Consider the following 144,179-nt stretch of genomic DNA (forward strand, 5'->3'; position numbering starts at 1 on the left):
TTGAGCACTGTTATCATAAAAATAGTTAACAACCATATAACACCTGCTTTGTGCGCTTTATAAATGTAATCTCATGCGATTATTAAAAAAACTCTGTGACATAGGTGCTTTTGTCATCCTTGCTTTTAGAGTTGAGGAAACTGAGGCAAACATAGGTTTAAGTGATTTACTCAAGGTCACCGAGCTAGTAAGTGTTTGAGGCTGTATTTGAACTCAGGCTTCCTGACTTCAGACATAGTACTACTCTGGCCAAAGTGTGTCTACTCTGTATTGTCTACACTGTATCATCTGCATTGTAATTGGTTGACAGAGCAAAGGTGGGAGAAAGCAAAGGTGGAACACAATCTGACATTCCCATGGTTGATTCTGGGCAAGTTCTCATGGAGTGGAAAAAGAGGAAGAGGGAGAGGGAGGGAGGGAGGAAGGAAGGAAGCCAGGAAGGAAGGAAAAAGGAAGGAAAGGAAGAAGGAAGGAAGGAAGGAAGGAAGGAAGGAAGGAAGGAAGGAAGGAAGGAAGGAAGGAAGGAAGGAAGGAAGGAAGGAAGGAAGGAAGAAAGGAAGGAAGGAAGGATAAAAGAGCTGTGTGGCCCATCTGGCCATTTCCAGATAGGTTCTGTAACCTAACCTAACCTCTAACATAAAAGGAAACCAAACTGTACATACCTTTTGGTTCAGCAATACCACTGCTAGGTCTGTATTGCAAGGAAATCCTAAATTCAAAATAGATAAAGGACATACATGTACAAAAATAGTTATACCAGCTCTTTTAAAAGTTTTGTTAAATATTTTATTCTTTCCCAATTAAATGCAAAACCAGTTTTAACATTCTTTTTTTTCAAATTTTAAATTCCAAATTCCCTCCTTACTTTCACTCCCTTCCCCATCTAAACAGCAAACAATTTGACACAGGTTAAATGTGTGTAGTCATGCAAATTATATTTCCATGTAACTCATTCTGTCAAAGAAAACACAGACAAAAAACCCAACAAAAATAAAGAACAAAACTAACTTTGATCTGCATTTAAACTCCATCAGGTCTTTTCCTGGAGACAAAAAGCATCTTTCATCATAAGCCTTATAGAATTGTCTGGGATCTTTGTATTGCTGAGAATAGCTAAGTTATTCATAGTAGATAATCATAAAATGTTGTTGTTTCTGTGTACAATGATTTTCTGGTTCTGCTCATTTCACTTTCCATCAGGTCATGTATATCTTTCCACATCTTTTTCTGAGAAGATCCTGCCCATCATTTCTTAAAGCACAATAATATTCCATTACAATTGAACACAATTTGTTCAGCCATCCCCCAACTGACGGGCATCCCTCAACTTCCAATTCTTTGCCGGAACTTAAAGAGCTGCTATAAATATTTTTGTGCAGACAGGTCCTTTAACTTTCTGTTTTGTATGCCTTTGGAATACAGACTTTGTAATAGTATTGCTTTGTCAAAGAGTCTGCCTGCTTTTATAGCTGTTTGGTCACAGTTCCAAATTGTTCTCCAGAAGGGTTCGGTTCAGTCAGTGTACAATACCAATAGTACATTAGAGCTTTAATTTCCCCATGTTCCCTCCAACATCTGTCCTTTTCGTTTTCTGTCATATCACCCAGTCTGACAGGTGTGGGGAAGTTGCTCAGAGTTACTTTAATTTACATTGCTCTCATTAGTTGTGATTTGGAGCACTTTTTCATATGACTGTAGAGAACTTTGATTCCTTTGAAAACTGCCTGTTCCTATCCTTTGACCACTTACCATTTGAGGAATTCTCCTATTTCTGCAAATTTGACTCAGTTTTCTATGTTTGAGAAAGGCAGTCTTTTTCAGAAAAACTCAATGTAAGAATTTTTTGCCCAGTTGTAATTACCAGCTATGTATTTCCCTCCATCCTGTTTTCCCCTGCTCATCCTACTCTGGCTCTCCTTTTATCATGTCCTTCTCAAAATTGTTTTACTTCTGACTTTATCTCCCCCAAAATGCCCTCCCTTCTATCAGCTCCCCCTCCTCCCCACCTTATCCCCTTCCCTTCCTACTTTCCTGCGTGGTAAAATAGATTTCTATACCCAACTGAGTGTGCATGTTATTCTCTCTTTGAGCACATGCTGAGGAGAGTAAGTAATGAAAGCAGACTAACACACTTCATCCCAGGTCCTCTGGAGACATGATAACAGCATTGATCAAGAGTTCTGGAGTTTTTGAAATTCTTTTGGGTTTTTTCCTTATTCACAGTGAGGCTGTCTCTGTATAAATTGTCCTCCTGATCCTCCTCACTTTACTCTGTAGTAGACAATACTATCCAATAGTCTCTGAAATATTTTGTACAAAATTTGTTTAACCATTCTCCAGTTGTATAAGAGGAAATCAAAGACACTCCCTTAGATTCTAGTTCTCCTCCTTCCTCCCCCCTTTTCAGGATCAGGACTTTGGTGTTGCTTGAAGCAATATAATTTCCAGTATTATCCTTTCTCTTCACATTACTCTCCATTCGGGAGCAGGATCTGAGAGGAAATAAAATGTGCACAGCAGAAATATTGTGTCAATTATGAAGACCTCCAGAGAAGAGAAAAAAGGTCAGGCCCCAAGGCAATGAGTATGAGTCTCCTTGACTTTGTGTGTTCTCTGATTGTGTGCTTCCTCTTTCCAATGATGTGTGCTCGACCTTCGTTGCTGAAGAAGACCACGCCATCAGAGAAATGATGACATGACTTGCACTTGACTTTGTTTTGAGTGAGGGAGGGCTGTGCAGGTCACCAGCCTCACTTCTCCTCCAGAGCCATCTGAATCCAGTGACCAGATATTCATCAGGATGACTGGAGGTGACCCAGGATGAGGTAATTGGGGTTAAGTGACTTGTCCAAGATCACAAAGCTAGTGAGGGTCAAGTGTCTGAGGTGAGATTTGAACTCAGGTCCTCCTGACTCCTGCACTGATGCTCTTCCTGCAGCACCTAGCTGCTCCCTTTCCAATGATATGACATTTTGTAGGATAGTATGCTTTTGGTTTAGAGGGGAATATTTTATAGCTATGTTTCTTACAGTACTATTTTCATTAAATGCCTTTGTTTGAATTAATTGCATCAAGTTACCTATTGTTAAAGGCACAAGTGGTGGCTGGGACACATGAGCTGTTGTTTTAAGAATGTGGACCAACACTGTATCTGAAGTCAGTCCCTCTACCATGCATGACTCCAGGCAGTCCTGAAAAAGTTGATTTCCTTAATGTCCCAAACTTTGCTTGGTTCTTACTAATGCACCCATGTAGGAGGCAAATTCATATAGAGTACAGGAGGGAACTATTTCAATAGTAGGAGAGAGCTTCGTAATCTTAGTAGGTAGACCTGCCCTAGCAAGGAGAATAAAAAAAAATCAAAGCCCAACCCTGGAGAAAGTTCCTAGGGAAGAGCAGAGAGGAGAGGAACCATGAAAGGAACCTGGGCACAGCAGCTTGAGAATTCAGAGGAGATCCAGGAGACTGAAATGTCATTGGGAGATGTGTGGATCCAGGGAGGACAAAGTGTGGAGGGGGTGGTGTTGTAAAGGATATTAAATAATATGTGAAACTTCTCTTAGGGAAAAGTAGACAGGAGAAAACTAAAACATGGCCATCTTTTCCATTTCTCTTCAGTCCCTAGACCTGGATGTAGAAGCCATAAAGAAGCTTTGAGCTCACAGATCAGGTGAGCACCAGCCTCAGGGAAGAAGTTGACTCCATCAAGAATCTTTAGTTAAACATCAATCACAGGCAGAAAGAACTGTGACCAGTGCTGGGGGAAAGACATTACTGTTAGATGTTAGCTCAGGAGCAGCTTCAAAAGAAGGGCAGGGAATCCAACCTGATGATGAGGAAATGCCTTGAAATCCTCCAGGTGGTGCTATCACTGACAGGTAAATACCGCTCATTAGTACAGGCAGCAGAGAAGAGCTGTCATTTCAACCCCAGCAATTTTGGTCTACCTTCAGATAGACATGGAGATAAGGAGACAGCCACTGTGGGATGGAAGCAGCTTCAAGGAACATGAAGAAACAGAGGAGAGTCAGAGTATAGAGAGGAGACCCTGGACATGCAGCTGAACAACCCATCCAGAGAGAAACAATTTGTAGCTCATATAGCACCAGGAGTTATGGGTTAGCCTTATCACACAAGTATCTTGCACATGTACCTCACCACCACTGTACTCTAAGTCCACTTTCTGCACAGATACTGTATATTTGTGAGAGAGTATACCCCACATTTATGGTGGTGGGGGGAAATTTTGGTAAGTACCAGTTTTTGTATGATGTCAGAGTACACATGTGTTTGCTACGTGTGTCTGTTGGCCGATGGTTAATGGGGGCTCTTGAGACAGAGTATTGGGCATTTGGATCCAGAGGATTGAGCCTACTACCCAAGATAGCAACGTTTATTTGAGAATTCAACCTACCACTGCTTCAATAAGTTGGAGGAGGAGTTGACAGAGGGTGCTACACAAACTTGTTTGGCAGTTCTGTAGAGTAAAGTAATCGTTCTTAATTATTGGAAAGCAGTATCTACTATGGGATGAGGTGAGATGTAAAATGATTTAAAGCAAATAATTTCAGAAATGATCAAAATTTTAATACATCAATAATTTTATTCTTATATCACTTTATTTCTGAATATATTTTTTCTCCTTCCTCTATCCAGTGAGCCATCCCTTGTCACAAAGAATACAAAAAAGAGGGAAAAATGGAATGTTGACCAATACATCATCCAAGTCAAAAGCTACTTTACAAAGATCCATGCTTCATTTCTATTGTGTTTATTGATACAGGATGCTCATGAAAGTAATCAAATGGATTCTGGACTGTGCCTTCAAAAGGGGATCAAGGGATCATCCTTGGTTTTCGGAATTTGGTAGGCTGTCAGTATCGGTGGCTGATTTATGACAGGAAGCGGTACAAATATCTTCAAATGTGCATAGCTATCATTCCCCAGATGTACCTGCAAATAAAAAGAAGTGAAAATCAGTGGCATGGATTCCAACCTAGTACTTCTCACCTCTCAGGATCACTGTGTGAACATTCCTGTTATGGATAGGGGTTTTGACTAGATGACCTCTGATGTGAATTTTATATATTTATTCTAACTTATGAATAAGCATATTCATGGTATGAAAACAAAACTATAGCAGGAAGTGACCTGAGAGATCATTGAGTTTTATTTTTAAAACTAAGGGAATTGAGTCCCTCAACGGTCCAATGAACAGGAATAGTCAGATAGACTACAATATCATGGTACCATTGGTTCTTAAGGACCCAGATTTAAAGCTGGAAGGGACTTTAGTCCAATCTGCTCATTTTGCAGTTGAGGAAACTAAGTGCCAGTGAGGTGAGTCACTTGTCCAGTACTTGTAAGTTACTTGTAAGGCAGCTAGGGAATGCAGTGGATAGAATGATGGGCCTGGAGTCAGGAAGTCCTTCAGTCATTTGGTGTGTGCTTCAGTTTCCTCAACTGATTTCCTCTATCTGCAAAATGGGGATGAAAATAGCACCTGCTTCATAGGGTTGTTGTGAGAATCAAATAAGATAACATTCATAAAGGGCTGAGCACAGTGTCGGACACATAGTAGCTGTTTAACAAATACTTATTCTTAAGCCAACCCTCACCCTACCATTCCCTTCCCTTCCCTTGTCCAAAGTCACAAGGGAAATAGTAGGTGAACCAGAATCTGATCCCAAATGCAGGCTGTTTTCATTATACCACAGCTGACTCTAGTTCTTAAGCAACCGGATTTTTGAATATCCAAGCAACTAATTTGAAATAAAGGGTCAACTAATATTCTGAATTTGAGTTATGCCTTTGTTCCTGGGTTTCATTTATTTTTCAGGGTTTTATTTTCTAAAATGTGTAGAAAAAAGGTCAGGTATCATACAAAAATATGGGTTCCCTCTTTTTGATTTTACTCAAGTCTCTTTGAAAACATTGTGGCCTTTGTACCTCTTGTATGCTACACTCTTCTCATCTTATCCCCCATTTCCCTCCTGAATAGTATCATTCAGCATACTCTCTTTTATCAAAGTCATATCTTTAGTAAAAGAGAGAAAATAAAACCAACAAGAGAGCTAGATATTGCTTTGGATAGCTAAGTCACTGGGTGAGACACACAATCACTGTATATGCCCCAAGGAACTCCCTAGGACTCATCAGCAAAGTCCAAAGTTGGGATCAGATCTGTGTTAGTAAAGAGGGTTCTCAGATCCACCATTCCTACAATGAGACTGTTGGGCCTGGCGTCAAGAAGACCTGGCACCAAGAAGACCTGACGTCAAGAAGACCAGACACGTACTAGTTGAGTGATTGTAGGTAAATTACTCCATCTCATTTTCCTCACCTGGAAAATGGCTCTATCTCATTTGTAAGGATCTAAGGACATAATACTGATGAAGAGTTTAGCCTGCAGTTGGCACTTCAAAAATTCTTCTTTCCTGCCTTTCTAGGCTGCAGCACATGTTCCTGCCTGGCTGACATCTCATAGCACCTCAATATAGCCTCCTAAACTCAGGTGAGGTACTTCTGTTCTACTGTTCCTTAAAGACAGAAACACTTGGATCCATCTTATCTGCATTTCCTAGGTATCTCTGTCTATAATTCCCAAAGGGGTAGCCAAGGAATTCCCAAATATGTGCCCATTACTGGTGACATTGGGGGTTGCTGGGATCATACATTTCTTTTAAAATTATGTGTTTGTGCATTGAGTGCAGGATATGCCCCTGGAGAAGGTTCAGATCTTTCTCTGTCATTTATTAGTTCTATGACTCTAGAAAAGTCACTTAACCACCATAACCCCAAGCAACTAGCTCAGGCCAATCAATAAAGTTGATTTATGGGTTTAGATCTGTGTTAGTAGTTAAGGTTTACAGACCATAATTTACTACAATGATAAAAATCCATTGTGAATTTGAATAAAATTCCCATATGTCTAGGATTTGGAAAAGGCAAATGTACTTCAGTAATTTCTGATAAAGTTGTGTTTGAAATCCTGGGCGCCAGTGGTGACCTGCTACTCACACTTTGTGAAGCTCTACTATAATACAGGATGCTGATTCTCAAGGAACACATAATGTAGTTGTTGGATTTAGGTCATAATCATATAAGTCTTGTTTCGGTGTCCATGATGACATAAAAGACCCAGTACTTTGGGAATTTTCTCCTTCTTTTATCTTACTGTTCCCATCCAGAAAAGCCTGGGACAATGTATCCTGAGACTTACTCTCCACTTGCAAGCATGCAATTCACAATCATGTGGCCTAATATGTTATTAGAGGAATCATGATAGTAAATAGAATAATCACAGGAATGTAAAGTCTATATGAAAGTTCTCAGAGTCACAGTCTTCAACATGAGAGTTTCCATTGATAGAAACATTTCTCTGAAACCTGTGTTGGCCTTACTTTTCTTCAATTGCCTGGCAACTGAAAGTGAGGCACAGGGAGAGCCGTTCTCATTCTCCCTATCTCTCTGCCTCTATCTTTCTGTCTCTGTCTGTCTCTCTCTCTCTCTCTCTTTCCCCCATCCCTCTCATTTCATCATCTGTTCTTTGGTTGCATATGAGAGTAAAACCTACCAGGTTAGCCCTCCTCTGTTCCACTGGTTGACATGAATCCTTTTCCCAGAGTCCCTTCCTCCTTTCTGCCTTCTTCACTGTTTCTCAGTTACCACACCATTCCTTTATATTTCTCCCAGGGCAGAAACTTTAATTTCTCCAGTTATTCAAAAGAGAAGAGGACAAACTATGCTCACACTTTCTATGTACATGCAAACAGAAAGAACACTGGATAGAATTCAATGACTTGTTGAATACTGACCTTTACCAAATAATTCATCCCTGCAACCACTTGTGCTCTGTAGATTACAGCCCGGAAGCAGCCATACGTTTCATTGGTCATTTGTTCAAACTGTGGCTTTACCTTCAGAAAAAGAGAGGAGGGTAAAGAATTTAGTGGTTACCAGGAAATAATAGTCTTAGCTGATAATCCTAGAGTCAAAGAATGTTAGCAATGGAAGGCCCTTAGGAATCCCTTTTCTAATGACTCCATTTTTCAGATTCTGCAAGAAAACTGGGACTAGATGCTGGCTCTAAAATGTCAAACATTACATGATTAAAAAGATCTCAGTTGAAGCGATAATTTGTTCATTCTCTTGTATTCATGTCTTCCCCCTTCACAAAAGCACTACTGACTTTTTAAATTTCTTGGATAATATTTATTTTACTCTGATAAATCAATGATTTTTAGTGGCTTCATAAATATACCTAGATCTTGTAATTGATTTGAATTAATTGGAAGCAAAAATGATTGATAATGAGTTAGAAAAAAGCAACTTTTCATGTTGTAAGTCAGTTTCTTGTTCATGAACTAAGGCACATTATCTCCTCTCTAGATTTCCTAAGGTATAGGAAACTATGTGAATTCTTTCACTAATGATAGCTGGAATTTCTCTCATTTTCGATAATTTCTGCGTCCCAAATACAGCCATTCTGCATGTTACCTTTAGGACCCAGGGAAGCACATATTTTTGTTTTTATAATTTATGCCTTTTCTTTTTACATCACCTTTCCTACCAGATCTGTCCTTCCTTTCTCTCCTTCCTAATGAGCCTTCTGTGTAATAAAGATATTTTTTTCAAAAAGAGACAGAAAAACAGCAGTTCAACAAAAACCAACCAACCATGTGTGATAGTCTAGGAAACATTCCAAACACATAGTCCCTCAGCTCTGCAAAGAAGACTTCCCATAGCGCTCCTCTGGAACCAGGCTTGGTCACTAGAATTTATTATGTTATAAAACAATTGATATGTGAAATCTTTATACACAATTTATAATATTTAGGAGTTTTTGTCCTTTTTTTGCTTCATAGAGTCATAAATGTAGCCCTGGAAATAACATCAGTGACAAACAGGTCATACTGATAGTAAGAATCAGAGGGTAGGATTTGAACCCGCTTGCTCTGACATTTAATTCCGTGCTATTGTCAGGGTACCAGATTCACATTGTTGTAGTCACTGTGTATATTTTTCCTTCAGTTTCTGCTTTCTTTCCTTCATTTCATACATGTCTTCCCATGCTTCTCTAAATTCTTCATATTCATAATTTTTTATGGCAAATGAATGTTCTGATTTCATTCATGCACCATATGTTTTTTTTCTCCATTCCCCAAATCAATGACCATCTTACTTTGTTTCTAAATCTTTGCTGTTTCAGAAAATGCTGCAACGGACAAACTAGTGAATGAGAACATTATACAGATGATAAACCTAAAAATCAGTACTTCAAATTGACTAACACAATTGAAAAGGTGAGAGAGAGAGAGAGAGAGAGAGAGAGAGAGAGAGAGAGAGAGAGAGAGAGAGAGAGAGAGAGAGAGAGATTGAAAGAGAGAATGTTTATCAAGTTACCAAACCAATTCTTTTCAATTAGATCCTTCAATTCACAGAATGCACCACCTCACCTTACAAACTATCTCCTGGATATCTTGAGTTGCAGGTTGAGGATCACTGAAGCCTCCAGGCATCATTTTGGTGGCCATTGATTTGCAGAAGGAGAAGCTAGAACTGAAATGATGAAATGATAAGGTCAGTCATCCTGACTCCAGTTTTAAAGGGAGGCAGGCTCTCCTCACATCCAATGAGTGCAAGGGTGTGTTATAATAAAGCACCACCTTCTTGGCTGTAGAAATGACTTATTACTCACTGTTATTATGTGTTAATTCATAAACATAAATGTAAAATATTGTTATAAGAAAAGGTAATTAGATACCCCCTCTCAAGTCTCCATTTAAAGTGGGTAAGGAGAAGCCACCCTCTATTTGCTGACTGAATTGTTCAGTCCAGGGAGAACTTCTCAAAGGCACTAATTAAGCAAAATAGGAATGTCTACTCTATGGTGAAAGGTGAAAGTCCCACATTTCCAAATACTTTTTTTTCAATTATATTTCTTCATTTTAGATAATGATTAATTCTCATTCCCTTCCTCAGAAATAGACGGAGACTTTGGTCATGAGTATTCCTCTAAAATGCTGATAGCCTATGAATTTATGGAGGAAACGCCTTTATTCTACAGTCTTTTTGAGGGGTGTTATTTCCTAGTATTTAAATTTGCTTAGCAAACAGAGCTGGTCTTTCAACAAACGTGAAGCATGTGGAAATCCCTCTACGGCATGGACTATATCTCAGAGTTTTGGATCTGTCCTCTAGTGCTTAGAGCAGTAGCTTAATAGACTTTGAATCTATCACACAATAATTTGAATCAATCTATCAACGTACCCTTTATTAAGCACCTGCTATGTGCCAGACATTGTGCTAGGCACTGAGGATACATAGAAAAATATGAATTAGTTTCTATTTCCAAAAAGATAAGAGGATAGAAGCAGAGATAAGTGCATATATTAGCATGTTTAAAATAAATATAAAGAGAATAAATTCAAATAAAACCAAAGTAGTTAAACACAAGGTAGCTTGGTTAGAGGGCATCAGAAGTTGGTGGCATCTGGAAAGACGTCATGTAGAAAGTGGTCCTGAAGAAACAGAAGGATTCTTTGAGGGAAATGTGAGAGAAAAGGGGACAGCTAATAAATGCGTAGGCACAAAGATGACGAATGGAATCGCATATAAAGAAAACAATGATAGGCCAAATTGATTGGAATGTCGAGTGTATGAAAGAGTATATGCAATAAACCTGAAAGAGAGGCTGGGGACAGATTCTAAAGAGCTTTACAAATTAGAGATGTTTGTAACTGATCTTAAAAACAAAAGGGAGCCCTTGGTAAAATTCCTTTGTCTGTCAAATACTTCCTTTAAAAAAAAAATTGGATTTCTTAAATGAATATGCCTTAAATATGCCATTTATTTAAAAAAATAATTTGTTATTTTTATTTTTCATGTAACAAGAATTACAAAAAAAATTGTCTGTACTTCCTGCTACTCCTTTCCTTATTCAGCAAATTAAAGAAAAAAAAGGAAATCTCTCAAAATATAACTACATTTTCTTCCAAAGCAAATTTCCACATTGGCTCTATCTATAAATGTATGTTTCTGCATCTTAAGTTCAAGTTTTCTCTGTCAGAAGGCAAGTTTCCTCTTGATTCTTTTGGACTCATGGTTCATCATTATATTGTATTGACGAAAATTCTGAAATCTTTCCCAGTTTTTTTTCTGTTAGCTTGTTTTTCCCTGTACAAATTGTTCTCTTGGTTATGCTCACTTCTTTCTGCATCAGTTCATGAAAATCTTCACAATTCCTCTGAAATCATCAGTTCCATGATTTTTTGCAGTAGAATAATATTTCCCTACATTCATGTACCACAATTTTTGCCCATGACAATCTCAGTTTCGACCACAGCCTGAACCAAAACAAATTGTAATTGGGAAATGTTCAACATAAATAAAAATAGGATAAAACAGAGAAAATGTTAATTAGTGATTTTCTAAATCAATAGGCACCCACAGAGATCAGTTTCTATTTGAGTTTGACTCTACTATGGAATACTCCCAAATCAGATCATTTCCTTTTGTACCTAGAGATATAGTACTTTCATCCTTTAGTCCTAAAGCCAAGGAAATTGAGATGTCATGTGATTTGCTGAGAGTCCCACAGCCAACATTGTGAGAGGAACTTAGAATCTTCCTGATTTGGAGGACAGTTCTCTATCCACTGTTTCAAGCTGTCTTTTACTAATGAACTTAAAAGTCTGAACCAGGGTTGGGGAACCTGTGACCTCGAGGCCATATGTGACCTTCTAAGTCCTTGGGTGAAGCCTTTTGACTGAGTCCAAGTTTTATAGAACCAATCCTTTTATGAAGAGGATTTGTTTTGTGAAGTTTGGATTCAGTCAAAGGGCTGCACTAGTTCTCTGATTTGGACACTTTTTCTACCTCTCCCCCCTCCCACCCCACCCATTCCATCTACCTCTGAGGTTAAAAAAAATTTTTTTATTCATTTTTAACTTGAATACAAAAAAAAAAAAAAAGAATGTGTTCCTGTACACATCACAACATAAAAAAAGATTCTATACAGAAACATGAATTTCCATTTCATACTGTTGACTTTTAAAAAAACACTATGTAATAAATTATACATTATTTTCAAAGCTTTCCTCCCTTTTCATGCTTCCTTCTAAGTTTTCTTTTGTTCTCTATGGTGCACTTTTTTTCTCCCTCCCTTCCTACCCCTCTACAGAGAAGGTTATCATTAGATACAAGTACGTGTACATTATACATACTCCTATTTATCAGTTCTTTCTCTGGATATGGATAACATCTTCTTTCATAAATCATTTGTAGTTGATTTGAGTATATATAATTCTCAAAATGACCCAGCCAAAGTTCTTTTCTAGACGAATATTGCTGTGACTGTGCACAAAATTCTCATGGTTTTCTTCATTTCACTCTTTCCATCTCCAGATATCCTGATGAGTATCTGGTCACTGGATCCAGATGGCTCAGGAGAGAAAGTGAGGCTAGTGACCTTGCACAGCCCTCCCTCATTCAAATCAAAGTCAACTGCAAGTCATGTGATAATTTCCCGGATGTCATGGTCATCTTCCAAAATGAAGGGCAAACACAACCTATGAGTAGACCAAGTTGCCTGAATGATGACCTAGTTAGTTGAGTAACTCAGCTGTCCCTCTCCCTCTCTTTCTCCTCTCCAAAGGGAGATAAATTTCCAGTTTACTTGGGGTTACTGCCTAGATTCCTTCCTTCCTTCCTTCCTTCCTTCCTTCCTTCCTTCCTTCCTTCCTTCCTTCCTTCCTTCCTTCCTTCCTTCCTTCCTTCCTTCCCAGTTCACTCATTGGACCACAATGAGTCCCTAGCCAAGCTCCACTTAATGGTTGTATTTTGGGCCCTCCTGGATTTGAGTGAATTTACAGTGAATGTCAGTGGTAACTGTTTCTTTTTGGAACAGTAACCCTGAGGGTCTTCCCCTCCCAGCTTTATTTTTTCATTTTGTCTTGTTTTGTTTTCTTTTTAATTAAAGGGGTCAGTCCTTAACTCACTTCTTAAAGGGGAGAGATCTATTCCCTGACTGGTCATTACTTCACTTTAAGTGAGTACCTGTAAAAGCTTTAGCCTAAAAGGGCAAGGCTCTCCCGTTGCATCCTGGGCCATCTCCATTCATCTTGATGCATGTCTGGTTACTACATCCAGATGACTCAGGAGGAGAAAGTGAGGCTGGTGACTTTGTATAGCCTTCCCTAACTCAAATAAATACAAGTCATGTCATCATATCCCTGATGCCATGGTCCTCTTTGAAAACAAAGGACAAGCAAAACTACCTTCTCAGAGTTTTGTGTCATATTCTCCAAGAATACAGCTCTCAACTCATGCACTCTTTTTTATTCTATGTTCTTGACCATTTCCTCCCAGAAATCCCTATCTGACATCTATCCAAGATGGTGGGCCTTCTTCTAGATCTCTTGGTCTTGTGTGGATGTTCATGGAGCAAGTATGTTATCTTAACCTTAATCTGTCTGAGCAAAATTCCTTGTAAACCTTAAAATACTAGCTTTAAAAAATGGACTTATTGTTTCACAAATATATGATTCACTCCTAATAATTGGCTCTAATATTTGTGTTCCTCTCCCCCAAAGTCCCAGCTCTAGCAGAGAAGAGAAAATAAGACTAGAAAATGAGGCACATGAAGAGATGAGAGCTGGATAAGGCCTGCTTTAGGAAATCCATCCCAGAGTCCTTTATTCTGCTAGTCACAAAACAGAATCTTTCCCCTGATGTATCTCCTCTTTTCTGTCTGTCTTCAGAGCCAGCAGTAGCTCACATTCACATCTCACTTTATCATTTACAAAGAGCTTTTCTTACAGAGCCCAGGTGATGAAGAGAAAACAATGCCCACCAAGCAGCTCAGACAAGCTCATCAAAAGTCACTAAATAGAATGATCCTGCTCAGTGTCAGGGAAGATTTTTAATCATTTCTGTCATGGCTAAATAAAATGACAAAAGAAAGTCAAGTCAAAGGTCAAGTAGACTGGGTATGGAGTTACAGGTCCCTGGGTTCTAATCCTGACTCTGTCACTTCCTGATAACGTTACCTCAGACAAGGCACAACCCCTCTGGGCTTCATCTATTAAAGGAGATGGTTGGACTCAATGAACTCTATGTTCCCTTCCCACTTTTCACTGATGATCTTCTGATTCATTATTATAGTGAGCAATGATTTCAAAGGGATTGCAAAGATGACAAAACGAGGAGCACATGAGGCAGTCAAAGAATTGGGTGGGTAGTTGGGTATTGCAGTGGATGGTACACCAAGCCTGGAGGTATAAAGATCTAAGTTCAAATTCAGCCTCAGACACTTGCTAGCTGTGTGACCCTGGCCTGGTCACTTACCCTCTGTTTTCCTCAATTTCTTCATCTGTAAAATGGGAATATTAATAATAGAACCTACTTCCCAGGGTTATTATGAGTATTCAACGAGATAAAATTGGAAATACTTTTGCACAGCACCTGCTAGGCATTACATAAATGTTTGCTGTTGTTTTTCAGTTATTTTTTAGTTGTTTCCAACTCCTTATGACCTCATTTGGAATTTTCTTGGAGAAGATACCGGATTGGTTTGTCATTTCGTTCTTTAGCTCCTTTTACAGATGAAAAATACTACTGTGTTACACACATGCATATGACATATGAATATTACATATTATATATGTAAATATTAGTTATGATGATGATGGTTTTGAAGATGAAAGTTTAGTGTATGACCTGAGAGGGAGCTACATCCTAGATCTAGAACAAAAAGACTTAATTCTCTATGTTCTCCCCATCCAAATTCATTCAACAAGTATTTTTAAGGACCCATTATGTACAGGATTTGAGAAACAGCAAGGGAAGAGAGCTGAGGAGTCGAGAGCTCAAATACAGCTTCTGAAACATCCTAGCTATGTGACTCTGGGCAGGTCACCTAAGGAGCCAATACCCTCTCAGCAGAAATAAGAAGAAAAGGGAAATGAGTAGGTTTTAGAGGAAAGAGGAGTATAATTTTGGAAACGTTGAACTTGAACTTACAGTGGGATGGCCAAACGGTAATGTCCAGCCAGCCTTTGAAACTGCTAGATTAGAATTTAGGACTGGAGGTTGCAGATACATGAGTCATCAGGTTGTGGTTTTTTTAATTAAAAAATTATTTGTTTTAATTACCAAAAATCTACCTTCTCAGTTTTCTAGTCTACTGTGTCAGTATGATAACCAAAGCAGTTACTATGGATAGACAGGCATATTTCCAGAGTAAATTCACAAAACATAAATTTTCTTCCTCAAAGACTAAACCAAGACATTTATCCAAACACTAGAAAGCCAAATCCATCATAGTAACAAGGAAATCTATACACATTATCAATGTAGGGAGCATGGCCATGCCAAAGCCTTCCCTCCATCAGGCCTCCCCACAAATAAGCACCCTTAGGCAAAATCACTCCCTCTCTCACTCACACTATCTACTGTGCTCTGCTCTGCCCCAGCTCTGCCTCCTATCTCTCTCAGCTCCAACTCACTTCCTACTCTATTCATTCAGCAAGCTCCTCCCACTATCTGCTCCATGTGACTAAGGGTGTGGGCTGGGCCAGAACTCAAACCAGGTCATATGAGCTTATTAAGGGCCAAGGAAGATCTTCCAATTCCCTTACCATTACATCGCCATCCCCAATTGAGGAAAGAAGAAAAAATTCACTATAAACATCAATGGACAGTCAAAATAAATTTCCATACTCACCATGTCCAAAATAAAATACATGTTTCATTCTGTACTCTGAGTGCCTCACCTCTTTGTCAGGTAGTAGATAGCATGTTTCATCCATGGGTCATTGTGAATCATCTACATACTGGTCAAATTTGAAACTGTTGTATTGGGTTAAATTGCCAAGTGAGACTATTTAGTGAGAAGGGAAGAGGGCCAAAGACAGAATCTTAGGGAATAACTGCATTTAATGAGTAAGAGAAAAAGAAGATCACAGGAAGTCTTTTTTCCTCTTTTCTTTCTAAAAATGATATTTAATAGAATCCAGTGGATCTTGTTTGACTTAACAACTGATTTTGGTTTAAACCATAAAAAGCAGATGACCTAAAGATGTTATCAAGAAAGTCTTATTCTCATTGTGCCTATAAAAGGAGTGTTCAGAAAACGTCATTTTGATGAGTCTAAAAAAATATTTTCATGCTGTTTTGATCAATCAACAGATACTAATTGAAAATTTACTATATGTCTATTTCTATATTAAACAATTTAGTTGGATGGGTAGAAAAATAAAAAATCTAAGACATAGTCCATGTTCTCAAGAAGCTTGCTGTTTTTTGTCCTTCATTTTTAAAGAAGACCAGTGACAAAAATGGTGATATCTTAACTCACGTGTGAATTGTATTTAAGTGAGGCAGTCATCAGCCTCACTCTCCCAGAGTCATCCAAGTCCCCTTGGCAAGACAAAAATCAGGACAACTGTTAATGACCTGAGATACAGTAGAAGATCTTGGTGTCTTTAATGTCTGACCAAACTAAGCACTCCACAGCACCTGCTTCAGTCATTTTTATGACTATTGGAACATATGGTTCTCATCCACCCATTCTGACAGAGCTTATGGTATCCATCCCCCTAACTCACTGAGGGGTTTGAGGCCTGACCTCATTTTACCCATCTGCCCAGAAAGTTTTGCCAGGGTGTGCCTGATGGGATGCTTGGATGCTTGTGCTTGGACCCCAATTACAAGATCACATTTTTCCCTAGCATCAAAACTTTATCCCTGGCAGTTTTTTCCCCAACCCAAGGACATTGCGCCTAGCAATAACTAATGATTGGCTCCCAGTAAGACAAACTACCTTTCCCCATAATTACTCATAAATGGACACTAGTAAAACAAGCTATCTCTACCATCAGAAGAACAAGCTGGCATTGGGGGACTCCTTGGATTCCCCTTGTTTGATCTGGCATTATCTTGAGGTCCATTTCTTCCACCCTGATATTCCCTATCTTATCAGGTTCCCTACCCCTGCCCTAACCTAAAGGTTAGCTACACTGTACATACCCTTTGATTCAGCAATACCATTAATAGGTATCCCAAAGAGATCATAAATAAAAAGGGGGAAAGATCCTAAATGTACAAAATTATTTATAGCAACTCTTTTAAAAAATCTTATTTAATATTTTATTTTTCCCAATTGCATGTAAAAACAATTTCAACATCCTTTTTTTAAATCAAATTTTGAGTTCCACACTCTCTCCTTCTCTCCCTTCTTCCCCCACCCTTCTTTGAGAAGGCAATCAATTTGACATAGGTTAAACATGTGTAGTCTGGTAAAATACACTTCCATGTAAATCATTCTGTGAAAGAAAATACAGACAAAACAAAAACCAAGAGAAATGATGAAAAATGATCTGCATTTAGGCTCTCCCAATTCTTTCTCAGTAGATGGACAACACCTTTCATCATAAGTTCTGCAGAACTGTCTTGGATCATTGTATTCCTGATAATAGCGAAGTTCTTCATAGTAGATCATCATGCACCAATTCTGTTGCTGTGTACAATGTTTTCCTGGTTCTGCTCATTTCACTTTGCATCAGTTCATATAAGTCTTTCCTGGTTTCTGAGAGTATCCTGCTTATTCCAACAGTATTCCATCACAATCATATATAACTTGTTAAACCATTCCCCAATTGATGGATATCCCCTCAATTTCCAATTGTTTACCATCATTAAAAAGCTGCTATAAATATTTTTGTAAACAAAGGTACATACCTTGTGGTGATATTGCATTGTCGAAGGGTTTGCATGTTTTTATAGCCCTTTGGTCATAGTTCCAAATTGCTCTCCAGAATGGTCAAATCAGTATACAACTATACCAATGGTACATTAGTGCTTTCATTTTCTCACATCCCATCATTTTCCTTTACTGTCATATCAGTCACTTTGGTAGGTGTGAAGTTGTAGCACAGAGTTATTTTAATTTGCATTTCTCTCATCAATAATGATTTAGAGTATTTTTTCATATGACTACTTTGATTACTTTGTCTGAAAACTGCCTGTTCTTATCCTTTGACCATTTATCAGTTGAGGACTACTTTCTACATATTTGGCCCAATTATTTATGTTTGAAAAATATTGTCTTTATCGGAGAAATGCACTGTAAATTTTTTTTTTTCACAGTAATAATTACCAATTATATATTTCCTTCCATCCTATTCTCTCCCTGTTTATCCAGTTCCCTCTCTCCTTTTCTCCTGTCCATTCTCAAAAGTGTTTTACTTCAGATTTTTCTCTCCTCCAAACTGTCCTCTCCTCTATCAGCCCCCCACCCCCCACCACATACCCTATCCTCTTCCCTTTCTAGTTTTCTGTGTGGCAAGGGATTTCTATACCCAACTCATTATGCAGTATTCCCTCTTGGAGCAAATTATGGTAAAAGTAAGGAATGAGAGTCAGGTAACATCCTTCATCCTAGGTCCTCTGGAGGTATGGTTAATTGCATTGATCAAGAGTTCTTAAGTTTTTCACAGTTGTTTTGGTTTTTTTAATTTGTAGTGATGCTAACATTGTATAAGGTGTTCTCCTGATCCTGCTCACTTTACTCTTTGGCAGATCCTATTAACTAGCATTCTTTGAAATATTTTTTTTCTAAATTCATTTAGCCATTCCCCAGTTGTCTAAGAGGAAATCTAAGACACTCCATTAGATTCTAGTTCTCCTCTTCTCTCCCCACTTTTAATGCCCTTTTCAGGATTAGGAAGTTTGTTTTGCTTGCAGTTATTCCCTCTCCAGTATTATCCTTTCTCTTAACAATACTTCTCTCTATCCTTGATAGCGTTCTTGGGTGCTTGTGCTTGGACCTCAATTCCAAGATCATATTTCTCCCTAGCTTCATAACAGTATCCTTGACAGTTTTCTCCTCAGTCCAAAGACACTATGCTTAGCAATAACTCTTGAGTGGGCCCCAGTAAGGTAAACTGTCTTTCCCCAAAATTGCTCATCAGTGGGCCCCAGTAAAACAAATCATATTTCCTCATCATAAGAATAAGCTGACCCCTGAAGAAATTCTCTTGTAAAAACAGGACTATCTTGTAACCACAGAATTATCATGTTTTGATTCCCAAAGTTATCATATTCAATCCAGAGGTCAAACTAAAGACACCAACTCTCAAAGCTATCTTGCTACAGATGTAACAGACCAAAAATATACTCCTGAGAAACCCCTTCCCCTGGTTTCCAGTTGTGAATGACGCCAGTGAACAAGGTTGTAAGTTATCACTTAATTAACATACCTGGCACATAATCCACTACTTTTTCTATATAACCTTCAACATCACTCCTGTTAAGCTGCAAATTCCTTAAGAAGCTCTTCCTGCTGTATTGGTGTTAAAATAGACATTTGCTACCTTGACTTAAAGAATGCTTAAGTCCGTGAATTCATTCCAGATGACCTTCTCCTGGACTTAAGTCCGTGAGGGGGGTCCCTGAACCTCTCAAACCACATCATCCCAACTGATTTTTCTGTTGCCTTTGATGTATTTTTTAAATCAATCAATAATAATTAATTAACTACCTATTGTATGTCAGACACCGCTGGTACAAATACTAAAGAGAAAAGATCTCTTTAGAATGTTGATGTCCACAACAGAACTCATCATCTCTCTCACTCCTCCCTCTCCCCAGCCTTCCTCTCTTCCAATCTTCACTATTGTAGTTAAGGGCACCGTTATGCTCCCAGTCACATAGGCCAGAAAACTTGTTGTTATTCTTGACTCCTCATTCCCACTCACCCCACATATCCAATCTGTTGTCAAGTTTTGTCCTTTTTTTCTTTACAGCATCTCTTATCTATGTCAATTTCTCATATCCTACTTCATGTTTCTGTCTTCAGTCCAAGCCATTTTCCACTAATCTGCCACAGTGACTTTTCTAAATCATAAGTATGTCCATGTCAACTCCCTACTCAATAATCTTGAGTCCCTATTACCTTCAGGATCATTTGTAAACTCTCCTTGGTACTTAAAGCCCTTCACAGTCACCCCACCACCCCTTTTCAGTTTTATTACTTTTTATTCCTGTCTCTACAGTCTATGATCCAGGCATACTAGATTGCTTACAATTCCTTGAACAGTACTCTCCATTTCCTTTCTCCATGCTGTTGCAATGACTGTTGTATATGCTTCGAAGGCTCTCTCTCCTCTTTTTTAAAAAAATTAATTTATTTTCAGTTTTCTGCAATCACTTCCACATATCTTAGACTTCCCCACCCCCACCCCCACGATGGCATGCAATCTTATAGGTTCTACACATACATTCTGATTAAATACACTTTCATCTTAGTCATGCTGTATAGACGAATTAAAGTGAATGGGAGAAACCATAAAAAAAAAAAAAAAAAGAAAACATAACACAAGAGAAAATAGTCTGCTTCATTCTGCAATCCAATTCCATAATTCTCTGGATGTGGATGGCAGATTGCCTCAAGAGTCCACTGGAAATTTTTTAAGTCCTTGCTAAAGGGCTAAGTCTACCAGAAAAATTCCTCACATACTGTGGTTGTGGCTGTATACAAAGTTCTCCTGGTTCTGCTCCTTTCACTCAGCATCAGTTCGTATAAATCCTTCCAGGCTTCTCTGAAGTCTTCCTGTTCATCATTTCTTATAGCACAATAGTATTCCATTATATTCATATACCACAATTTGTTCAGTTATTCTCCAGTTGATGGGCATCCCCTCAATTTCCAGTTCTTGACCACCACAAAGAGAGCTGCTATAAATATTTTTGTACATGTGGAACCCTTTCACATTTTTGTGGTCTGTTGGGCATACAGTCCTAAAAGCGGTATTGCTGGATCAGAGGGTATACATATTTTTATAGCCCTTTGGGGCGTAGTTCCAAATTATTCTCCAGAATGGTTGGATTAGCTCACAGCTCCACAACAGTGAATTAGTGTTCCAACTCTCCCACATCCTCTGCAACATTTATCATTTTCCTGTTCTGTCATGTTTGCCAATCTGATAGGTGTGATGTGGTACCTCAGAATTGTTTTGATTTTCATCTTTCTAATCAACAGTGATTTACAGCATTTTTTTCATATGTCTAGACAGTTTTAATTTCTTCCTCTGAAAAGTGCCTGCTCATATCCTTTCACAATTTATCAATTGGGGAATGACTTGTAATCTTTTACATTTGACTCAGTTCTCTATATGTTTTAGAAATGAAATCTTTATCACAGACATTAGTTGCAACAATTCTTTCCCAGTTTTCTACTTCCCTCCTAATCTTGGTTGCATTGAGTTTGTTTGTGCAAAAACTTTTCAATTTAATGTAATCAAAATTATCTATTTTATGCTTCATAATGTTCTCTGTCTCTTGTTTGGTCAAAAATTTCTCCGTTCTCCATAAAGCTGACAAATACACTATTCCTTGCTCCCCTAATTTGTTTATAGTTTCAATCTTTATACCTAGGTCATGTATCCATTTGTACTTGTTTCATGTGTACAGTGTCAGACATTGGTCTATGCCCAGTTTCCACCACACTGTTATCCAGTTTTCCCAGCTGTTTCTGTCAAACAGTGAGTTCTTATCCCAGAAGCTGTGGTCCTTGGGTTTATCAAACAGTAGACTTCTATATTCATTGATTACTGTGTCTTGAGTACGTAACCTATTCTCCTGGTATACCTTTCTATTTCTTAGCCAGCACCAAGTGGTTTTGATGATTGCTGGTTTATAATACAATTTGTGATTGGGTAGGGCTAGGCCACCTTCCGTAGCGTTTCTTTTCATTAGTTCCTTTGATATTCTGGACCTCTTTTTCTTCCAGATGAATTTTGATATTATTTTTTCTAGCTCTAGAAAATACTTTTCTGGAAGTTTGATTGGTATGGCACTGAATAAGTAAATTAATTTAGATAGAATTGTCATTTTGTTTTATTAGTTTGGCCTATCCACAAGCAACTGATGTTCTACAACTTACTTAAATCTGACTTTATTTGTGTGAAAAATGTTTTGCAATTGTGTTCATATAATCCCTGCATTTGTTTTGGCAGGTATACTCCCAGGTATTTTATTATGTCTACCATAGCTTAAATGAGATTTCTCTTTCTTTCTCTTATTGTCTGGCCTTGTCGTAATATATAGAAATGCAGATGATTTGTGTGAGTTTATTTTGTAACCTGCAACTTTGCCAAAGGTGCTCATTATTTCAAATAGTTTTTTACTTGATTCTCTGGGATTCTCTAAGTATATCATCATATCATCTGCAAAGAATGATAGCTTACTTTCATCTTTGCCTATTCTAATTCCTTCAAATTTTTCTTTTGTTATTGCTGAAGCTAACATTTCTAGTACCATATTGAATAACAGTGGTGATAATGGACATCCTTGTTTCACCCCTGGTCTTATAATGCATCTAGCTTATCCCCATTGCATATAATGTTTGCTCTTGGTTTTAGGTAGATACTGCTTATTATTTTATGGAAGGCTCCATTTATTCTTATGCTCTCCAATGTGTTCAATAGGAATAGATGTATTTTGTCAAAAGCTTTTTCTGCATCTATTGAGATAATCATGTGGTTTCTGTTAGTTTTGTTGTTGATATGACAAATAATGCTGATAGTTTTCTGAATGTTAAATCAGCTTGTATTCCTCGTATAAATGCTATCTGACCATATTATATTATTCTCTTGATAAGTTGGTGTATTCTTTTTGCTAATATCTTATTTAAAATTTTTGCATCTATATTCATTAGAGAAATTGGTCTATAATTTTCTTTCTCTGTTTTGGCATTTCCTGGATTAGGTATCAAAACCATATTTGTATCATAAAAAACAATTTGTTAGGACTCCTTCTACACCAGTTTTCCCCAATAGTCTATATAGTATTGGAATTAATTGTTCTTTAAACACTTGGTAGAATTCACTTGTAAATCCATCTGACCCTAGAGATTTTTTCCTATGGAGTTCATTAATGATTTTTTCAATTTCTTTTTCTGAGATGACGTTATTTAAGTATTCAACTGCCTCTTATGCTATTCTAGGCAATTTATATTTTTTAAAATATTCATCTTTTGGGAGCCAAGATAGTGGAGTAGAAAGACACACATACACTAGCTCTTCCCTGACAGTCCATAAAATACATGTGAAGAAAGACTCTCAACAAATTCTAGAGCAGTAGAAGCAATAGAATAATGGAGTGGAGGAGATTTCCAGCCCAGGGTGATTTGAAAGGCTGATGGGAAAGGTCTGTCACACTGGACGCAGAACAGAGCCCAGATCAGCCTTGGCCAGTGCAGCACAGCACCAGGAGGAGGACCTGAGTAGGCCTCAGGGGTGGAATCCCCAGCGGTAGTAGAAGTGGTTTGCAGATCCCTCAACCCACAGGTGCCAAGGTCAGTGAGAGGGTGTTTTCAGCTGGCCAAGAAGGAAGCAGGGTCTTCCCATAGCTCCAGCCTCAGGCATTGGGCTACACTGGGCAGCAGGAGCTTCCAGAATCCATTATTGGATTGTAAAGCCCCTGGGGGATCTGAGCAGCTGATCCATACCTCAGCTCTGTGTGGCAGCCCTGCCCCCACCTAATGCTTCTGGGGGAATCAAGCAACTGATCTTTATCTCACACTGAATGGCAGCCCTGCCCCTGTCTAAAACCCCTGGGGGAATTGAGAAGCTTATCTGAATCTCAGCCCCCAGTGCTAGCTTGGTAGAACTGGAGGCCAGGTGGTTGTGGAGAGGAAACTACTACTCACAGTTTCTGGGCACAAAAGTTTCTTGTTGCTCCCAGACCAGTGTACATGATTGACTGCGCCACCTTAGAGGAACTGAGATCTTACAGATCCCCAGAGTATACCCTACTCTTGACAAGGGACCCAAAAGACAAGTAACTGGTTGGAAAACTGCCCAAAAAAAGGAAAAAAAATAAAACTATAGAAGGTTACTTTCTTGGTGAACAGATATCTTTTTCCGTTCTTTCAGAAGAGGAAGAACAATGCTGACCATCAGAGAAAGATGTAAAAGTCAAGGCTTCTATATCTGAAACATCCAAAATAAATATTCAGTGGTCTCAGGCCATGGAAGAGTTCAAAAAGGATTTTGAAAATCAAGTAAGAGAGGTGGAGGAAAAATTGGGAAGAGAAATGAGAGAGATGCAAGAAAATCATGAAAAGTGAGTCAACAACTTGCTAAAGGAGAAAAAAAAATGCTGAAGAAAATAATACCTTAAAAAATAGGCTAACTCAACTGACAAAAGAGGTTCAAAGAGCCAATGAGGAGAAGCATGCTTTCAAAAGCAGAATTAGCCAAATGGAAAAGGAGTTTCAAAAGCTCACTGAAAAAGATAGTGCCTTAAAAATTAGAATAGAACAGATGGAGGCTAATGACTTTATGAGAAACCAAGAAATCACAAAACAAAACCAAAAGAGTGAAAAAATGGAATATAATGTGAAATATCTCATCGGAAAAACAATTGACATTGAAAATAGATCCAGGAAAGACAATTTAAAAATTATGGGACTACCTGAAAGCCATGACCAAAAAAAGAGCCTAGACATCATCTTTCATGAAATTATCAAGGAAAACTGTCCTGATATTCTAGAAGCAGAGGGCAAAATAAATACTGGAAGAATCCACAGACCAGTTCCTGAAAGAGATCCAAAAAGAGAAACTCCTGGGAACATTGTAGCAAAATTCCAGAGTTACCAGGAAAAGGAGAAAATATTACAAGCAACTAGGAAGAAACAATTTGAGTATTGTGGAAATACAATCAGGATAACACAAGATCTAGCAGCTTCTACATTAAGGGATCAAAGGGCGTGGAATATGATATTCCAGAAGTCAAAGGAACTAGGACTGAAAATAAGAATCACTTACCCAGCAAAACTGAATATAATACTTCATGGGAAAAAATGAAATAGAGGACTTTCAAGCATTCTTGATGAAAAGATCAGAGCTGAAAAGAAAATTTGACTTTCAAACACAAGAATCAAGAGAAGCATGAAAAGGTAAACAGGAAAGAGAAAGCATAAAGGACTTACTAAAGGTGAACTGTTTACATTCCTACAAAGAAAGATAATATTTGTAACTCTTGAAAATTTTTTCAGTGTCTGGGTAGTTGGGATTATACACACACACACAGACAGAGAGACAGAGAGACAGAGACAGAGAGCACAGGGTTAGTTGAATAGGAAGGGATCATATCCTAAAAAAAATAAAATTTAGGGGTGAGAGAGAAATATATTGGGAGGAGAAAGGAAGAAATTGAATGGGGCAATTTATCTCTTGAGGCAAGAAAAAGATTTTTCAATGGAGGGAAAAAGAGGAGAGGTGAGAGAGAAATTGTGAAGTTTACTTTCATCACATTTGACTCAAGAAAGGAATAAAATGCACACTCATTTTACAATATCTTACAATATAGGAAAGTGGGGGAGAAAGGGATAAGCACGATGGGTGGGGATGATGAAAGAGAGGGCAATGGGAGGAGGAAGCAATCTGAAGTCAACACTCTTGGGGAGGGACAAGGTCAAAAGAGAGAATAGAAGAAATGGGGAGCAGGATAGGATGGAGGGAAATATAGTTATTCTTACACAAGATGACTGTTATGGAAGTAATTTGCGAAACTACACATATATAGCCTATATTGAATTGCTTGCCTTCCAAATGGGGATGGGTGAGGTGGGAGGAAGGAAGAGAAGGTGGAACTCAAAGTTTTGGGAATAACTATTGAGCATTGCTCTTGCACACAACTGGGAAATAAGAAATACTGGTGATGGGGTATAGAAATTAATCTTTCCCTACAGGACAAAAGAGAAGATGGGGATAAGCAGAGGGAGGGATGTTAGAAGGGAGGAGAGATTGGCGGTAGGGATAATGAGAATGCTCACCATTTTGGGATGGAGGGAGGAGAGAGATGGGGAGAAAATTTGGAACTCAAAATTTTGTGGAAAAATTGTAATAAACTTAAAATAAATAAATAAATTTAAAAATTCATGTATCTCACTCACATTGTCAAATTTATGGGCAAACAGTTGGGGAAAATAATTTCTTATTAGTGTTTTAATTTTCTTCTCATTGGAGGCAATTTCACCCATTTCATTTTTGATATTGGTAATTTGGTTTTCTTCTTTCTTTTTTTAAAATCAAATTAACCAAAGGTTTATCAATTTTATTGGTTTTTTCATAAAACCATTTTATTAGTTCACTAGTTTTCTTAATTTCAATTTGATTAATCTCTCCTTTGGTTTTCATTATTTCTTATTTGGTATTTCTTGGGAATTTTCAATATGTTCTTTTTCTAGCTTTTTCAGCTTCATGCCCAAATCACTGATTTCCTCTTTCTCTGTTTTATTCATGTAGGCATTCAATGATATAAAACTTCCCCGAAGAACTACTTTCATAGTATTCCATAAATTTTCCTTACTTGTCTCATTAATGTCATTCTCTTGAATGAAACTATTTATTGCTTCTATGATTTGTTGTTTAATTCACTCATTCTTTAGGATTAGATTATTTAGTTTCCAATTAATTTTTGGTCTATCTTTCCATGGCCTTTTGTTACATATATTTTTTTTGCATTATGATCTGAGAAGGATGTATTAACTACCTCTGCCTTTCTGTACTAGATTGTGATGCTTTTATGCCCTAGTATATGGTCAATTTTGGTATATGTGCAATGTACCACAGAGAAAAAGGTATATTCCTTTCTATCCCCTTTCAATTTTCTCCAGAGATCTATCATATCTTCCTTATCTGGAGTTTTATTCACCTCCTTAACTTCTTTCTTGTTTATTTTGTGGTTAGATTTATCAGTTTCAGAGAGGGGCATGTTGAGGTCCCCCACTTTTATAGTTTTGCTGTCTTTTCTTCCTGTAACTCCCTTAACTTCCCCTCTAAGAATTTGCATGCTATATCACTTGGTACATATATGTTTAGTAATGATATTGCTACATTTTCTATGGTGCCTTTTAGCAGGGTATAATTTCCTTCCTTGTTCCCTTTTATTAGATCTGTTGCTCCTTTTGCTTTGTCTGAGATTAGGATTACTACCCCAGCTTCTGGGATAAGAATTCACTGTTCGACAAAAGTTGTTGGAAAAACTGTGGCAGAAACTAGGCATAGACCTTGTTACATGATTTCTCTCATTTATTTTAGTTCTTTTACACAGCATGACTATAGTGAAAATGTATTCAATAGGAACGTATGTGTAGATCCTATATAGGATTGTATGCCATCTTGGGGAGGGGAGGGGTGGTGGGGAGTAGGTAGGGGGAAAAAAGTCTAAGTTTTATGGTAGTGATTGTAGGCTTTAAAAATAAATAAAATGAATATATTTTTAAAGAAGAAATTAGGACTATTACCCCTTATTTTTTTTTAAATCAGCTGAAGCATAATATATTTTGTTCCAACCTTTTACATTTACTCTGTGTGTATCTCCCTGTTTCAAATGTGTTTCTTGTAAACAACATATTGTTGGATTATGGTTTTTAATCCATTCTGCTATCCACCTCTGTTTTATGGAAGAGTTTATCCCATTCACATTCACAGTTATGATTACTATCTGTGTCTTTCTTCATCCTCTTTCCCTCAATTTATGCTTTTAGTTCTCTCTTCTCCCTTCCCCTCCACAATAGTTTTAATTTTTGACTACCATGTCCCTCACTCTTTCTTCCCTTCTTTCAGCCCCCCCCACTTTTACTCCCCTTTTCCCTTATTACGTTTTCCCTCCCTTTTAGGTTCCCCTCCCTTTTCTTTCCCCTTTCCCCTCCTACTGCCTATAGAGCTTGTTAGATATCTATACTTAACTGAGTTTGTTGTTCCCTTCTTGAACAAAATCAGATACGAGTAAATTTCAAACAGTGCTCATCTCCCTCCCCTCTTTCCCTCTACTGTAATGATTTCATGCCTCTTTCTGTGATATAGTTTACTGTTTCCTGCCTCCTTCTTTTCACATCTCCCATTACAATCCCTTTGCACCCTTAAATCACATTTTTATCATCACATCATTGAATTTGTCCCCATTCCCTCTATATATTTATATCCATTTTATATATCGTAATAAACATACAATTCTCAAGAGTAACAAACATCATCTCCCCTTAAAAGGATGTAAACAGTTTGCCCATATTGAATAACAAGTTTTTTTCCCAGTTTACCTTCTTATTCCTCTCTTGAGACTTGTGTTTGAAGATCGAATTTTCTATTGCACTCTGGCATTTTCATCAGGAAGGTCTGGCAATCCCTTATTTCATTGAGTGTCCATCTCTTTCCCTGAAATATTATGCTCTACTTTGCTGGGTAATTGATGCTTGGTTGTAGTCCCAGCTTCTTTGCCTTGTGGAATATCATATTCCAGTTCCTCTGACCTTTAAATGTAGAAGCTGCAAGGTCCTGTGTGATCCTGACCGTAGTTTCTCAATATTTGAATTGCTTGCAGGATATTCTCCTTCACTTGATAGTTCTAGAATTTGACAGTGAGATTCTTTGGTGTTTTCAGTTTTGGATCCCTTTCAGGAGCTGAATGGTGGATTCTTTTGAGGATTACATTCCAGTCTGGATCTAGGACTTCTGGGTAATTTTCCTTGAGGATTTCTTAGAAGATATTAACCAGGCTCTTCTTTTCATCATAGTTTTCTGGTAGACCAATGATTCCTAGTTTTTCTCTCCTGGAATTATTTTCCAGTGAGATATTTTACATTTTTTTTTATTTTGCATTCTTTAGATTCTGTTTGACTGATCTTTGTTGTCTGGTAGAGTCATTAGTTTCTACTTGCCCGATTCTAATTTTTAATAGATTGTTTTCTTCAGTTAACTTTTGAATCTCCTTTTCCATTTGCCCAATTGTTCCTTTTGTGGAGTTATTTTCTCCAGTTAGGTTTTGTACTTCCTTTTCCATTTGTCCAATTTTCCTTTTAAATTCTTCTGTGTTTCTTTTCTCATATATTTGAAATCATTGGCCAGTTTTTCTTCTACTTGTCTAATTTGGCTGTTAAAATTCTTCTTGAACTCTTCCAGGAATGTTCTTTGGGCTTGAGACCAGTTCATATTCCCTTCTGAAGTTTCAGATGGGAGTATAGTCTTAATGCTGACCTCTTCAGTATTCATGTTTTGGTCCTTATGCCTGTAGAAAGATTCTATGGTCTTTTCTGGTTTGTTTCTTGCTCATGATGATCACATTTATCCTGGCTTTTAAAATGGATCTCCACTTCTGGGGCACAGGGGGCTCTGTCCTGTGGTTCTTGTGCTTAGAACTTGAGGCTTTGTGTACTGTGGCCTCTGTTTCTTTCAGCTAGAAGATAAAATGCTCCAGTTTACCTAGAGCTGTTCTGGCTGGTATGCCAAAATGGAAACCAAGTGACGTCTTCCTGAATTTCCCCTGAGTTACCTTGGAGTTCACTGCATTAGGTGTGGGGGAGGGGTGCTCTGGCTGCAGCAGGTCTCCTCTCCTGAGCTAAAGCACAGGCAAGTTCAGTAGTTGGTGAACCCTGTCTGCCCTAGTGTCTTCTCCTTTCCCTTGGCTGTGCTGAGGCACGCCTGGGGTCCTGGTGTTGGTGATTATGGCTTCCACCCCCCTTGGGTTCAGGATGTCCTCCCAGTTCACTGAGATGGGGCTGTTGTTAATTGTTTCAAGTAGTGTTTTAGTTGATTCTCTGGAATTTTTTAAGTGCATCATCATACTAGCTTCAAAGAGTGATAGTTTTGTGCCAGGCCTAGGGGCCTGAGGGCTACCCGAGTCTTCTTACCTTACCTCTCACAGGTCTTCGGCTGGCCAAACCAGATGCTCGTATGAGAGAAGAGACCTCCCAGAGTCGAACAAGGGCTAAGCTTTATTCAGGGTCCTGGTCACAAGTGCAGGGGGAATTCTTCCTTAGGAGGGAGCGAGGAATCTCCCAAGGAGGCAAAGATCTTACAATAAGAGATTGGAAGCAGAAGTGTAAGTGGAGAGAGAGGGGAAGGGGAGAGCGAAGAGAGGGAAAACGGAGCCCTCTGTTCTGTAAAGGCCCCTCCCGAGCTAAGAGCGCCTTCAGGCTTTCCTGATCCTAATTAAGCTCTCCGGCCGCATAGTTTGCACCTGAATAGCGTGCCTGTTAGATAACAATAGGTGTGCCCAGATCCGGGACAGTCTCGAGGGGGATGCTCCTCCCATCACGTTTCTCATGGGAAGAGGCGGAAATACACGAGATTGCTCAGTTTCACTCTTCGATTCCCTGCTGTTTATGGGGGGCCTCATGAGAACTCTAAGATTTAGAAGTTCCCACCTTTACCCGCCCAAGACTGTCCACATGGAATTGAGCTTCCATCCCCAGCAGTTTTGTTTCTTCATCAGCTATTCTAATTCTTTCAATTACTATTTCTTTTCTTATAGCTAAAGCTATCATTTCTAGTACAATATTGAATCATAGTGATGATAATTGACATCCTTGTTTTACCCCTGATCTTATTGGAAATGCATGTAGCTTATCCCTATTACATATAATGCCTGCTATTGGTTTTAGGCAGGTGCTACTTATCATTGTAAGGAAAACTCCATTGATTCTTATACTCTATAGTTTTCTTGCTCTGTTTTGGCTCTTCCTGGTTTAGACGTTAGCACCATATTTATATCACAAAAAGAATTTGATAGACTTCATTCTTTGCCTCTTTTCCAGACAGAATAAATTGTTCTTTACATATTTGGTAGAATTCACTTTTAAATCCATCTGGCCCTGGAGATTTTATCTTAGGTAGTTCATTGGTGGCTTGTTCATTTTCTTTTTTTTTTTCTGAAATGGGGTATTTTATTTCCTCTTCTATTAATCTAGGTAATTAATATTCTTGTAAATATTCATCCATTTCACTTAGATTGCCAAATTTATAATCATATAGTTGGACAAAATAACCCCCAACTATTATTTTAATTTCCTCTTCCATTATTGGTAAATTCACCCTTCTCATTTTTGATACTGGTAATTTGCTTTTCTTCTTTCTTTTTTAAAAAATCAAATTAATAAAAGATTTCTCTATTTTAAGATCTTTTTCATCAACCCAGCTCTTAGTTTTATTTTTTAGTTCAATAGTTTTCTTAATTTATATTTTATTTACAAAACTGTCAAAGTTTCTAATTTGGTATTTAGTTGGGGATTTTTATTTTGTTCTTTTCCTATGATTTTTAATTATGTGCCCAGTCCATTGATCTCTTCTTTTTCTATTTTATTCATGTAAGCATTTAGAGATATAAACTTTCCCCTAAGAATTGCTTTGGTTTCATCCCATCCATTTTGGTATGCTATTTCATTGTTGTCATTTGTTTGGATGAAGTTATTGTTTCTATGATTTATTGTTTGACCCCCTCTTTCTTTAGGACTAGATTATTTAGTTCTCAATTAATTTTTATTCTATCTTTCTATGACCCTTTATTACATGTAATTTTTATTCCATCATGATCTGAAAAGGATGCATTTCATATTTCTGCCTTTTTGTATGGGATTGTGAGGTTTTTATGCCCTAGTACATGTTCAATTTTTGCATAGGTGCCATTTACCACTGAGAAAAAGGTGTACTCCTTTCTATCCCCATTCAATTTTCTTCAGAGTTCAACGATATCTAATGCTTCTAAAATTCTACTCATCTCTTTATCATTTTTATTTTTTATTTTTGTGTTTAGGTTTGTCTAGTTTTGAGACAAGGAAGTTGAAATCCTCCACTAGTATAGTTTTTCTGTTTATTTCTTCCTGTAACTCACTTAACTTTTCCTCTAAAAATTTGGATGCTATGCCACTTGGTGCATATATGCTTAATATTGATGTTATTTCCTTGTCTATGGTACCCTTTAGCAGGATGTAGTTTCCTTTCTTATCTCTTTTAATTAGATCTAGTTTTGCTTTCTCTTTGTCTGAGATCAGGATTCCTCCCCCTGCGTTTTTTTTTTTTTACTTCAGCTGAAGCATAAAATATTCTGCTCCAGCTTTTTACCTTTACTCTAGTTGTATCTCTCTGCTTCAGATATGTTTCTTGTAAACAACATATTGTAGAATTATGTTTTTTAATGTGCTCTGCTTTTCCATTTTATGGGAGAGTTCACCCCACTCACATTTACACTTATGATTATTATGTCTTTCTTTCCATCCTATTTTTTCCTCCTGATTGTGCTTTTCTCTCTCCTTTCTCCCTTTCCCACCTTAACAATATTTTGCTTGTGACCATTGCCTCCCTCAGTCTGTCGTCCTTTATATCAGTCCCCTCCCTTTTCTTTCCACTTTTCCCTACTACTTCTTTACTCACTTCTGCCCTCCTTTCTATCCATCCCCTCCTTTTTCTTTCTCCTTTCTCCTCCTACTTCCTCTAGGGTGAGCTAGATTTCTATACTCTATTGAGTGTGTATGTTATTTCCTCTTTGAGCTAAATCTGATGAAAATAAGGTTCAAACAATGCTCAGCTCCTTCCTTTCTTTCACTCTACTGTAATAAGTCTTTACACCTTTTCTGTGATGCAGTTTACCCTTTTCTGCCTCCTCCTTTCTTCTTCTTTCAGTATAATCCTTTTTTTCACTCCTTAATTAATTATTGTTTTTATCATCATATCAAAGTCAATGTATACCCATACTCTCTATGTATATCCTTTCTAAATGCCATAATGAAGCAACATTTCCCAAGAGTTACAAGTATCATCTTCTCATGTAGGGTAGTCAGCAGTTTAACCTTATTTAATAAGATCTTTTTTTCCCCCTCTTTCCTGTTTACCTTTTCATACTTCTCTTGAGTCTTGTATTTGAAGATTGAATTCTCTGTTTTTTTTTTTCAATCAGAAATGATTGAAAGTGCCCTATTTCATTGAATGTCCATCTTTTCCCTTGAAAGATTATACTCAGTTTCTCTGGAGAGTTGATTCTTGGTTGTAATCCAAGTTTCTTTGCCTTCCAGAATATTATAATTCAGGCCCTCTGATCTTTTAATGTAAGAGCTGCCAAGCCCTGAATAATCCTGACTGTGGTTCCATAACATTTAAATTGTTTTTTTTCTGGTTGCTTACAGTATTTTCTCTTTGACCTGATAATTCTAGAATTTGGCTACAATATTCCTTGGAGTTTTTATTTTAGGATTTCTTTCAGGAGGTGATGGGAAGATTCTTTAAATGACTATTTCCCCTCTGGTTCTAGGACTTCAGGGCAGTTTTCCTTGATAATTTCTGGAAAGATGCTGCAGGCTCTTTTTTTGATCATGGTTTTCAGGTAGTCCAATAATTATTAAATTATATCTCCTGATTCTATTTTCCAGGTCAATTATTTTTTCAACGAAGTATTTTACACTTTCTTCTGTTTTTTCATTCTTTTGATTTTGTTTGGCTGATTCTTGATGTCTTATAAAATCATTAGTTTCCAATTGCCCAATTCCAATTTTTAAGAAATTATTTTCTTCAGTTAGTTTTTGTACCTTCTTTTCTATTAGGCAAGTCTACTTTTTAAGAAGTTGTTTTCTTCAGTCAATTTTAGTCCTTCCTTTTCCAAGATATAGACTCTCTCATTTCATATACCAGTTTTTCTTCTAGTTTTCTTATTTGACTTTTCAAATCCTTTTTGAGCTTGAGACCAATTCACATTCCCCTTTGGGGTTTCAGATGTAAGTATATTGACAGTGGTATCCTCTTCTGAGTTTGTATTCTGATCTTTTCTGTAACCTTAAAAGCTCCCAATGGCCAAAGTGCGTTTTTGCTTCTTCCTCCTCTTGTTCCTATTTCCTGGCTTTTAAAGTTGCACTCTCCTGCTGGAGCACAGAGGGCACTATCCCCAGCTTCTTGTGCTAGGGACCAGGAGCCTGATCATAACTTTGTGCCCTTGGGCCTCAGGTGCTGGCCACTGGAAACTGTAGGGGTCTGGTACTTTACCTGATGCTGAGCTGGGGTTCTAATGATGTTATCTGGCAAGTACTAAGACCAGGTGGGGTTTTTATGCATTTCTCCAGGCTACAGTGAAGCAAGAGTGATCTGCTTCTGGAAGACATCTGCCTATACATGTGGTGGTTCTCTGAGTTGAAGCCTGCTAGTTTCCCTGGCTGTGGTAAGGGACCTGAGGGGTGCTGGTTTTGGCATTTACCTCTTCCACTGATCTGGGACTCAGTATCTCCTACTGGTTTGCTGAGGTGGAGTCTGCCTCTGGCTCATGACGCCTCCTCTCTTGAATTGTGCTTCTCTTTTACCCAAGTGATAGGGACCTCTTTTTCCAATCCTCTAAGTCTCCTGGACCAAAAGATTGCTTCACCCCATTTTTCTCCTGGCTCTGCTGTTCCAGGATTTGTTCTGGGGAAGTATTTTATAGGTGTTCAAGGATGAGAATGGGAGCAGCGTATTCTGCCCTCTTGCCTCCCAGAATTCTCTTCTAACTTTGATGTATTTGTACACCAAATTTTGCATGCATTTGACTCTCCTTTGTTCATTTTGTATGAAAGTAAGATGAGAGATAAAGATAAGATAAATCTTCTTTCAGGGTTTATCTTTTAATCTTCCTTTTTTTTAAGGTAAAGGTAACCCTACATCCTCCATTTCAGTTAAAAGAAATCTGGTTCTTAATGATTCTAATTCACTCTTCTACATTTATACATTCTTTTGTTTACTCCAAATACAGAAATAACAAATTATATCTTCTCTTCCTTCCCAAGCAGGAATTCTTTCTTCATCGGTATATATATACATATATATATATATATATATATATATATATATATTCTTTCTTTTCATTCCTCTCCCTAAATTCTCAAAACAGAACCCCCACCCAGGATTAGGCTCTCTTAGAACTTTGAAGTTCAGAGCCCTGGATCCTCAGGGACCAATTAAAGAGTCTTATATCTTTAAACTTATTGAGTTCCATCTTACGAAGATTTCTGGTTGATCTGAACTTCCCACTGCCCACTACCCACTGCTGATTCCTGTGGTCTCCTGGGTTCCAACCCTAGGGATTTCTCAGAGCAGATCTTTGCTCTTCTTGTTTGAGAACACAGACTCTTGCAGGCTAAATGTGCCCCCTATCTGATCTTACTTTGCTAGAGTGGCCCCAGCCTATGGGCTACTAGCTAACTTTTTGTTCAGTTTCTGGATTGATAGAAGTCATGTTTTGATGGAATTGGTATATGAGAACTGGGCAATCTGAATCCTGTTCAGTACTTAAAGAGAGAACACATTTAGCAACTTAACTTACTAAGCTCCTGCTGCCACCTCATAGTTATGTGGCTAGCACTTCCAGAATCCCAGAAGACACTTGGTACTCATTGTCCTCTGCATTACCCTTCCCAGCTTCAGTGAGGTCACTCTAATCCAGTCCTGCCAACTACAGAAAATGTCCAACACTAGATCCATTCTGATGCTTCAGGTGCAAAAATGAAATAAAATGAGATACTGACAGTCCTTCTAACACTGAATGAAAACAGGTTTACTTAGCCATTGTAGGGAAAAGACATTCAACAAGGGCACAATGTTGATATCACTGGGTAGAGTTTCCTTTCCTATTTTGGTCATACTAATCCACTGGTCAGAATCATGAGGGAGGAGCTGCTGAGTCCTCATGCACTAGAGTTTTGTATTTAGGTGATCAGGAAGATAGGTCAGTTCCATAAGTCCTAAGACAATTAAATCTTAAGGATAGTTTCAATACCCTTTAAAGAAAGTTAGCCTATCCTCAACAAGGTAGGTTATTGGTCTTAAAATGAAGGAGGGAGGTAGGAAGTGAGTGGATGGGATGAATATTACCCCACACAGACACACCCCTCCTCCTTTCAGTTGTAGGGGAAAATGGGAAAAAAATGATAGGTAGTAAACAGGAAGAGCAATGGTGTCTCCTAGCTTGAGCTCCCAGAGTGGGGTAGGGAGAGTGTCAAAAGAGGTGTGGACTGAAATTAATGCCCCGCAAACATGTTTCCCATTCTGTTCCTTTGGATCAGGTCTGCCTGCTCTCCCCTGGTTAGCACCTCAGGTCCAGTTTAGGTCTCCTGATTACTGATTACTCCTGATTAGGTCTCAGTTTGCATGTCCCAGTCAATATGGGTGTCCTAGTCAATATGAATTTCTATAGTGGTGTTCTCTTGTCCCATCTTCTGTCTGTGTGGCTGCCTATGTTTCTCTATGGAACAAAGTTTCTTTAAAAATCAGTAGGAGTTAGGACCTACAAGTTCCAGGATGACCTGCCCCTGCTAATTTTAATCTTCCCACATCTTTTTAAAAATTAAATTTGAAATTTTCAATGAGCAAAAATCTATTTTCTCTCTCTTATATTCTACCCCACTATAAAAAGAAAAATAAAACCCTGTAATAAATATGTATAGTCAAGCAAAACAAGTTCCTTATTTGGCTATGTCTAAAAACATGCCTCAGTCTGCTTCCTAAGTCCATCACCCCTCTTTCAGAAAGTGGGTAACATGCTTCATCTTCAAATCCCTGGAATCATGGGTAGTCATTGTGTTCATGACAGTTCTTACTTCTTTCCTCCCAAATCTCACTGGCACATCTAGAAGATGAAGAATTGACAGTATAAGAGTAGGGAAAATGTCAGATTGCCAATGTTCTAGACCCAGCTAACATTGAACAAGTGTCCCTGGAAATATAAGTGCAGGTCAATTTTTGTGGAATGAATCTAGCAGGAACGTTGAAAAGTAAAAATAAATAAATTTAGAAAAAAAAGAATGAATGTAGTAGGACTACTGCCCCTTTTCCCATTTCACTTCTACTCTCCAATATTTCACTTACCAGACTGCTGTTCGGATTTCTCTACCATGTCCCAGAAACTTCTTCATCCTACAGATCACTCCAAATCACACCTTGGAAATACCCTTTGTCACTGTGCCCCCTTCTGATAGGAGGGCTCCACTAGAACCCCATTTTAAAATACCCGGGCCAACCATGTCCTCATTTCTCACTAGTCAGCACTTGGGACTTCTCTACCATGGCCCAAGCTGGATGTGTTCATCTCTCTTCCCTTCTTATTTAGCTTCTTTTTATGTCTTGCTTGTCCTTTCTCCTGGGTAGGTGGGGATGGGGGTGTTGTATTTGTAGCCTCAGTTCTTAGCACAGTCACAATGCTTATTATTTGCCACTTGACTAAGGGATTAGCAAATGCTTGTTAAGATTATAATGGGGAAAGTGCTTGATTCTGTGCTCCCCCTCCCCTTCTATCAAAGCATGTTGGCTAGTTTGGAAGAATCTCACTCAGCTGCCTGAGGGATTTGAGAAACAATTGGAAAGGAACTGGAGTGCTTTGTTATGCTTTGGGATTGGTGAAGAATAGTTTTTGGGATGGAGACACTGGCATGGGTGCTGAAGGAAAAAGACCTCTGGCCTTGAAATCACAATGCATTAATCAGCTAGGAATGGTTTAGACCTGCTTGATGATAAGCTGGGAGTTATAGGGTATTCCCACCTGGGCAAATGTTTTTGAATGTAGAGGTCAGCTGGAATCATGATTCAAGAGAGAATGTACAAAGGGGTTGTCCTTTGTCTGGTCTGCCCTAGAAATGTGATGAAGGGAGAAGTTCTCTTGCTTGGACAGGCAAACTGTAGCATCCTCTCAGCAGTACCAGGTTAGGGCCCATTACAGAGAAAGATTTCTTTCTGTCCAAAGGCTAGCATTTCTTGTGGAGGTAACTAATGGAAGGCCACCATTTTCAGGGAGTTTTCCAGAAACCTAGGACTTTAAACAGACTGGTGAGGAGAGGTTGTAGGCTGTGGGGTAGGGGAGAAAAGGCAACTGCTGCCATCTGCTGGTTGGCAGCTACATGGAGCTACCAGAGAAACCAAATCATTGTCCCAGGAACTAAATCTGAGAGTCCCAGACTCCCTATGCATCACTTTCTGGTCTTAGTCTGCAGGCTTCAACTTCCCTCTACCCCTTTGAACTCCTTTTCCCATTGGCAACATCCATCTGGAAATTCTATTTTGGAAAAAAGGAAAGGCCAGTCATGCCTCCCTCCCCAGACTTCATCACCAGGTTCCTGCATGGGTACTTACACTGCTTCCCCCACATTCTTGCTTTTCATTTCCATCTTCTGCCTTTCAGAAGGCTTGGACTACTTCACAACTCTTCTAAAATGTGTGTACACGTCTTGTCCTTTTACAGCTCCTTGAATAATTGTTGTTTTCCTTTCTGTCATCTTTGCCAAACTAATGGATAAGAAGTTGGACCTCAGAGTGGCATTAATTTGTATGATTCCTATTTTGAATATGAATAGTATAATTGGGAGCATTTCCTCATATGGCTGCTGCATTTTTTTCTTTTGAGAACAGTTTATAACATTAGAGGCAGCTAGGTGTTGTGGTGGATAGCTTTATGACTTCATCATGCTAAGAGGTGGGCTAGTTTTGGGGTCATAATATTAATACATCTAACCCACAGAAGCAAAAGCTTTTTGAGGTCTTCAACAATTTTTTAAATTTATTTTTTATTTAACTTTTAACATTCATTTTCACAAAATTTTGGGTTCCAAATTTTCTCCCCTTTTGTCCCCTCCCCTCCCCCAAAACACCGAACATTCTAATTGCCCCTATCACCAATCTGCCCTCTCTTCTATCATCCCTCTCTGCCCTTGTCTCCATCTTCTCTTTTGTCCTGTAGGGCCAAATAACTTTCTATACACCTTTACCTGTATTTCTTGTTTCCTAGTAGCAAGAACAGTACTTGACAGTTGTTCCTAAAACTTTGAGTTCCAACTTGTCTTCATCCTTCCCTCCCCACCCATTCCCTTTGGAAGGCAAGCAATTCAATATAGGCCAAATCTGTGTAGTTTTGCAAATGACTTCCATAATAGTCATGTTGTATAAGACTAACTATATTTCCCTCCGTCCTATCCGGCCCCCCATTACTTCTGTTCTCTCTTTTGATCCTGTCCCTCCCCATGAGTGTTGACCTCAAATTGCTCCCTCCTCCCCATGCCCTCCCTTCCATCATCCCCCCCACCTTGCTTATCCCCTTATCCCCCACTTTCCTGTATTGTAAGACAGGTTTTCATACCAAAATGAGTGTGCATTTTTTTCCTTCCTTTAGTGGAATGTGATGAGAGTAAACTTCATGTTTTTCTCTCACCTCCCTTCTTTTTCCCTCCACTAAAATGTCTTTTTCTTGCCTCTTTTATGAGAGATAATTTGCCCCATTCCATTTCTCCCTTTCTCCTCCCAATATATTTCTCTCTCACTGCTTGATTTCATTTTTTTAAGACATGAGCCCATCCTCTTCAATTCACTCTGTGCACTCTGTCTCTATGTGTGTGTGTGTGTGCGTGTGTGTGTGTGTAATCCCACCCAGTACCCAGATACTGAAAAGTTTCAAGAGTTACAAATATTCTCTTTCCATGTAGGAATGTAAACAGTTCAACTTCAGTAAGTCCCTTATGACTTCTCTTTGCTGTTTACCTTTTCATGCTTCTCTTCATTCTTGTGTTTGAAAGTCAAATTTTCTTTTCAGCTCTGGTCTTTTCATCAAGAATGCTTGAAAGTCCTCTATTTCATTGAAAGACCAATTTTTCCCCTGAAGTATTATACTCAGTTTTGCTGGGTAGGTGATTCTTGGTTTTAGTCCTAGTTCCTTTGACTTCTGGAATATCATATTCCATGCCCTTTGACCCCTTAATGTAGAAGCTGCTAGATCTTGTGTTATCCTGATTGCATTTCCACAATACTTGAATTGTTTCTTTCTAGCTGCTTGCAATATTTTCTCCTTGACCTGGGAACTCTGGAATTTGGCCACAATGTTCCTAGGAGTTTCTCTTTTTGGATCTCTTTCAGGCGGTGATCTGTGGATTCCTTGAATACTTATTTTGCCCTCTGGTTCTAGAATCTCAGGGCAGTTTTCCTTGATAATTTCATGAAAGATGATGTCTAGGCTCTTTTTTTGATAATGGCTTCCAGGTAGGCCCATAATTTTTAAATTGTCTCTCCTGGATCTATTTTCCAGGTCAGTTGTATTTCCAATGAGATATTTCACATTCTCTTCCAGTTTTTCATTCTTTTGGTTTTCTTTTGTGATTTCTTGGTTTCTCATAAAGTCATTGGCCTCCATCTGTTCCATTCTAATTTTGAAAGAACTATTTTCTTTTTTTTTTTTATTAAACTTTTAACATTTATTTTCACACAATTTTGGGTTACAAATTTTCTCCCCTTTTTTCCCCTCCCCCCCCAGACCCAAGCTTTCTAATTGCCCCTGTGACCTATCTGCTCTCTCCTCTATCCTCCCTCCCTGCCCTTGTCTCCATCTTCTCTTTTGTCCTGTAGGGCCGGATAGCTTTCTTGACCCCTTAACCTGTATTTCTTGTTACCCAGTGGTAAGAACATTACATTTGGTCCTAACACTTTGAGTTCTGACTTCTTTAGCTCCCTCCCTCTCTACCCCTTCCCCTTGGAAGACAGGCAGTTCAATATAGGCCATATCTGTTTAGTTTTGCAAATGATTTCCATACTAGTTGTGTTGTATAGGCCTAACTATATTTCCCTCCGTCCTGTCCTGTCCCCCATTACGTCTATTTTGAAAGAACTATTTTCTTGAGTGAGCTTTTGTACCTCCTTTTCCATTTGGCTAATTCTGCTTTTTAAAGCATTCTTCTCCTCATTGGCTTTTTGAACCTCTTTTGCCAGTTGAGTTAGCCTATTTTTCAAGGTGTTATTTTCTTGAGCATTTTTTTGGGTCTCCTTTAGCAGGGTGTTGACCTGCTTTTCATGCTTTTCTTTCATCTCTCTAATTTCTCTTCCCAGTTTTTCCTCCACCTCTCTAACTTGATTTTCAAAATCCTTTTTTGAGCTCTTCCATGGCCTGAGCCCACTGGGTGGGCTGGGATAAAGAAGCCTTGACTTCTGTGTCTTTCCCTGATGGTAAGAATTGTTCTTCCTCATCAGAAAGGAAGGGAGGAAATACCTGTTCACCAAGAAAGTAATCTTCTACAGTCTTATTTTTTTTTGCCTTTTCTGGGCATTTTCCCAACCAGTGACTTGACTTCTGAGTATTCTCTTCACACCCACTTTGCCTCCAGATCTGCCCAGCCAGCTCTTGGGGTCTGAGATTCAAATGCTGCTTCGAGCCTCAGGTCTTTTGGTGGGGGCAGGGCTGCTATTCAGTGTGAGATTAAGTTCAGGTGCTCAGGTCAGGGCAGGGCCACCTCATGGGCTCAGTTCCCTCAGGGGGTTTATGTGGAGACATTCAACAATGCATCTGAGCTCTTGCTTGCTTGGGGAGCCCTGGTCCACTGCCGCCCCCCACTGCTGCCTCCCAAGGGGCCCTGAGTTATGGGGGGACCCCACTCCCATCTTGGCAAGTCGAGAAGACCCTCTCACCAACATTTGGGGCCCGTGGGTGGAGGGCCCTGCGTGGCCACTGGAGATTCTGTCCCTGAAGCCTGCTCAGATCCGTTCCTCTTGGTGCCACGGTGGCCAAGGCAGGACTGGGCTCAGCTCCGAGTCCGGGGCATGACAGACCTTTTGCGGGAGGTTTTCAGGGCTCTCTGGAACAGAAATCTTGTCTGCTCTGTTGTTCTGTGGCTTCTGCTGCTCCAGAATTTGTTGGGAGTTGTTTTTTACAGATATTTTATGGGCTGTGGGTTTGGAGCTAGCATATGTGTGTCTTCCTTCTCTGCCATCTTGGCTGCACCCCTTCAATAATTTTTAAGAGCGTAAAGGAACGTGAGACCAAAACATTTGAGAACTGCTCTACTAGACCACACTTCTTTTTGCATTCCTACTAACCTAGATTCTATACATCATTTCAACTTTTTCAACAGATTTGAAAATACTTCTACTTGGTGATTATAAGTGACATGTTCTGGATGGTTAAGAATATAGTAAAATAATTTGGAGGGGGTAGAGATAGGGTACAACTTATATGGTCAATAGGATAGACAGGGATTATGAAAGGACATAAAAGGAAATTGATTCCTTAGTATTGGATACTGAAATTCAAGGGGATGACAGCTGATAATTCCTTTCAATAAATGCTTATTAATGTACTGTTTATATGCCAAACAAGAGAAGAAATGAATTAGCCCCTCATCTTAAATCTTAAAGAGATCACACCCTACTCAAAAAACATAGCATAGATGCAAGGTAAGGTGAGAATGGAGAAAATATTAGGACAGGGGAGACAGTTGATCTGGAGACACCTGATCATCAATTTCCCACAATCCTAATGAAATCACAGGAACTCAAGGGTCAGTTAATAGACAATAAGGTAGAAAAGTATTAAAGAAATGGCAGATAAATGACTATTTTTCCCCATGTCATCAGATGTGAAGAAATTCTGTAGTCAAGCTTACTGGCATTTTTGGCCATTGACTGAAAGAAGGATCCTCATAACCTTGTTGGCCCATGAAAAAGCAAGATATTCTCCAGGCAAAAGTCAATGCAGGAGATGTCTCTGAGGATTAGAATTTCTGGAGAAGCTGTGGAATAACCATTCAAATGGAAGAACCACTCAACTCGTGAGAGAAAGTGACTCCTTATTCTTTTAAGAAGAGAGGGGACATATTTTTTCTCTCTTCTCCTTTCCTCATTGATCATGGTCTCTGGCAGTGTAGCTACTTGCCCAGTAGGGGACTTCTCACAATCTGGGAGAGGGCTGTGAGAGGAAATAAGATGTGTCTAGCAGAAAAATGGTGTTCATTATAAAGACATCAAGAGAAAGAAAGAACATCAGGCCCTGGAGCAATAGAGGTATGAGTTTCCTTGACTTTCCGTGTTCTCTAATTATGTGCTCAGTCTTTCCAGTGATATGAGGTTTTGTGGGAGATCGTACTTCTGATTTACGGGAGGAATATTTGATGGCTATGATTCTTACAATATCAATTTTAGCAAATGCCTTTGCTTTGAGTTAATTGTATCAAATGACTGACAAAAGTAAAAGCACTGGTGGGGACTCATTAGGTATTGTTTAAGAATGTGGACCTACAGAGTATCTTAAACCTAAGCTTTGTTCCCTTTAGTTGCCCTCAAGCAATCCTTCAAAGGTGATTTTCTGAATATCCCAGTGAGGCAGCTAAAACTTTGTTTCTAAAGAATGCAGCCATTCAGGAGGCAAATCAGTATAGAGCATAGGAGGGAACTGTTATCATAGTAAGAGAAAGCTTCATAATCTTAGTAGGTAGACCTGGCCTGGCAAGGAGAGTAAAAAAAAAAACAACCAAAGCCCACCCCTGGGGAAAGTCCCCAGGGAAGAACAGAAAGGAGAGGAGCCAGGAAAAGAAGCTGGGGACAGCAGCTGGACAGCTCTGAGGAGATCCAGGAGACAAGTGTCATTGGGAGATGTGTAGATCCAGGGAGAACACAGTGTGGAGGGGGTGGTGTTAGAAAAGATATTTTAAAAATGTTCACAATTTTTCTTAGTGAAGAGTAGACAAGAAAACTAAAACATAGCCATCTTTTCCATTTTCTCAGGATGGATGTAGAAGGCAGTAAGAAGCTTCCAGCTCTCGGATCAGGTGAGTACAAGCCTCAGTGAGGAAGGTGATTCCATTAAGAATTTTTAATTAAGCACCAACCAGGTAGAAAGAACTGTGGCAAGTGCTGGGGGATAGACTGTTCTGATTAGACCTTAGCTATGGAGCAGATTCAAAAGAAATGCCTAAAAGAGCCGTGCTATCCAATGTTTTGATGATGAGGAAATGCCTTGAAATCCTCCAAGTGGTGTTATCACTGATGGGTAAATACTACTCATTAGTACAGGCAGCAGAGAAGAGCTGTCATTTTAACCCCAGAAATTTTGGTCTGCCTTCAGATAGACATGGAGATAAGGAGACAGCCACTGTGGGATGGAAGCAGCTTCTAAGGACATGAAGAAACAGAGGAGAGACAGACTACAGAGAGAAAACCCTGGACATGCAGCTGAACAACCCATCCAGAGAGAAACAATTTCTAGATCATATAGTACCAGGAGTTGTGAGTTGGTTTTGCCACACATGTATCCTGCACATGTACCTCACTACCACTCTACACCAAGTTTAGACTCCACTTTCCCCTTGGACACTCTGTATTTGAGGGAGAGTATACCCCAGGTTTATTGTGTGTGTGTGTGTATATATATGTGTGTGTGTGAGTTTGTGTGTGTGTGTGTGTGTGTGTGTGTGTGTGTGTGTGTATGTTTGGTAAGTACTATGCCATCTGAGTAAATGTCTTTGCTAATTATGTCTGCTGGCTGATACTTAATGGGGTCTCTTGAGATATGGTATTAGGGATGCAGACCCCCCAGGATTGCCCCTACTACCTGGGATAGCAGCCTTTTTTGGGAACCCAACCCACAAATGCAAATATAAGTTGTAGGAGTACAGAGAGGACACTACCCAAATTTGTGTGGCGATTTTAGAGTGTAACCTAATGCTCCTTGATTATCTACTATGGGATGAGCTAAGATGTAAAATGATTTAAAGCAAATAATTTAAGAATTGGTTAAAATTTTTAATTGATATCTTTTGTTCTTATATCACTTTATTTCTGAATATATCTCTTTCCCTTCCTCTATCCAGTGAGCCATCCCTTATAACAAAGAATCAAAAAAAAAAAAAAGGAAAAAAGGGAACATTGACTGAAACTAACCAATGCCTCATCAAAGTCGAAAATCTACAAAAATGTGTTTCATTTCATTTGTGCTTATTGATACAGTATACTCCTGAAAGTAACCAAATGCATCCTGGACTGTGCCTCTAAAAGTAGTTCACTTCATCATCCTTGGTTTTGCCAGTCTGGTAGTCCATCAGCTTTGTTGGCTCATGCGTGTGAGGGAGAGGTTTGAATATTTTCAAATGTGCATAGCGATCATTCCCAAGATTTACCTGCAAATAAAAAGAAGTGGAAAATCAGTGGCATGTATCCCAACCCAGTACCTCTCACCTCTCAGGGTCATTGTATGGGCATTCCTGTCATAGGTAGGGGTTTTGACTGGATGACCTCTGATATAAATTTATATTTTTATTCTAACTGATGAATGAGCCTATTTATGCTTTGAAAACAAAATTATAGCAGAGAGTGACTTGAGAGATCATTCAGTTTTATTTTTAAAGCTAAGGGAATTGAGTCCCACAAAGGTCCAATGAACAAGAATATTCAGAGGGGCAGCAATATTATGCTACTGCTAGTTCATAAGGTCACAGGCTTAAAGCTGGAAGGGATTTTAGTCCAATCTGCTCATTTTGTAGTTGAGGAAACTAAGTCCCAGTGAGATGTCACTTGTCCGGTACTTGTAAGTTATTTGTAAGGCAGCAGCTAAGGGGTTCGGTGGATAGAATGACTGGTCTGGAGTTAGGAGGACCTTCAGACATTTCCTGTCTGCCTCAGTTTTCTCAGCTGAATTCCTCAATCTGGAAAATGGGGATGAAACTAGTACCTACCTCAGAGCATTGTTGTGAGGATCAAATAAGAGAACATTTATAAGGAGCTTAGCATGGTGCCTGGCTCGTAGTAGCTGCTTAATATACTTGTTCTTAACCCACAGCTCCCCCCACCATTCCCTTCCCTTCTCTTGTCCAAAGTAACAAGGTAATTAGCAGATGAGTCAGAATCTGATCCCAAATCCAGACTGTTTTCATTATACCACAGCTGACTCTAGTTCTTAAGCACCTGGGTTTTTTAACATCTGAGCAACTAATTTTTAATAACAGGATCAACTACTCTTTTGAATTTGAATTATGCCTCTGTCCCAGAGTTTCATTTTTTAAAGGGTTTTATTTTTTCTCAAATGTGTAGATAAAAAATATCATGTGTCAAACAAAACTATAGGTTCCCCCTTTTGAGTTTTACCCAAGCCTCTTTGAAAACCCTATGGCCTTGGTAGATCTTGTGAATTCTTTCCAATGCTGTGGTCCTTGAGAGACAGCCCTATCTGCTCACTGTTCCCATCTGTGGTGTTTTATCCCTCACTCCCATCCCAAATAGTAGCACTTAACACACTATCCATAGCCAGTATCTTGGCAGTTGCCGCCCAGGAGTTTTTGTTTATCTCTGGTCCCCCATGGCCAGAATCGTGACCCCGCCACTCGTAAGGGGGCCAAGCCTGGGAAGAGCACAGCCTGCAGGTCCATGGGCAAGAGGTTACAGCAGGAACTGAAGACCTTTATGATATTTGGAGACAAAGGAATTTCTGCCTTCCCAGAGTCACAGTCTCTTCAAGTGGGTTGGGACCATCCATGGGACAGCTAGGACAGTGTATGAAGACCTAAGGTACAAGCTCTCCCTGGAATTCCCCAGTGCCTACCCAAACAATGCTCCCACTGTGAAATTTGTCACACCTTGTTACCATCCTAATGTGGACACCCAAGGCAATATCTGGATATCATCAAGGACAAGTGGTCAGCTCTGTCTGATGTCAGGACCATCCTGCTATCTATCCAGAGCCTGCTGGGAGAACCCAACATTGACAGCCCATTGAACACACATGCTGCTGAACTTTGGACAAACCCCACAGCCTTTAAAAAGTACCTGCTGGATACCTACATGAAGCAGGTGACTAATCAAGAGCCCTGACTCTGGCTGCCCAGCCCACCTTACTTCATCTTGTGGGTATGTGTATATGTGTGTGTCTATCTTTTTCTCTTCCTCATAATCTGTCTTCTTCCTCTTCTCTCTTCTGTACAGGACTCTATCATAAACTGTTTTCCTTTTTTCTTTTTATTAAGCTCTGGTCCTCAACATTAATGTGTAAATAAATGTTTTGTTGTTTTTTGGTTTTGGTTTTTTTTGTTTTGTCTTTTTTTTAAAAACCAAGGTCCTATCTTTAGCGAAACAGTAAATGAAACAAATAAGGTTGGGAGTGCTTTTAATAGTTAAGTCACACAACCACTGTAGGCCCCAAGTAACTCCCTAGGACTAATCAGCCAAATCAAAAGTTGGGTTCAGATCTGTGATATTAGAGAAGGTTCTCAGATCAGCATTTTCCACAATGAGAGACTGCTGGGCCTGGAGTCAAGAAGACATGAGTATAAATCTTGCCTCAGTCACTTACTAGCTGAGTGATTCTAGGTAAGTGATTTCATCTCATTTTCTCACCTGGAAAATGTCTCTACTACATTTGTAAGAATTCAATGAGATAATATTTATCTTAGCTCAGCGCACAGTTGGCACTGAATAAATTCTTCCCTTCCTTTCTAGGCTGCAGCAGGTGTTCCTGCCTGGCTGACATCTCAGCACCTCAATACAGCCTCCTTAACTCAGCTGAGGTTGTTCTACTCTGCTGTACCTTAAATATAGAAATACTTGGATCCATCCTCTCTACATTTGCTAGGGATCTCTACCCACAATCTCCAAAAGAGTGGCCAAGGAGTTCCTAGATGTGTGCCCACTGCTGGCTACATTGAGGATCTCCGGGGTTATACATTTCTTTGAAAGTTGTGCTGTAGTGCATAGAGTGCTGGGTTTGCACCTGGGGAGGATTCAAATCCTCTGATACTTATTAGTGGTATGACCCTAGTTAAGTCACATAATCACCTTAGTCCCTGGGACTAATCAACAAAGTCAATAGATAGATTTAGATTGGCGTTGGTAGAGAGGATTCACAGACCACGAATTGACTACAATGATAAAAATCCATCATGGATTTAGATAAAACTGCTCAAATAGGTCTAGGATTTGGAAACAGAAAAGTGTACTTCAGTCATTTCTGATCAGGTTGTGTTTGAAATCCAGGACACCAATGAAATGATTAGGGCCCATGGTGAGCTGCTACTTACATTTTGTGAAGCTCTGATACAAGACAGGGTGCTTACTTTCAAACAACATATCTAGTTGTTGGATTTAGGACATAAACATAAAAGCCTTGTTTCAGATGCTGTGATGACATGAAGACCCAGTAGTTTGGGAATTTTCTCCTTTTATCTTACGGTTCCCATCCAGGAAAGCCTGGGACAATGAATCCTGAAACTTACTCTCCACTTGGAAGCATGTAATTCAGAATCTGATGGGCTAATATTTTATTAAATAAATCATGAAAGCAAATCGAATTCCCCAAATGAATAATCATGAGTATGTTAAAGTCTGTATGTAAGTTACGAGAGTCATAGCCTTAAACATGAAAGAACGTAATAGTGAATCATTTCTATAAATCCTGTCTTGGCCTTACCTCCCTCCAGTTGCCTTCCTACTCAAAGTATGGGGACAGCAAGAGTCTTTATCATTCTCTTCTTCTCTCCCTCTGTTTTCCCCCATCCTCACCCATTTTTAGACTGCTATCTACCAGGTTCAATCTGAGAGCAAAACTTACCAGGTTAGTGCTTCTGAGGTTGTCATGAATGTTTCCCAAAGTCCCTTCCTCCTTTCTATCTTCTTTACTTTCTCTCATTCAAAGTGAGAATGTGATAAGGCCTTAGGGCCAGAGTCTCACATTGCATCCTGGACCATCTCCAGTCTTCCTGATAAATATTAATCAGACCACTGTACCCAGATGGGTCAGGAGGAGAAAGTGAAGTTGGTGACCTTGCACAGCCCTCCCTCACTCAAAGCAAGTCAACTGCAAATCATGTCATCATCTTGATGTCATGGTCCTCTTTGAGAACGAAGGACAAACACAACAACTTTCTCTTAGTTAGCACACCATCACTTTATATTTCCGCTGGGAGAGACACTTGAATTTCTCCAGTTCCTCAAAAGGGAAGGGGACAAATTATCCCTACACTTTCTATGTGCATCCAAGAAGAAACAAAATTGAGTAGAATTCAATGACTTGTTGAACACTGACCTTCACATAATACACAGTACCAGCAACCACTTGACTTTTGTATTCTACAGCCTCAAAGTGGTCATATTTTTCATTGCTCTTCTCTTCAAACTGTGACTTTACCTAGAGAAAAGAGAGGAGGGCAATGAATTTAGTTCATTTATCTGAAAGTAACACCTGATTTGGTCTACTTAAGTGCCCAAGGCAATACTGACAACAATGGAACTTTAGTCAAATCCCTCTTTCCCCCTCCCCCTTGTTCTTTAAACAATTAATAAATGATTTTTTAAATTCTATGTTTTTTCCTACTGTGCTGAAGGCACTGTGCCAGGTGCTGAGGATAAAAAAAAATACCACAACCAACCCCTGCTCTCAAGGTGCTTACTGTCTATTGGGAGGAATATTTACCCAAATTAGTCGGTACCAAAAACATAAAAATAATTTCAAAAGGAATGAAACAATTACAACAGCAATTATTTCCTCCAAACTAGGAATAAATGATTGATAGATTAACTGACCACTTAAGTAACTTGGGGCTAGTGTTCCCCCAAAGACTACAATGCACATCTTCTGGTAAAGATTCTCTAAATCTTTGGGTAGCCCAGGATCCTAACACGGAGTTTCAGAATCTTTGTTCAAAGATACACCAGTAACTAACCTATGCACAAGTCCTATCAAAAACTGAAAAACCACCCCTCAATATATGACATATCTAATGAGTTGAAAGGCAGTGTGGTAAATGAACAGAGTGCTGGATTTGTATCCAGTGGACTGGGGTTAAATCCTACCTCTGTTACTACTTGTGTGACCTTGAATAGGTTTCTTCATTTCTGTGGGCCTTGATTTCCTTATCCAAAAACAAGGAGGTTTGACTAGACCACTGAGCCCTCTTCCAGCTTTAAAATCTATGATTCCTTACTCACCCAGTGTTTGAAGACTTTCAGTGAGGAGGGACAGAGGCAGGATGAAGAATACTACCTTTGGGGTCAGAGGACCTGGATTCCAATCCTGCCTCTGATCCTTACTCCCTGTGACCTTGTGCAAGTCACTGAGAGTCTTAGTTTTCCCATCTGTAAAAGGAGGTGGTTGGACTAAATGGCCTCTGAGGTCCCTTCCAACTCTAGATTTATGATCCCATGACCTTTTTATTTCACTTTTAGATAATTCTGGTTATTAGAAAGGTTTTCTTTATTCCAAGCTTAAATTTGCTTCTTTTCCACTTCCACCCATTGCTACTGGTTCTGTCTTCTGGGACCAAACAGATCAAATCTCATCCCTCCCTATTCCTTCAAGTACCTGAAGACATCTATCTTGCTTCCAGTGAGTCTTCTCTTCTCCAGGCTAATCTACCAATCAACAAGCATTTATTAAGCACCTACTATGTGTTTAGGCACTGTGCTAGGTCCTGGGGATGAAAAGGCAAATCATCCCTCTGTTTAACCTAGAGAAGAAAATGGCTTATGCTGGTTCCTGAATCTTAGGTACAGAATTAGCTGCCTAGAAACCAACATCATCTCATACTACTTGAGTTCAGCCATTTCAGTGGTGTCCAACTCTCCATGACCCCATTTGGGTTTTATTTTGTTTTGGCCAAGATACAGGAGTGGTTTGCCAGTTCCTTCTCCAGATCATTTTACAGATGAGGAAATGGAGGTAAACAGGGTTAGTTGACTTGCCCAGGGTCACACAGCTAGTAAGTATCTGAAGCCATATTTGAAATCAGGAAGATGAGTCTTCCTGACTGCAGGCAATATCTACTGTGCCACCTAGATGCTCTAAATTTCAGAACATTACATTCACGTTAACTCATTTGACACTGTCCTCAACCTAGAATTCAATAAATCAAGATGTATGGCTGGAAATGAAAAAAAAAATTTAATTAGCAGCAAGCTGATGAGTGGTTGGACAGCTAGATGGCACAGTGGATAGAGCTTGAACTTGAAATCAGGAAGACTCCAATCCTGCCTCAGACATTTACTTCTCTTGTTAGGAAAGTTTGCCTTTAAAAAGTTAAGAACAGCCTGAATTTGGGGCAGGCCTATGTAATGCATATTCCTTTGACATAATAATAAACTCCATTTACTGTATTTTTCCTTAGCCTACCTTATTTCTTTGGCATTATACCCTAACAAAGATTTTTCTTTCAACAGTATGCAGGTTGGTTAGAAGCATTTGGTTTTGTTTTTCCAATACAAGTGAGTAGAGGAAGGAGAGAAAATAGTTTTTTATTCACTGAAAACAAATTAAACTAAGTTAAAAAAAATTCTTCGCTAGCAAGAGTTAGGAAAGCAACAAGAGAACACTTTCCCCAGATTCCCCCATACCAGAGAAAGAATTATCAGAGTTAACATCCCTGAGCCCTGTGCTTCCCAGGATTGCCTCACTCACCCTAACCCTTCAGGCAGTAGTCAAATTGTCTAACTTCTCACCTAATCTGTTGTCTCTTATACAAGCTTACACTCTTGGATTTCCCAGGAGGTGTTACTGTCAGTAACTTCCTGCAGGAAAACAGGGGGCTTATAAGAACCAAGAGAAAGGTATAAATAAGGTTATGCTTCAAGCACACATGATTTTGTCAGTGTGGTTCTATCCTCTGGCCACACAGATTATAAATACTCCATAGATGGTCTTCATGAGTGGCTGTGACCAATATACACATATCACCTAGTTCACCATTTTTCTGATAATGGACCTCTTCTATAAGTAATCTAGGCTGGTCCTTGGTCTACAGGTATTCAATTTGTCACCAGGCCTTTCTGGATAGGAATGGCCTACTAGAGTTTATGCTCCTTTGGCATAGTTTTGGAGAGCCATAGCATCACATCCACACTTTGATCAAGCATTGGAATAGGACTTCAATTGTTTACATCTAACTCTTATGAGAAGTCTTAAAAGTATATTGAAGTCATAGGCATCCCTGGTCTTCATAGAAATAGGAATGAAATTAACTTTCACAAGTATAAATGCCTTGTGCTCATCTGTAAATGAGTGTTCTCTGCCTCCTTATTTAGCTTTAATCACTGAATGGGTGTTGCCTCAGTCAAAATGAGACTTGTTGAAGACCTTAGTTTAAAAAGGTCAAAGTTCTACACTGCATTCAGAGCCATGTCCACTTATCCTGATCTGTATCTGGCCACTGGGCCCAGATGGCTTCACAGGAGAAAGTGAGGTTGGTAACTTTGCACAGCCTCCCTCACTTAAATCCAATTCACTTACATGTCATGATATCATCTGCCTGATGTCCTAGTTTTCTTCAAGAATGAAGAACAAACAACAAATGGGTGTGACAGTACCTTCACTGATAGGTAGAGGGGTATTGTGGAATGAACTCTGCCTCTGGTCTCAGGGACTCTGTTTCAACTTCCACCTTAGACATTTACCTCCTGTGTATCATGGGGTGAGTCATCTCTCTTCACCTCAATTGCATCATCTATTAAATAAGGGGTTGGAGTAGACCTGTGGTCTTGAGGCCACATGTGGCCTTCTAGGTTCTTGGGTGTGGGTTTTGACCAGTCCAATTTATATAGATCAAATCTTTATTAAAAGGATTTGTTCTGTGAAGTTTGGATTTAGTCAAAGGGTTGCACCTGAGGACCTAGAGGGCCACATGTGGCATTGAGGGCCTAGGTTCCCCAGACCTGGAGTAGATGACTTCTGATGGACCTTCTAGTTCTAGGGGTTCTACACCCAGGGTATATAGACAGACCCCCAAGGAACCCATGGATAGATTTCAGGAGTTCATAAACTTAGATATGAAAAAATTTATTTTCACTGAACTTTGGTTTCCTTTGTAGTCTTACATAAAATAGAATCACATTTTTAGTATGCATTTAAAAGCATTGTTCAAAGAAAGGGTCCATAAGTTTCATCATTCCAGAGGGATCCATGACACACAAAAATGCAGAGAATCCCTAGGCTAGCTCTATGATCCTGTGATCCTATGATGACTCACAAAGTTGTAGAGAATCACAAAAGCACCAATTTTAGAGATTGATTGAACCTCAGTGGCCATCTGGTCTACCCACAGCTGAAAGGAATCCCTAATATATCCCTGTCATGTGATTGATCATCCCACTTCTACCTGAAAGGCAAAAAGAGACCTTCACCAACTCCACCTCTGTCCATTCTGCTTCTGAACAGCTCTAATAGTAAATTGAATCTATTTGCAACTTACACACATTGTTCCTGGCTTTGCCCTTTGGGGCCAGGCAGAACATGTCTAATAGTTCTTCCAAATGACAGGTTTTCAAATGTTGTTGCTGAGGCATTTCAACCATGTCCAAGCCTTTGTGACCCCATTGGGGGTTTGTGAGGCCAAGTAAAGTAGCATCTTTTGCTGTTTTTGTTTTAGCTTAATCAAGAAGTATAATGCCTCTATTTGAATGTGATTAAAGAAGATCTTCCTCAGCCATCAATGGGCCTGCCCATTGAGGGAAGCTTGATTAGGGGGGTTGTTTTGTAGGAGGGTCCCAAGTACCTTTTGTTTTTTCCGTTGAGGCACTGCGTCAGAAGGTCATGCCATCTGTCTTTGAAAAGAGTATAAATACTCTGAGGGTGAGATTTTACTTTGGGATTTAGTTTTTGGAAGAAGCTTTGTATGTCAGACAGGACTTTGGAAAGCTACTAAATAACCCCTTGGTTTTGAAAACTGAGATGTTGGTACTGCCCTCTCTGGCAACTATGGTCAGATTGTTGGACCTGTCTGTTGATTTGTGATATATATGTATGTGTATACAGAGACACACACACACACACACACACGCACACACATATATATTGCTTATGTCAGACAGTTTGGAAGTGCTGTCTGCTGATTTCCTGAACTAAGTGAATGATATATGTGCTTGATTAAAGGAGATTGTTAACCCCTCAAAAGCTGCTTTTCCTTTTAGAAAAGCAGATCAAAGAATCTGTGATAGCAGGCTCCCCTGTGTATGTTGGAGTGCTTACTGTTACAGGGTTTCCTTGGCAAAGATGCTGGAGTGTCTTGCCTTCTCCAGCTCATTTTACAGATGAGGAAACTGAGGCAAACAGGGTTAATTGATTTGCCCAGGGTCACACAGCTAGTAGGTGTCTGAGACTAGATATGAACTCAGGAAAATGAGTCTTTCTGGCTCCAGGCCTGGCACTCTATCCTCTGTGCTTCACAGCTGCTGCTTTCATGTACATCAAGGTAGATTTTGCTCCCCCTCGGTCTTTTCTTCTCTAGGATAAACACTCCCAGGCCCTTCAATGAATCCTCATGTGACATAAACTTGACACCCTTCACTGTGTTTGTTACCCTCTTTTGGACACTTTTCAGCCCATTGATGTATTCCATAAATCTATGGTGCTCAGAAATAAACACAATGTTCCAAATTTGATAAGATGCAGCATAGTCAAAGGGAAAGAACCAGGGACTTGGAGTCAAGAGACTAGGGTTCAGGTGAACTCTATTGCTAACTAGCTGTGAGACTTTGGGTAAGTCACTTAACTTCTCTGAACTTTAAGTACTTCATTTGTCGGATGAAATCAATTGAACAAACATATGAAACAGCTACACCCTACCCATAATCCATTGTACTGAAAATAAGGAACAGTATAGTTCCTCTGCCTTACACGTAGTAGATGCTTAATGTTTATTAAAGCAGGAGGTTCTAATCTAATATGTGAGGAGCACCCTATATCCACAGATTAATAGGATTCAAGGGAGTCTGTGATAAGGGCAGAGAAGAGGTCTGGACTAAGTGCTGTAAGGGAATTGGAGGAGGGAGAGCTCATCTTGTTGGAGAGGTCAGTACGGCTTCTTGGAGAAGGGGGACCACACTGTGTTGGGCCTGGAAGAAGGAGAAAGGTTTTAGCAGGAGGCAGGGAGGGACAATATTACATGCCCCTCCCTGCCTAACAGAACTGTGAGAAGCAGATGAAAGCTGGCACAGGAGATAATATCTTAGACTCTATACAGATGGGAGGGGATATTACTGTCTGATTCTGGAACAATCTCTGAGCATCTATGCTACGGACTCTCAAGTAGCTTCAAAATGAATATTTACTGTTCTCTGTCTCTTTCAGGGGTTTCTAGCGAAGAAGTAGCAGCCAAATCTGGGGCAGGGCAGGGCAGGGCAGGGCAGAGCAGGATAATCTTGGGCTAAGAGCAAAGGTGTAACTAACTCCCCAAACAGGAAACAGGAACAGCCAACTGAAATGGGAGAGGCCATTCTTTCCTCTTTCCCCTCCCCTCCTGCTTTTTTCTTTTTCCTCTTTATTCTGAACTTAAATAGTATGAAATAAGATGAACATTTCTATATGAAAGCAGAAGGGGGGAAAAATATTGATTACACAGGCTGCTGAGAATCTGGCCCCAAACATCTTGCTTCTATCTCCAAGTATGATTTATTTATGTATCTGTTTTCCAGAGCTTTCCAGCATTTGCCATGTTTCTTTATTTGGGTCAACTTTGCCTGATGAGTGTGAGTTGCTAACTCAGAAAGGTTTTACTTTTTCTAATTATTAGTGATTCTGAGCTAATCCTCTGGATAATGATAGCTTGGATTTCTTCTTCAGAAAGCTCCCTGATTATATCTTTTGACTATTGTATGGGATGGCTCAGGTCCCTACATAAATCAATTACTCAGAGGCCTTTCAAAGTGATGACAGAAAAGAGATACATTCGATTCTCGAGAAGCGGGGCTAACCTGTAGGAGTAGGAAAGCTGAAGACAAAGAAAAGGGCAGTGATTTATATAGACCCTAACGCAAGTCCCTCCTCCCCCCACTGACCATTATTATCCTCATTAGCTGAGAATATGATCTTACATTCTAGACATGAAATCTAACCAATCCTTTTTGAAATGAAGACATTGAGGAATTATGTGAGTTTTGTCCAATCATTGAGACCCTAATACACTACACAGTTTTATATCCTTATATGGAACTATTCTATTCTAAAAATATTGTAACCTTGAGCCTTTAGGCCTTACCTCACCCCTGGGAGAAGAATTACAATCTGAGAAGTCTTCACTAAACCTATCCCACTCAATCCCTCCTCTTATTTATTAACCTGAAGACTTCTCAAGGATATTTCAACCACAGTTCTGTAACATGATCTCACACCATCTATTAATCTCCTCATCCCAATCAGGATCATTCCTGTCTTTTGTCTCCCAAGGTGCCCATCCTTCCTTCTTTAGTATCATCAACTGAATGGCTCCTTCTGTCCTCTCTTCTGCTCTAGCAAGTTTTAGGAGAGAATTTCGAACTATTTTAGTAATAAGTGAAATCAAACAAGGTAAACAAATAGGAAGTAATATGATACCACTAATTGCTATGATGCCAAACCACAGTAATCTCTTCCACCAGCTCCCTTCAAACCAGGACCACCAAGACGTATTGAAAAGGGAGTTCCAAGTTTGTACAGGAACATGAGCAACCTTCCTGATATTTTTGGTGATCTCTTTCACTATTTTTCCATTATCATCAATTTTTAAGCAACATATAGATAAATTGAGTTTCCCACAAACTCCTCCTTCTTCTGCAAGTAAATAATCTAAGATTAATGTATGTTGCAGTACTGCTTCCCTAGTTTGTGTGGCTCAATCAGCCAATAAGTCCAAAGCCTTTGCTGTTTGGTAATAATTTCAACTACTGCTTGGAGTCTGATTAATCTATTTAATAGATATATCTGGGGCCTAATGGTCCCCCTTTCATGATCTCTGACTTACCCTTCCATAGTTGTTGTTTCCTCTTCCATATACAATGTTGATAATTCTCCCCAGTTCTATTGATTACACTCCAGAAAGTATCAAACATCATCTTATGTGTTCCATTCTCCCACTTCCATACCCATTCTTTATATTCTGTATTATTCTTAGTACTATTCATGTATATATAACTCCACAAATAGTCATGGTCGTGACCCCCTTCACATGGTTTTCTGGGATCAGAGGGATTGTAAAACTTATACCCACAACTTTTGTGATATTCCCCTTTTGTTCTCTCTTCGTATGAAGAGGATGGGAAAAATGAATGTGTACAGGGAATCACCCTACCATCTGAACAGCTAATACCGTTCTGATCCCATCTGTTTGCATACTGGGCACAATCAATATGAGCCAGGGTTTCTGGCCTTCGTGTGAATGTCCATTTACAATTACTTCCTCCCAGCCATGTCTCCTGCAATTCAGGTCCTGTTTAGATATTGTGATTAATGGCTTAGGACAATTGCTGAACAGAGAATCCTGTTAAGAACAAACAATAATAATCCTAGTATAGTTCCCCAAATAACAAAACTTATAATGAATTTATATATATATACCTCATTGGCTATCCCTTTCCAAATTCTGTGTGTTTTCACACTCGCTTCAAACGGAGCTTTTAATACGGACAAAGTGTGTCTCCAAGCATGAAGCTTGAGAGTTTAATAACTAATAGAAATAATTATAAATGACAGTAAACAACTTTAAAATTTTTAAATTCAATAACCTTCCATAACTTTGTCTACTGGCTTCCCAATCATGCTAAACATTTTCTGAATTGGGATGGGGGAATAGATAGTTCAAGGTTCAACTTACCCATATTCCTCCCCTCCTCTTATTTATTCCTCTTTCCACACCTAAATCCAATCAATAAATACCTCTTCACATTCTTTCCCTTATGAATCCTTCCCTTCATCTATCTTCCTTTTATATGAATATGGGAAGGAAGCAAAGTTGACTGGCACATTAGCAAATTACAGGGGACAGTCCCCTTGTCATAAGTACAGATACAGAGATTTAAATTAATAAATGGTCCATCTCATACAGCAGTCTGGGGAGAAATATCACCTTATGCAATTTTCTGATCTGGATGCTCCTTCAAACAGTCGTCAGCACAGCATCTCAGCATCTTCTTTTCTATATCTTCTTATAGAAATCCAGATGTCCACTCTCCTACAGAACTGAACTTAATACCATTTTAGATTACCATTCCTATCATTCTTACAAAAATCAGAATTGAAACTTTGACAAATTGTCATTTAAAAAAAAAAAAGAAAATTCACATTAAAATGCAGCTTCTACATTTCACAGTAAGTCATTATTCATTCCCTCATTAGGAAGATGAGATTTCACTAAGGAGTCAATACCAGGCTCCAGTACTTATATAAATACAATAAATAATCATTTTTAACACAGTGCATATCACATCATAAAACAATTCCAACTTCTGATCATGTGATGCTTCTTTTAAAGCATTTACAATATAGCCCACAAACCATTTTTCATTTAACATTAACCAACTAGGACAAAATAATAACTATGCATGCTAGTCTCACAAGCCCTTGACCTAATCATCTCCACACTATTACTAAGAATTAGAGGACCCTAAGTTATTGTTGTTGGTCTAAAGTCCTAAACCTGTTAGCTCAATTTTAGACTTAACCTCAGATGTTCCCCTATCAACAATCTATTATTCAAAGGATCTGGTATTATTACTTACAAAACTTCTGATTTTAGGAATTTGCCACTAAGAGTAGGGACATTGCAGGGAAACAACATCTCCCTCACTTCATGTCAATTCCAGGCAGGAGCAGATTGTCACCTGGCTTTCAGCCAGGCTTCAAGTCTGCCAGGTGTCAGTGGGGAAATTGAGTCAGGAGAATCCTACCTCAGCCCAGGCTGAACAGCCACTCTCCCAACCTTCCCATGAGAACACCTTTTTGCAGTTCATACCAGCATCTCACAGGCTTACTGGCATCATGGATCAGTGGCTCAGACTGCCTCTCTTGCTATCCACACCTGGAGTTGAACTCAGAAGAACAGTCAGTTAATAGTCCCACAAAAATCTTAAAATAGCAAGCTCCAATAATCAGTTTCAAACATGACTAATTTCACATTGGCCAAGGAACATCTTTTGAAGCAAGTCTTAAGTAGCTTACATGCCTTTCTATACATGTTCTAGTTCCTGATTGAATAACAATCATAAGTCATTGCTCTAATAGATTTATATCCATTTCCCAAACGCCTTTATCCCTTTCTAACCCTGCTCAATCTAAAAGAATGAGCTACACATGTGATAAGTTCAAACACTAACTTGAATTTTTATGTTCATGTAATGAATTCAAATCAAAACAACCATTTAACTTTCAATGCCAAATATTACCAGAAGCTACCTACCTCTAAGAAAATTAGACTGAAATTCTTTTCCCCAAACTGAGGATGTCTCTGATTTAGTCTCAGTAATTAATTCAGTTAATTGTTTTAATACTAATTGCTTTTACATCATTTTGTAACATGTAAAGATCTCATTCCAAGTTGGGACCTTTGTCCATTACCCCAAAAGAGTTTTAGTCCCATTTGTCTAAAGGCCTTGGAAAACCTCACCTTGAAAGCTCCTTGGTTTTTTTTTTTTGGTTTTTTTTTTCACGTGAACTGGCTCTCCTAAGGTCCACTTTATCACTGTGCCCAAGTCTATTCTACTTCCCACTCTTAATTCTATCAGTCCAAATCTCCAGTTTACTGGCCACTCCCATCAAGACCATTCCTGGAGCTCCCAGACCACCTGGGGCCAGCCCCCCCCCCTTTTTTTGTAAGGGATTCCTTTCTCTGAATCCTTCTGTAAATAAAATACAATTACAGTTAACTTTAAATCCCAATCTTGTTCTATGGAACAATGATACAACATCTATTTATTCCCATTAGATTTAGAAAGAATGTTCCCAGGGATTTTATTTACATCTTAGATCTTAAATTTGCCCTAAAAAGCCAATCACTGAAGATCATTTCTTATACATTTTCAAATTCTCACCAAGCAAGTTCTATATACAATCTCCTCAGCTGCTGGGGCTGCACTTGTTACTATCCTGAGTACTGCTTCTTTTCCCACATATACACACAGTATACCAGCTTTAGGTTTTAGCATTAGAATTACAAATAGCAAACATAATTTTCATAAGTGATAACAAATTGTTTTAGCTATGAACCCCAACAATAAATTTCAGATGACATCAATTGCATTTTCATATCCTATCAGAGAAACTAAATTCTTCCCACTTTTGTAACTTACAAATACAAATTGGATAGGTAGGCCTTCCAAAAACCCATACAACAGATTTTACAAAGTATTTCTTAATACAACAAATATTTCCTCTCTTACAAACAGTTTACAATTTATCACAATCCCCTTGAAACTAATTGACAGAAATCACAAGAAAAGACCTAAACCCAAAACCTTTTCACATTTGCCCATAAACTTTCTTTTACAAACATAACTTTAGAGTAAATGCTTGATTCATGGTAAAACCAATTTTAACTAAAATTTCCTCTTCAACAGCAGAAATAAACTTTTAACATAATACATGCTCAGATGAAACAGGCTTGAAAATCACACCTATATATGTACATGTACATTTTTAAAGCGTTCTCATTTTCTTAATAAGAATGCTACAAGGAAACTCATAAAAAAATTCATAACAGCTCTTTTTAACCAATTCATTAATTAACTTAATGCAATTTCTAATATAATATTTAGATGGATTACCTAAAAATTTAAACTTATTTAAGTTTACTTAAAACTTAAAAGAAGCCATTAACCTATTCAGCTCTTTTTTTATAACCAAATGTATGTTTCAAATTATCAAATTTCTATCACATCTTTTTTAAAACCCCAATCTATATGTAATAAATTACAAAATTTAAAATCGTGTAACAGTTACATTAGATTAATGTTGCATCTAACAAATACCGATCCTTTTGTTACTAGATCTAACATTTCTGGCAGAAATGCTACTGGGTGTCTCTGCCCTCCTCTTATTTGTGCCAGGATTCCCAAGGCCACCCCCTTCTGGCCCTCCCACTCTGCAAAGAAAAAGAAAAACCTAAACTTATTATCTTTTTACTTTAAATACATTGTCTGGCATCAAATATATTGATCTAATTCAACTTAAATCCAAAACTCTCAGCTCTAAGTTGCTTACTTGAGATATTTTACTTTCTAATCTTCTGCTTACTTCCACCAAACTTTAATAAATTCTAACCTATGTGAAACATTAAATTAAGAATGACACATTTCACCTATACACAATTCCAAATACGAGCAGAATAAATTCACTTAACTTTCTGTTATTTCCCATTACACTAAAATTTCTTCTTTTGGGTGAGGCAGGAAATGGTTAAATGGTTGCTAGCATGCCTCTTAGGTCTGAGGGAAAAAGATATTTTTTTTTCCTTTCTCTCCCTCCTTGTCCCTCTACCCCTCTGAAACTAGTCTGGAGGGGTTGAAGAAAGGGAGTAACAGGAATTTCAAGGACAGTTCAGCTCAGCCTTTCTGCTCCTGCTGGCTGGCTGGCTAAATTTACAACCTTATCAGATAAAAACAGAGACACACAGACTTTCATTCACACAGAAATACCAACACAACATATACAGACAAAACATTTAACAGAATACAATAGTACATATAGGTTTAAATTTTTGGCAAACCCAATCCTCGGAGGAACCATATTTGGGCCAGATTGTGCCTCCTCCTCTGATGTCTTTTCACCCCATATAAAAACACAATACTTAATCATTTTCTTCTACATTCTTTTCTCTATAATTTGGTAATTCATGCCAATTTTGTAATCGGTTTCCCAAGGGACTATTTACCGGTATTTCTTCCTGACTCCACTCCGAAGCTCTATTCTTGGACTGCTTTTGTCCCATTTTGGACGAGGGTTATCGCCAACACCTCCGAGTCTGAGACTCAACGAATTATGCTAGCTTCCTTGCTACCTCTCCTGCTAGCTCTCTTGCCAGCTCTCAGGTGAGGGTCGCCTGTCACCAGCAGTCACCCAGCAAACATTTTTGGGGGTCCCTTGACCCTGGGGTCCTGCAGTCCACTAATTTGGTTGGGAGTCGTCACCTTCTCCCCGAGTCTATCTAAGACTCAACAAATTGACCCCCAGACCCCCCCCCCCGCCACGCTTACCGCTGGGTCGTATACACGTACAAGTTGCGTGACTGCAAACTTCAACACCAAGCAGTTGGCATTTTTACACACTTCACAGCTTCGGAGTCTTTGGAGTCCCTATCTCTATTCTTTTCTGTCCTCACTGAGTTCCTCTACTGTGGGTTCTTACCTTGCAGAGAGGGAGGCCCAGCAGCCCTTTGCAAAGACCGGGGGAGGGGGGGAAAGGCCTCCCCCAGAGGCGCGCCTGTCTTTTGAACTGAGCTGTCAGCCATCTCTCAGAAAGGTCATGGATCCCGGAGGAGCCCCCAAACTGTGTGGGATGGCTCGGGTTCCTACATAAATCAATTACTCAGAGGCCTCTCAAAGTGATGACAGAAAAGAGATTTATTCGATTCTCGAGAAGCGGTGCTCACCTGTAGGGGTAGGAAAGCTGAAGAGAAAGAAAAGGGCAGTGATTTATACAGACCCTAAGGCAAGTCCCTCCTCCCCCCACTGACCATTATTATCCTCATTAGCTGAGAATATGATCTTACATTCTAGACATGAAATTTAACCAATCCTTTTTGAAATGAAGACAATGAGGAATTATGTGAGTTTTGTCCAATCATTGAGACCCTAATACACTACACAGTTTTATATCCTTATATGGAACTATTCTATTCTAAAAATATTGTAACCTTGAGGCTTTAGGCCTTACTTCACCCCTGGGAGAAGAATTACAATCTGAGAAGTCTTCTCTAAACCTATCCCACTCACTATCAATAGTGGTGGTTATGGTGGAATATGAAAGAGTTTTAATGTGGCTTTGGAAAGAAAGGACATGGAAGAAGCTGGGATAAGAGGAGATGAAGAAGGAAGGGCTGGTGTGCATGTGTGTGTGTGTGTGTGTGTGTGTGTGTGTTTGTATATGTGGACTCCCATTATATTAAGTCACAGAGACTAGATAGATCTTGGGGAGGAAAAAATTAGGATGGGAGACAAAATTAGTTTCATAGTGATGGGGTTTGAGGGGGGTTCAGGGACCCCTCAAAGACTGGAACGAATTCATGGACTCAAGCATTGTTTAAGTCAAGGTGACAAAGGCTTATTTTTATGTTTTCAGTAGGAAAATGCCTGTGACCTTAGAGAGGTACAATTAAAATTTATATAGGATACTATAGTAAAACACATGCCAAATATGCTATCTAGGTGAGGTGGAGTGGAGTTAGGGAGTGGTCAGTTCTGAAAGGAACATGCACTTTTTGTATCTACTATGTAGTGTGGGAAAAGCCCAAGGAGGGTGGGGATAGGGATGTGTGGTTTTTAGTTCTGCCATATCACTAAGTCAACTAGCAGTCAGGAGTGACTAAGGAATGCCCTTATCTACCACCCATCAATGACTGGTTTGATAAGATAGATGTAGGGAGTACACACATATCTAAAGCCTAAGGTACACATAATAAGGAGTCAAAGGTGTATATAATAAAGTGGGAAGTTGGTATAGATAGTCCAGTGGAATTCTTCTAGGTACATCTTATTACTATACCAGAAAGAGACATAAGTGGGCTGGAGCCCACTCATGAGTAATTGCTAGGCATAGTGTTCTTGGGCTGGGGAGAAACTGCCAGGGACGCTGTTTTGAGGCAAGGGAGAAATATGGTCTTGGAACTGGGGTCCAAGAGCACCAAGCACCCGAGCCAACCCATCAATAAGATGGGTGGTGATGTGTATTGTGACTTTCTTCTAGCATATTGAAAACTCTATTTCCAATCATTTGTGAATAAATCAGTTCATATTTTGAGTTTGAGGTGCCTGTAAAGGGAGCTTCTGACTCTCTCTGGGCAGTAGCACACCCTCAAGTTTCCAGACCATCTGGCTGGGGGCAACAGGGCAACAAGGCAAAGAAGTATCCAAAGTGTTTCCAAGCCCTGAGTTCACATCAGAAAGAAGTCTCTAACACAAAGTTATGTCAGGTAACGGAGATTATGATAATGATGTATGCTCATACAAATATTCTTGAGTGTGTGCACATACCCTTAATTACAGAGTAAATATATCTTCAGTGATACACATGGAGAAATGTCTACACTGACCCTACAATAAGAGGCCAATAGAGGCACTGACATTCAAATTCTCTATTTATGAAGTTGAATGTTTTCCATTCAATCATAATTTTCATTTTAATCAATCAACCTACCATTACAGCAGAAGGCAGAAGGTGACATGAAATGAAAAGAATATTGAACTAGGAAATGGAAGACCTATTTTTTTTTTAAATCATGGCTCCTTTTCAAAGTTGCTTAAGTGGCAGCTTGTATACGAAGCATTACCTGTTGCCCCCCCCCCACTGCTAGCGCACCCCACACCCTATATGACCTTGTATTTACTTTCTATAAATGCATTTATGTGCAACTTGTCTTTCCTAAGAAAATATACGCTAACTGAAGGCAAGGAATGTTCCCTTTTTGTCTTTATATTCCCAGAGATTAATATGGTTCTAGCATGTAGTCAGTACTTAATAAATGCTTGTTGAGTAACTGTCACTGTATGACCCTGGGTGAGTCATTGTACGTTCTGAAACACCCTCCTTCACCTCTACCTTTCCGACTCTCAGGCTTTCTTCAAGATTTAGGTCAAATGTTACCTTTCACATGAGTCCTTTTTCTGGTGCCCACAGTTGCTAGTGCCTTTTCTTCCAAGGTTATCTTGTATTTGCTTGTATAGACCTGTATCTGTATGTGCTGTGCTGTCTTCCTCCTTAAAATGCTGACTCCTTTGTGAACTGATCCAGGTCTTCTGGGAAGGATTTTGGAAATATGTCCAAAGGGTTATAAACCTGGGCATACCCTTTGATTCAGCACTTCCACCGCACTTCCAAAGACATCATTGCAATAAAGAGTAAAGGACCTACTTGTACAAGAATATTTATAGCAATTGAAGGAATGTCCATGAATTGGGGAATGACTGAACAGGATGTAGTATATCATTGTGATGTAATATTACTATGCTATAAAAAGAATGACAAGTAGGAATTACATAAACTGATGCAAAGTGAAGTGAGCAGAACCAGGAGAACATTGTACATAGTAACAAAAATATTGTACAATTAAGAATTGTGAATGACTTTCTCAGGAATACAATGATCCAAGACAATGCCAAAGGACGCATGATGAAACATGCTATCTGAGTCCAAAGTAAAGAGCTAATATTGTCTGAATACTGACTGAAGCATAACATTTTTCATTTTCTTTCTTTCCTTTTGAAGTCTTCTTGTACAAAACAACTAATATGGAAATGTGTTGTATGATTGTACATGTATATCCTATATCAGATTGCTTGCCATCTCAGAAAGAAAGACAAGGGAGGGGAGGAGGAGATGAAAGGATAGAATTTGGAACTCAAAACTTTAAAAATGTTTTAACATATAATTGGGGGGGAATATAAAATATTTTTAAAAAAAAGAATGTTGACTCCTTAAGAGCTGATGGGGTGGTTAGGTGTATGTGCTTGAGCCCCAGTTTATAAAATTATAAAATTACTTTTCTCTTTAAAAATCACATTTCTCCCTAGCACTATCCCAGGAAGTTTCTCCCCAGCCCAAGGACAGCCTGCCCCAGCAGCAACTGTTAATCTCCCTTCCTGCTACAGCCGCCAGCTGCACCTATAGAAATTATTAGTCTGAACCAGCTGTGTACTGACTGCACTGGCTGTGCTCTGGGTCATAACACTTCCTACTCACTGAACAATCATATGTATCCTAGACTTAGATGTGTGTATACTCCCTTACATTTATCTTGTCTAACAAGACATTGATGAGAGCAGCGTGGCATTCCTTAGTCAGCCCTGCCTGGTAGTTGACTTAGTGACATTTCAGGCCTAAAACCACACCTCCATGTAGCCCTCTCCCCCACTTTGGGCGATTTCCTGATTAACTTTGGGTAAATACCTGTGCAGTAGACACCAAAAGTACATGTTCCTCTAAGAACTAACCACTCCTTGTCCACTCCCTCATCCTGCCCTGAATCACCTACTTAGCATATCTGGCAAATGTTTTACTATAGAATATCCTGTATAAACTTTACCTGTACCCCTCTAAGGTTGCAGTTTCCCTAAGAACTTTTGCCCACTGAAAAGTGTAATACATTTTTACCTTGATCTCAACAATGCTTGAGTCCATTAATTCTTTCCCAGATGGCCCATGCAGGGAATTTCAGTCTTGGAGTTCCTGTACCCCTATCTCTCCAGCCTTCATCAGAGCTATTTTGTTTTCTCTTTGTATTCAGAGGACTAGAACAGTGCTTGGCGTTTAATGAATGCTTGCTTGCTTGATTCACTTCTTTGGACCTCAGTTTCCACATTTGTGAAATGAGGTAGCTGAACTAGATAACCTGAAAGTCCTTTATCATTCTCTGACTGGAGCTAATGATGAACTCCTAGAGGGCTGGAGCTGGAAACAGGTTTAGAAATCATCAGATCTAGCTGCTTTATTTATATGTGAGGAAACTAATGCTCAGGAAGGGGAATAACATATCCGTATTCATTCCAGTCTTTTTGTTCTTGACTAATAAAACAGTAATGGACAAGTACATGGCTGCTAATAGATTTGATTGAATATAATAGTAAGAATGCTTCTGTAATGGACTTTCTGCTACCTTTGAAGATACACTCAAGGATATATTTATACCCATATTCACAGATATAGTTAGACATGAGCAGTGTGGACAAATGGATGGGAGGCTGGCTTGGGAATAAAGAAGACCTGGGTTCAAATTGTGCCTCTGGTATACAATAGCTACATGACAGTGGCAAATCATTGAATCTCACAGGGCCTTGTAAGTTTCCAAGTTATCCATGAGCAGCTGATCTGCACTGATGGAGGGAATTTTCATTCTGGGACTTTCCCACACTAATGACATCACAGTCTATCTTTTTAAAATCACTTAGATATTCATGCACATTTATATACATTTGGAGATATTTACATTCTCTCACTCAATGAGTGTTTATTAAGTACCTACGATGTGCCAGGAAATATGAGGGATATTAGGGATGCAAATACAGTCAATGAAACAATCTTTATGCACCAGGAACTTATATTCTAATGAAGGAGAAAATAAATAAATATCTAAGTATATATAGATAGATTAAATACAAGATAGTTAGGGGAGGGGAGGGTATTAGCAGTTGAGGGAATCCAGAAAGGCTTAATGTACAATTATCTCTTCCACATCTCAATTTTCCCAATCATGGTTTTGATATATCATGGATTGCCATAAAAAATTAAATGGGAAGTTTTTTGGGGGGGGCATTTTGAGGAAGACACAGACAACACATGAAGGCTAGCAGATGACACAGAGCCTATGACCATATACTTGAATCAGATTACAATAAGGTAACTATAAACACGCATGGAAAAAAAAGAAAAAATTCAGACTTCTCCGGTATGAAGGGAGAGCCCAAAAAATTTTATGTGGATTTTCCAAATCATGGGAACGCTGCACCTTTAACCTCTGTGATGTGGAAGGGATTACTATAGAAGGTACTTGAGTTGAAGGAAGAGAAGGATTCTATGAAATAGAGATGTGGAGGGAGAACGTTCCAGGCATTGGGGGCAGCTAGGGCAAAGATCAGAGATGGAGTGTTATATGAGGAATAGAGAGAAAACCAGTCTGGGTGGATTGCACAGGGCAGAGTGGTGGGTAATAATGAATGAAGCTAAGAAGATAGGTTGGGGTCAGGATATAAAGGTTTTTAAAATCTTAAATAGATTTTAATTTTATCCTTGAGGTAATAAGGATCATCTAAAGTTAATTGTGGAGTGGCGTTGTCAAATATGCACTTAGGAAAATTACTTTGGAAGCAGTATGAAACACAGATGATGGTGAGAAACAGGAAACCAAATTAGGAAGCTGTTATCATAATCTAGGAAAGTGTTGATGAGGACCTGAACCAAGGTAGAAGCTCTATGAGTAGGGAGAAGGGGTCAGATGTGAGGGATATGTCATTATTTCTATGACAGATAGTGGTGCCTAGACTAGAAAGAGCAAGTTAATTTTAAAGTGCTTACTAGTACCTCTCAAGTTCCACTGGGTTCAGATAAAGGGCGTGGAACGGAAAATTCAAGGAGAAAGTCTAGCTGAGGATCAAGTTTATTTATTAAGTAAACATAATGTCATCATATGAGGGGTGTTATGCAGTTTATAATAGCAAGATTTAATGAGAAATTCAATATATGAGGGAGGAAATAGAGGGAGGGTAAAGAGATGAGGATAATGCTGAGCCAAACCAGAGAGACTGGAAGGACAGTGGTGTCTTCAATAAAAATAGGGAAGTTTGGATGAGAAGAGGGTTGTGGGACACAAATAATGAGTTCAGTTTTAGACACACTGACTGAGTGTGAGGCACCTGTGGGACACAAGTTTGGGCATTCTGAAGAAGGTATCCCGGGAGCTGTCCCATTTCCTCACTGTCTAGTTCATTTTGTTGAGGCATTATTTTTCTGGGTTTCTCATGGAATGTGGCATTAATTATCCTGAAACCTAGGATTCTGGCATAAGTCTGGGAACATTCTGGGCAGACTAATGGACTGAGGTCTGACTGAACTGCTGCCAGGGCTCTTCTTTGTCCTTGAAGAGAGGGTCCTCTTTAGCCAATCACACTTGCCTTCACTATCTCCCTCTAGCCTCTGCAACTACCTGCAGTTCAGTTATTGTTCTGTGAGGTCTTGATGGATGGGCCAGGATTTCCTTGGGTGGAAGGAAGAAAGGAGAGAGGGAAGACCAGGGCAGGGTTGTGGCAGGGGCAGGAGACTGAGTAGGGTAGGCAAAGGCAAAAGAAAGGAGGCAGGAATAGGTATATGTTCTCATGACTAGACAGAACTGAAGGTACTTTTGATCATAAGAACACAGATTAGAGCTGGAAAAGACCTTAGAGATTATCTAGATTGACCCCCTATTTTGCATGTGAGCAAACTTGAGACCCAGAAAAGTTTAAAAAGTTGTCCAAGGTCACCTATGTTGCCAATGGAAGAAGTGGAATTTGAATCTTTGTTCCTTAATTCTAATTATTCTTTCCACTGCAATATGCTTCTTTTCTGGAAGAGATAGACTATATCTTACTTCAACTGACCTCTCCCTCACTGCTTAGCATAGTGGTCTATAGGCAGCAAGTGGTTAATTGCTTTTTGTCCTTGTTGTTTTAGACAGAGAGCTACGCACTCTGGACAGCCAGGGAGAAGAGTTTGGGACTTGGTTCAACAGAAAATAAGGAGACTTTTTTTGAGCAGAAGAATGATGGAGTGCTTTATAGAGATATTTAAAGAAGGTTTACACACAGCATAGATTTAATAGGGTAGAACTTTGAGTCAAGCAGACCAACTAGTGGCGTAATCCAAGAGTAAAGTGACGAAGGCTTAGAGGAGAGGAGACAATGTGGCTGGGGGGAATGGGTAGAAGCCATATTGAGGGAAACATGTCCTGTCCTTGATTATTTGAATATAGATGATAAAAGAGAAGGATGACTAAGGATACAGTTAAGGTTTTGCACCTAAGTCACTGAGAGAACTTTTGGTGCCACTGTCAGGGATGAAAGAAGAGAAGGGGAATTAATTTACAGAAGACTTATGAGTTCACTTTTGGTCATGGTGAGTTTCAGTTGACAGTGCCATGTCTGAGTGGAAATGATTCTTAGGTAGCTGGGATTTAGGGATTTGAGTTTGGTTAGGGGGAAAGAACTAGATTTGGAATATGGAAGTAAACCAGAATAGAAGTAATAGTTGGAGCAATGGGCAAGGATTTATAGACAAAACATTTCTAAGCATTTCAGATTTGCCAGGTACTGTACTAAGTGCTGAGAAGTACAAATATAAGCAAATGAGACAGGGAGAGAGAACACATAAAAGGATGCTGAAAAGTGGAAGTGGAGGTAGGGGAAGAGGTCCCTCAGTTGGGTGCTAGACAGGGAGAAGTACAGAGAATGAGTGGAGTCAGGAGCAGTGAGTGTGGCTAGGGCCCCACATGAAATGGTCATCCAAACTAGGGAGTCACTGTTCAGGAGAGTGAGCTTCATGAGAGAGATTTCTCCATGAAGAGAAGGCCACTGTTCAGTAGGTAAAATACTGAGAATGAGTTGATCTAAGAGAAAAGTGCTGAAGGCTGAAGTCTGAGTCTTGGGGAATAATAAAAATTAAGGGAAAGAAGGCAGAGGAAAAAGAAAAAAGGAAATAATTGTATACAAAAGTAGTTGAACCAGATGAATATAGTGATAAAGAATCCAAGTGAAGAGAGAATTTTGATAAAGAAATGATCCCAGTTTCCATTATTTTTTGCATAGATGGGGATTTATGGATGTAGAATCGTGAAAATCTTATTGGACTTGGTGAATTTATTAATTGGATTTTTTGAATATTTTTTCTTTTTCTTTTCTATTCTTGGTTATAAGGAATCCCTCCCTACATGGGGAAGGGCGTTTATGGAAAATACAGGTGATGGAAAACATAAAATATCGTTTTTTAAAAGAGGGAGTGATTATTGTGTCTAATTATGTATAGAGGTCAAAGAAGAGGGCAAAGTGGACATTGAGACTAATCTTCAACTGAGAATTCGAATGGCAAAACATCATGGCAGCCTAGGATAGCATTAAAAGTGACTGAGCACAGAGTCTGGAGTGGGTAGGAGCCAAAGGTAGTCAAAAGTGAGTTGATGAGGTGGGAGAGGTTGAGTGCTTGGAGGGCTCAGTGTGGGTGAAAAGCAGGTTCAGCAGGCACTGGGGAGTGGGTAAGGTAACAGTAAAGAAGCTGAGATCCCAAAAGGGAAGGACCTTGTTTGAGATCTCAAGGGTGGAGTAATATCCAGGAATGAGAAGGTCTAGGGTGGGTCCCCTCTGGCATATGCCAACTAATTGTGTGGTACTGAAGTGTGTATACAAGTTATTCATAAGAACATAGGTCAAGAGCTGGAAGAAATCTCAGAGAGAGGCCATCTACTCCAACCCCTTCATTTTATAAATGGGGAGACTGAAACACAAGAGGATTAAAGGACTTGACTAAAGTCACAGGTGGTGTCAGAGATAGGATTTGAACCCAGATCTCCTAACTCCAGAGTCCACACACTTTTTTCTGTACAGCCCTGTGTTTGTGAGGAATGCTGCTCAGGAGTCAGATTTAATATTTGAAATTTGTGGAATAATTTAGCCCTCAGAAAAGGAAGACTGTCTAGCTGAAATTGATCCACATTGGCTCTTTGTCTTGGTCCTATTTATCTGACAGTTATGCACTGTCTACTTCACTCAGTGCTCCATAAACTTGACTTCATATAAAGAGACCTATATAGATGATAATGAGACAATGACAGGCTATCAGGAAGAACTACTCTTAGTAATCAAACCAGGTTATTACCCCACTTATCAGCTTTGCATTTCCAAAGTGTTTTGTCATCTTTAGTCAAGTCACACAGCCTCCCAGTGTCTCATCTGGTGGCAGTCTGTTTGGACATTTGTATTCAATGAGCATTATTATTAAAAAAATAAGAACCCTTGTTGGTATTGATTTTACACAGCATATCTACAACCAGTGGAAGATCAAATACTGAAGCTGAAACTGAAATCCTTTGGCCACCCAAGCAGAAGATGGGCCTCATTGGAGAAGCTCCTGATGTTGGGAAAGATTGAAGGCAAAAGGAGAAGGGGAGGGCAGAGGATGCAATGGATAGATAGTGTCATGGAAACAATGAAAGAGGACTTGGACAGACTTTGAGAGACAATGGAGGAGAGAAGGGCCTGGTGTGCTATGGTTCATACAAAAAGTCAGACACAAATGAAAAAAATAAAAAAAAAACCTGATAGAACTGTGATATTTCTTGAATAAAACAGACAGAAATGGGCTGACATAACATAGTTTCTGAAGCACCTTTCACACTGCATCTCTATTTGGATGATTGCTATAGCTAAGGAAATTATCACCTGTGGTCAACATTTCTGATTTCAGACTTCTCTCCATAATTAGCTAAGCTGATCCTAGAAGAGCAGATATATTCTGGCACTATGCCCTATTCAAAGCCTTTCTTTGTTGTTCTTCAGTTGTTTCAATCCTTTGACCCCATCTGGGATTTTCTTTGCTGTTATTGGAGTGGTTTGCCATTTCCTTCTGTGGTTTATTTCTTGGGGAAAGTGAGGCAAACACAGTTAAGTCACTTGTCTGGAGTCACCCAGCTGGTAAGTGTCTGAGGTCAGATCTGTACTCAGGAAGACTCATCTTTCTGATTCCAGGTCTGGCCCTATATCCCCTGAGCCACCTAGCTGCCCCAAAGCCTTCCCAGCTTGATCGAACCTAATTGAAGCAGTGCTCTGCTGTCATAGCCAATGAGAACCTCCATGCTTTCATATGATGTTAATTAGTTGTTTCGACCATTTCAGTAAAAAGTAACAACAAACCACCCATGAATTCTGTGGAAAAATTCAATCAAAATAGGTCAAAGGAATTGCACAGAGAAAACCAATTGTATGTAATTATGTTGTCTAACTTATCAGATTGGACGCTCCATCACGATAGGCATTTAATTTTGTACACCTTTAATTTAAACTTATGGAAGTGATCGTTGAAAGCTAAAAACAAATATATTAATTTAAAAAGAATGTTACTGTGTCCACAACACCAGTAGGTGGGTAGAGAAGTTGGACATAGATTCCTGCTGTTTCTGAGGAACCCAGGAAGACAGAAAGGATTCTAGACCCTCCTTAAACATGAGGTGAGCCTGGGTTTAGTTTGGCACCAATCTTGCAGTACAGTGGAAGGAGAGATTTGAAATCCAGCACTCCTTCCAAGAACTGGGTTTGAATCGTGACTGGCAATTATAATCTGTGTGAATTTGAGCAATTAATTTCAGATTTCTGGGGCTCAGTTTCCTAATGTGTAAAATGAAAGTATTGGATTAAGTGATTCTGAGGTCTTTTTAAGCTCTGAATCTAGAATCCTATAGCCTACCCACAGCAGAAATATTGTACCTTCAGGGAAGATCCTAGTTAAGGACCAGTGTATCTGTAGTCATTAAATGGAGGAAAGAGGCACCCAGGTGATTTTTTTTGCAGGTTTTTTTGAAGGGTTGCCATCTGCACTAGAGGAGGGAATACCCATCTTACAGCCTTGCAGAAGTCTTCACGCCTCAGTGACTTATGGTTGGCTCAAATACCCCAAGGCTGACTCTTCACAAGCTGTTCTGATCTAGACTAAACCCATAGGATCAGGCTGGAACTACACTGCCGTTGATCATGTGGAAAGTCAAATGCTTATTTGGCTTACCACATTTAACTGCTCATTAGTCAGGGCAATTAAGTGAGGGTAGCCTCCCTGATGAGCCATGTGACTGTCTGTCCTCACAGGAGAAGCAAAGAATCCTACTTGCTTTATTCTTTCCCATGTTTTCCTTTGTTTTTCCATTGGTGTTGAGAAGTTTCTTAGAATAATAGAATCTCAGGGTTTCCAAGGTCCTCAGAAACCATCTAGTATAACACTATCTTTTTGTAGATGAGGAAACTGAGGCCCAGAGAGTGTAAGTGCCTTGCTTAAGGTTATACAATTCAGACAATAAGTGTTTACTGAACACTTGCTATATGCTTGGTCCTGTGTTAAGTTCTGGGGTTTAAAAAAAGGCTCCCCAAAGCAATTTGATTCAACATATTGAGCTATCATCATCTCTGTCTCTGTCTCTCTCATTTCACGGTTACTTCTACAAGTCTTATTTCTCTTGCTTGATTCTAAGTTCCTGTATCTGAATTTCAGAAAACATTCAGTATGTGCCAATATTGTCATTCATCTACAATTAATTGGGAGTACTTAATGAGATAGAATTCCCAGCACAAGAGCTAGGTTAATGGAAGAAAACAGATCCTCAAGGTCCTCAGAGTCATAAAAACATATGAGCAGTCTTTGACAAACTGATTGAGACTGCTTATGTAAATTTGTTGTTGCTTTGATGCTTTAAGAATCCCTCTATGTGGGCGCTGCCTCTAAAAGTGCAGATCAAAACGCACACATTCTTCTTGTTTCAGGCTTGTCTATCCATGGACACAGGTAAAGTACTCATTCCTCTAGATTTCTCAATATTGTTTAGAAACCAGTTGAACGTGCAGACCATCCATCTATTAACCTTCACTTTTCCTATATGATTGACTGTCATAATCAATTTTAGACATTTTGGGAAACGGAGGCTTTCATAGAAGAGGAAGATAGAACAATAATACTTAAAACAGTAGGCTTTTACTTTAGAAGTAATTTTTTACCTACCTCATACAGGGTAAGGTTTGAGGTAGACTTGAGACATCCAGGAACATGAGAGGAGGAAAGGGAATCAAGGGTAGATGGATTCAGAGGAGTGGATATATCAGTATCTCAGTTCCTGGAGAGCTAAGGATACAACCAGAATTTACTGCCCAGAGAAAGGTCACTGGTCTTGGATGATGATCTTCATGCCATAACAATAAGGAGGAAGAGGGTTGGTGATTCTGAGAAAGGCTGCTTTCTGGACTTGGCACATTCATACTACACTAAGTTCTCATTGCATTTGGTATATGGGCCCCTGAATTCTGGCTTCTACACCTGGGTTGCTTAATGAAGAAGAAGTCAGTTGTTTTGGGAAGAGGCTGGATGTTGAATCTCTGTTAGAGGTGTTAAAGGTGAAGGAGATGCTGAGGAATGGCAAGGGATTCCTTTCTCTCTTCTACTGTCAAAAGTGGAGCATAGAAACTCTCAGCATGGAAGATTCTCACATATCCTTCCTCATATAGAAGATTCCAGAAAATAAATAGGATGGCATGCCAGGAAGGAGGGTGAGGCTATGTCTAAAACAGAGGAAGACTATCTATACCATCAAAGGTGCACGAATCTCACAAAGTCTTTTTGTACCACACTGGCCCTCCTCTTTCTCATGATCAAATATCTCTTGGTCAAATATAACCTTTGTATCACTTCTGCGTAATTTTTCATAGGTAATGTACTATACATAGCCTATTCACATATACTATGTGTCTTTCTTTCCATGCTTCTTGAGTGACCCCCCTAGCTTGAATTATTTGTAACACTGTTATATTCTATAATATATGGTCATGTATATCATCACAGTAGTAATCTTAAGAAAATGGTCACTGATTCAGGAAAATAATTCGTCTCACTAAAAGACTGTGTAATTTCTGAAATTCTGCCTTCTCTCTCTTTTTCCTCTTCTCTTCTGGGCCTATTTCATCATCAGTCGGCAATGACTGTCAGAGATGAATGTACTGATGGACCAACTCTATAAGCTGTGCATCCATTTAACTCCATATCATAGTCTATACAATGAACACTCTTCCTCCACTTGTTTTTCTCCTGTGTTTGTGGATCTCTAATAGTTCAATCATTCCAGGGTTTGATGTAATCTGCACAAAGACATCCACAAACAGGAGCATCTGGAGGACCTTGCCATTTTTAGGGAATCCCCTTTCTAATTGAACATCTTCCGTGACACTGGCATATTGTGTTGGCAACAGTTAATTAACTCAAACACTGAAGGTTATTAAAATTTTTTGCACTTAAATCACATTTGTGCTGGCTCTAATATGTTAAACATTACAAATTAAAAAGATCTGAATAGGAGTAATAACTTCCTGCATTCTATAGTATTTATGTCATCCCCCTTCATAAAACTATTATTTTCTTTTCTTCTTTGACTGCATGTTTTTAGTTTGATAAATCAATGATTTCTTAGTGGCACCATAAGTACACCTAGATCTTGTAACTGATTTAAATTAATTGACAACAAAAAGGATTGATGATGAGTTAGAAAAGAACAAGTTGTCGTTTTGTCAGTCACTTTCTTCTGGAACTAAAGCAAATTATCTCATTCTGTTGATTTCATAAGGTACAGGAAACTATATAATTTCATTTTCTACTCATACTTTCTAAAATGTCTGCTTGCCAAATACAGCCAATCTGAATGTTACCAGTGTAGCACATATTTTTATTTTTAAAATTGATGCCTTTCATTTTTACATCACCTTTATATTTAGATCTATCCTTGCTCTTTCTCCTCCCCATTGAGCCATGCTTTGTAATAAAGATTTTTTTAAATAGAGGAAAAAAACCAGTTCAACAAAAACTAGCCAACCATGTCTGACAGTCTAGGAAACATTCCACAACCACAGAATTTCATCACTGCAAATAAGAGAGGAAAGTACCTTCTCATACCTCTTTTTTGGGACCAGGCTTGATCATTATAATTACATGATATTTAGAGAGTTTTTCTGTCCTTTTCTTTTTGCCCCATAGAATCATAAATCTAGAGCTGGAGAACACGTCAGGGACCACTTACCCCAGTCTCTTCATTTTCCATTTGAGGAAAGTGGGGCCCAAGGGGATTAAGGGAGTTGTTGAAAGTCATGCTGATAGCAAGAGTCAGAGGGCAGGAATTGAACCCACTATGTCTGACTTCGAATTCAGTGCTTTTGTCACTGTACCAGATGCACAATGTTGTAGCTGTTGTGTACACTCTCTTTTCAGTTTCTACTTGCTTTGCATCATTTTATATTCATTTTCCCATGCTTCCCTAAATTCTTCATACTCATCGTTTCTTATGGCATATGAATGTTCTGTTTCATTCATGTACCACATTTTTTTAACCATTCCCCAAATCAATGACCATCTAATTTTGTTTCCAGTTCTTTGCTACCACAGAAAACGTTGCAATGGATAAACTTGCAAATGAGACATTATAGAGATGATAGACAAACCTAAAAACTAGTTCTTTGAAAAGACTACACAATTGACAAAGTTTGAGAGAAATAGACAGAGACAGACAGGTCAGAGACAGAGAGGATGACTATCGAATTACCAGTCCCAATTCCTTTCAATTAGATCCTTCATTTCATAGAATGCACCACCTCACCTCATCAACTATCTCCTGAGTTTCTTGAGTTGCAGGTTTAGTTTCACTTAACCCTCCAGTCATCATTTTGGTGGCGGCTGATTTGCAGAAAGGGATATTGGAACTGAAATGATGAAACAATGAGGTCAGTCATCCTGACTGCAGTTTTAAAGGGAGGCAGGCTCTCCTCACATCCAATAAGTACAAGGGTATGTCATAATAAATCACTGCCTTCTTGGCTATAGAAATGACTTATTGTTCACCTGTTATGCCTAAATTCATGAATATAAATGTATTGTCCTATAATAAGATAATTAGATAAACCCCCCCCACCCCCACACCCCCAGCAAAGAGGCCTTTTCTAAAATGGACAAGGAGAAGCTATCCAGGGCGGAAGTCTCAAAAGCAGTTACTAAACCAAAGAGGAATGTCTGCTTTATGTTGAAAGGTAATAGTCACAAATATCCAAATACTTATTTTTAGTTACCCCACCTCCCCACCAAAACTTTTATTTGTGTGCATTATATTTATCTAATTTTACCATATTAGAAATTAAAGCTTCTCAGCATTTTTATGAAAATAGTTTTCACTTTGTGTTCCCCCTGAAAGGACCTCAGGGACCATACTCTGAAAACTGCTGGGCTAGGGGCAGCAGGAAAATCTTTATGTAGGAAATGTCCTTTGAGATATACTGCAGAAAAGTTACCCATCTCCTCTGGGAGTGGGAGCTGCCTGTCTGGGGAATTTCTTGCAGAGGTAGGGACTAACCCTGTGGTGTAGCAGAAATGTCAGAAATATAAACATATTCCTGGACCACATGTTGTCAAGACGATCTCAGTCTTGACTTCAGTCTGAACCGAAATAAATTGTAATTGTGAAATGTTCACCAACGTAAATAAAAATACAATAAAACAGAGAAATTATTATTTTGTGGTTTTTGAAGTCAATAGACACTAACAGAGAGAAGTTTCTATTTGAGTTTGACACTACTATAGAGTACTCCCAAATGAGATCACTCCCTGTAGTACCTAGGCATTTGGCACCTTCATCTTCTAATCTTAAATCTAAGAACACTGAGATATTGTGTGATTTGCTGAGAGTCCCCCAGCCAGTGTGGGTCCAAGGAACTTATGGCTTTCTGATTTGGTGGACAGCTCTCCACGTACTATGTCAAGTGTCTCTTATTAATGAAGATAGAAGTCTGATACCCTTTTGTGTCCCAGCATCACTCTCACCCAATTCATCTACTTCTCAGAGGTTTTTTTTAAAACTGTTATTCATTTTGACCTTAAAATACAAAAAAAGAGAACATTTTCATGTAGAAAGCATAATATTAAAAAAGGACTCTGTGTTAAATCATGAACATCGATTACACACTGCTTTGTTTTTTTTAAACTGTGTAATAAATGCTAAGCATTATTTTCAAAGCTACCCTGCTTTTTGGTGCTTCCCTCTAAGTTTTCTTTTGTTGTTAGCTGTGTACTTTCTATTTTTTTCTCCTTCCCTCCTGTTCTAGAGAATGTTACCATTAATCACAAGTATGTGTGCATTATACATACTTCTATTTATCATTTCTTTCTCTGAATGTTTTTAGCCTCTTCCTGATAGGCCCTTTGTAGTTAATTTGAGTGCTTATAATACCCCAAATGACTTAGTCATTCAAAGTTCTTCTCAAAGCAATACTGCTGTTACTATGCAGAGGGTTCATTTGGGTTCTGCTCATTTCATTTTTCCCTCTCAGGGTTTTTTATGAGGAATATTTCAATATTCTGAGGTGAACATTCTGTCCAAGGATATAGCTCTCAACCTACCCATTTTTCTTATTCTATGTTCATGACCATTTCCTCCCAGACATCCTTACCTGACATCTATCCAAGATGGCGAGCCTTCTAATTGTCTTGGTATTGTGTGGATGTATACAGAGCAGGAGTGTTGTCTTAACCTTAAACTGTCTGGGGAAAGCACTTTGTAAACTTTAAAATGCTAGCTTTAAAAAATGGAGTTACTGTTTCACAAATAAACTGTTTGTTCCTAATAATTGAACAGAAGGCACTAATGATTCTGTGACTCTTCCCCAAAGTCCCAGCTCAAGGAGACAAGAGAAAATAAGACTAGAAAATGAGGCACATAAAAGGATAAGAGTTCGGTAAGGCCTGCTTTAGGAAACCCATCCCAGGGCCATTTATTCTGCTAGTTACAAAAACAGAAAGTTTCTCCTTGTATATCTTCTTTTTTCTCTCTGACTTCAGAGCCAGCAGTAGCTCATATTCACATCTCACTTCATCATATACAAAGAGTTATTCTCACAGAGCATGAGTGATGAAAGGAAAACAATGGCACTGACTACTTGCCCACCAAGCAACTCAGGAAGGCTCATCAAAAGTCCCCAAGTACAATGATCCTACTCAGTGTCAGGGAAGGTTTTTGATCACTTCTGTCACAGCTAAATAAAATGACAAGAGAAAGTAAAGTCAAAGGTCAATTAAACTGGGTATGGAGTTAGCTGTCCCTGGGTTCTCATTCTACCTCCTTCACTTCCTCCCTGTGTTACCTCAAGCAAGGCACACCCTCTCTGGGCTTTATCTGTTAAAGGAGTAGGTTAGACTCAAAGAACTCCAAGACCTCTTCCTACACTTTACCTATGACCTTCTGATTCATTATCATAGTAATAGTAATGATTTCAAAGGAATTGCAAAGATGACAATAATGGGGAGCACATGGGCGAGAGAAAGATTTGGAGAGGCAGCTAGGTGTTGGAGTGGATGGCACACCAAGAATGGAGTTATGAAGACCTAACTTCAAATTCAGCCTCAGACACTTGCTACTGTGTGATTCTGGGCAGGTCACTTACCCTCTGTTTATTTCAGTTTCCTCATCTATAAAATGGGAATGATAGTACCCACCCTCCAGGCTTACTATGAGGATCAAAAAAGGTAATAATTATGAAGAGATTACACAGTGCCTTCTTGATATAGAATATACACTATACCATATATACATATGTGTATATATATAAAACATATAAATATTAGCTGTTGTTTTCCAGTCCTTTTTTTAGTTATGCCTGACTCTTTATGAACCCATTTGGCATTTCCTTGGGAAAGATACTAGATTGGTTTGTCCTTTCTTCTCCAGCAAATTTTACACAAAAGGAATAAAACAGTGTTACAAATACATACCTATGCATATTATATATAAATATATACATACATTTTCATATAGGTAGATAGATAGATAGATAGATAGATAGATAGATAGATAGATAGATTGATAGATACACCCTAATTCTTTCAACGAGAATTTTGAAAGCACTTGTCATGTACAGGACTAGAGAAACAGCAAGGGTAGAGAGCTGCTGAGTCAGGAGGACCATGGTCCAAGTCCAGTCTCTGGCACATAGTGACTATGTGACTCTGGGCAAGTCACCCAAGGAGCTGATGCCCCATCAACAAAAATAAGAAGAAAAGGGAAAGGAATAGGTTTTTGAGGAAAGAGGAGTACAATTTTGGAAATGCTGAGCTTGAACTTACAGAGGAAATGTCCACAAGGTAATGTCAACTATTGAAAATGCTAGATTAGAGTTTAGGATTGGAGGTTAAGAGACACAGATTTATAAGTCATCAGCTTGTTTTTTTTTTCAATTAAAAGTTATTTAAATCACCCCAAATCTCCCTTCTCAGTTTTCTCCCCCTGTCCAATTGAGAACACAGGAAAAAAATTCATTATAAACACAAATAGGCAGTCACAAGAAATTTCCACATTTCCATGTCCAAGAAAATATGTTTCATTCTGCACTCAGAGAGCCTCACCTCTTTGTCAGGAGGTGGGTAGCATGCTTCATCCAGGGATCACTGTGAGTAATCTATATACAGATAAAATTTGAAACTGTTGTATTTGTAACATTGGCAAGGGAGACAATTTAGCGAGAAAAGAAGAGAGCCAAACATAGAATCTGTGCAAATAACTGCATTTAATGGCTCAGAGAAAAGAGGATCGCAGGAAACCCTTTTTCTTCTTATCCTTATAAAAATGACACTCAATAAAATCCATTGGATCTTGTTGAAGTTAAAACTCGATTTTGGTTTCAACCACATAAAGCAAAAGTCTCAAAGACCTTATGGGAATGTCTTGTTTTCAATGAGCCTACACAAGGGGCGTTCAGAAAATGTCAGTTTGATGAGTCTAGAAAATTCTTTTCAGGCTGTTTTGATCATTCCACTAATACTAATCAACAATTTGCTATGTGCCTAAGCCTGTGTTAAGCTATTTGGGTGAGTGGCGTGGGTGGGGGATTAATATCTAAGGCATAGTCCATAGTCTTAAGAAGCTTGTTGTGGTTCATCCATCATTTTTTAGAAAGACCAGTGGAATTGGGTGATGTCTTCTGTGTGAATTACATTGAAGTGAGGCAGAGTTGCTCAAAGTCGTCAGTCTTACTCTCTCTTCCAGAGTCATCCAAGTCCAGTGGCAAGAGAAAAGCCAGGACAACTGTTAATGGATGCAGTAGATGATCTTGGTGTCTGCAGTGTCTGACCAAACTCTGAGCACTCCACAGGACCTCCTTCAGTCATTTTTATGGCTGCTGGAACAAATTGTCTTCATCTACCCATTCTGCCAGGGACAGACATGCCCCTAACCCACTGAGTGGTTTGAGGTCTAACCTCATTTAACTCAGCTGCCCAGAAGGTTTTGTGGGGTGTGGCCACTGCCCATGTCACAACATCTTGGAGCCATAGGAGAGAATTGGCTTAAAGCTGGACACCAAACATGGATGAGCAGCCCTGAAAAGAGCTGTATCCTTCTTTAATAAGAAGTTTGCAGTCTAGTGGACATCCTCATCTCAATAAACCTGTGCAGGTCAACCGATGAGCATTTAAAGAAGTATAACCTCTTGTGTCCTTGGTTGAAAGGGGAAAATAAGACATATTTCTATAGGTCACTTAATAGATTACAAAGCACATTATACCCCTCTGCATTACCCTCACAACAAAACTATTAATTAGGCAGGTAAATTAGTGTAATTTTTTCTTGGATTGTAAGATTTTTCCCTACACTGAAAAGAATTGATCCAGTTCACCTATCCTTTCTACTTTCAGCATTTGGTGACTAAATGCCTTCTTTGCAGATGAGTAATTCTAAAGGAAATCAGTATTAATTGACCTAGGGAGGGAAAATTTATCAAAAATTTCCCCACCCCAAATTTACATATTCAAATGAGATTTTTTGTGGGATAATGTAGGATATTTTTTGTAACAACCCAAGCCTTAGGAGAAGAAAGGGCATTAGGAGTATTGTTAATCTTCAAGACTGTATCCTGACCCAAAGGATATGAACAGGCAATTTTCAGAGGAAGAAATTAAAGATATCTGTAATGATATGAAAAAAATGCTCTAAATCACTTTTGATTAGAGAGATGCAAATCAAAACAAGTCTGAGGTACCACATCACACCTATAAGATTGGCAAACATGACAGAACAGGAAAATGATAAATGTTGGAGAGGATGTAGGAGAGTCGGAACACTCATTCATTGTTGGTGGAGCTGGGAGCTCATCCAGCCATTCTGGAACGTGGTTTGGAACTATGCTCAAAGGGCTACAAAAATGTGTATACCCTTTGACCCAGCAATATTGCTACTAGGACTATATCCCCAAGAGATCATAAAAATGGGAAAGGGTCCCACATGTACAAAAATATTTATAGCAGCACTCTTTGTAGTTGCCCCAAACTGGAAATCAAGGGGATACCCATCAGTGGGGGAATGGCTGTATAAATTAGGGTATATGAATATAATGGAGTACTATTGTGCCATAAGAAATGATGAACAAGAAGACTTCAGGGAGGCCTGGAAGGACTTTTATGATCTGATGCTGAGGGAAAGGAGCAGAATCAGGAGAACTTTGTGCACAGCTATGACCACAGTGTGTGAGAGTTTTTTCTAGCAGACTTGGAACTTCGTAATAACGCAAGAACATAAAAAAAAAAAATTCCCATTGGTTTTCTAAGGCAAAGTGCCTTCCACACTCAGAGAAAGAACTATGGAATTCATTCACAGAATGTAGCAGATCATGTGTGTGTGTGTGTGTGTGTGTGTGTGTGTGTGTGTGTGTGTATGTATTATGTTTTGATTTGTTATATGATTTCTTCCATTTATTTTAGTTCATCTACATAGCATGACTATGGTGAAAACGTATTTAATAGGAAAGTATATGTAGATCCTATGTAGAATTGTATGCAGTCTTGAGAAGGGAGGAGGGTGGTGGTGGGTGGGGTGGGGGTAAAAATCTAAGTTTTATGGTAGTGATTGTAGAAGATTAACAAATAAATAAATAAAATTGACAAAAAAAAAGACTGTATCCTGACCAGTTCATTGAAGACCCATTGGGGAGGGGGGCTTCTTACTAAGATGACTTCCACACATTCTGCTTTTGTCCAGGAAACTTCGCATCTCTGATGCATGCTGGTCAGTCTGTTTTTTGTCCTTTCTCAGGGTTTCTTGTATGGTGATTGCATGGGGAAGCAAACTGTGATCAGTTACTTTCATTCTCAACCACCCAGGGTTCTTTGAGCACTGTTATCATAAAAATAGTTAACAACCATATAACACCTGCTTTGTGCGCTTTATAAATGTAATCTCATGTGATTATTAAAAAAACTCTGTGACATAGGTGCTTTTGTCATCCTTGCTTTTAGAGTTGAGGAAACTGAGGCAAACATAGGTTTAAGTAATTTACTCAAGGTCACCTAGCTAGTAAGTGTTTGAGGCTGGATTTGAACTCAGGCTTCCTGACTTCAGACATAGTACTACTCTGGCCAAAGTGTGTCTACCCTGTATTGTCTACACTGTATCATCTGCATTGCAATTGGTTGACAGAGCAAAGGTGGGAGAAAGCAAAGGTGGAACAGAATCTGACATTCCCATGGTTGATTCTGGGCAAGTTCTCATGGAGTGGAAAAAGAGGAAGAGGGAGAGGGAGGGAGGGAGGAAGGAAGGAAGCCAGGAAGGAAGGAAGTCAGGAAGGAAAGGAAGAAGGAAGAAAGGAAGGAAGGAAGGAAGGAAGGAAGGAAGGAAGGAAGGAAGGAAGGAAGGAAGGAAGGAAGGAAGGAAGGAAGGAAGGAAGGAAGGAAGGAAGGAAGGAATGAAGGAAGGAAGGAAGGATAAAAGAGCTGTGTGGCCCATCTGGCCATTTCCAGATAGGTTCCCTAACTTAACCTAACCTCTAACCTAAAAGGAAACCAAACTGTACATACCTTTTGGTTCAGCAATACCACTGCTAGGTCTGTATTGCAAGGAAATCATAAATTCAAAAAAGATAAAGGACATACATGTACAAAAAATAGTTATACCAGCTCTTTTAAAAATTTTGTTTAATATTTTATTTTTTCCCAATTAAATGCAAAACCAGTTTTAACATTCTTTTTTTTCAAATTTTAAATTCCAAATTCCCTTCTTACTTTCACTCCCTTCCCCATCTAAACAGCAAACAATTTGACACAGGTTAAATGTGTGTAGTCATGCAAATTATATTTCCATGTAAGTCATTCTGTCAAAGAAAACACAGACAAAAAACCCAACAAAAATAAAGAAAAAAAACTAACTTTGATCTGCATTTAAGCTCCATCAGGTCTTTTCCTGGAGACAAAAACCATCTTTCATCATAAGCCTTACAGAGTTGTCTGGGATCTTTGTATTGCTGAGAATAGCTAAGTTATTCATAGTAGATCATCATAAAATGTTGCTGTTTCTGTGTACAATGATTTTCTGGTTCTGCTCATTTCACTTTCCATCAGGTCATGTATATCTTTCCACATCTTTTTCTGAGAAGATCCTGCCCATCATTTCTTAAAGCACAATAATATTCCATTACAATTGTACACAATTTGTTCAGCCATCCCCCAACTGACGGGCATCCCTCAATTTCCAATTCTTTGCCAGAACTTAAAGAGCTGCTATAAATATTTTTGTGCAGACAGGTCCTTTAACTTTCTGTTTTTTACGCCTTTGGAATACAGACTTTGTAATAGTATTGCTTTGTCAAGGAGTCTTCCTGCTTTTATAGCTGTTTGATCACAGTTCCAAATTGTTCTCCAGAAGGGCTTGGTTCAGTCAGTTTACAATACCAATAGTACATTAAAGCTTTAATTTCCCCATGTTCCCTCCAACATCTGTCCTTTTCGTTTTCTGTCATATCACCCAATCTGACAGGTGTGGGAGAGTAGCTCAGAGTTACTTTAATTTACATTGCTCTCATTAGTTGTGATTTGGAGCACTTTTTCATATGACTGTAGAGAACTTTGATTCCTTTGAAAACTGCCTGTTCCTATCCTTTGACCACTTACCATTTGAGGAATTCTCCTATTTCTGCAAATTTGACTCAGTTTTCTATGTTTGAGAAAGGCAGTCTTTATCAGAAAAACTCAATGCAAGAATTTTTTGCCCAGTTGTAATTACCAGCTATGTATTTCCCTCCATCCTGTTTTCCCCTGCTCATCCTACTCTGACTCTCCTTTTATCATGTCCTTCTCAAAATTGTTTTACTTCTGACTTTATCTCCCCCAAAATGCCCTCCCTTCTATCAGCTCCCCTTCCCCCCCACCTTATCCCCTTCCCTTCCTACTTTCCTGCGTGGTAAAATAGATTTCTATACCCAACTGAGTGTGCATGTTATTCTCTCTTTGAGCACATGCTGAGGAGAGTAAGTAATGAAAGCAGACTAACACACTTCATCCCAGGTCCTCTGGAGACATGATAACAGCATTGATCAAGAGTTCTGGAGTTTTTGAAATTCTTTTGGGTTTTTTCTTATTCACAGTGATCCTGTCTTTGTATAAATTGTCCTCCTGATCCTCCTCACTTTACTCTGTAGTAGACAATACTATCCAATAGTCTCTGAAATATTTTGTACAAAATTTGTTTGACCATTCTCCAGTTGTATAAGAGGAAATCAAAGACACTCCCTTAGATTCTAGTTCTCCTCCTTCCTCCCCCCTTTTCAGGATCAGGACTTTGGTGTTGCTTGAAGCAATATAATTTCCAGTATTATCCTTTCTCTTCACATTACTCTCCATTCGGGAGCAGGATCTGAGAGGAAATAAAATGTGCACAGCAGAAATATTGTGTCAATTATGAAGACCTCCAGAGAAGAGAAAAAAGGTCAGGCCCCAAGGCAATGAGTATGAGTCTCCTTGACTTTCTGTGTTCTCTGATTGTGTGCTTCCTCTTTCCAATGATGTGTGCTCGACCTTCGTTGCTGAAGAAGACCACGCCATCAGAGAAATGATGACATGACTTGCACTTGACTTTGTTTTGAGTGAGGGAGGGCTGTGCAGGTCACCAGCCTCATTTCTCCTCCAGAGCCATCTGAATCCAGTGACCAGATATTCATCAGGATGACTGGAGGTGACCCAGGATGAGGTATTTGGGGTTAAGTGACTTGTCCAAGGTCACAAAGCTAGTGAGGGTCAAGTGTCTGAGGTGAGATTTGAACTCAGGTCCTCCTGACTCCTGCACTGATGCTCTATCCTGCAGCACCTAGCTGCTCCCTTTCCAATGATATGACATTTTGTAGGATAGTATGCTTTTGGTTTAGAGGGGAATATTTTATAGCTATGTTTCTTACAGTACTATTTTCATTAAATGCCTTTGTTTGAATTAATTGCATCAAGTTACCTATTGTTAAAGGCACAAGTGGTGGCTGGGACACATGAGCTGTTGTTTTAAGAATGTGGACCAACACTGTATCTGAAGTCAGTCCCTCTACCATGCATGACTCCAGGCAGTCCTGAAAAAGTTGATTTCCTTAATGTCCCAAACTTTGCTTGGTTCTTACTAATGCACCCATGTAGGAGGCAAATTCATATAGAGTACAGGAGGGAACTATTTCAATAGTAGGAGAGAGCTTCATAATCTTAGTAGGTAGACCTGCCCTAGCAAGGAGAATAAAAAAAAATCAAAGCCCAACCCTGGAGAAAGTTCCTAGGGAAGAGCAGAGAGGAGAGGAACCATGAAAGGAACCTGGGCACAGCAGCTCGAGAATTCAGAGGAGATCCAGGAGACTGAAATGTCATTGGGAGATGTGTGGATCCAGGGACAACAAAGTGTGGAGGGGGTGGTGTTGTAAAGGATATTAAATAATATGTGAAACTTCTCTTAGGGAAAAGTAGACAGGAGAAAACTAAAACATGCCCATCTTTTCCATTTCTCTTCAGTCCCTAGACCTGGATGTAGAAGGCATAAAGAAGCTTTGAGCTCACAAATCAGGTGAGCACCAGCCTCAAGGAGGAAGTTGACTCCATCAAGAATCTTTAGTTAAACATCAATCACAGGCAGAAAGAACTGTGACCAGTGCTGGGGGAAAGACATTACTGTTAGATGTTAGCTCAGGAGCAGCTTCAAAAGAAGGGCAGGGAATCCAACCTGATGATGAGGAAATGCCTTGAAATCCTCCAGGTGGTGCTATCACTGACAGGTAAATACTGCTCATTAGTACAGGCAGCAGAGAAGAGCTGTCATTTCAACCCCAGCAATTTTGGTCTACCTTCAGATAGACATGGAGATAAGGAGACAGCCACTGTGGGATGGAAGCAGCTTCAAGGAACATGAAGAAACAGAGGAGAGTCAGAGTATAGAGAGGAGACCCTGGACATGCAGCTGAACAACCCATCCAGAGAGAAACAATTTGTAGCTCATATAGCACCAGGAGTTATGGGTTAGCCTTATCACACAAGTATCTTGCACATGTACCTCACCACCACTGTACTCTAAGTCCACTTTCTGCACAGATACTGTATATTTGTGAGAGAGTATACCCCACATTTATGGTGGTGGGGGGAAATTTTGGTAAGTACCAGTTTTTGTATGATGTCAGAGTACACATGTGTTTGCTACGTGTGTCTGTTGGCCGATGGTTAATGGGGGCTCTTGAGACAGAGTATTGGGCATTTGGATCCAGAGGATTGAGCCTACTACCCAAGATAGCAACGTTTATTTGAGAATTCAACCTACCACTGCTTCAATAAGTTGGAGGAGGAGTTGACAGAGGGTGCTACACAAACTTGTTTGGCAGTTCTGTAGAGTAAAGTAATCGTTCTTAATTATTGGAAAGCAGTATCTACTATGGGATGAGGTGAGATGTAAAATGATTTAAAGCAAATAATTTCAGAAATGATCAAAATTTTAATACATCAATAATTTTATTCTTATATCACTTTATTTCTGAATATATTTTTTCTCCTTCCTCTATCCAGTGAGCCATCCCTTGTCACAAAGAATACAAAAAAGAGGGAAAAATGGAATGTTGACCAATACATCATCCAAGTCAAAAGCTACTTTACAAAGATCCATGCTTCATTTCTATTGTGTTTATTGATACAGGATGCTCATGAAAGTAATCAAATGGATTCTGGACTGTGCCTTCAAAAGGGGATCAAGGGATCATCCTTGGTTTTCGGAATTTGGTAGGCTGTCAGTATCGGTGGCTGATTTATGACAGGAAGCGGTACAAATATCTTCAAATGTGCATAGCTATCATTCCCCAGATGTACCTGCAAATAAAAAGAAGTGAAAATCAGTGGCATGGATTCCAACCTAGTACTTCTCACCTCTCAGGATCACTGTGTGAACATTCCTGTTATGGATAGGGGTTTTGACTAGATGACCTCTGATGTGAATTTTATATATTTATTCTAACTTATGAATAAGCATATTCATGGTATGAAAACAAAACTATAGCAGGAAGTGACCTGAGAGATCATTGAGTTTTATTTTTAAAACTAAGGGAATTGAGTCCCTCAACGGTCCAATGAACAGGAATAGTCAGATAGACTACAATATCATGGTACCATTGGTTCTTAAGGACCCAGATTTAAAGCTGGAAGGGACTTTAGTCCAATCTGCTCATTTTGCAGTTGAGGAAACTAAGTGCCAGTGAGGTGAGTCACTTGTCCAGTACTTGTAAGTTACTTGTAAGGCAGCTAGGGAATGCAGTGGATAGAATGATGGGCCTGGAGTCAGGAAGTCCTTCAGTCATTTGGTGTGTGCTTCAGTTTCCTCAACTGATTTCCTCTATCTGCAAAATGGGGATGAAAATAGCACCTGCTTCATAGGGTTGTTGTGAGAATCAAATAAGATAACATTCATAAAGGGCTGAGCACAGTGTCGGACACATAGTAGCTGTTTAACAAATACTTATTCTTAAGCCAACCCTCACCCTACCATTCCCTTCCCTTCCCTTGTCCAAAGTCACAAGGGAAATAGTAGGTGAACCAGAATCTGATCCCAAATGCAGGCTGTTTTCATTATACCACAGCTGACTCTAGTTCTTAAGCAACCGGATTTTTGAATATCCAAGCAACTAATTTGAAATAAAGGGTCAACTAATATTCTGAATTTGAGTTATGCCTTTGTTCCTGGGTTTCATTTATTTTTCAGGGTTTTATTTTCTAAAATGTGTAGAAAAAAGGTCAGGTATCATACAAAAATATGGGTTCCCTCTTTTTGATTTTACTCAAGTCTCTTTGAAAACATTGTGGCCTTTGTACCTCTTGTATGCTACACTCTTCTCATCTTATCCCCCATTTCCCTCCTGAATAGTATCATTCAGCATACTCTCTTTTATCAAAGTCATATCTTTAGTAAAAGAGAGAAAATAAAACCAACAAGAGAGCTAGATATTGCTTTGGATAGCTAAGTCACTGGGTGAGACACACAATCACTGTATATGCCCCAAGGAACTCCCTAGGACTCATCAGCAAAGTCCAAAGTTGGGATCAGATCTGTGTTAGTAAAGAGGGTTCTCAGATCCACCATTCCTACAATGAGACTGTTGGGCCTGGCGTCAAGAAGACCTGGCACCAAGAAGACCTGACGTCAAGAAGACCAGACACGCACTAGTTGAGTGATTGTAGGTAAATTACTCCATCTCATTTTCCTCACCTGGAAAATGGCTCTATCTCATTTGTAAGGATCTAAGGACATAATACTGATGAAGAGTTTAGCCTACAGTTGGCACTTCAAAAATTCTTCTTTCCTGCCTTTCTAGGCTGCAGCTCATGTTCCTGCCTGGCTGGCATCTCATAGCACCTCAATATAGCCTCCTTAACTCAGGTGAGGTACTTCTGTTCTACTGTTCCTTAAAGACAGAAACACTTGGATCCATCTTATCTGTATTTCCTAGGTATCTCTGTCCATAATTCCCAAAGGGGTAGCCAAGGAATTCCCAAATATGTGCCCATTACTGGTGACACTTGGGGTTGCTGGGATCATACATTTCTTTTAAAATTATGTGTTTGTGCATTGAGTGCAGGATATGCCCCTGGAGAAGGTTCAGATCTTTCTCTGTCATTTATTAGTTCTATGACTCTAGAAAAGTCACTTAACCACCATAACCCCAAGCAACTAGCTCAGACTAATCAAGAAAGTTGATTTATGGGTTTAGATCTGTGTTAGTAGTTAAGGTTTACTACAATGATAAAAGTCCATCGTGAATTTGACTAAAATTCCCATATGTCTAGGATTTGGAAAAGGCAAATGTACTTCAGTAATTTCTGATAAAGTTGTGTTTGAAATCCTGGGCGCCAGTGGTGACCTGCTACTCACGTTTTGTGAAGCTCTACTATAAGACAGGATGCTGATTCTCAAGGAACACATAATGTAGTTGTTGGATTTAGGTCATAATCATATAAGTCTTGTTTCAGTGTCCATGATGACATAAAAGACCCAGTACTTTGGGAATTTTCTCCTTCTTTTATCTTACTGTTCCCATCCAGAAAAGCCTGGGACAATGTATCCTGAGACTTACTCTCCACTTGCAAGCATGCAATTCACAATCATGTGGTCTAATATGTTATTAGAGGAATCATGATAGTAAATAGAATAATCACAGGAATGTAAAGTCTATATGAAAATTCTCAGAGTCACAGTCTTCAACATGAGAGTTTCCATTGATAGAAACATTTCTCTGAAACCTGTGTTGGCCTTACTTTTCTCCAATTGCCTGGCAACTGAAAGTGAGGCATAGGGAGAGCCGTTCTCATTCTCCCTATCTCTCTGTCTCTGTCTCTGTCTCTCTGTCTCTCTCTCTCTCCTTCCCCCATCCCTCTCATTTCATCATCTGTTCTTTGGTTGCATATGAGAGTAAAACCTACCAGGTTAGCCCTCCTCTGTTCCACTGGTTGACATGAATCCCTTTCCCAGAGTCCCTTCCTCCTTTCTGCCTTCTTCACTGTCTCTCAGTTACCACACCATTCCTTTATATTTCTCCCAGGGCAGAAACTTTAATTTCTCCAGTTATTCAAAAGAGAAGAGGACAAACTATGCTCACACTTTCTATGTAAATGCAAACAGAAAGAACACTGGATAGAATTCAGTGACTTGTTGAATACTGACCTTTACCAAATAATTCATCCCTGCAACCACTTGTGCTCTGTAGATTACAGCCTGGAAGCAGCCATACTTTTCATCGGTCATTTTTTCAAACTGTGGCTTTACCTTCAGAAAAAGAGAGGAGGGTAAAGAATTTAGTGGTTACCAGGAAATAATAGTCTTAGCTGATAATCCTAGAGTCAAAGAATGTTAGCATTGGAAGGCCCTTAGGAATCCCTTTTCTAATGACTCCATTTTTCAGATTCTGCAAGAAAGCTGGGACTAGATGCTGGCTCTAAAATATCAAACATTACATGATTAAAAAGATCTCAGTTGAAGCGATAATTTGTTCATTCTCTTGTATTCATGTCTTCCCCCTTCACAAAACCACTACTGACTTTTTAAATTTCTTGGATAATATATATTTTATTCTGATAAATCAATGATTTTTAGTGGCATCATAAATATACCTAGATCTTGTAATTGATTTGAATTAATTGGAAGCAAAAATGATTGATAATGAGTTAGAAAAAAGCAACTTTTCATGTTGTAAGTCAGTTTCTTGTGCATGAACTAAGGCACATTATCTCCTCTCTAGATTTCCTAAGGTATAGGAAACTATGTGAATTCTTTCACTAATGATAGCTGGAATTTCTCTCATTTTCAACAATTTCTGCGTCCCAAATACAGCCATTCTGCATGTTACCTTTAGGACCCAGGGAAGCACATATTTTTGTTTTTATAATTTATACCTTTTCTTTTTACATCACCTTTCCTACCAGATCTGTCCTTCCTTTCTCTCCTTCCTAATGAGCCATCTGTGTAATAAAGATATTTTTTTCAAAAAGAGTCAGAAAAACAGCAGTTCAACAAAAACCAACCAACCATGTGTGACAGTCTAAGAAACATTCCAAACACATAGTCCCTCAGCTCTGCAAAGAAGACCTCCCATAGCGCTCCTCTGGAGCCAGGCTTGGTCACTAGAATTTATTATGTTATAAAACAATTGATATGTGAAATATTTATACACAATTTATAATATTTAGGAGATTTTGTCCTTTTTTTTTTGCTTCATAGAGTCATAAATGTAGCCCTGGAAATAACATCAGTGACAAACAGGTCATACTGATAGCAAGAATCAGAGGGTAGGATCTGAACCCGCTTGCTCTGACATTTAATTCCGCGCGATTGTCAGTGCACCAGATTCACATTGTTGTAGTCACTGTGTTTATTTTTCTTTCAGTTTCTGCTTTCTTTCCTTCATTTCATATATGTCTTCCCATTCTCTAAATTCTTCATATTCACAATTTTTTATGGCAAATGAATGTTCTGATTTCATTCATGCACCATATTTTTTTTTCTCCATTCCCCAATTCAATGACCATCTTACTTTGTTTCTAAATCTTTGCTGTTTCAGAAAATGCTGCAACGGACAAACTAGTGAATGATAACATTATAGAGATGACAAACCTAAAAATCAGTACTTCAAATTGACTAACACAATTGAAAAGGTTTGAGAGAGAGACACACACACACACACACACACAGAGAGAGAGAGAGAGAGAGAGAGAGAGAGAGAGAGAGAGAGAGAGAGAGAGAGAGAGAGAGAGAGAGAGAGAGAGAGAGATTGAAAGAGAGAATGTTTATCAAGTTACCAAACCAATTCTTTTCAATTAGATCCTTCAATTCACAGAATGCACCACCTCACCTGACAAACTATCGTCTGGATTTCTGGAGTTGCAGGTTGAGGATCACTGAAGCCTCCAGTCATCACTTCGGTGGCCATTGCTTTGCAGAAGGAGAAGCTAGAACTGAAATGATGAAATGATAAGGTCAGTCATCCTGACTCCAGTTTTAAAGAGAGGCAGGCTCTCCTCACATCCAATGAGTGCAAGGGTGTGTTATAATAAAGCACCACCTTCTTGGCTGTAGAAATGACTTATTACTCACTGTTATTATGTGTTAATTCGTAAACATAAATGTAAAATATTGTTATAAGAAAAGGTAATTAGATACCCCCTCTCAAGTCCCCTTTTAAAGTGGGAAAGGAGAAGCCACCCTCTACTTTCTGACTGAATGGTTCAGTCCAAGGAGGACTTCTCAAAGGTACTAATTAAGCAAAATAGGAATGTCTACTCTATGGTGAAAGGTGAAAGTCCCACATTTCCAAATACTTTTTTTTCAATTATATTTCTTCATTTTAGATAATAATTAATTCTCATTCCCTTCCTCAGAAATAGACGGAGACTTTGGTCATGAGTATTCCTCTAAAATGCTGATAGCCTATGCATTTATGGAGGAAACGCCTTTATTCTACAGTCTTTTTAAGGGATGTTATTTCCTAGTATTTAAATTTGCTTAGCAAACAGAGCTTGTCTTTCAACAAACGTGAAGTATGTGGAAATCCCTCTAAGGCATGGACTGTGGCTCAGAGTTTTGGATCTGTCCTCTAGTGCTTAGAGTAGTAGCTTAATAGACTTTGAATCTATCACACAATAATTTGAATCACTCTATCAACGTACCCTTTATTAAGCACCTGCTATGTGCCAGACATTGTGCTAGGCACTGAGGATACATAGAAAAATATGAATTAGTTTCTATTTCCAAAAAGATAAGAGGATAGAAGCAGAGATAAGTGCATATATTAGCATGTTTAAAATAAATATAAAGAGAATAAATTCAAATAAAACCAAAGTAGTTAAACACAAAGTAGCTTGGTTAGAGGGCATCAGAAGTTGGTGGCATCTGGAAAGACGTCATGTAGAAAGTGGTCCTGAAGAAACAGAAGGATTCTTTGAGGGAAATGTGAGAGAAAAGGGGACAGCTAATAAATGCGTAGGCACAAAGATGACGAATGGAATGGCACATAAAGAAAACAGTGATAAGCCAAATTGATTGGAATGTCGAGTGTATGAAAGAGTATATGCAATAAACCTGAAAGAGAGGCTGGGGACAGATTCTAAAGAGCTTTACAAATTAGAGATGTTTGTAACTGATCTTAAAAACAAGAGGGAGCCCTTGGTAAAATTCCTTTGTCTGGCAAATAATTCTTCCTTTAAAAAAAAAAACATTTGGATTTCTTAAATGAATATGCCTTAAATATGCCATTTATTTAAAAAAATACTTTGTTATTTTTATTTTTCATGTAACAAGAATTACAAAAAAAATTGTCTGTACCTCCTGCTACTCCTTTCCTTATTCAACAAATTAAAGAAAAAAAAGGAAATCTCTCAAAATATAACTACATTTTCTTCCAAAGCAAATTTCCACATTGGTTCTATCTATAAATGTATGTTTCTGCATCTTAAGTTCATGTTTTCTCTGTCAGAAGGCAAGTTTCCTCTTGATTCTTTTGGACTCATGGTTCATCATTATATTGTATTGATGAAAATTCTGAAATCTTTCCCAGTTTTTTTTCTGTTAGCTTGTTTTTCCCTGTACAAATTGTTCTCTTGGTTATGCTCACTTCTTTCTGCATCAGTTCATGAAAATCTTCACAATTTCCTCTGAAATCATCAGTTCCATCATTTTTGCAGTAGAATAATATTTCCCTACATTCATATACCACAATTTTTGCCCATGACAATCTCAGTTTCGACCACAACCTGAACAAAAATAAATTGTAATCGGGAAATGTTCAACATAAATAAAAATAGGATAAAACAGAGAAAATGTTAATTAGTGATTTTCTAAATCAATAGGCACCCACAGAAATCAGTTTCTATTTGAGTTTCACTCTACTATGGAATACTCCCAAATGAGATTATTTCCTTTTGTACCTACAGATATAGTACTTTCATCCTTTAGTCCTAAAGCCAAGGAAATTGAGATGTCATGTCATTTGCTGAGAGTCCCTCAGCCAACATTGTGAGAGGAACTTAGAATCTTCCTGATTTGGAGGACAGTTCTCTATCCACTATGTCAAGCTGTCTTTTACTAATGAACTTAAAAGTCTGAACCTGTGACCTCGAGCCCATATGTGACCTTCTAAGTCCTTGGGTGAAGCCTTTTGACTGAGTCCAAGTTTTATAGAACCAGTCCTTTTATGAACAGGATTTGTTTTGTGAAATTTGGATTCAGTCAAAGGGCTGCAATAGTTCTCTGATTTGGACCCTTTTTCTACCTCTCCCCCCTCCCACCCCACCCATTCCATCTACCTCTGAGGTTAAAAAAATTTTTTTTATTCATTTTGAACTTGAATACAAAAAAAAAAAGAATGTGTTCCTGTACACATCACAACATAAAAAAAGATTCTATACAAAAACATGAATTTCCATTTCATACTGTTGACTTATAAAAAAACACTATGTAATAAATTACACATTATTTTCGAAGCTTTCCTCCCTTTTCATGCTTCCTTCTAAGTTTTCTTTTGTTCTCTATGGTGCACTTTTTTTCTCCCTCCCTTCCTACCCCTCTATGGAGAAGGTTATCATTAGATACAAGTATGTGTACATTGTGCATACTCCTATTGATCAGTTCTTTCTCTGGATATGGACAACATCTTCCTTCATAAATCATTTGTAGTTGATTTGAGTATATATAATACTCAAAATGACCCAGCCAAAGTTCTTTTCTAGAAGAATATTGCTGTGACTGTGCACAAAATTCTCATGGTTTTCTTCATTTCACTCTTTCCATCTCCAGACATCCTGATGAGTATCTGGTCACTGGATCCAGATGGCTCAGGAGAGAAAGTGAGGCTAGTGACCTTGCACAGCCCTCCCTCATTCAGATCACAGTCAACTGCAAGTCATGTGATAATTTCCCTGATGTCATGATCATCTTCCAAAATGAAGGGCAAACACAACCTATGAGCAGACCAAGTTGCCTGAATGGTGACCTAGTTAGTTGAGTAACTCAGCTGTCCCTCTCCCTCTCTCTTTCTCCTCTCCAAAGGGAGGTAAATTTCCAGTTTGCTTGGGGTTACTGCCTATATTCCTTCCTTCCTTCCTTCTTTCCTTCCTTCTTTCCTTCCTTCCTTCCTTCCTTCCTTCCTTCCTTCCTTCCTTCCTTCCTTCCTTCCTTCCTTCCTTCCTTCCATCACTCCCCCAGTTCACTCTGAAGCTCATACATTGGACCACAATGAGTCCCTGGCCAAGCTCCACTTAATGGTTGTATTTTGGGCCCTCCTGGATTTGAGTGAATTTAGAGTGAATGTCAGTGGTAACTGTTTCTTTTTGGAACAGTAACCCTGAGGGTCTTCCCCTCCCAGTTTGATTTTTTCATTTTGTCTTGTTTTGTTTTCTTTTTAACTAAAGGGGTCAGTCCTTAACTCACTTCTAAAAGGGGAGAGACCTATTCCCTGACTGGTCATTACTTCACTTTAAGTGAGTATCTGAAAAAGCCTTAGCCTAAAAGGGCAAGGCTCTCCCGTTGCATCCTGGGCCATCTCCATTCATCTTGATGCATGTCTGGTCACTAGATCCAGACGACTCAGGAGGAGAAATTGAGGCTGGTGACTTTGCATAGCCTTCCCTAACTCAAATCAATATAAGTCATGTCATCATATCCCTGATGCCATGGTCCTCTTCAAAAACAAAGGACAAGCACAACTACCTTCTCAGAGTTTTTGTGGCATATTCTCCAAGAATACAGCTGTCAACCCATGCACTCTTTTTTATTCTGTGTTCTTGACCATTTTCTCCCAAAAATACTTATCTGACATCTATCCAAGATGGTGGGCGTTCTTCTACATCTCTTGTCCTTGTGTGGATGTTCATGGAGCAAGTATGTTATCTTAACCTTAATCTGTCTGAGCAAAATTCCTTGTAAACCTTAAAATACTAGCTTTAAAAAATGGACTTATTGTTTCACAAATATATGATTCATTCCTAATAATTGGCCCTAATGTTTGTGTGCCTCTCCCCCAAAGTCCCAGCTCTAGCAGACAAGAGAAAATAAGACTAGAAAATGAGACACATGAAGAGATGAGAGCTGGATAAGGCCTGCTTTAGGAAATCCATCCCAGAGTCATTTATTCTGCTAGTCACAAAACAGAATCTTTCCCCTGATGTATCTCCTCTTTTTTGTCTGTCTTTAGAGCCAGCAGTAGCTCACATTCACATCTCACTTTATCATTTACAAAGAGCTTTTCTTACAGAGCCCAGGTGATGAAGAGAAAACAATGCCCACCAAGCAGCTCAGACAAGCTCATCAAAAGTCACTAAATAGAATGATCCTGCTCAGTGTCAGGGAAGGTTTCTAATCACTTGTGTCATGGCTAAATAAAATGATAAAAGAAAGTAAAATCAAAGGTCAAGTAGACTGGGTATGGAGTTAGAGGTCCCTGGGTTTTAATCCGGACTGTTGCTTCCTGACAATGTTACCTCAGACAAGGCACAACCCCTCTGGGCTTCATCTATTAAAGGAGATTGTTGGACTCAATGAACTCTATGTTCCCTTCCCACTTTTCACTGATGATCTTCTGATTCATTATTATAGTGAGCAATGATTTCAAAGGGATTGCAAAGATGACAAAATGAGGAGCACATGAGGCAGTCAAAGAATTGGGTGGGTAGTTGGGTATAGCAGTGGATGGCACACCAAGCCTGGAGGTATAAAGATCTAAGTTCAAATTCAGCCTCAGACACTTGCTAGCTGTCTGACCCTGGCCTGGTCACTTACCCTCTGTTTTCCTCAATTTCTTCATCTGTAAAATGGGAATAATAATAATAGTACCTACCTCCCAGGGTTATTATGAATATTCAATGTGATAATAATTGTAAATACTTTAGCACAGCACCTGCTAGGCATTATATAAATGTTTGCTGTTGTTTTTCAGTTATTGTTTAGTTGTTTCCAACTCCTTATGACCTCATTTGGAATTTTCTTGGAGAAGATACTGGATTCGTTTGTCATTTCCTTCTTTACCTCCTTTTACAGATGAGGAATACTAATGTGTTACACACATATGCATATGACATATAAATATTACATATTATATATGTAAGTATTAGTTATGATGATGATGATGGTTTTGAATATGAAAGTTTAGTTTATGACCTGAGAGGGAGCTACATCCTAGACCTAGAACAAAAAGACTTAATTCTCTATGTTCTCCCCATCCAAATTCATTCAACAAGTATTTTTAAGGACCCATTATGTACAGGATTTGAGAAATAGCAAGGGAAGAGAGATAAGGAGTCGAGAGCTCAAATACAGCTTCTGACACATCCTAGCTATGTGACTCTGGGCAGGTCACCTAAGGAGCCAATCCCCTCTCAGCAGAAATAAGAAGAAAAGGGAAATGAGTAGGTTTTGGAGGAAAGAGGAGTATAATTTTGGAAATGTTGAACTTGAACTTACAGTGGGATGGCCAAATGGTAATATCCAGTCAGCCTTTGAAACTGCTAGATTAGAATTTAGGACTGGAGGTTGCAGATACATGAGTCATCAGGTTGTGGTTTTTTTAATTAAAAAATTATTTGTTTTAATCACCAAAAATCTACCTTCTCAGTTTTCTAGCCTATGGTGTCAGTGTGATAACCGAAGCAGTTACTATGGATAGACAGGCATATTTCCAGAGTAAATTCACAAAACACAAATGCTCTTCCTCAACGACTAAACCAAGACATTTATCCAAACACTAGAAAGCCAAATCCATCATAGTAACAAGGAATTCTATACACATTATCAATGTAGGGAGCACGGCCATGCCAAAGCCTTCCCTCCATCAGGCCTCCCCACAAATAAGCACCCTTAGGCAAAATCACTCCCTCTCTCACTCACACTAGCTACTGTGCTCTGCTCTACCTCAGCTCTGCCTCCTATCTCTCTCAGCTCCAACTTACTTCCTACTCTATTCATTCAGCAAGCTCCTCCCACTATCTGCTCCATGTGACTAAGGGTGTGGGCTGGGCCAGAGCTCAAAGCAGGTCTTATGAGTTTATTAAGGGCCAGGGAAGATCTTCAAATTCCCTTACCATTACATCGCCCTCCCCAATTGAGGAAAGAAGAAAAAATTCACTATAAACATCAATGGACAGTCAAAATAAATTTCCATACTCACCATGTCCAAAATAAAATACATGTTTCATTCTGTACTCTGAGTGCCTCACCTCTTTGTCAGGTAGTAGATAGCATGTTTCATCCATGGGTCATTGTGAATCATCTACATACTGGTCAAATTTGAAACTGCTGGATTGGGTAAAATTGCCAAGTGAGACTATTTAGTGAGAAGGGAAGAGGGCCAAAGACAGAATCTTAGGGAATAACTGCATTTAATGGGTAAGAGAAAAAGAAGATCACAGGAAGTCTTTTTTCCTCTTTTCTTTCTAAAAATGGTATTTAATAGAAGCCAGTGGATCTTGTTTGACTTAACAACTGATTTTGGTTTAAACCATATAAAGCAGAAGACCCAAAGACTTTATCAAGAAAGTCTTATTCTCATTGCTCCTATAAAAGGAGTGTTCAGAAAACGTCATTTTGATGAGTCTAAAAAAATATTTTCATGCCGTTTTGATCAATCAACACATACTAATTAAAAATTTACTGTATGTCTATTTCTATATGAAACTATTGAGCTGGATGAGTAGAAAAATAAAAAATCTAAGACATAGTCCATGTTCTCAAGAAGCTTGCTGTTTTTTGTCCTTCATTTTTAAAGAAGACCAGTGACAAAAATGGTGATATCTTAACTCACGTGTGAACTGTATTTAAGTGAGGCAGTCATCAGCCTCACTCTCCCAGAGTCATCCAAGTCCCCCTGGCAAGACACAAATCAGGACAGTTGTTAATGACCTGAGATACAGTAGAAGATCTTGGTGTCTTTAATGTCTGACCAAACTAAGCACTCCACAGCACCTGCTTCAGTCATTTTTATGACTGTTGGAACATATTGTTATTCTCTTCCACCCATTCTGACAGAGCTTATGGTATCCATCCCCCTAACTCACTGAGGGGTTTGAGGCCTGACCTCATTTTACCCATCTGCCCAGAAAGTTTTGCCAGGGTGTGCCTGATGGGATGCTTGGATGCTTGTGCTTGGACCCCAATTACAAGATCACATTTTTCCATAGCATGAAAACATTATCCTTGACAGTTTTTTCCCCAATCCAAGGACACTGTGCCTAGCAAAAACTAATGAATGGGTCCCAGTAAGACAAACTTCCTTTCCCCATAATTACTCATAAATGGACCCTAGTAAAACAAGCTGTCTTTCCCATCGCAAGAACAAGCTGACCCCTGAAGAAATTCTCTTGTAAAAACAGGACTATCTTGTAACCACAGAATGATCATGTTTTGATTCCCAAAGTTATCATATTCAATCCAGAGGTCAAACTAAAGACACCAACTCTCAAAGCTATCTTGCTACAGATGTAACAGACCAAAAATATACCCCTGAGAAACCCCTTCCCCTGGTTTCCAGTTGTGAATGACGCCAGTGAATAAGGTTGTAAGTTATCACTTAATTAACATACCTGGCACATAATCCACTACTTTTTCTATATAACCTTCAACATCACTCCTGTTAAGCTGCAAATTCCTTAAGAAGCTCTTCCTGCTGTATTGGTGTTACAATAGATCTTTGCCACCTTGAATTAAAGAATGCTTAAGTCCGTGAATTCATTCCAGATGACCTTCTCCTGGACTTTAGTCCTTGAGGGGGGTCCCTGAACCTCTCAAACCACATCATTCCAACTGATTTTTCTGTTGCCTTTGATGTATTTTTTAAATCAATCAACAATAACTAATTAACTACCTATTGTATGTCAGACACTGCTGGTATAAATACTAAAGAGAAAAGATCTCTTTAGAATGTTGATGTCCACAACAGAACTCATCATCTCTCTCACTCCTCCCTCTCCCCAGCCTTCCTCTCTTCCAAACTTCACTATTGTAGTTAAGGGCACCATTATGCTCCCAGTCACATAGGCCAGAAAACTTGTTGTTATTCTTGACTCCTCATTCCCACTCACCCCACATATCCAATCTGTTGTCAAGTTTTGTCCTTTTTTTCTTTACAACATCTCTTATCTATGTCAATTTCTCATATCCTACTTCATGTTTCTGTCTTCAGTCCAAGCCATTTTCCACTAATCTGCCACAGTGACTTTTCTAAATCATAAGTATGTCCATGTCAACTCCCTACTCAATAATCTTGAGTCCCTATTACCTTCAGGATCATTTGTAAACTCTCCTTGGTACTTAAAGCCCTTCACAGTCACTCCACCACCACTTTTCAGTTTTATTACTTTTTATTCCTGTCTCTACAATCTATGATCCAGGCACACTGGATTGCTTACAATTCCTTGAACAGTACTCTCCATTTCCTTTCTCCATGCTGTTGCAATGACTGTCGTCTATGCTTGGAAGGCTCTACCTCCTCTTTTTAAAAAAAATTAATTTATTTCTTTTCAGTTTTCTGCAATCATTTCCACATATCTTAGACTTCCCCACCCCCAGCCCCTCTCTCCCCAAGATGGCATGCAATCTTATAGGTTCTGCACATACATTCTGATTAAATACATTTTCATCTTAGTCATGTTGTATAGAAGAATTAAAGTGAATGGGAGAAACCATGAAAAAAAAAAGACAAACCAAACCAAAACATAACACAAGAGAAAATAGTCTGCTTCATTCTGGAATCCAATTTCATAATTCTCTGGATGTGGATGGCATTTTGACTCAAGAGTCCACTTGAAATTTTTTAAGTCCTTGCTAAAGGGCTAAGTCTACCAGAAAAATTCCTCACATACTGTGGTTGTTGCTGTATACAAAGTTCTCCTGGTTCTGCTCCCTTCACTCAGCATCAGTTCATATAAATCCTTCCAGTCTTCTCTGAAGTCTTCCTGTTCATCATTTCTTATAGCACAATAGTATTCCACTATATTCATATACCACAATTTGTTCAGCCATTCTCCAGTTGATGGGCATTCCCTCAATTTCCAGTTCTTGACCACCACAAAGAGAGCTACGATAAATATTTTTGTACATATGGAACCCTTTGATATTTTTATGGTCAGTTGGGGATACAGTCCTAAAAGCAGTATTGCTGGATCAAAGGGTATGCATATTTTTATAGCCCTTTGGGCATAGTTCCAAATTATTCTCCAGAATGGTTGGATTAGCTCACAGCTCCACAACAATGAATTAGTGTTCCAACTCTCCCACATCCTCTGCAAGATTTATCATGTTCCTTTTCTGTCATGTTAGCCAATATGATAGGTGTGATGTGGTACCTCAGAATTGTTTTGATTTTCGTCTTTCTAATCAACAGTGATTTAGAGCATTTTTTTCATATGTCTAGACAGCTTTAATTTCTTCCTCTGAAAAGTGCCTGCTCATATCCTTTCACAATTTATCAATTGGGGAATGACTTGTAATCTTTTACATTTGACTCAGTTCTCTATATGTTTTAGAAATGAAACCTTTATCACAGACATTAGTTGCAAAAATTCTCTCCCAGTTTTCTACTTCCCTCCTAATCTTGGTTGCATTGAGTTTGTTTGTGCAAAAACTTTTCAATTTAATGTAATCAAAATTATCCATTTTTCACTTCATAGTGTTCTCTGTCTCTTTTTTGGTCAAAAGTTTCTCCATTGTCCATAAATCTGACAAATACACTATTCCTTGCTCCCCTAATTTGTTTATAGTTTCAATCTTTATACCTAGGTCATGTATCCATTTGGACTTGTTTCACATGTACAGTGTCAGACATTGGTCTATGCACAGTTTCCACCACACTGTTATCCAGTTTTCCCAGCTGTTTCTGTCAAACAGTGAGTTCTTATCCCAGAAGCTGGTTTCCTTGTGTTTATCAAAGAGTAGACTTCTATATTCATTGACTACTGTGTCTTGAGTACCTAACCTATTCCCCTGGTATACCTTTCTATTTCTTACCCAGCACCAAGTGGTTTTGATGATTGCTGATTTACAATACAATTTGTGATTGGGTAGGGCTAGGCTACCTTCCCTAGTATTTCTTTTCATTAGTTCCTTTGATATTCTGGACCTCTTTTTCTTCCAGATGAATTTTGATATTATTTTTTCTAGCTCTAGAAAATACTTTTCTGGAAGTTTGATTGGTATGGCACTGAATAAGTAAATTAATTTAGATAGAATTGTCATTTTGTTTTATTAGTTTGGCCTATCCACGAGCAACTGATGTTTTACCACTTACTTAAATCTGACTTTATTTGTATGAGAAATGTTTTGTAATTGTGTTCATATAATCCCTGTGTTTGTTTTGGCAGGTATACTCCCAGGTATTTTATTATGTCTACCATAGCTTAAATGAGATTTCTCTTTCTTTCCCTTATTGTCTGGCTTTGTCAGCAATATATAGAAATGCGGATGATTCATGTGAGTTTATTTTGTAACCTGCAACTTTGCCAAAGTTGCTCATTATTTCAAATACTTTTTTACTTGATTCTCTGGGATTCCCTAAGTATATCATTATATCATCTGCAAAGAATGATAGCTTAGTTTCATCTTTGCCTATTCCAGTTCTTTCAAATTTTTCTTTTGTTATTACTAAAGCTAACATTTCTAGTACCGTATTGAATAAGAGTGGTGATAATGGACATCCTTGTTTCTCCCCTGATCTTATTGGAAATGCACCTAGCTTATCCCTTTTGCATATAATGTTTGCTGTTGGTTTTAGGTAGATGCTGCCTATTATTTTATGGAAGTCTCCACTTATTCTTATGCTCTCCAGTGTTTTCAATAGGAATAGATGTTGTATTTTGTCAAAAGCTTTTTCTGCATCTATTGAGATGATCATGTGGTTTCTGTTAGTTTTCTGGTTGATATGACAAATAATGCTGATAGTTTTCCAAATACTGAAGCAGCTTGTATTCCTGGTATGAATGCTACCTGACCATATTATATTATTCTCTTGATAAGTTGGTGTATTCTTTTTGCTAATATCTTATTTAAAATCTTTGCATCTATATTCATTAGAGAAATTGGTCTATAATTTTCTTTCTCTGTTTTGGCACTTCCTGGATTAGGTATCAGAACCATATCTGTATCATAAAAAACAATTTATTAGGACTCTTTGTTCATGAGTTTTCCCCAATAGTCTATATAGTATTGGAATTAATTGTTCTTTAAACACTTGGTAGAATTCACTTGTAAATCCATCTGACCCTACAGTTTTTTTCCTATGGAGTTCATTTATGATTTTTTCAATTTCTTTTTGTGAGATGAGGGTATTTAAGTATTCAACTTCCCCTTATGGTATTCTAGGCAATTTATGTTTTTTAAAATATTCATCTTTTGCAAGCCAAGATAGTGGAGTAGAGAGACACACATACACTAGCTCTTCCCTGACAGCCCATAAAATACATGTTAAGAAAGACTCTCAACAAATTCTAGAGCAGTAGAAGCAATAGAACAATGGAGTGGAGGAGATTTCCAGCCCAGGGTGATTTGAAAGGCTGATGGGAAAGGTCTGTCACACTGGACACAGAACAGAGGCCAGATCAACCTTGGCCAGTGCAGTACAGTGCCAGGAGGGGGACCCGAGTAGGCCTCAGGGGGCAATCCCCAGTGGTAGTAGAAGTGGTTTGCAGGTCCCTCAATCCACAGGTGCCAAAGGTCAGTGAGAGGGTTTTTTCAGCTGGCCAAGAAGGAAGCAGGGTCTTTCCATAGCTCCAGCCTCAAGCATTGGGCTGCATTGGGCAACAGAAGCTTCCAGAATCGATTATTGCATTGTAAAGCCCCTGGGGGATCTGAGCAGCTGATCCATACCTCAGCCCTGTGTGGCAGCCCTGCCCCCACCTAATGCTTCTGGGGGAATCAAGCAGCTGATCTTTATCTCACACTGAATGGCAACACTGCCCCTGCCTAAAACCCCTGGGGGAATTGAGCACCTTATCTGAATCTGAGCTCCCAGTGCTGGCTTTGTGGAATTGTAGGCCAGGTGGTTGTGGAGAGGAAACTCACAGTTTCTGGGCACAAAAGTTTCTTGTTGCTCCCAGACCAGTGTACACGATTGATTGTGCCACCTTAGAGGAACTGAGATCTTACAGATCCCCAAAGTATACCCTACTCTTGACAAAGGACTCAAAAGACAACTAACTGGTTGGAAAAATGCAGAAAAAAGGGGAACAAAAGAAGACTATAGAAGGTTACTTTCTTGGTGACCAGATATCTTTTTCCATCCTTACAGATGAGGAAGAACAATGCTGACCATCAGGGAAAGATGTAAAAGTCAAGGCTTCTATATCTGAAACATCCAAAATAAATATTCAGTGGTCTCAGGCCATGGAAGAGTTCAAAAAGGATTTTGAAAATCAAGTAAGAGAGGTGGAGGAAAAATTGGGAAGAGAAATGAGAGAGGTGCAAGAAAATCATGAAAAGTGAGTCAACAACTTGCTAAAGGAGACTCAAAAAATGCTGAAGAAAACAATACCTTAAAAAATAGGCTAACAACTCACAAAAGAGGTTCAAATAGCCAACGAGCAGAAGCATGCTTTAAAAAGCAGAATTAGCCAAATGGAAAAGGAGTTTCAAAAGCTCACTGAAGAAGATAGTTCTTTAAAAATTAGAATGGAACAGATGGAGGCTAATGACTTTATGAGAAACCAAGAAATCACAAAACAAAACCAAAAGAATGAAAAAATGGAAGATAATGTAAAATATCTCATAGGAAAAACAACTGATCTGGAAAATAGATCCAAGAGAGACAAGTTAAAAATTATGGGATTACCTGAAAGCCATGACCAAAAAAAGAGCCTAGACTTCATCTTTCATGAAATTATCAAGGAAAACTGTCCTGATATTCTAGAAGCAGAGGGCAAAATAAATATTGGAAGAATCCACAGATCACCTCCTGAAAGAGATCCAAAAAGAGAAACTTCTGGGAACATTGTAGCAAATTTCCAGAGTTCCCTGGTCAAGGAGAAAATATTACAAGCAACTAGGAAGAAACAATTTGAGTATTGTGGAAATACAATCAGGATAACACAAGATCTACCAGCTTCTACATTAAGGGACCAAAGGGCATGGAATATGATATTCCAGAAGTCAAAGGAACTAGGACTGAAACCAAGAATCACTTACCCAGGAAAACTAAATATAATACTTCAGGGGGAAAAACAAAATCGAGGACTTTCAAGTATTCTTGATGAAAAGACCAGAGCTGAAAAGAAAATTTGACTTTCAAACACAAAAATTAAGAGAAGCATGAAAAGGTAAATAGGAAAGAGAAATCATAAAGGACTTACTAAAGTTGAACTGTTTACATTCCTACATGGAAGACAATATTTGTAACTCTTGAACCTTTTTTCAGGGTCTGGGTAGTTGGTGGGATTACACACACACATACACACACAGGCACACACACACACACACACAAAGAGAGAGACAGAGAGCACAGAGTTAGTTGAATAGGAAGGGATCATATCTTAAAAAATAAAATTAAGGGGTGAGAGAGAAATATATTGGGAGGAGAAAGGGAGAAATGGGATGGGGCAATTTATCTCTTGAGGCAAGAAAAAGATTTTTCAATGGAGGGAAAATGGGGGGAGGTGAGAGGGAAATTGGGAAGTTTACTCTCATCACATTTGACTCAAGGAAGGAATAAAATGCACACTCATTTTGGTATGAAAACCTATCTTACAATACAGGAAAGTGGGGGAGAAGGGGATAAGCAGGATGGGGGGATGATGGAAGAGAGGGCAATGGGAGGAGGGAGCAATTAGAAGTCAACACTCTTGGGGAGGGACAAGGTCAAAAGAGAGAATAGAAGAAATGGGGAGCAGGATAGGATGTAGGGAAATATAGTTAGTCTTACACAGCATGACTGTTATGGAAGTCATTTGCAAAACTACACATATATAGCCTATATTGAATTGCTTGCCTTCCAAATGGGGATGGGTGGGGTGGGAGGAAGGAGGAGAAGTTGGAACTCAAAATTTTAGGAATAACTATTGAGTATTGCTCTTGCACTCAACTGGAAAATAAGAAATACTGGTGATGGGGTATAGAAATTAATCTTGCCCTACAGGACCAAAGAGAAGATGGGGATAAGCAAAGGGAGGGATGTTAGAAGGGAGGGCAGATTGGTGGTAGGGATAATTAGAATGCTAACCATTTGGGGATGGAGGGAGGAGAGCGATGGGGAGAAAACTCAGAACTCAAAACTTTGTTGAAATGATTGTAGAAAGCTTAAAATAAATAAATAAATTTTAAAAATTCACCTGTCTCACTCACATTGTCAAATTTATGGGCATACAGCTGGGGAAAATAATTTCTAATTATTGTTTTAATTTTCTTCTGATTGGAGGCAATTTCACCCATTTAATTTTTGATATTGGTAATTTGGTTTTCTTCTTACTTTTTTAAAAATCAAATTAACCAAAGGTTTATCAATTTTATTGGTTTTTTCATAAAACCAATTTATTAGTTCACTAGTTTGCTTAATTTCAATTTGATTAATCTCTCCCTTGGTTTTCACTATTTCTTATTTGGTATTTACTTGGGAATTTTCAATATATTCTTTTTCTAGCTTTTTCAGCTTCATGCCCAAATCATTGATCTCCTCTTTCTCTATTTTATTCATGTAGGCATTCAATGATATAAAACTTCCCCTAAGAACTGCTTTCGTAGTATTCCATAAGTTTTCCTTTTTTGTGTCATTAATGTCATTCTCTTGAATGAAGCTATTTACTGTTTCTATGATTTGTTGTTTAACCCACTCATTTTTTAGGATTAGATTATTTAGTTTCCAATTAATTTTTGGTCTATATTTCCATGACCTTTTGTTACATATATTTTTTATTGCATTATGATCTGAGAAGGATGTATTAACTATCTCTGCCTTTCTGTACTAGACTGTGATACTTTTATGCCCTAGTACATGGTCAGTTTTGGTATATGTGCAATGTACCACTGAGAAAAAGGTATATTCCTTTCTATCCCCTTTCAATTTTCTCCAGAGATCTATCATATCTACATTATCCGTAGTTTTATTCACCTCTTTAACTTCTTTCTTGTTTATTTTGGGGTTAGATTGATCAATTTCAGAGAGGGGGAGGTTGAGGTCCCCCACCTTTATAGTTTTGCTGTCTATTTCTTTCTGTAACTCCCTTAACTTCCCCTCTAAGAATCTGGATGCTATATCACTTGGTACATATATGTTTAGTAATGATATTGCTTCATTTTCTATGGTGCCTTTTAGCAGGGTATAATTTCCTTCCTTGTTCCTTTTGATTAGATCCATTGCTCCTTTTGCTTTGTCTGACATTGGGATTACTACCCCAGTTTCTGGGATAAGAACTCACTATTCAAAAAAAATTGCTGGGAAAACTGGATAACGGTGTGGCAGAAACTAGGCATAGACCTTGTTTTATGTTTCTCTCATTTATTTTAGTTCTTCTTCTGAAAATGTATTCAATAGAAACGTATGTGTAGATCCTATATAGAATTGTATGCCAGGGGGCGGAGCCAAGATTGCGGAGTAGAAAGACGTAAATACACATAGCTCCGAACCCATAACCCATACAACATCGGTATATAAAGTAACTCACGGCGAATTCTGGAGCAGTGAGGCCACAGAGCAGTGGAGCAAGGGAGGTCTCTGTTCCAGAGGGACCTGCAGACCTCTTGCAGAGGGTCCGTCACACTGCGGATGCGGGGCCCAGCCAGGCCCAGACCTGCTGCGGCCGCGGAACCAAGAGGAACAGACCTGAGCAGGCTTCAGGGATGGGATATCCAGCGGCCGCACAAGTCCCTCCACCCACAAGTGATGGGGGTCAGTGAGAGAGTCTCTTTGGTGGGTCGAGAGGGGAGTGGGGTGCCCCCATGGCTCGGGCCCCCTCAGGAGGCAGAAGCTGAGGGGCGGCGGCAGACTGGGGCTCCCCGGGCAGGTAGGAGCCTGGATCCATTCTTGAAGGTCTGTGCATAAACCCCCTGAGGGAACTGAGCCTGAGAAAAGGCCCTGCCCCGACCTGAGCACCTGAACTTAATCTCACACTGACTAGCAGCCCTGACCCCGCCAAAAGTCGTGAGGCTGGAAGCAGCATTTGAATCTCAGACCCCAAACGGTGGCTGGGAGGATCAAGAGGCGAGGTGGGTGTGAGGAGAATATTCAGAGGTCAAGTCACTGGCTGGGAAAATGCCCAGAAAAGGGAAAAGAAATAAGACTATAGAAGATTACTTTCTAGGTGAACAGGCATTTCCTCCCTGACTTTGTGATGAGAAAGAACAATGCTTACCATGAGGCAAAGACACAGAAGGCAAGGCTTCTTTATCCCAGCCCACCCAATGGGCTCAGGCCATGGAAGAGCTCAAAAAGAATTTTGAAAATCAAGTTAGAGAGGTGGAGGAAAAACTGGGAAGAGAAATGAGAGACATGAAGTCAAAGCATGAACAGCAGGTCAGCTCCCTGCTAAAGGAGACCCAAAAAAATGATGAAGAAAATAACACCTTGAAAAATAGGCTAACTCAACTGGCAAAAGAGGTTCAAGAAGCCAATGAGGAGAAAAATGCTTTCAAAAGCAAAATTAGCAAGATGGAAAAGGAGATTCAAAAGTTCACTGAAGAAAATAGTTCTTTCAAAATTAGAATGGCACAGATAGAGGCTAATGACTTTGTGAGAAAGCAAGATATCACAGTACAAAACCAAAAGAATAGAAAAATGGAAGATAAGATGAAATATCTCATTGGAAAAACAACTGACCTGGAAAATAGATCCAGGAGAGAAAATTTAAAAATTATGGGACTACCTGAAAGCCATGATCAAAAAAAGAGCCTAGACATCATCTTTCATGAAATTATCAAGGAAAACTGCCCTGAGATTCTAGAACCAGAGGGCAAAATAAATATTCAAGGAAACCACAGAACACCGCCTGAAAGAGATCCAAAAAGAGAAACTCCTAGGAACATTGTGGCCAAATTCCAGAGTTCCCAGGTCAAGGAGAAAATATTGCAAGCAGCTAGAAAGAAACAATTCAAGTATTGTGGAAATACAATCAGGATAACACAAGATCTAGCAGCCTCTACATTAAGGGATCGAAGGGCATGGAATAGGATATTCCAGAAGTCAAAGGAACTAGGACTAAAACCAAAAATCACCTACCCAGCATAACTGAGTATAATACCTCAGGGGAAAAATTGGTCTTTCAATGAAATAGAGGATTTTCAAGCATTCTTGATGAAAAGACCAGAGCTGAAAAGAAAATTTGACTTTCAAACACAAGAATGAAGAGAAGCATGAAAAGGTGAACAGCAAAGAGAAGTCATAAGGGACTCACTAAAGTTGAACTGTTTACATTCCTACATGGAAGACAATATTTGTAACTATTGAAACATTTAAGTATCTGGGTACTGGGTGGGATTACACACACACACATGCACACACGCACACACACATAGAGACAGAGTGCACAGAGTGAATTCAAGAGGATGGGATCATATCTTAAAAAAAAATGAAATGAAGCAGTGAGAGAGAAAGAAATTGGGAGGAGAAAGGGAGAAATTGAATGGGGCAAATTATCTCTCATAAAAGAGGCAAGAAAAAGACTTTTTAGTGGAGGGAAAAAGAGGAGAGGTGAGAGAAAAACATGAAGTCTACTCTCATCACATTCCAGTAAAGGAAAGAATAAAATGCACACTCATGTTGGTATGAAAACCTATCTTACAATACAGGAAAGTGGGGGATAAGGGGATAAGCAGAGTGGGGGGGATGATAGAAGGGAGGGCATGGGGCGGAGAGAGCAATTTGAGGTCAACACTCATGGGGAGGGACAGGATCAAAAGAGAAAACAGAAGTAATGGGGGACAGGATAGGACGGAGAGAAATATAGTTAGTCTTATACAACATGACTATTATGGAAGTCATTTGCAAAACTACACAGATTTGGCCTATATTGAATTGCTTGCCTTCCAAAGGGAAGGGGTGGAGAGGGAGAGAGGTAAAGAAGTTGGAACTCAAAGTGTTAGGATCAACTGTCGAGTAATGTTCTTGCCACTAGGAAACAAGAAATATAGGTAAAGGGATATAGAAAGCTATCTGGCCCTACAGGACAAAAGAGAAGACAGAGACAAGGGCAGAGAGGGATGATAGAAGAGAGAGCAGATTGGTCATAGGGGCAATTAGAATGCTTGGTGTTTGGGGGGGAGGGGATAAAAGGGGAGAAAATTTGTAACCCAAAATTTTGTGAAAATGAATGTTAAAAGTTAAATAAATAAATTTAATATATATAAAAAAAGAATTGTATGCCATCTTGGGGAGGGGGAGGGGTGGTGGGGCATAGATAGGGTAAAAAACTCAAAGTTTTATGGTAGTGATTTCAGGCATTAAAAATAAATAAAATGAATAATAATAAATAGTAAAAATAAAAAAAGAGATTAGGACTACTACCCCTTATTTTTTTTAAATCAGCTGAAGCATAATATATTTTGTTCCAACCTTTTACCTTTACTCTGTGTGTATCCCCCTGTTTCAAATGTGTTTCTTGTAAACAACATAATGTTGGATTATTGTTTTTAATCCATTTTGCTCTCCACCTGTGTTTTATGGAAGAGTTCATCCCATTCACATTCACAGTTAGGATTACTATCTGTGTCTTTCTTCATCCTCTTTCCCTCAATTTATGCTTTTAGTTCTCTCTTCTCCCTTCCCTTCCACAATAGTTTTAATTTTTGACTACCCTGTCCCTCACTCTTTCTTCCCTTCTTTCAGTCCCCCCCACTTTTACTCCCCTTTTCCCTTATTACCTTTTCCCTCCCTTTTAGGTTCCCCTCCCTTTTCTTTCCCCTTTCCCCTCCTACTGCCTATGGAGTTTGTTAGATGTCTATACGAAACTGAGCTTGTTGTTCCTTTCTTGAACAAAATCAGATACAAGTAAATTTCAGACAGTGCTCATCTCCCTCCCCTCTTTCCCTCTACTGTAATGATTTCATGCCTCTTTTTGTGACACAGTTTACTGTTTCCTGCCTCCTCCTTTTCACATCTCCCATTACAATCCCTTTGCACCCTTAAATCGCATTTTTGTCATCACATCATTAAATTTGTACCCATTCCCTCTATATATGCATATCCATTTTATATATCATAATAAATATACAATTCTCAAGATTAACAAGCATCATTTCCCCTTATAAGGATGTAAACAGTTTGCCCATATTGAATAACAAGTTTTTTTTCCCCAGTTTCCTTTTTATTACTCTCTTGAGACTTGTGTTGGAAGATCGAATTTTCTATTGCACTCTGGCCTTTTCATCAGGAAGGTCTGGAAATCCTTATTTCATTGAGTGTCCATCTCTTGCCCTGAAATATTATGCTCAACTTTGCTGGTTAATTGATCCTTGGTTGTAGTCTCAGCTTCTTTGCCTTATGGAATATCGTATTTCAGTTCCTCTGATCTTTTAACGTAGAAGCTGCAAGGTCCTGTGTGATCCTGACTATAGTTTCTCGATATTTGAATTGCTTGCAGGATTTTCTCCTTCACTTGATAGTTCTAAAATTTGACAGTGATATTCTTTGGTGTTTTCAGTTTTGGATCCCTTTCAGGAGCTGAATGGTGGATTCTTTTGATGACTATATTGCAGTCTGGATCTAGGACTTCTGGGCAATTTTCCTTGATGATTTCTTAGAAGATATTATCCAGGCTCTTGTTTCATCATAGTTTTCTGGTAGACCAATGATTCCTAGATTTTCTCTCCTGGAATTATTTTCCAGGTCAGTTGTTTTTCCAATGAGAAATTTTACATTTTCTTTTATTTTTCATTCTTTAGATTCTGTTTGACTGATCTTTGTTGTCTGGTAGAATCATTAGTTTCTACTTGCCCGATTCTAATTTTTAATAGATTGTTTTCTTCGGTTAACTTTTGAATCTCCTTTTCCATTTGTCCAATTTTCCTTTTAAATTCTTCTGTTTCTTTTTTCCTATATTTAAAATCATTGGCCAGTTTTTCTTCTACTTGTCTAATTTCTCTCTTAAAATTCTTCTTGAACTCTTCCAAGAATGTTCTTTGGGCTTGAGACCAGTTCATATTCCCTTCTGAAGTTTCAGATGGGAGTAGAGTCTCAATGCTGACCTCTTTGGTATCCATGTTTTGGTCCTTGTCCCCATAGAAAGATTCCATGGTCTTTTCTGGTTTGGTTCTTGCTCATGATGATCACATTTTTCCTGGCTTTTAAAATGGATCTCTTCTTCTGGGGCACAGGGGGCTCTGTCCCGTGGTTCTTGTGCTTAGAACTTGAGGTTTTGTGTATTGTGACCTCTGTTTCTTTCAGCTAGAAAATAAAATGCTGCAGCTTATCTAGTGCTGTTCTGGCTGGTATGCCAAAGTGGAAACCAAGTGAAGTCTTTCTGAATTTCCCCTGAGTTACCTTGGAGCTCACTGCATTAGGTGTGGGGGAGGGGTGCTCTGGCTGCAGCAGGTCTCCTCTCCTGAGCTAAAGCACAGGCAAGCTCAGCAGTTGGTGAACCCTGTCTGCCCTAGTGCCTTCTCCATTCCTTTGGCTGTGCTGAGGCACGCCTGGGGTCCTGGTGTTGGTGATTATGGCTTCCAAGTCCCTTGGGCTCAGGATGTCCTCCCAGTTCACTGAGGTGGGGCTGTTGTTAATTGTTTCAAGTAGTTTTGTAGTTGATTCTCTGGAATTTTTTAAGTGTATCATTATGCTATCTTCAAAGAGTGATAGTTTTGTTTCTTCATTAACTATTCTAATTCTTTCAATTACTTTCTCTTGTCTTATAGCTAAAGCTATCATTTCTAGTACAATATTGAATCATAGTGATGATAATTGACATCCTTGTTTTACCCCTGATCTTATTGGAAATTCATCTAGCTTATACCTATTACATATAATGCTTGCTAATGGTTTTAGGCAGATGCTACTTATCATTTTAAAGAAAATTCCATTGATTCTCATACTCTATAGTTTTCTTGCTCTGTTTTGGCTCTTCCTGGTTTAGACCTCAGCACCATATTTATATCACAAAAAGAATTTGATAGAATTCATTCTTTGCCTCTTTTCCAGACAGAATAAATTGTTCTTTACATATTTGGTAGAATTCACTTTTAAATCCATCTGGCCCTGGAGATTTTATCTTAGGTAGTTCATTGGTGGCTTGTTCATTTTCTTTTTTTTTTTTCTGAAATGGGGTATTTTATTTCCTCTTCTATTAATCTAGGTAATTAATATTCTTGTAAATATTCATCCATTTCACTTAGATTGCCAAATTTATAATCATATAGTTGGACAAAATAACCCCCAACTATTATTTTAATTTCCTCTTCCATTATTGGTAAATTCACCCTTCTCATTTTTGATACTGGTAATTTGCTTTTCTTCTTTCTTTTTTAAAAAATCAAATTAATAAAAGATTTCTCTATTTTAAGATCTTTTTCATCAACCCAGCTCTTAGTTTTATTTTTTAGTTCAATAGTTTTCTTAATTTATATTTTATTTACAAAACTGTCAAAGTTTCTAATTTGGTATTTAGTTGGGGATTTTTATTTTGTTCTTTTCCTATGATTTTTAATTATGTGCCCAGTCCATTGATCTCTTCTTTTTCTATTTTTATTCATGTAAGCATTTAGAGATATAAACTTTCCCCTAAGAATTGCTTTGGTTTCATCCCATCCATTTTGGTATGCTATTTCATTGTTGTCATTTGTTTGGATGAAGTTATTGTTTCTATGATTTATTGTTTGACCCCCTCTTTCTTTAGGACTAGATTATTTAGTTCTCAATTAATTTTTATTCTATCTTTCTATGGCCCTTTATTACATGTAATTTTTATTCCATCATGATCTGAAAAGGATGCATTTCATATTTCTGCTTTTTTGTATGGGATTGTGAGGTTTTTATGCCCTAGTACATGTTCAATTTTTGCATAGGTGCCATTTACCACTGAGAAAAAGGTGTACTCCTTTCTATCCCCATTCAATTTTCTTCAGAGTTCAACGATATCTAATGCTTCTAAAATTCTACTCATCTCTTTATCATTTTTATTGTTTATTTTTGTGTTTAGGTTTGTCTAGTTTTGAGACAGGGAAGTTGAAATCCTCCACTAGTATAGTTTTTCTGTTTATTTCTTCCTGTAACTCACTTAACTTTTCCTCTAAAAATTTGGATGCTATGCCACTTGGTGCATATATGCTTAATATTGATGTTATTTCCTTGTCTATGGTACCCTTTAGCAGGATGTAGTTTCCTTTCTTATCTCTTTTAATTAGATCTAGTTTTGCTTTCTCTTTGTCTGAGATCAGGATTCCTCCCCCTGCGTTTTTTTTTTTTTACTTCAGCTGAAGCATAAAATATTCTGCTCCAGCTTTTTACCTTTACTCTAGTTGTATCTCTCTGCTTCAGATATGTTTCTTGTAAACAACATATTGTAGAATTATGTTTTTTAATGTGCTCTGCTTTTCTATTTTATGGGAGAGTTCACCCCACTCACATTTACACTTATGATTATTATGTCTTTCTTTCCATCCTATTTTTTCCTCCTGATTGTGCTTTTCTCTCTCCTTTCTCCCTTTCCCACCTTAACAATATTTTGCTTGTGACCATTGCCTCCCTCAGTCTGTCGTCCTTTATATCAGTCCCCTCCCTTTTCTTTCCACTTTTCCCTACTACTTCTTTACTCACTTCTGCCCTCCTTTCTATCCATCCCCTCCTTTTTCTTTCTCCTTTCTCCTCCTACTTCCTCTAGGGTGAGCTAGATTTCTATACTCTATTGAGTGTGTATGTTATTTCCTCTTTGAGCTAAATCTGATGAAAATAAGGTTCAAACAATGCTCAGCTCCTTCCTTTCTTTCACTCTACTGTAATAAGTCTTTACACCTTTTCTGTGATGCAGTTTACCCTTTTCTGCCTCCTCCTTTCTTCTTCTTTCAGTATAATCCTTTTTTTCACTCCTTAATTAATTATTGTTTTTATCATCATATCAAAGTCAATGTATACCCATACTCTCTATGTATATCCTTTCTAAATGCCATAATGAAGCAACATTTCCCAAGAGTTACAAGTATCATCTTCTCATGTAGGGTAGTCAGCAGTTTAACCTTATTTAATAAGATCTTTTTTTCCCCCTCTTTCCTGTTTACCTTTTCATACTTCTCTTGAGTCTTGTATTTGAAGATTGAATTCTCTGTTTTTTTTTTTCAATCAGAAATGATTGAAAGTGCCCTATTTCATTGAATGTCCATCTTTTCCCTTGAAAGATTATACTCAGTTTCTCTGGAGAGTTGATTCTTGGTTGTAATCCAAGTTTCTTTGCCTTCCAGAATATTATAATTCAGGCCCTCTGATCTTTTAATGTAAGAGCTGCCAAGCCCTGAATAATCCTGACTGTGGTTCCATAACATTTAAATTGTTTTTTTTCTGGTTGCTTACAGTATTTTCTCTTTGACCTGATAATTCTAGAATTTGGCTACAATATTCCTTGGAGTTTTTATTTTAGGATTTCTTTCAGGAGGTGATGGGAAGATTCTTTAAATGACTATTTCCCCTCTGGTTCTAGGACTTCAGGGCAGTTTTCCTTGATAATTTCTGGAAAGATGCTGCAGGCTCTTTTTTTGATCATGGTTTTCAGGTAGTCCAATAATTATTAAATTATATCTCCTGATTCTATTTTCCAGGTCAATTATTTTTTCAACGAAGTATTTTACACTTTCTTCTGTTTTTTCATTCTTTTGATTTTGTTTGGCTGATTCTTGATGTCTTATAAAATCATTAGTTTCCAATTGCCCAATTCCAATTTTTAAGAAATTATTTTCTTCAGTTAGTTTTTGTACCTTCTTTTCTATTAGGCAAGTCTACTTTTTAAGAAGTTGTTTTCTTCAGTCAATTTTAGTCCTTCCTTTTCCAAGATATAGACTCTCTCATTTCATATACCAGTTTTTCTTCTAGTTTTCTTATTTGACTTTTCAAATCCTTTTTGAGCTTGAGACCAATTCACATTCCCCTTTGGGGTTTCAGATGTAAGTATATTGACAGTGGTATCCTCTTCTGAGTTTGTATTCTGATCTTTTCTGTAACCTTAAAAGCTCCCAATGGCCAAAGTGCGTTTTTGCTTCTTCCTCCTCTTGTTCCTATTTCCTGGCTTTTAAAGTTGCACTCTCCTGCTGGAGCACAGAGGGCACTATCCCCAGCTTCTTGTGCTAGGGACCAGGAGCCTGATCATAACTTTGTGCCCTTGGGCCTCAGGTGCTGGCCACTGGAGACTGTAGGGGTCTGGTACTTTACCTGATGCTGAGCTGGGGTTCTAATGATGTTATCTGGCAAGTACTAAGACCAGGTGGGGTTTTTATGCATTTCTCCAGGCTACAGTGAAGCAAGAGTGATCTGCTTCTGGAAGACATCTGCCTATACATGTGGTGGTTCTCTGAGTTGAAGCCTGCTAGTTTCCCTGGCTGTGGTAAGGGACCTGAGGGGTGCTGGTTTTGGCATTTACCTCTTCCACTGATCTGGGACTCAGTATCTCCTACTGGTTTGCTGAGGTGGAGTCTGCCTCTGGCTCATGACGCCTCCTCTCTTGAATTGTGCTTCTCTTTTACCCAAGTGATAGGGACCTCTTTTTCCAATCCTCTAAGTCTCCTGGACCAAAAGATTGCTTCACCCCATTTTTCTCCTGGCTCTGCTGTTCCAGGATTTGTTCTGGGGAAGTATTTTATAGGTGTTCAAGGATGAGAATGGGAGCAGCGTATTCTGCCATCTTGCCTCCCAGAATTCTCTTCTAACTTTGATGTATTTGTACACCAAATTTTGCATGCATTTGACTCTCCTTTGTTCATTTCGTATGAAAGTAAGATGAGAGATAAAGATAAGATAAATCTTCTTTCAGGGTTTATCTTTCAATCTTCCTTTTTTTTAAGGTAAAGGTAACCCTACATCCTCCATTTCAGTTAAAAGAAATCTGGTTCTTAATGATTCTAATTCACTCTTCTACATTTATACATTCTTTTGTTTACTCCAAATACAGAAATAACAAATTATATCTTCTCTTCCTTCCCAAGCAGGAATTCCTTCTTCATCGGTATATATATTCTCTCTTTTCTTTCCTCTCCCTAAATTCTCAAAACAGAACCCCCACCCAGGATTAGGCTCTCTTAGAACTTTGAAGTTCAGAGCCCTGGATCCTCAGGGACCAATTAAAGAGTCTTATATCTTTAAACTTATTGAGTTCCATCTTATGAAGATTTCTGGTTGATCTGAACTTCCCACTGCCCACTACCCACTGCTGATTCCTGTGGTTTCCTGGGTTTCAACCCTAGGGATTTCTTAGAGCAGATCTTTGCTCTTCTTGTTTGAGAACACAGACTCTTGCAGGCTAAATGTGCCCCCTATCTGATCTTACTTTGCTAGAGTGGCCCCAGCCTATGGGCTACTAGCCAACTTTTTGTTCAGTTTCTGGAATGATAGAAGTCATGTTTTGATGGAATTGGTATATGAGAACTGGGCAATCTGAATCCTGTTCAGTACTTAAAGAGAGAACACATTTAGCAACTTAACTTACTAAGCTTCTGCTGCCACCTCATGGTTATGTGGCTAGCACTTCCAGAATCCCAGAAGACACTTGGTACTCATTGTCCTCTGCATTACCCTTCCCAGCTTCAGTGAGGTCACTCTAATCCAGTCCTGCCAACTACAGAAAATGTCCAACACTAGATCCATTCTGATGCTTCAGGTGCAAAAATGAAATAAAATGAGATACTGACAGTCCTTCTAACACTGAATGAAAACAGGTTTACTTAGCCATTGTAGGGAAAAGACATTCAACAAGGGCACAATGTTGATATCACTGGGTAGAGTTTCCTTTCCTATTTTGGTCATACTAATCCACTGGTCAGAATCATGAGGGAGGAGCTGCTGAGTCCTCATGCACTAGAGTTTTGTATTTAGGTGATCAGGAAGATAGGTCAGTTCCATAAGTCCTAAGACAATTAAATCTTAAGGATAGTTTCAATACCCTTTAAAGAAAGTTAGCCTATCCTCAACAAGGTAGGTTATTGGTCTTAAAATGGAGGAGGGAGGTAGGAAATGAGTGGATGGGATGAATATTACCCCACACAGACACACCCCTCCTCCTTTCAGTTGTAGGGGAAAATGGGAAAAAAATGATAGGTAGTAAACAGGAAGAGCAATGGTGTCTCCTAGCTTGAGCTCCCAGAGTGGGGTAGGGAGAGTGTCAAAAGAGGTGTGGACTGAAATTAATGCCCCGCAAACATGTTTCCCATTCTGTTCCTTTGGATCAGGTCTGCCTGCTCTCCCCTGGTTAACACCTCAGGTCCAGTTTAGGTCTCCTGATTACTGATTACTCCTGATTAGGTCTCAGTTTGCATGTCCCAGTCAATATGGGTGTCCTAGTCAATATGAATTTCTATAGTGGTGTTCTCTTGTCCCATCTTCTGTCTGTGTGGCTGCCTATGTTTCTCTATGGAACAAAGTTTCTTTAAAAATCAGTAGGAGTTAGGACCTACAAGTTCCAGGATGACCTGCCCCTGCTAATTTTAATCTTCCCACATCTTTTTAAAAATTAAATTTGAAATTTTCAATGAGCAAAAATCTATTTTCTCTCTCTTATATTCTACCCCACTATAAAAAGAAAAATAAAACCCTGTAATAAATATGTATAGTCAAGCAAAACAAGTTCCTTATTTGGCTATGTCTAAAAACATGCCTCAGTCTGCTTCCTAAGTCCATCACCCCTCTTTCAGAAAGTGGGTAACATGCTTCATCTTCAAATCCCTGGAATCATGGGTAGTCATTGTGTTCATGACAGTTCTTACTTCTTTCCTCCCAAATCTCACTGGCACATCTAGAAGATGAAGAATTGACAGTATAAGAGTAGGGAAAATGTCAGATTGCCAATGTTCTAGACCCAGCTAACATTGAACAAGTGTCCCTGGAAATATAAGTGCAGGTCAATTTTTGTGGAATGAATCTAGCAGGAACGTTGAAAAGTAAAAATAAATAAATTTAGAAAAAAAAGAATGAATGTAGTAGGACTACTGCCCCTTTTCCCATTTCACTTCTACTCTCCAATATTTCACTTACCAGACTGCTGTTCGGATTTCTCTACCATGTCCCAGAAACTTCTTCATCCTACAGATCACTCCAAATCACACCTTGGAAATACCCTTTGTCACTGTGCCCCCTTCTGATAGGAGGGCTCCACTAGAACCCCATTTTAAAATACCCGGGCCAACCATGTCCTCATTTCTCACTAGTCAGCACTTGGGACTTCTCTACCATGGCCCAAGCTGGATGTGTTCATCTCTCTTCCCTTCTTATTTAGCTTCTTTTTATGTCTTGCTTGTCCTTTCTCCTGGGTAGGTGGGGATGGGGGTGTTGTATTTGTAGCCTCAGTTCTTAGCACAGTCACAATGCTTATTATTTGCTACTTGACTAAGGGATTAGCAAATGCTTGTTAAGATTATAATGGGGAAAGTGCTTGATTCCGTGCTCCCCCTCCCCTTCTATCAAAGCATGTTGGCTAGTTTGGAAGAATCTCACTCAGCTGCCTGAGGGATTTGAGAAACAATTGGAAAGGAACTGGAGTGCTTTGTTATGCTTTGGGATTGGTGAAGAATAGTTTTTGGGATGGAGACACTGGCATGGGTGCTGAAGGAAAAAGACCTCTGGCCTTGAAATCACAATGCATTAATCAGCTAGGAATGGTTTAGACCTGCTTGATGATAAGCTGGGAGTTATAGGGTATTCCCACCTGGGCAAATGTTTTTGAATGTAGAGGTCAGCTGGAATCATGATTCAAGAGAGAATGTACAAAGGGGTTGTCCTTTGTCTGGTCTGCCCTAGAAATGTGATGAAGGGAGAAGTTCTCTTGCTTGGACAGGCAAACTGTAGCATCCTCTCAGCAGTACCAGGTTAGGGCCCATTACAGAGAAAGATTTCTTTCTGTCCAAAGGCTAGCATTTCTTGTGGAGGTAACTAATGGAAGGCCACCATTTTCAGGGAGTTTTCCAGAAACCTAGGACTTTAAACAGACTGGTGAGGAGAGGTTGTAGGCTGTGGGGTAGGGGAGAAAAGGCAACTGCTGCCATCTGCTGGTTGGCAGCTACATGGAGCTACCAGAGAAACCAAATCATTGTCCCAGGAACTAAATCTGAGAGTCCCAGACTCCCTATGCATCACTTTCTGGTCTTAGTCTGCAGGCTTCAACTTCCCTCTACCCCTGTGAACTCCTTTTCCCATTGGCGACTTCCATCTGGAAATTCTATTTTGGAAAAAAGGAAAGGCCAGTCATGCCTCCCTCCCCAGACTTCATCACCAGGTTCCTGCATGGGTACTTACACTGCTTCCCCCACATTCTTGCCTTTCATTTCCATCTTCTGCCTTTCAGAAGGCTTGGATTGCTTCACAACTCTTTTAAAATGTGTGTACACGTCTTGTGCTTTTACAGCTCCTTGAATAATTGTTGTTTTCATTCTGTCATCTTTGTCAAACGACTGGATGAGAAGTGGGACCTCAGAGCGGCATTAATTTGTATGATGCCTGTTTTGATTATGAATAGCATAATTGGGAGCATTTCCCCATGTGGTTGCTGCATTTTCTTCTTTTGAGAACAGTTTATAACATTAGAGGCAGCTAGGTGTTGTGGTGGATAGCTTTTTGACTTCAGCATGCTAAGAGGTGGGCTAGTTCTAGGGTCATAATATTAATACATCTAAGCCACAGAAGCAAAAGCTTTTGGAGGTCTTCAATAATTTTTTTAATTTAATTGTTATTTAACTTTTAACATTCATTTTCACAAAATTTTGGGTTACAAATTTTCTCCCCTTTTGTCACCTCCCTCCACCCCAAAACACCGAGCATTCTAATTGCCCCTATCACCAATCTGCCCTCTCTTCTATCATCCCTCTCTGCCCTTGTCTCCATCTTCTGTTTTGTCCTGTAGGGCCAAATAATTTTCTATACCCCTTTACCTGTGTGTATTTCTTGTTTCCTAGTAGCAAGAACAGTACTTGACAGTTGTTCCTAAAACTTTGAGTTCCAACTTCTTTACCTCCCTCCCCACCCCTTCCCTTTGGAAGGCAAGCAATTCAATATAGGCCATATCTGTGTAGTTTTGCAAATGACTTCCATAATAGTCGTGTTGTATAAGACTAACTATATTTCTCTCCGTCCTATCCTGTCCCACATTACTTCTGTTTTCTCTTTTGATCCTATCCCTCCCCATGAGTGTTGACCTCAAATTGCTCCCTCCTCCCCATGCCCTCCCTTCCATCATCCCCCCCACCCTGCTTATCCCCTTATCCCCCACTTTCCTATATTGTAAGACAGGTTTTCATACCAAAATGAGTGTGCATTTTATTCCTTCCTTTAGTGGATTGTGATGAGAGTACTCTTCATGTTTTTCTCTCACCTCCCCTCTTTTTCCCTCCACTAAAAAGTCTTTTTCTTACCTCTTTTATGAGAGATAATTTGCCCCATTCCATTTCTCCCTTTCTCCTCCCAATGTATTTCTCTCTCACTGCTTGATTTCATTTTTCTAATATATGATCCCATCCTCTTCAATTCACTCTGTGCACTCTGTCTCTGTGTGTGTGTGCGTGTGCATGTGCATGTGTGTGTGTGTGATCCCACCCAGTACCCAGATACTGAAAAGTTTGAAGAGTTACAAATATTGTCTTTCCATGTAGGAATGTAAACAGTTCAACTTTAGTAAGTCCCTTATGACTTCTCTTTGCTGTTCACCTTTTCATGCTTCTCTTCATTCTTGTGTTTGGAAGTCAAATTTTCTTTTCTACTCTCATCTTTTCATCAAGAATGCTTGAAAATCCTCTATTTCATTGAAAGACCAATTTTTCCCCTGAGGTATTATACTCAGTTTTGCTGGGTAGGTGATTCTCGGTTTTAGTCCTAGTTCCTTTGACTTCTGGAATATCATATTCCATGCCCTTTGACCCCTTAATGTAGAAGCTGCTAGATCTTGTGTTATCCTGATTGTATTTCCACAGTACTTGAATTGTTTCTTTCTAGCTGCTTGCAATATTTTCTCCTTGACCTGGGAACTCTGGAATTTGGCCACAATGTTCCTAGGAGTTTCTCTTTTTGGATCTCTTTCGGGAGGTGATCTGTGGATTCCTTGAACACTTATTTTGCCCTCTGGTTCTAAAATCTCAGGGCAGTTTTCCTTGATAATTTCATGAAAGAAATTTTTTTTTTGGCTCTTTTTTTGATCATGGCTTTCAGGTAGTCCCATAATTTTTAAATTGTCTCTCCTGGATCTCTTTTCCAAGTAAGTTGTTTTTCCAATGAGATATTTCACATTCGCTTCCATTTTTTCATTCTTTTGGTTTTGTTTTGTGATTTCTTGGTTTCTCATAAAGTCATTGGCCTCCATGTGTTCCATTCTAATTTTGAAAGAACTATTTTCTTGGGTGAGCTTTTAAACCTCCTTTTCCATCTTGCTAATTTTGCTTTTGAAAGCATTCTTCTCCTCATTGGCTTTTTGAACCTCTTTTGCCAATTGAGTTAGCCTATTTTTCAAGATGTTATTTTCTTGAGTATTTTTTTGGGTCTCCTTTAGCAGGGTGTGGACCTGCTTTTCATGCTTTTCTTTCATCTCTCTAATTTCTCTTCCCAGTTTTTCTTCCACCTCTCTAACTTGATTTTCAAAATCCTTTTTGAGCTCTTCCATGGCCTGAGCCCATTGGGTGGCCTGGGATAAAGAAGCCTTGACTTCTGTGTCTTTCCCTGATGGTAAGCGTTGTTCTACTTCATCAGAAAGGAAGGGAGGAAATACCTGTTCACCAAGAAAGTAACCTTCTATAGTCTTATTTTTTTTCCCTTTTCTGGGCATTTTCCCAGCCAGTGACTTGACTTCTGAGTATTCTCTTCACACCCACTTTGCCTCCAGATCTGCCCAGCCAGTGCTTGGGGTCTGAGATTCAAATGCTGCTTCGAGCCTCAGGTCTTTTGGTGGGGGCAGGGCTGCTATTCAGTGTGAGATTAAGTTCAGGTGCTCAGGTCAGGGCAGGGCCACCTCATGGGCTCAGTTCCCTCAGGGGGTTTATGTGGAGACATTCAACAATGGATCTGAGCTCCTGCCTGCTTGGGGAGCCCCAGTCTGCTGCTGACCACCACTGCTGCCTCCCTAGGGGGCCTGAGTTATGGGGGGACCCCACTCTCCTCTCAGTAAGCTGAGAAGACCCTCTCACCAACCTTTGGGGCCCGTGGGTGGAGGGACCTGCGTGGCCACTGGAGATTCCATCCCTGAAGCCTGCTCGGATCCGCTCCTCTAGGTGCTGCGTGGCCAAGGCAGGGCTGGGCTCAGCTCCGGGTCCAGGGCATAACGGACCTTTTGTGAGAGGTTTTCAGGGCTCTCTGGAACAGAAATCTTGTCTGCTCTGTTGTTCTGTGGCTTCTGCTGCTCCAGAATTTGTTGGGAGTTGTTTTTTACAGATATTTTATGGGCTGTGGGTTTGGAGCTAGTGTATGTGCGTCTTCCTTCTCCGCCATCTTGGCTGCACCCCTTCAATAATTTTTAAGAGTGTAAAGGAACCTGAGACCAAAACATATGAGAACTACTGTACTAGACCACACTTCTTTTGGCATTCCTACTAACCTAGATTTCTACATATCATTTCAACTTTTTCAACAGATTTGAAAATACTTCTACTTGGTGATTGTAAGTGACATTTTCTGGATGTTTAAGAGTATAGTAAAATAATTTGGAGGGGGTAGAGATAGGGTACAACTTATATGGTCAATAGGATAGACAGGGATTATGAAAGGATATAAAAGAAAATTGATTCCCTAGTATTGGATACTGAAATTCAAGGGGATGACAGCTGATAATTCCTTTCAATAAATGCTTATTAATGTACTGCTTATATGCCAAACAGGAGAAGAAATGGATTAACCCCTCCCCTTAAATCTTAAAGAGATTACACCCTACTCAAAAAACATAGCATAGATGCAAGGTAAGGTAAGAATGGAGAAAATATTGGAACAGGGGAGACAGTTGATCTGGAGATACCTGATCATCAATTTCCCACAATCCTAATGAAATCACAGGAACTCAAGGGTCAGTTAATAGACAATAAGGTAGAAAACTATTAAAGCAATGGCAGATAAATGACTGTTTTTCCCCATTTCATGAGATGTGAAGATATTCTGTAGTCAAGCTTACTGGCATTTCTGGCCATTGACTGAAAGAAGGATCCTCATAACCTTGGTGGCCCATGAAAAAGCAAGATACTCTCCAGGCAAAAGTCAATGCAGGAGATGTCTCTGAGGATTAGAATTTCTGGAGAAGCTATGGAATAACCATTCAGGTGGAAGAACCACTCAACTCTTGAGAAAAAGTGGCTCCTTATTTTTTTAAAAAGAGAGGGGACATATTTTTTTCTCTCTTCTTCTTTCCTCATTGATTATGGTCTCTGGCAGTGTAGCTACTTGCCCAGTAGGGGACTTCTCACAATCTGGGAGTGGGCTGTGAGAGGAAATAAGATGTATCTAGCAGAAAAATGGTGTTCACTATAAAGACATCAAGAGAAAAGAAAGAACATCAGGCCCTGGTGCAATAGAGGTATGAGCTTCCTTGACTTTCTGTGTTCTCTAATTATGTGCTCACTCTTTCCAGTGATATGAGGTTTTGTGGGAGAGTGTACTTCTGATTTATGGGAGGAATATTTGATGGCTGTGATTCTTACAATATCAATTTTAGCAAATGCCTTTGCTTTGAGTTAATTGTATCAAATGACTGACAAAGGTAAAAGCACTGGTGGGGACTCATTAGGTATTGTTTAAGAATGTGGACCTACAGAGTATCTTAAACCTGAGCTTTGTTCCCTTTAGCTGCCCCCAAGCAATCCTTCAAAGGTGATTTTCTGAGTATCCCAGTGAGGGAGCTAAAACTTTGTTTCTAAAGAATGCAGCCATTCAGGAGGCAAATCAGTATAGAGCATAGGAGGGAACTGTTACCATAGTAAGAGAAGCTTCACAATCTTAATAGGTAGACCTGGCCTAGAAAGGAGAACAAAAAAAACAAAACCAAAGCCCACCCCTGGGAAAAGTCCCCAGGGAAGAGCAGAAAGGAGAGGAGGCAGGAAAAGAAGCTGGAGACAGCAGCTGGACAGCTCTGAGGAGATCTAGGAGACAAGTGTCATTGGGAGATGTGTAGATCGAAGTAGGACACAGTGTGCAGGGGGTGGTGTTAGAAAAGATATTTTAAAAATGTTCACAATTTTTCTTAGTGGAAAGTAGACAAGAACACTAAAACATAGCCATCTTTTCCATTTTCTCTTGATGGATGTAGAAGGCAGTAAGAGGCTTCCAGTTCCCAGATTAGGTGAGCACAAGCCTAGTGAGGAAGTTGATTCCATTAAGAATCTTTAATTAAGCACCAACCAGGTAGAAAGAACTGTGGCAAGTACTGGGGGATAGACTGTTTTGATTAGACCTTGGCTATGGAGCAGATTCAAAAGAAATGCCTAAAAGAGCCGTGCTATCCAGTGTTTTGATGATGAGGAAATGCCTTGAAATCCTCCAAGTGGTGTTATCACTGACAGGTAAATACTACTCATTAGTACAGGCAGCAGAGAAGAGCTGTCATTTTAACCCCAGAAATTTTGGTCTGCCTTCAGATAGACATGGAGATAAGGAGACAGCCACTGTGGGATGGAAGCAGCTTCAAGGAACATGAAGAAACAGAGGAGAGTCAGACTACAGAGAGAAAACCCTGGACATGCAGCTGAACAACCCATCCAGAGAGAAACAATTTCTAGATCATATAGTACCAGGAGTTGTGAGTTGGTTTTGCCACACATGTATCCTGCACATGTACCTCACTACCACTCTACACTAAGTTTAGACTCCACTTTCCCCTTGGACACTCTGTATTTGAGGGAGAGTATACCCCAGGTTTATTGTGTGTGTGTGTATGTGTGTGTGTGTGTGTGTGTGTGTGTGTGTGTGTGTATGTATGTTTGGTAAGTACTATGCCATCTAAGTAAATGTCTTTGCTAATTATGTCTGCTGGCTGATACTTAATGGGGGCTCTTGAGATATGGTATTAGGGATGCAGACCCCCCCCAGGATTGCCCCTACTACCTGGGATAGCAGCCTTTTTTGGGAACCCAACCCACAAATGCAAATATAAGTTGTAGGAGTACAGAGAGGACACTACCCAAATTTGTGTGGCGGTTTTAGAGTGTAACCTAATGCTCCTTGATTATCTACTATGGGAGGAGCTGAGATGTAAAATGATTTAAAGCAAATAGTTTAAGAATTGATTAAAATATTTAATTGATAACTTTTGTTCTTATATCACTTTATTTCTGAATATATCTGTTCTCCTTCCTCAATCCACTGATACATTCCTTATAATAAAGAATTAATAAAAAGAGGAAAGGAGGGAACATTGACTAAAACTCACCAATATATCATCAAAGTCAAAATCTACTTTACAAAGATCCATGTTTCATTTCAATTGTGCTTATTGATACAGGATGCTCATGAAAGTAACCAAATGCATTCTGATTGTACTTCTAAAAGTAGTTCACTTCATCATCCTTGGTTTTGTCAGTCTGGTAGTCTAACAGCTCCATTGGCTTATTCGTTTGAGGGAGAGGTTCAAATATTTTTAAATGTGCATATTGATCACATCCAAAGTGTACCTGCAAAGAAAGAGAAGAGGAAAATCAGTGGCATGTATTCCAACCTAGTACCCATCACCTCTTAAGATCACTGCATTAGGTTTATTCCTATTTTAGGTAGGGGTTTTGACTAGACCTCTGACATGAATGTTTTATTTTTATTCTAACCTATGTATGAGCCATTCATGCTTGAAAACAAAATTTTAACAGGGAGTGACCTGAGGAGATCATTTAATTTTATTTTTAAAGCTAAGGGAATTGAGTTCCACAGAAGTCCAATGAGCAACAGTATTCAGACAGGCAGCAATATTATGCTACTATTAGCTCTTAAGGTCATAGATTTAAAGCTGGAAGGGACTTTAGTCCAATCTGCTCATTTTGTAGTCAAAGAAACTAAGTCCTAGTGAAGTGAGTCACTTGTTCAGTACTTGTAAGTTACTTGTAAGGTGGCAGCTAAGGGAGTCAGTGGACAGAATGATGGGTCTGGAGCTGGAAGACCTTCAGATATTTCCTGTCTGCCTCAGTTTCTTCAAATGATTTCCTTAATTGCCCCAAATGGGGATGACAATAGTACCCAAGTCATAGGGTTATTGGGAGGATCAAGTAAGATGACATTTATAAAGCATTCGAAAGATACTTCAGAGAGCACAATTCGGAGGGGCTGGCCACTTTGTTAAAATGCAAATCTACGCTTGTCCACAACTGCCATAGCAGAGTGCCTGGCACATAGTAGCTTCTTAGTAAATACTTGTTTCTCTTCCCTTGTCCAAAGTCATAAGCTAATTAGCAGCAGAGCCAGAATCTGATCTCAAATCCAGGCTTTTTTCATTATACCACAGTTGGCTCTAGTTGTTTAGCACCTGCATTTTTGAATAGTTCAACAACTCATTTTTAATAACAGAGTCAAGTGCTATTTTGAATTTGAATTGTGCCTCTGTCCTAGAGTTTCATTAATTTTTTAAGGATTTTATTTTCTGAAACATGCAGGAAAGAAAAAGATCAAGTGTCATACAAAATTTGGGTTCTCCTTTTATGATTTTTAGCCAAGCCTCTTTGAAAACACTGTGGTTTTTGTACCTCTTGGGCCTTCCTTCCTATACTGTGTTCCTGTAGGAACAGCCCTATCTTCTCACTGTTTCTATCTGTGCTATTTTATCCCCCATTTCCCTCCAAAATAGTAGCACTTAGCTACTTTACACTATGCTATCTTTAACAGAGTTCTATCTTCAACAAAACAGAGTAAATGAAACCAACAAGACAGCTAGGTAGTGCTTTGGATAGGTAAGTCACTTCTTAAGTCATATAACCACTGTAGGCCCCAAGTAACTCCCTAGGACTGATCAGCAAAGTCAGTAGTTGGACTCAGATCTGTGTTAGTAGAGAGAGTTCTCAGATACAGCATTTTCCACAATAAGAGAATGCTGGGCCTGGAGTCAAGAAGACCTGAGTACCAATCTTACCTCAGACACTTACTAGTTGTGGGACTCTAGGTAAGTCACTTCATCTCATTTTCCTCACCCAAGAAAAGTCTCATTTGTAATGATTGGATGAGATAATATTTATGAAGGGTTTAATGCATAGTATTTGGAAAAAGAAAAGTATACTTCTGTAATTCTAACAAAGTTGCGTTTGAAATCCTGGGCACCAATGAAATTATTAGGATCCATAGTGACCTGCTACACTGATATAAGACAGGATGCTTACTCTCAAGCAACATATAATCTAGCTGCTGGATTCAGGACATAAACATTGTTTCAGAGACAAACATGACACGAAAGACTTTGGAAGTTTTCTCACTCTTTTATCTTATTGTTCCCATCCAGGAAATCTTGTGACAATGTATCCTGAGACTTACTCTCCACTTGTAAGCATGTAATTCACAATCTTATTGACTGAGATTTTATTAAAGGAATCGTGAAAGCAAATTTCCCAAATGAATGATCATGAATATGTTAAAGTAAATTCTCAGTCACAGACTTAAACACTAGAGCTTCTCCTGATAGAAACATTTCTATGAACCCTGTCTTGACCTTACTTCTCTCCAGCTGCCTGGCAACTCTAAGTGAGGGGTTAGGGAGAGCCTTTTTCATTTTCTTCCCCCCCCCCCCGCCCCCCCCCCCCCCCCCCCCCCCCCGCTCTCTTCTTCTCTTCCCCCATCCCTCTCATTTTGACATCCATCTTTGGTTGCCATTTCTCAGGTTCAGTATGAGAGCAAACCCTTCTAGCTTAGTCCTCTTTTTCTCAGGTTGTCATGAATCCCTTTCCCAAAGTTCTTTCCTCCTTCCTGCCTACTTCATTTTCTCTCCGTTACCACACCATCTTTTATATTTCTATTTCCCCTGGGGCAGACACTCTAATTTCTCCAGTTACTCAAAAGGGAAGGGGACAGACTATACCCACAATTTCCAAACAGATCCAAATAGAAAGAAAACAGTAGAATTCAAAATCTTGTTCAACACTGACCTTTACAAAATACACGGTCCCTGCAACCATTTGGCTTCTGTATTCTACAGCTTCCAAGCAGTCATATTTCCTATTGCTCTTTTCTTCAAACTGTGGCTTTACCTTAAGAAAAGAGAGGAGGGTGAGGAATTTAATGGTTATCACGAAATAATATCAGGTTTGGCCTAATCACTGGCCAACGCAGCACTGACGACCATGGAAATGTTAGTCAAACCCTTTTTCCCTCCAATTCCTTAAATCATTAATAAAAGAATTTTAAAAAGAAAATCTATGTTCTTTCCTACTGTGCCTAAGACACTGTGGTGGGTGCTGAGGATTAAAAACAGCCACAACCAGCCCCTGTTCTGAAGCAGCTTACATTGTCCTGGGAGGAATATAATATTTACTCAAAAGAGTAAATACTAAATATATGAAAATACTTTCAAAAGGAAGGGATCAGTTACAATAGCAACTCTTTCCTTCAAGCTAGCAATAAATGATTGATTGACCACTTATGTAGTGGGTGGCTAGTGTTCCATGAGAGACCACAATGCACATCTTCTGGTTAGGATTCTCTAAATCTCTGAGTTGCTAAGGATCCTGACATAGAATCTCACCTCATCTCAGTTTGAAGATGCCTCAGTGGTTAATCTATGCCCAGTTCCACCAATAACAGAAAAACCAGCCCCAGTTTATGACATATCTACTGAGTTGAAGTTATGGTGTATGAAGTTTGATGTAGTGGACAGAGTGCTGGATTTGTATCCAGTGCACCTGGGTTCAAATCCTGGCTCTGTCACTACTTGTGTGACTTTGAATAAGTTCCTTCATTTCCGTGGGCCTCAGTTTCCTTATCCATAAAATAAGGGGTTTTGACTAGACCACTAAGCTCTCTTCCAGCTTTAAAATCTGTGATCCCATGGTCCTCTAGCCTTAGTTTGAAGAGGGACAGTGGCATGGTGAAGAGTGCTGCCTTTGGAGTCAGAGCAGTGTAATGTTAAAGGGGTTAAAGATCTTCCACATTAATATGCCTGCCCATTAAGGGGAGTTTGATTAGGGAAGATTTGTAGGAAGGCACACACCTTTTGTTAATGAGGCATTGGTTCTCAAGGGTTTCAATGCCCTCAGGCTCTGAAAAATGTATAAATACTCGGAGGTGCCGTTTTACTTTGGGGCTTACTTATTGGAAGTGTTTGTTTGGCCAGAGGAGATTCTGGGCAGCTGCTAAGGAGCCACCAGCTTTGAAAACCCAGGTGTTAGCACTTCTCTCTCTGCTAACTATGTGTATATGGTCAGACTGTTAGGTATGTCTGTTAATCTGTGATGTATGTATTACTTATGTCAGACAGTTGGAAGCCTTGTCTGCTGGTTGGTCTTTGTTTCTCTGTATGCTGACTCATTTTACCAATGAGGAAACTGAGTCAAACAAGGGTAAGTGACTTGTCTAGGGTCACACAGCTAGTAAGTGTCTGAGGCCAGATTGAACTCAGGAAGGCTCATCATTCTGATTCTAGACCTGGCACTCTATCCCCTGAGCCACCTAGCTGCCCCAAAGCCTTTCCAGTTGGGTAGAATCTGCCTGAACCAGTCCCATACAGATGGGAGGGAATATTACTGCCTGATTCTGGAATAATCTCTGAGCATCTATTACATTGACTTTGAAGTAGCTTCAGAATGAATGCTTGCTCTCTCTCAGGGGTTTCTAAGGAAGAGGTAGAAGCTAAATCAGGGGCAGGGCAGGGCAGGAGGAATAATCTAGGGTTAGGAGCAAAGGTGTAACTCCCCAAACGGGAAAAAGGAACGGCCAACTGAAATGGGAGAGGCCATTCTTTCCTCTTCCCATCTCCTTCCAGCTTTTTTCCTTTCCCTTTTTATTTTGAACTTTAACAAGATCAAATAAGATGAGCATTTTCAAAGCAGAAGGGGGAAAGAGAGTGACACAGGCAACTAAGAATCTGACCCCAAACATCTTGCTTCTCTCTCCAAGTATTTGGAGAGAGCCTTTCCAATATTTGCCATATTCCTTTATTTAGGCCAACTTTGCCTGATGTGTGTGAGGTGATGACTCAGAAATGCTTTAATTTTTCTAGTTATTAGTGATTTTGAGCATTTTTTCTGGCTAATGATAGCTTGCATTTCTTTCTCTGTTTATATCTTTTGACTATCGATAGTGGTGGTAGTGGTGGTGGTGGCATATGAAAGTGTTTAAGGTGGTTCTGGAAAGAAAGGACAGGGGAGAAGCCAGAAAATGACTCAGATAAGAGGAGGAAAAGAGGGAAGGACTGATGTGTGTGTGTGTGTGTATGTGTGTGTGTGTATGTGTGTGTGTGTATGTGTGCATGCGTGTGTGTGCATGCACGTCTATATGTGAACTCCCATTATTATAAGTCATAGAGACTAGACAGACCTTGGGGAGGAGGGAGGGAGACTGAATTAGGTTGATAGGATGGGGGGTGATCAGGACTTTCTTCTAGCATGTTGAAAGTTCTATTTTTAATCATTTGTGAATAAATCAGTTCATAGTTTGATTTTGAGGTGCCTATAAATGGAGCTTCTGACTCTCTCTGGGCAGTAGCACACCCTGAAGTTTCGAGATCATCTGGGTGGGGGCAACAGGCCAAGAAAGCAAAGAAATATCCAAAATGTGTCCAACCCCTGAGTTCACATCAGAAAGAAATCTCTAACACAAAGTTGTATCAGGTTACCACATGCACATACAAGTATTACTGGGTGTGTGCACCTAGTTACAGAGTAAATATACCCATAGTGATAGACACACAGAGAAATGTCTATCCATAAACCCACCATAAGACAGGTGGATTCAGTCACTGCTATTCAGATGCAGGCACATTTATGGGTTAAATGTTTTCCAGAGCCATTCTAATCACAATTTTCATTTGATCAATTACCCTGTCATTACACTAGTAGGCAGAAGGTGACATGAAATGGAAAGAATATTGGACTAGGAAATGGGAAATCTGTTTTTTATATCATGACTCCCTTTCGAAGTTGTTTAAATGGCAGCTTCTATATGAAGCCTTGTCTGATGCCCCCAGCTGCGAGTGCACCCTCACCTCATATGACCTTATATTTACTTGGTATAAACTTATTTATGTGCAACTTGTCTTTCCTAAGAGAATATAAGCTAATTGAAGACAGAGAGTGTTTCCTTTTCGTCTTTGTATTCCCAGAGCTTAATATGATTCTAGTATATAGGTAGTACTTCATAAATGCTTGCTGAGTAACTGTCACTGTATGACCCTGGGTGAGTCATTGTAACTTCTGAAACAGTCTCCTTCACCTCTGCCTTTTAGATTCCCTAGTTTCCTTCAAGATTTAGCTCAAAGGTTACCTTTTACATGAGTCTCTTTTACGTTGCCCACAGTTGCTAGTGTCTTCCTCCAAGGTTACTTTGTCTTTGCTTGCTCTCTCTCTCTCTCTCTCTCTCTCTCTCTCTCTCTCTCTCTCTCTCTCTCTCTCTCTCTCTCTCTCTCTCTCTCTCTCTTCTCTCTGTCTATCTATCTATGTACCTGTATCTTTATGTGCTATGCTGTCTTCCTCCTTAAAATGCTGGCTCCTTTGTGAACTCATCCAGACATACTGGAGAGGAATTTGGAACTATACCCCAAGGGCTATAAACCTGGGCATACATACCCTTTGATTCAACAATGCCACTGATCGATCTAAGTCCCAAAGACATTTTTTTTAAAAGGGAAAAGAACCTACTTGTCCAAATAGCATCTTTTTTTGTGGTAGCTAAGAACTGGAAATTGAAGGGATGGGCATCAATTAGGGAATAATTGAACAAGTTGTGGTACATGATTGTGATGGAATATTGCTGTGCTGTAAGAAATCACAAGCAGGATGATTACAGAAAAACCTGGAAAGAGTTACATGAAAAGATGCAAAGTGAAATGAGCAGGACCAGGAGAACTTTATATGCAGTAACAACACTATTGTATGATGAGCAACTGTGAGTGACTTAGCTATTCTCAACAATACAATGATCCAAGAAAATCCCAAAGGTCTCATGAGGAGACATGCTATTTGTCTCCAGAGTAAAGAACTGTATTGTCTGAATGCAGACTGAACCGCACTACTTTCATTTTTTCTTTTTCCTTCCTTCCTTCCTTCCTTCCTTCCTTCTTTCCTTTCTTTCTTTCTTTCTTTCTTTCTTTCTTTCTTTCTTTCTTTCTTTCTTTCTTTCTTTCTTTCTTCCTTCCTTCCTTCCTTCCTTCCTTCCTTCCTTCCTTCCTCCCTTTCTTTCTTTCTTTCTTTCTTTCTTTCTTTCTTCCTTTCTTTCTTTCTTTCTTTCTTTCATCCTAGCATAAGTCTGTGTATACTCAGGACACACAAATGGATCAAAGTCTCACTGAATTGCTGCCAGGGTTCTTCTTCCTCCTTGAAGAGTAGGTTTTCTTTAACCAACTACATTTGCTTTCACCATCTCCCTCTAGCCTCTGTAGCTACCTGGAATTCAGCTATTGCTCTGTGAAGTCTTGATGGATGGGCCAGAGTTTCATTGGGAAGAAGGGAAAGGGGAAAAAGGAGTCTAATTCAGGGTTATGGGTGCCAAGGAGGAAGGGTAGGAGAACAAAGGTCAAAGGAAGGAGGCAGGAATTGGCACAAGTTTCCACGATTAGACACAATAGAAAGATTAGACACAATGATCATAACACAGACTAGAACTGAAAGAGACTTTAGGGATCATCTCGTGCAACCTCCTCATTTTACATGTGAGGTGACAGAAAAAACAAAATATGCCATATTTTAAAAGGGGGAGTGATTATTGTGTCTAATGATGTATAGAGGTCAAAGAGGAGAACAAAGTGGACATTGAGATTAATTCTGAATTAAGGATTAGAATGACAAAAGGTCATGGCAGTCTAGGGTGGTATTAAAAGTGACTGGCCACAAAGTCTGGAGTGGGTAGGAGCCAAAGGTAGTCAATAGTGAGTTAAAGAAGTGGGAGAGATTAAGTGCTTGGAAGGCCCAGTGTGGGTGAAAAGCAGGTTCAGCAACTATGGGGGAGTGGGTAAGGTGACAGTAAAGAAGCTGAGATCCCAAAAGGGAAGGACCTTGTTTGAGATCTCAAGGGTGGAGTAGTATCCAGGAATGAGAACGTCTAAGGTGGATCCCCTCTGGCATATGCCAACTAATTGTGTGGTACTAAAGTGCATATACAACTCATTATTAATAAGATCATAGGTCTAGAGCTGGAAGAAATCTCAGAGAGAGGCCATCTACTCCAACCCCTTCATTTTATAAATGGGGAAACTGAAATACAAGGGGGTTGAAGGACTTGACTAAAGTCACAGGTAGTGTCAGAGATAGGATTTGAACCCAGATCTCCTAACTCCAGAGTCTACACACTTTTTCCTGTACAGCCCTGTGTTTGTCAGGAATGCTGCTCGGGGATCAGATTTAATATTTGAAATTTGTGGAATAATTTAGCCCTCAGAAAATGGAGACTATCTAGCTGAAATTGATCCACATGGGCTCTTTGTCTTGGTCCTATTTATCTGACAGTTATGCACTGTCTACTTCACTCAGTGCTCCCCAGAGTTGACTTCATATAAAGAGACCTATACAGATGATAATGAGAGAATGACAGGCTAGGAAGAACTGCTCTCAATAATCAAACCAGGGTATTATCATACTTATTAACTTTGCATTTCCAAATGGTTTTGTAATCTTTAGTCACGTCACACAGTCTCCCAGTGTCTCATCTGGTGGCAGTCTTTTTTGGACGTTAGTATTCAATGAGCATTATTATTAATAAAACAAGAAACCTTATTAGTATTGATTTAACATAGCATATCTACATTTACTGGTAGGTCAAATACTGAAGCTAAAACTGAAATCCTTTGGTCACACAAGGAGAAGATGGGCCTTATTGAAGAAGACCCTGATGTTGGGAAAGATTGAATGCAAAAGGAGAAGGGGAGAGCAGAGGATGGGATGGATAGATAGTGTCATGGAACAGACTTTGAGAGACAGTAGAGGAGAGAAGGGCCTGGTTTGCTATGGTTCATACCAAGAGTCAGACACAACTGAAAAAAACAAAAAAACTACTGATAAAACTGTCATATTTCTTGAATTAAACAGATAGAAATGGGCTGACATACATAGTTTCTGGAGTATCTTTCACACTGCATCTCTATTTGAATGATTGCTATAGCTAAAGAAATTATCACCTGTGGTCAACATTTCTGACAAGCCTCTACGTACTTAGTTATGTTGGCCTTGGGAGAGTAGACATATTTTGGTGCTAGACCCCTATTCAAAGCCTTTCTTTGTTGTTTTTCATTTGTTTCAGTAATATCTGACTCTTTTGACCCCATTTGGGGTTTTCTTGGCAGAGTTGTTGAAGCAGTTTGTCATTTCCTTCTGCAGTTCATTTTACAGATGAGGAAACTGTGGCAAACAGGGTTAAGTGAATTGTCCAGGGTCACACAGCTATTATGTGTCTGAGATCAGATTTGAACTCAGGAAGACTCAGCTTTCTGATTGTAGGCCTGGCAGTCTATCACCTGAGCCATTCAGCTGCCCCAAAGCCTTCCCAGCTTGACAAAATCTAACTGAAGCAGTACTCTGCTGCCATAACCAATGAGAACCTCCATGCCTCCGTATGATGCTAATTAGTTGATCTGGTCAATTCAGCAAAAAACCCCAAAAAACCAAAAACCAACAAACTACCCATGAATTCTCTGGAAAAATACGCTCAAAATGGGTCAAAGGAATTGCATAGAGAAAACCAACTGTATGCAGTTATGTTGTCTAACTTATCAGCTCCATGAGGACAGACATTTAATTTTGTACATCTTTCTATATTTCAGAGTGCTTGGCACAAAGTAAGTCATAAGATCATAGCTTCATAGATTTAGAGATGGAAGAGACCTCTCAAGATATCTAGCTTAACCTCTTTATTTTACAGATGAGAAAACTGAAGCCCAGAAAGAACTTATTTGCCCAGTGTTACATAGATAGTAAAAGTCAGAGGCAGGCTTTGAACCCAGACCTTGTAACTCTGGAGGTTGTTCTCTGTACCAGTGAATGAAAACCAGTGGATTAATTGATCAAATTTTTCACTATTACTGCTTTGATGTCATGCAGATGAATCTTTAGTCATAATGTTATTGTGTCCACCCTACTAGTAGGTGTATAGAGAAGTCGGACATAGATTGCTTCTGTTTCTGGGGACCATAGGAAGACAGAAAGACAGAAAGAATTCCAGACCTGTGTTTCAACACAGGGGTGAGCCTGGGTATAGTTTGGCTTTTCTTGTTTAGATAAATAGGTTTACTTGTAATTCACTGTTGTGACAGTCGTTTGCGTAACCAATGTTTGGTGGGACAGTACTAAGTGGGTGAGTCCAAGCTAAGGGTGACTTTTGCCCTTAAGATTGGCTAGGGAAGTAACTTTTCCTCTGAACTCAGACTCCTACATGTAAACCAGAGATATTTAAGGGAAGCAGGCAGATAGACATAATTCTAGCCCTGTATCTCTCCTGGGGAGGTAAGAGCTCGCCATCATGGTGGTATTCCAGAGGCCTGCTTTTCCCACCTTGCTTGTAGACATAGTCATGTGCTCCCCATGAAGCAGGCCAGACCTCAGATCATTTGTATCTATGCCAATTCAGGAGATGCATCTATACATCCTATGTAGACATATGAGGAAATTGAAGACCAATTGAGCTCAAGTTCAAGATCAGAGATAGTAGGTGGCCAAGCAGAGTCTAGAATTCAAATTTCCTGACTCACGTTAGTGGCCAAGCTGAGTCTAGAACCCATATTTCCTGACTCACGTTAGTGCTCTTTCTCTTATACACTGTAAAGTCCCAGCATATATGCCAGCTATTGCAGGAGCACCAGAGGGACTCCTATGCTCATTGGAAAGCAATGAGTTTACATTCACACACGTCGTTGTTACAGACATTCCCTCATACCACTTCAGTCAAAACTCAATATTAGAATGAAGAAAGTAGCTCAGAGATCATCAAGTTCAAGCTTCTCATTTTAAAGGTGAGAAAACTTGAGGCCAATGAGCTTATATTCTTGCTTTGAGGTGACATGAGAAGAAAATTAACATGTAGACCCTCAACATAGAATAGTAAAACCCCGTTTGGTTACTTAGCCAATGAAATGAAAGTAATGAAATGAAAACATTCCCTTTGCATATTCTTTCCTTCTGCCTACATCTATGCTAAACTTCCATCTGTAGGTGACAACTCAGACAGAAAAACAAATAGCTTCTCATTTTGGTTGCAAATATTAGAATTATCACCACCAGAAGCTGTTTTATTCCTTGGAAAGTGTCTGTATCAGAGGTCATTAGGGTCTGTTCTTCAACATGGCTTCATTCTGTATACTGTTGGCCTTAACAAACAAGTTTATTCCAGTGACTTTGAAATCATATTCATCAAATTGTTAATAATCTAGCATGTTAGTTACAGATTGATTCTACCCAATAAAGTAAGAAAAGTGTCCTCAGAGTCTTAGTTGGTAATCACTGACTCAAAGAATCAGAGCACTGGAAGGCATTTAGAGATCCCTATTCTAATCTCTTCATTTCACAGATTAAGCAAAAGAGCTGAGACTAGATGCTGGCTCTAAAATGTTAAATGTAACATGATTAAAAAGAAGGCCTGAATAGAAGCAATAACATTCCATTCCATAGTATTTAGGTCTTCCCCCTTTGTAAAACCATTATTTTCTTCTTTTTCCTTTAATTGTATATATTTAGTCTGATAAATCAATGGTTTTTAATGGCATCATAAGTACACCTAGATCTTATAGTTGATCTAAATTAATTCACAACAAAAAGGATTGATAATGAGTTAGAAAATAACAAATTCTCATACTTGTCCATGAACTAAAGCAAATTATCTGTTTCTGTTGATTTCATAAGGCATAGCAAACTATGTAAATTTATTCACTCCCATAGGTTGAATTTCCTATATTTTCCAAGATTTCTACTTGGTAAATACAGCCATTCTGAATGTTACCTTCAGTACCCAGAGAAGCACACATTTTCATTTTTAAAACTGATGCCTTTTGTTTTTACATCACCTTTATTTCCAGATATATCCTTCCTCTCTCTCCTTCCCACTGAGCCATGCTTTGTCATAAATTTTTTTTAAAAAAGAGCAGTTCAACAAAAACCAACCAACAGTGTCTAGGAAACATTCTACACCCATAGTCCCTCACCTCTGCAAAGACCTTCTCATATCTCTTCTCTGGGGCCAGGCTTGGTCATAATTACACGGTATTTGGTGGGGGAGGAAGGAGGGAGAGAAGGGGGTTTGTCCTTCCTTTTTTGCTTCATAAAATCATAAATCTAGAGCTAGAAAAGACATCAGAGACCACCTACCCTAACCCCTTCATTTTACATTTGAGGAAACTGGAGCCCAAGGGGATTAAGTGAGATACAGGAGGTCATAACGATAGCAAGAGGCAGAGGGTAGGATTTGAATCCACTTGCTCTAAGTTCTAATTCAGTGCTCTTGTCACTGTATCAGATTCACAATGTTGTAGCCATTGTGTGTACTTTTTTAAATTTCTGCTTCCTTTGCATCATTTCATACAAATCTTCCTATGCTTCTCTAAGTTCTTCATATTCATTATTTCTTATGGCATATGAATTTTCTATTTCATTCACATACCACATTTTTTTTTAACCATTTCTCAAATCAATGACCATCTAGCTTTGTTTCCAGTTCTTTGGTATCACAGAAAATGCTGCAATGGGTAAACTTACAAATGAAAACATTATAGAGATGATAGATATATCTAAAACTAATTCTTTGAAAAGAGTAACAATTGACAAACAGAGAAGGGAGAGAGGGAGAGAGAGAGAGAGAGAGAGACAGAGAGAGACAGAGAGAGAGAGAGACAGAGAGACAGAGAGAGACAGAGACAGAGAGAGAGAGAGAGACAGAGAGAGAGGATAGCTATCAAGTTACCAGAACCCATTATTTTCAATTAGATCCTTCATTTCATAAAATGCACCACCTCACCTTATCAACTATCTTCTGGATTTCTGGAGTTGCAGGTTGAATTTCACCTACGCCTCCAGGCATCATTTTGGTACTATTTGGTTTGCAGAAAGAGAAGCTGGAACTGAAATGATGAAACAATAAAGTCAGTCATCCTGACTCCAGTTTTAAAGGCAAGCAGGCTCTCCTCACATCCAATGAGTGCAAGGATATGTCATAATAATGCACCGCCTTCTTGGCTGCAGAAATGACTCATTGATCACGTGTTATTATGTGTTAATCCATGAATATAAATGTAAACTATTGTCATATAACAAGGTAATTAGACACACACACCCCTGAAAACCCCCATTTAAAGTGGACAAGGAGAAGCAACCCTCTATTCTCTGAGTAAGTGGTTCAGTCTAGGGAGAACTTCTCAAAAGCACTAATTAAATAAAAGGATATATGGTGAAAGGTAATAGCCCCAAATTTCCAAATGCGTTTTTTCAGTTATACTTAATCATTGTAAATAATGATTGTCACTCCCTCTCTTCCCATTCCCTTTGGCCATGAGTGATCCTCTAAAATGCTGATAGCCTATGAATTTATGGAAGAAACTCCTTTATTCTACAACCTTTTTGAGGGGTATTATTTCCTAGTATTTAAATTTGCTTAGCAAACAGAGCTGGTCTTTCAACATATGTGAAGTATGTGGAAATCCCTCTAGGGCAGGGAGTGTGGCTCAGACTTTTGGATCTGTCCTCTAGCACCCAGCATACTGCTTAGTATATAGCAGTAACTTGATAGACTTTGATGGACTACCTTTCAATAATTTGAATCAGTCAACATACCTTTATTAAGCCTCTACTATGTGCCAGACATTGTACTATGAACTAGGGATACATAGAAAAAGATGAATTAATTCCTTCTTTCAAAAGTTTACATTCTAATAAGGGAGATAAGTGCATGTTAGCGTGTTTAAAACAAATACAAAGAGATTAAATTCAAATAAGCCAAAGTAGATAAAGACAAGGTAGCTTGGTTAGAGAACATCAGAAGTTTGGGGGGGGCGTGGCAGGAATCTGAAAGACTTCATGTAGAAGGTGGTCTTGAAGAAATAGAGGGATTCTCTGAGGGGGATATGAAGAGCAGGGAATAGGAAGAGGGGATAGTCAATGCATAGGCACAAAGATGAGGAATGGAATGATGTATAAAGAGAAGAGTGATAGACCAGATTGATTGGAATGTCAAGTATATGAAAGAGTACATGCAATAAACTTGGAAAGGGAGAATGTGGACAGATGGTAAAAAGCTCTACAAATTAGAGATGTTTGTAACTGATCCTCAAAGCAAGAGGGAGCCCTTGAGCAAATAGCTTTGCTGCAGTTTCATGGTATGTTGTGGAGTCACTGTCTTAAAGAATTCAGTCAGAACACCTCTAATCCAAGCACAACTATTTCTTTAGGATTGGTACCCCTCAGAAGTGGGCTAGGTTCCAAGAGGAAGCAGCAACTTCAGAGAAAGCAAGATGGATTTTTATAGGGTAAAGATGCAGTTACATATTAGGAATTATGAATATTATAAAGGCAGGGGGGATTTGTCAAGGGATTAGACGATAGGGATCTATCTAGATCTATCTAGAAGATAGATCCCTTCTTTGGCTCATGAACATACATCCTGGTTGTGCTGCCCTCTGATTGACTGACTGTTGTGGTCCTGTCTGGTCAAGATGGATAGCTAGGTACTGTGGTCCTGTCTTGGGCTAAATGGATGCTGTGATTGTTGCTGAGTACAAAAACAAACCTGTTAAAATATGTGAATTGGATCTGGGGGCAGTGGCTAGCTAGGGGCAGTGGTTGTATTGATTCTGGGGATTTGTGGGATGGTTAAAACCAACTTGTGTAGCTCAGTTAGTACATGCCTGTTATACAGTGGGGCCCATGAGGAAGTCAGAATATTGGGACTGGGGCGGGGGGAAGCTTTATTATGATTCTATCACCATTTTCTGGCAAATAATTCTTCCATTTTTTAAAAGCTTGGATTTCTTAAATGAATAGGCCTGCTAATTTTGGGGGGGAGGGGGTTTTATTTTTTTCACAGTTTTTAAACATTATTTATTTTCAGTTTTCAACATTCACTTCCACAAAATTTTGAATTTAAAATTTTCTCCTCATCTCCCCCTATCCCCACCCCAGGACAGCAGGTATTCTGATTGCCCTTTCCTCAATCTGCCCTCCCTTCTATGACCCCTCCACATCCCCCTCCCTTTTATTTTCCTGTAGGGTAAGATAGATCTCTATACCCCATTGCTTAGATATCTTATTTCCTAGTTGCATGTAAAAACAACCTCTCACATTCATTTTTAAAACTACGCATTCCACATTCTCTCCCTTCCCAGTCCCTCTCCCCACCCACCCACCCTCATGGAGAAAGCGAGTGATTTGATAAAGGTTATACATGCATGGTCATGCAAAACACCTCCATAGCAGTGATGTTGGAAAGAAAAGTGGTAGATATGCTGACTTTTCAGGCAGCCAACCTTCCCCACTGCTATCTCTCTACAAGCAGTTTTTGTCTCTGACATTAGCCATTAGTATGAGCTATAATTAATTGAGCACAAGGGAAGTGAGGGCATTTTTATAACGTTAGTGCAGGACAGATCCTCCCATCAGAGGACTTATTGGTCCATTCTCTTTTGGGTCACGATCTTTTGACCTGCCCACTGTATGTCATTAAGCAAGCATAGTTGAATATTTAGGTGGCCCTGCCCCTGACCCCAGCTGGTTTAAATTGAACCAGTTCCATCTTCTTCTTGGGTTTTTCTGAAAGCCCCTACCCATTTTCTGATTGATCAGGGCCACCTGCAGTTTTTATTCATTAACCTTAGGGGCTAGCAACCTTTGTGGACTCTTAACCCCTGCTCTCTCTCTTACTAATTTCTGACCTTTTATACCTGACCATGCTAGGTCACAACTCTGATCACTTAAAGCTGGGAGTTATAACTGTGGAAACAGAATTCCTTGCTTGTTTCCCACAAACTGCCCCTTTTGTCTTTATTAAAATTTCTGTTCCCACATCTAAATACAGTCAATACCTCCTAACTTTCTTTCCCCTATGAATTCTTCCCTTCATCTATCTTCCATTTATATGAATATGGGAAGGGAGCAAAGCTGACCCATGCAGGGACAGTACCCTTTCATAAGTACAGATGCAAAGATTTAAAAGGAAAAGGTAAATCAATGAATTGTCCATTTAGTAGTTCCATCTCCTATAGCAGTGTGGGGAGGAACATCATCCGATGGAATTTTCTGGTCTGGATGTTCATTCAAACCAGCTTCATCACAGCGTCTCAGCATTTTCTTCCTTTTATCTTCTTGTAGAAATTCAGATGTCCACTCTGCTACAAAACTGACCTTGATACAATTTTAGATTACCATTCCTAACCTTTATACCCTTATCATTCTTACAAAATCAGAATTGGAACTTTGGTCAATTGCCATGTTTAAGAAATTCACATTAGAGCCCAGTTTTTACATTTTACGTTAAGTCACTATTCATTCCCCACATCAGGAGGATGAGATTTCACTGAGGAGTCAATAACATGCTCCAGTACTTATGTAAATACAATAAAAAATCATTTTTAACATAGTACACATCACATCATAAAACAATTCCAATCTCTGGTCATATGATGCTTCTTTTAAAGCATTTACAATATAGACCACAAACCATTTTTCTTTTAACATAACCAACTGAGACAAAATAATAATAATTATATGTGTTAACCTCTCAGGCCCTTGATCTGACTGTCTCCATACTAGACTCTTACTAAAAATTAAAGAACTCTAACTTCTTGTTGTTGGTCTAAAATCCCAATCTTAGCAGCTTAATTTTAGACTTAGCTTCAGATGTTCCTTACCAACTATCTATTATTTAATAGATCTGGTATTTTGCTTACAAAATTTTTGATTATAGGAAATTGCCACTAAGAGTAGGGGCATTTCAGGGAAACAACATCTCCCTCAATACTTGTCAGTTCCAGGAAGGAGTAGATTGTCAACTGGCATCCAGCCAGGTTTAAAGTCTGCCAGGTGTCAGTGGGGAAACTGAGTCAAGAGAATCCTACCTCAGCTCAGGCTGAACAGCCATTCTCTAACCTTCCAATGAGATTACCCCTTTGCACTTCATACTAGCATCTCACAGGCTGGCCAGAATCATGGATCAGTGGCTCAAACTGTCTTTCAGTAACCACAACTGGAGTTAGACTCAGAAGAACTGGTCCCACATAGACTCAGAAGAATAGTCCCACATAAAATCTTAAAATAGCAAACTCCAATAATCAGTTTCAGATATGACTGCAATTTCACATTGACTAAAGAACATCTTTTTAAAAAAATTACATTATTTTATTTGTTTTCATTGTTCTGTAATCACTTCCATATATCTTAGATTTTTTCTCCTCCCCATCTCTGCTTCTCTCCTCCCCCCCACCCCTTCCCTGAGATGGAGTACAAT

The 144,179-nt window shown here is 39.1% G+C and overlaps 4 protein-coding genes and 1 pseudogene across 4 annotated transcripts; 1 reads left to right on the top strand and 4 right to left on the bottom strand.

The window, feature by feature from the left end:
* Positions 1–4,583: 4,583 nt before the first annotated feature.
* LOC140509254 (cystatin-A-like) lies at positions 4,584–9,616 on the bottom strand. The gene is made up of 3 exons (XM_072617029.1): positions 9,459–9,616; positions 7,818–7,919; positions 4,584–4,953 (listed from the first exon to the last, which is right to left on the bottom strand). The coding sequence occupies exons 1-3, from the start codon at positions 9,534–9,536 to the stop codon at positions 4,825–4,827; spliced, it is 309 nt and encodes a 102-aa protein (XP_072473130.1). The 5' UTR covers positions 9,537–9,616; the 3' UTR covers positions 4,584–4,824.
* A 34,699-nt stretch (positions 9,617–44,315) lies between these two features.
* LOC140506538 (cystatin-A1-like) lies at positions 44,316–76,463 on the bottom strand. The gene is made up of 3 exons (XM_072613818.1): positions 76,373–76,463; positions 48,604–48,705; positions 44,316–44,710 (listed from the first exon to the last, which is right to left on the bottom strand). Exons 1-3 carry the CDS (start codon positions 76,436–76,438, stop codon positions 44,582–44,584), a joined length of 297 nt encoding a protein of 98 aa, XP_072469919.1. The 5' UTR covers positions 76,439–76,463; the 3' UTR covers positions 44,316–44,581.
* Positions 44,743–46,703, top strand: LOC140503275 (ubiquitin-conjugating enzyme E2 C-like; annotated as a pseudogene).
* An 11,061-nt stretch (positions 76,464–87,524) lies between the features above and the next one.
* Positions 87,525–92,786, bottom strand: LOC140506539 (cystatin-A5-like). The gene is made up of 3 exons (XM_072613819.1): positions 92,421–92,786; positions 90,737–90,838; positions 87,525–87,894 (listed from the first exon to the last, which is right to left on the bottom strand). Exons 1-3 carry the CDS (start codon positions 92,496–92,498, stop codon positions 87,766–87,768), a joined length of 309 nt encoding a protein of 102 aa, XP_072469920.1. The 5' UTR covers positions 92,499–92,786; the 3' UTR covers positions 87,525–87,765.
* Positions 92,787–126,901: 34,115 nt separating this feature from the next.
* Positions 126,902–139,826, bottom strand: LOC140506540 (cystatin-A-like). The gene is made up of 3 exons (XM_072613820.1): positions 139,704–139,826; positions 129,707–129,808; positions 126,902–127,264 (listed from the first exon to the last, which is right to left on the bottom strand). Exons 1-3 carry the CDS (start codon positions 139,767–139,769, stop codon positions 127,136–127,138), a joined length of 297 nt encoding a protein of 98 aa, XP_072469921.1. The 5' UTR covers positions 139,770–139,826; the 3' UTR covers positions 126,902–127,135.
* Positions 139,827–144,179: the final 4,353 nt, after the last annotated feature.

This window comes from Notamacropus eugenii, chromosome 5 (genome assembly GCF_028372415.1).
Source record: "Notamacropus eugenii isolate mMacEug1 chromosome 5, mMacEug1.pri_v2, whole genome shotgun sequence".
NCBI classification, from domain to species: Eukaryota; Metazoa; Chordata; class Mammalia; order Diprotodontia; family Macropodidae; genus Notamacropus; species Notamacropus eugenii.

Bases quoted from the DNA above. Each gene is read 5' to 3' on its own strand.
- LOC140509254 (XM_072617029.1), bottom strand. From the start codon at position 9,536: ATGGCCACCAAAATGATGCCTGGAGGCTTCAGTGATCCTCAACCTGCA. The intron at 7,920-9,458 runs GTGAGGTGGTGC...CTTTTTCTGAAG, and splicing joins TCCAGGAGATAGTTTGTAAG to GTAAAGCCACAGTTTGAACA. The intron at 4,954-7,817 runs GTCAGTATTCAA...TTTTATTTGCAG, and splicing joins GGATGAATTATTTGGTAAAG to GTACATCTGGGGAATGATAG.
- LOC140506538 (XM_072613818.1), bottom strand. From the start codon at position 76,438: ATGATGACTGGAGGGTTAAGTGAAACTAAACCTGCAACTCAAGAAACT. The intron at 48,706-76,372 runs GTGAGGTGGTGC...TCTTTTCTCTAG, and splicing joins CTCAGGAGATAGTTGATGAG to GTAAAGTCACAGTTTGAAGA. The intron at 44,711-48,603 runs GTCAGTGTTCAA...TTTTATTTGCAG, and splicing joins GTACTGTGTATTATGTGAAG to GTAAATCTTGGGAATGATCG.
- LOC140506539 (XM_072613819.1), bottom strand. From the start codon at position 92,498: ATGGCCACCGAAGTGATGACTGGAGGCTTCAGTGATCCTCAACCTGCA. The intron at 90,839-92,420 runs GTGAGGTGGTGC...CTTTTTCTGAAG, and splicing joins TCCAGACGATAGTTTGTCAG to GTAAAGCCACAGTTTGAAAA. The intron at 87,895-90,736 runs GTCAGTATTCAA...TTTTATTTGCAG, and splicing joins GGATGAATTATTTGGTAAAG to GTACATCTGGGGAATGATAG.
- LOC140506540 (XM_072613820.1), bottom strand. From the start codon at position 139,769: ATGATGCCTGGAGGCGTAGGTGAAATTCAACCTGCAACTCCAGAAATC. The intron at 129,809-139,703 runs GTGAGGTGGTGC...TCTTTTCTTAAG, and splicing joins TCCAGAAGATAGTTGATAAG to GTAAAGCCACAGTTTGAAGA. The intron at 127,265-129,706 runs GTCAGTGTTGAA...CTTTCTTTGCAG, and splicing joins GGACCGTGTATTTTGTAAAG to GTACACTTTGGATGTGATCA.